The sequence below is a fragment of the Cupressus sempervirens genome, chromosome 6, assembly GCF_028749045.1.
Source record: "Cupressus sempervirens isolate cs-2001-9-10 chromosome 6, ASM2874904v1, whole genome shotgun sequence".
Lineage (NCBI taxonomy): Eukaryota > Viridiplantae > Streptophyta > Pinopsida > Cupressales > Cupressaceae > Cupressus > Cupressus sempervirens.
Window position 1 is genome coordinate 76,880,843 of NC_143123.1, and position 144,179 is coordinate 77,025,021.

The window sequence follows — 144,179 nt, forward strand, 5'->3', positions numbered from 1 at the left end:
TGGTTTCTATCTAAGAACTCTACTTCATTCTACAAGAAACTCACACTTTGTGCATTAGTTTCAAAGACCTACCAATTGATATTATTATCAGGGACAACATGTCTAACCACCACTTTAATCTTCTACTTCTTCTCATCTTCAAGGCTCCTTGTGACATCATAAGATGCACCCACTACCACAAGTCTATTAGCATATCTATTTCTTCTTCTAGGGATGACCTGAATATTAAATGCATTGAAGCTTTCAAGAAAATCCCATAATCTATGTTTATAAGACTTGAGCAAACAATTTTTGGTGATATTTTTGATTTCTAACCTAATTAACTACTAACTCACTATCTCCATGTACACTTAATTCTTGAATTCCTCTTTTTTGAGAAACTAGAAGACCCCGAATCAATGCCTCATACTTAGCCACATTATTTGTACAATTGAATTAAAACCTAAATGAATAATGGTACCTTTCTAGCATAGGAGAAATCAACATCACACTAGTCCCTGATCCATTTTTATTCCAAGATCCATCAAAGTACATGCTACATATCCCACTTGTGTCTTCTTTGATTTTCATTAAGTTGGGAACAAGAGCATCCTTTTCTAATAAAAAATAAGTTCCAAGGCCTATCTCTAAGGTTTTTGACATAGGATCAAACTAATATGCATATCTCATTCATCTAAGAGGAAATCAAGTATCTTTGCTAGAGAAGTGGTAGGCTCATTTGTTGTGTCATTGTCATCTATCTCTAGGATGGTGCAACTCATATTGATGAGATTAGGAGTGTAGGACTCAATATGATGGATGGCTAATGGTTCTACTCTGATTAAAGCTTTGGTTCTATATCTTGTTCTAAAAAACATATTTGACCAATCAAAAGATATGTAACCATCTATTTGGGTAGTGAAATCTTTTGAAAGACAAATGGAAAAGTGTAGTTTGACCTTAGCAATTGATATATCTTAAACTATAGTACAAATAGGGCATGTATATAAAGCCATTTCAACATTTCTAAGGATTCCTACAATTTTGATAGTACCACCATCTAACTACAATACATCGTTAACAATGGGTTCATATCTCACTTCTACAATATCAGCAATAGACTTGGGCATTACTAAACTACTAGCTTGTAAATCAATCATGTAGTTTTGGAATAGCTTTTATCCTATAATTAGAGAAACATAAAATGGAGGAGGTCTAACCTTTTTACTTGTTTCTATCTCTTTAGATGGCTGTACCAAACTCATGGAATTCTCCATGCTAGGTGGATGGCTTCTGAGTTTAATGCTTTCTAACTCGTACTATAGCAACCTCTTCTATGATTGTACAATGGCCACAAAATCCCACATATAAATGTTCAAATTGGTCTTCTTCATTTGATTTACCATGCTAAAAGATGCATTAGATGTTTTGGTAGAAGTGCTAGATATAGAAGGTAGATATGGAATAGCATGGGGGTCATTCACATCTTCTCTACTTTCATTTTTCCTTTGCTACTGAGGAGTATCAGCAGGCTTCTTAGCGTTGTGTTGCTAGGCAACTATTTGTACATGTGGCAATGCACTTTATTTTGAAGCCTAATTAGGAGGAGTAATCTCTTCCAAAAATCTTCTCTTTCTTCTGGTATTGTAAGAAAATAAATCCTAGTTTACATTACAATGCTCTTCCATGAGATGATTCATGAAAGAACAACCATCCTTCTAAAAAGTATCAATAGGTTTATTAGTATTGTGTTCCTAGACAATTGCTTGCTCTAGTACAATCAATGCCAAGTAAGATAATGCCTTCTAACACATGCAATACCATAATAGTTACAATAAGGGTAGAAATATTGATCTTGGGCAAGATTGTTCTAAGGGACTAAAGCCCTATTTAGGTTGGTGTTTGTAGTCTGGGGGTGGTTGATGGGTCTATTCTAATTGTGAGGGTGATTGATAGGTCTATTCTAATCATAGGGGACACGAATCTGGTTTGGGGGTCTACCATGAATGGGACCTTGACTCTTGAGTTGGAGAGGCTTATTATTTTGAGTTTGCTACCTCTTCATAGTCACCAACTCATTTACCATCTTTTGTACTATTGCACTATTGTCCTTCATTTTCTTTTCTTGATCATGCATCCTTCTATCCATATTCTACTTCAGTTTCTACATCATGGCCTTGATCCTATCAACTCCATTAGAGAATGTGGAGGCTATTGGCACCACAACAAGAGGATGACTCGTAGAGGAAGTATGAATAGGGGCTACAATAGGCTGACGATTATGCATGTCAGGGAAGAAAGTCATTGGGGCCCTTGGAGCTAACTTCCCTCCCTATATCAAAATATTTTTCGCTCTTATGGGAACCTCATAAGCATTTGGTAGAGTGTCCCTTCCCATAGATTATAGAGTGGTATCAATATCACTATTGAAGGCTCTGAGTTAATACAAGAATGCATTACTAGGAGAGGGATTCATTGTAGTAGATATTCTATCCTATGTCTTTTAAAACCTATAATTGAAATCAATCATACATTCATGGGGGGGCTTCTTAATAGTTGTCAACTATTCTAAAAGTGTTAGGTGATCACTTTTGTCCTCAAAATTATTACATAGGGCTACTTCTAACCCATCCTAATCAAAAATAGAGTTATGAGGAAAAAATCTATACCATTGTTATGCTTTCCCTTTTAAAGATGAGGCTAGAAGCCTAAATTCTACATCATCTTCAATGATGCTATGAATATTGTAGATGTTAGACACCTCTTGAATATGCTCAACAAGGGAAATGGAGGTTTCACCAATAAATTTATGTATACTTTTAAGGGCTAATAATGGTATGTCATACCTTTGGGCTAATAAGAGGGGGCTTCCACCATTAAAGGTGGTGAAAGCATGAGATCTAGGAATGTAAGTGAGCGATCTATTGATATGAGCATATGGTATTCTATATTGTGATATAAAAACAAGAGGAGTGGAGATGGATATTGCAAGGGTATGTGTTACTATTTCACTCCTAACTGGTGATAGAGATACCTTAGCTTTTCTTCTTGGATTAGAAAAAGAATGCTCCTAGTATTGGAATTTACCCCTAGAAGATGCCCTTGTGTGTGTCTTGGGTGTGAACCACATCAACTTTGGTCTAGAAACTAGATTATTCTTGAAGCTTAGAGTCACGAAGTAGTTTGAACAAAGGAGCCTCTTGAAGGCTTTTAATACTAAAGAAAATAGTATCTCCTTGGCATGAACATGAAATCTTTCTTTGATGCCAGTGAACTTAGAATGTATAATATGATGTCCCACTGGGTGTGCCAAAAATAGTTGTCACAAAATCTTGCACCCTTGTCCAAAGTTTTTACGTAAGGAAAACCTTGTGAAACATGGAAACAACCTCCAAGCTATGAGACTTGAACTATGAGGCTGAGTCTCTAGAGAAGGCCAGCTTCCTCTACTATCAGGATGTGCTTAAACTACTTTTGAAGAGAAAATGAAGAAGGAATACATGGAAGTAACTATCTAATCTACTCTAAGGAGATGGTGCACCAAAATAGGGTGTTTAGACCAATCTCTGCCCATACATGCACAATAAAATTATCATGACAATCCAAAGATATACAGATTTAGACTTTTTTTTAATCTATTAGCTACATATAGATTAGAAAACCAAGTGAGTGACATGAGGAAAAAGAGCATCACTTATCATTTAGAGGTCAAAAGAGATACATAAATTTAGGTTATAGATATCCAGAATACATCAAAGAGAGGTAGACAAAGCTTGCACGGTACATTAGTGGTTGAAGGAGATATGATAGAGTGTCATATAATACAAAGGTAAAGAGGGAATTTATAGTAGTATGCCAGGGCAATACTAGAGAAACATAGAAGATTTGACCCTAATAAAGAGTACAACACCTAGTTATATAGTGTAAGCATAACTTAGCTTCCACCCTAAGATAAAATTCAACTACTACATTCAAATCTATAGAGAATAATTACTACAAAAATGGAAAAATCTTATCACAACACAAATCTAGATGTGAGAAGATCACTTATCCACCAAACAACCTGTAAGAGGATAGGAATGGTGACCATTAACCTTCTCACCAAGTAAATGGATCAACAGGAATCATTGATGTGTTCCTTTGCATCTATCATGCCTGGGGAATAATGAAAGTGGTTATAGAAAATAAAAAAGATCAGATGTATCATCAAAGAGTTGCTTCTTCTATCATCAACTTTCCAAATTAGATAGAAAGCATAGGTCAACCATTCTCAATTGTCGCTTTGTACCTTTCTTGCTACTTGATTGGTTGGGAACTTCTCCTTGTATATTTTGGAAAGTGAAGCTCCTCATATATTTTTGTTAACACTAGAACTCATAATCTTACGAGCATCAACTATAGTCAAAACCCTTTATGTCACCTTTTGTTCATAACCCTAACTTCTATGATCTTATATTTCTCAATACCTCATAGCATCGAGCCCATCATCCATTCTCTTTACAATCCTTCGATACTAACAAGTCTTACAATCTCACAAGAGAATGATGATAACACTCCTAGCATAAGGTCACAATATCATTATTCTTTCCTTGTGATGTCATGGGCTATTGGAATTATAGATGGAGTACCTAAGAGGGGGGGTGAATTAGTTACCACAAAACAAATCCAAATCCCTTAGATGTCTTAAATAACTAGTTATTGCTAATACTCGGTAGCCACATAGAAAAAATGCTATAACTCAGTAGATTAACTTGTTACCATTCTTTAAGTATTCACAATTATTAACATGCATGCAAAAGTAAATAACAAGAACACAAGAGACACTAGATCTAATGAGGAAACCCAATATGGGAAAAACCACCAAGTAACTAGGTACCAATTTTCACTCTTCTAAAGTGAGCCCTATTAGGAGCCAACCCTATTAAAGGTTCCAAAATAGACTATTAGATGTGACCCTGTTAGAGGATTTACTCACCCTATTAGGAGTGACCTTGTTAGAGGACTTTAGAACAATTTAGTAGAACTGTCCAATTGTTAGAGGATTTGCAAAATGGCTATTAGACCAACTCTATTAAAATATTTAGGAAATACTATTACAATGGTGAGAAAGTAACAATAAGTGACCTGAATGAGATGCAACTAAACTTTGCTGATACATATCTCTGCTTTACTTCAATAGACCTTGCTAATCAAATACAACTCTGCTTCTCATCAAGGATAACCAATCCTTCATCAAAATTCACTTACACTGCCTCTTCACACAATTAATTCATTGCATACTCATTCCTTTCAATCAAAATCCACAACTTGACCTTTTATTTATACATTACAAATTGCCAAACTGACTCATTTACAAGTTACATTTGTCGATAAACCATACATCAGTCAGCTACAAATATTACATTAAAAAAAAAACTTTATTTCCTAAAACAATGAAATCCTTCATTGGTCAACCCTACTCAGTAAATACTACTCCAGAAACAACTTTCTAAGTTAACCATCTCAACTCAGTTAACACTGCAAATTCTATGAAATCCTTTGGCTGTCAAGTGAACTTGATGAGAACTAAATATCCTTTGTTGACCAAGAGAGCTTGATAAGAACTATTTTCTACCACATTTTCCTTTGATGAGCAAGTAAGCTTGGTAGACACTGAATTTCCTTTGCTAACCTTGAAAGCTCAGTAATAACTATCTACAAAAGGTAAAGTCTGAGAATGCTTGGTAGACACTGTAAATCTTCTTTGCTAGTCTTTTGAGGTTGGTAGACTCTGTTTGATAACTGATATGACATTTGTGTAACATCAAATACAACACACAATTGAAAAATTGTATCCAACAATCTCCCTCTTTGGCATTGATGGCAACAAAACATGTCATAGCAGAATGAAGTTTGAAAACAAGTCTTTTCTGACAGAATGCTTTTCCCTCTTACATTTCATTCCACAAAACTTCTCAAATACAGTAATCTCCCTCTTTCATAGTAATCTCTTCCTCTTGCAAAAACTCTCTTTTTCTTGCAAATTTCAGAAAGGTATGATAGTAAACTCTCCCTCTTTGACAAAACATGCCAAAGATAACACAACTCAAATGAATTTTCAATGTACCCTAAGTACTGATTCATATGCAATGTCTACATTACTTTTCTTCATCAACTGATTGATCTTCAACTCTGTTCATGTTGATGCATCACTAAAACTATATTTTAGTGAGATTTAGATAGGGGAATGAACCCTAACTTACCTCTTAGATACAAGAATGCATCCTTAGGTAAAGGCTTTGTGAATATGTCAGCAATTTGTTCCTTTGTATGGATATATTCCAATCTGATCTCCTTATCCTGCACCGATTCTCTGACAAAGTGATACTTTATAGCAATATGCTTGATTTTTGAATGCATCATTGGATTTTTGGATATGTTAATTGCACTTGTATTGTCACAAAACATAACAATAGGTTCTTTGATTTCTTCCTTCATACCTTCCAATAATTATTTGAACCAAACAATATTAGAATAGTTTACTACTACTGCAACATACTTTTCTTTTGTTGTGGATTGGGATGTACAATTTTGCTTCTTATTTGTCTAAGAAACTAACCTCTTTTCAAGAAAGAAAGCTCCTCCACTTGTACTCTTTTTGTCATCAACATTTTCTACCCAATTTGCATTAGTAAACACTTTTAAATCTAGATTTCCTCCAAGTTTATACCATAATCGATAATCTTCAGTTCCTTCCAAATATCTCATGATTCTTTTGATTGCCATCATGTGATTTTCTTTTGGTTTTGTTGAAAATATTTCTACAATACCAACTGCAAGGGCAATATCAAGTCTTGTATGCACTACATACTGTAACTTTCCAATCATAGATCTATACAATGTTTGATCCACTTCTTTTGATTCATCATCCTTGGTAAGTTTCAATCCAGTACACATAGGAGTCCCAACTAGTTTGTAATCTTCCATACCAAACTTTTTTAGTATCTCCTTGATGTATTTTGATTGAGTGATGTAGATACCATTCTTATTGTGCTGAATTTGAAGACCAACAAAGAATTTGATCTCACCAAACATTGACATTTCAAATTTCTTGTCCATTTTTTTCTAAAAATTCTTTACAAAGATCATCATTTCCTATAAACAAAGTATCATCCACAAATATTTCAGCCAAAATAATCTTATTATCTGGTCCTTGCTTGATATAAAAACTACTATTATCATTAGTTCTTTGAAAACCAATCTGAATAAGATAGTTATGTAACCTTTTGTACCATGCTCTAAGGGCTTGTTTTAGACCATATAATGCTTTATGTAATTTGAAAACCATGTCCTTGTTGTCTGGATCAAAAAATCCTTCAGCCTATTCAATTTAAACTTCTTCATTCAGTATACCATTGAGAAATGTTGACTTGACATCCATTTGATAAACCTTGAATCCTTTGTATGTAGCATATGCAAGTAAGGTCTTGACACCTTCTGATCTTGCAATAGGAGAAAAAGTTTCTCCATAGTCTATTCCTTCTTCCTGAGAGTATCCTTTACATACCAGTCTAGCTTTGTTTCTTGACACCTTACCATCTTCATTCAGCTTATTTCTGAATACCCACTTAGTTCCAATCACATTTTTTTCTGTAGGCCTCGGTACAAGAGTCCATGTTTTTTTTTTAATCTATTTGCTCTATCTCTTCATTCATAGCCTCAATCCAACTTTCATTTTCTAATGCATCTTTGACATTTCTAAGTTCAAAATCAGCAAGTAAACAAGTACCTTCCAACTTACTTCTTGTCATAGTCCATTCAGATTTATCTCCAATGATCTGATCTGGTGCATGATGCCTCCTAACATACTTAGCTAATATAGGTTCCTTACCTTTTGAACGCTTTGCATTTTCATCCTCTTACACTTTAGCTTTAGGTTATGACTATTTATCTACTGCTCAGGTCCTTTAGACTCGGTAGGCATTGGCTTGGTAATATCAAAATGTGACTCAGGTTCCTATAGCTTGGTTTGAACTTCCTCCAACTCAGTTATTGAAGACTCAAGAGTAGAAGATTCATGATTGACAGGTTTATCTGGCACTGTATCAAGTTCAACAAAAATAAATCTCTTGTAATCTTTTGGTTCCCTTTTGCTTTCTTCTTCAGTTCTTTCTGCAAAGTCATCAACTTTCACATGTGCACTTTTTATGACTTTGTGAGTAGAAAAATTCAAACATCTATATTCTTTACTCTTGCAAGAATATCCCAAAAATATTCCTTCATCACCCTTCACATCAAATTTACCTTTTTCTAGATTCTTTCAAAATGCAACACTTGCTTCCAAATACTTTTAGGTAACTTACATTGGGTTTGTAGCAATACCATAACTCATAGGGGGTTTTGAATGAGTCCTTCTTCAGCTGTACTCGATTCAAGGTATTAACCGTAGTGCTAATAGCTTCCTTCTAGTATTTGATAGCAATGCTCTTTTCAATCACTAAGATTCTTGCATAGTCCATAATAGATTTGTTCCTTCTTTTAGCTATTCCATTTTACTTAGGAGTTCCAGGTGCTAAAACCTGCCTTTTGATTCCTCTTTCAATACAAAATTTATGGAATTCATGGGAGATGAACTCACCACCTCTATTGGATCTCAAACATTTTGGTCTTTTGCCTATTTCTTTCTCTACTCTGGCCAAATACCATTTGAACTTTTCAAATGTTTCTAATTTCTCTCTTAGGTACATGATAGTCATCATTTTTGAGTAATCATCAACAAAAAGAATGAAATTTTTTTCACTAGTATAGCTTTTAATCCCAATAAGTCCACAAAAATTAGTATGCACAATTTCTAAAACTTTTTTAGACTGATAGTTCTTACTTTTAAAGCTAGTCTTTCCCATCTTGCCAATTTGACAATTCTTGCATAGACCAACCTCAGGTTTCTTTATGTTAGGAATGCCTCTTACTTTCTTGAATTTACTTATTTTCACCAAGTTATCAAAGTTCACATGACACAACCTCCTATGCCATAACCAACATTCTTCAATTTGAGCAATGAAGCATGAACATTCATCAGGTTCAAGATAAAACAAGTTACCTTTTGTTTGAGTGTCTGATCCAATTATATTTCCTTTATTATCTAGCAGTCTTGCTTTTACATGCATGAATTCCACTTTGAATCCATTATTGAGTAGCTGTGCCACACTCAATAGATTTTGTTTAAGTCCTTCTACCTAATATGCATTATCACATACAAGTTCTTTGGTTAGTGAGATTCTTCCTCTTCCTTTTATGCAACAAGGTTCATTATTTCCAAACCTCACACTACCACCATCATAGTCTTCAAAATGTTCAAACTTAGTTTTATCACTAGTCATGTGATGAGAGCAACCACTATCTATAATCCATGTATCATTTTTTCTCACATGAGAAATAAGTGCCATTTCCTCATCATTATCAGACTCATCTTTTATAGCAATGTAAACAATTTCATCTTCTTCTTCATCATTAGAATCATTAGAATCCTTAGCCATGAAACATGTTTTCTTAACTTTGTCCTTGAATGATTTGAAGTCTTTCTTTCCATTGCACTTGTGACCTTTCTTCTTATCCTTGTTCTGTTTATTTGGGTACCTAGCAGTAATATGTCCAATTTCCTCACAAGAAAAATAGATTAGAGGGACCTTACCTTTGTATTTCCCTTTGCCTCTTGAATATTTTCTTAGTAGTAGAGCTTCAACCACCTCAAGATTGTTGTCTGAACTCTGTTTTGATTCTTCTTCACTATTTGACTGAGAATCCTATATCTTTTTTCCTTTTCCCTTGAGCAAAAGCTTGTCTTCAAATGCTGATTCAGTGTTCTTGATAGTTGGAACATAATTATCATAGTTATCTAGTTCGAATGCAATCAATCTTCCAACTATGGCCTCTAAATTTATCTTATGATTTGGTACACATCTTCTTTCTTGAACTATAGAAATTTCTATTGCATAAATGGGAAGTAGTGTTCTAAGAAATTTACTTATAACTATTTCCTCCTTGATATCTCCTCTAGAAGCTTTGATTGCACTAACACTTGCTTTAACTCTTTCAACATATTTTGCAATGTTTTCATCTTCTATCATCCTTATTTTATCAAATTGACCTCTCAAACTTTCTTCTTTGGCTCTTCTCACATTATCATCACCTCCATAGATATCTTTTAGCTTGTTCCACATTTCAAAAGCAATTTTGCAATCCTTGATATCATCAAATTCTTCATAACTTAGGGTAGATGCAATAGCAATCATCATTTTGTTTTGAGTCTTCTTTTCAGCAATATCATTAACAGATAATGTGCCAGTAGGTTCTACATATTTTGCATCAAGGTACTTCAGCCCTGTATCACTAATAGAAGCTAGATGAAGTCTCATCAATCCCTGCCATGCTGAGAAGTTGTCCCTGTTAAGTCTTAGAATTTACCTCTTGTAAGACATCCTAATCTTTAGCTTAGATCCTTAAAATCTTTTTTTGTAAGCACCAAAAGCTTTGATACCAATTATTGGAATTTTAGATGGGGTAACTGAGAGTGGGGGTGAAACAGTTACCACAAAACAAATCTAGATCCCTTGGATGTCTTAAATAACTAGTTACTGCTGATACTCAATAGCCACATAGAAAAAATGTTGTAACTTGGTAGATTAACTTGTTACTGTTCTTTAAGCATTCACAATTATTAACATGCATGCAAAAGTAAATAACAAGAACACAAGAGACACTAGATTTAACGTGGAAATCCAATATGGGAAAAACCACCAAGTAACTAGCAACCAATTTTCACTCTTTTGAAGTGATCCTTGTTAGGAGTCAACCTTGTTAAAGGTTAGAAAACATATTATTAGGTGTGACCCTATTAGAGGATTTTTTCACGCTGTTAGGAGTGGCCTTGTTAGAGGACTTTAGAAAAATTTAGTAGAATTGTCCACCTTGTTAGAGGATTTGCAAAATGGCCATTAGACCAACTCTGTTAAGAGATTTAGAAAATATTGTTACAATGGCGAGAAGGTAACAATAAGTGACTTGAATGAGATGCAACTGAACTTTGCTGATACAGATCATCGCTTTGCTTCAATAGATCCTTGTTGATCAAATACAACTCTACTTCTCCTCAAGGATATCTGATCCTTCTTCAAAATTTTCTTACACTACCTCTTCACATAATCAATTCATTGCTTACTTGTTCCTTTCATTTAGAATCCACAACTTGACCTTTTATTTATACATTACAAATTGTCAAGTTGGCTCATTCACAAGTTACATTTTCCAATAAACCATACATTAGTCAGCTACAAATATTACATTAAACAAATAAACTTTATTTCCCAAAATAATGAAATCTTTCATTGGTCGAGCCTGCTTGGTAAAATGTGCTCCAAATTTTTTTTTTCTAAGTTAATCATCTCAACTCGGTTAACACTACAAATTTTGCAAAATCCTTTAGCTACTGAGTGAACTCAGTAAGAACTAAATCTCCTTTGTTGACCAAGAGATCTCGGTAAGAACTATTTTTTTCCACATTTTCCTTTGATTACTGAGTAAGCTTGGTAGACATCAAATTTCCTTTGCTAACCTTGAAAGCTCAGTAACAACTATCTACATAAGGTAAAGTCGGAGAACACTCCATAGACATTGTAAATCTTCTTTACTAACCTTCTAAGCTTGGTAGACTCTATTTGATAACTGATATGACATTTGTGTAACATCAAAGACAACACACAATTGAACAATTGTATCCAATAGGGCATGGTTGGTTTGACCTATATTATCCTATGATTATAGTTCATCATGATATTGACAACCATGGCAATAACCCCTGTGATCCTATGTTCCTGGTTTAACTATCTTTTATCATGACCTCAAGAGGCATCCTTGCTTTTTCTTGACACCTTATAACTATAAGATCATATGACCAACCTTCCCCTTCATAGCATCAACAACTTGAGAAGTTGACCCCACGATCTTAAGATCGTTGACTTTCATGGTGTCGAAACATATCTTTGCAGCACCTTCAATCTTATGATCACCTATTAATGTAACATTAGGCAAGACCTCTTTCTAGTTTATGACCCCTCAACTATCTATGATGTCATGAAAACCTAATCAAGAAAAGCCTCATAGCATCTTATTACTACTTGATTCATCTGACAATCTTCTGATATATGAGCTATTGTAAGATCAGGACCATAGCATTCTATCATGGCTCCAAGATTTAAAATATAACATGAAAGTGACTATTGGGTGAGTTTAATTATTTGAATTCAATCCTTGGTGGGAGGGCACTTTTGGCTAACAAACATTAGAATTATGCCCAATGTATAACATGTTCCTAAAGTATTACTCTAGGATCTCATTGCTATAACTTATGTAATCATTATAGATGGATAGCTTCCAATATATATAATTTTTCCAGTGAATGTCAAGTTCTTTTAGGTTTTTTTTTCTATCTTTTTATACAATAGTATCATTGGGTTTAGTTCCATCAATCCTGTAACTTATTTTGAGAGTACATATGTGCTCTACTACTCTATCCTCATTTGATGAAGTTCCTCAACTTGAGTTTTTCTCTTTTTATTATTATCAATGCAGACTTGCCTAAATTTAGTAATGTAATCAATAACATCTCGACACAACTTGTCTACACATTTATAGACAACTTGAGAAATATCTACATTGCTTTTGACTTTATTAAGGGTATCTAGATCAATTTTTAGCTGATTAGAATTAGAAGCTTCCCCCATGACCGAGCTCACAATCATAGATACAAAAACCTTAATGGGTTGTGTCCAAGCTTGCATTTGATAAGTTTTCTTCTTTAGCACCCAAAACCTTTCAATTAAAAGGTTAAATGAGAAATTAACATGATAAGCTACTTCATCCATATTGGATAGACTCATGTCAATCCAACTAATTTTGTAATCAACCTCATTTATTTCATTCTTGTTGGTTTCCATTGCAAGGTCTTTTTTTTCCAATAGGTTATGCACTGAAGTTAGGTAAGTGATGATCTTTGATTAACGTACAAGGTAGTTAGTCGATCATTAAATTTGAATAAAATTTGGCAAGAGTGAAAATTCAGAAAAGAAAATTGACTTAAATTCAAGAAATATAGATTTGTGTATTTTTAAATATTAGTAATATATCTAAAAAATTGTCAATATAGTTTAACATTACTAAATAATTTAACTAAATAAATCAATATCAATTTAAAATAAAATAATATTATGTTAAATAAAAATAATATATTAAATATCATAAAACTCATATGAAGTTGAAAAAAGGGTAAAAAATTACTAAAACTCAAATCTCATGGGTAAAATTTGAGATATCCTATGGCTTAGATCTTTGACATACATTTATATTTATTGAACTTTTGAGAACTATAAAATAACATAATAACTGCATCAATTTCACAAGTTGCAAGGGTAGATTTTCTTTTATTATTTTCATTTCTTGCTTCAACCATGCAAGAGAAGTTATCCCAGATTATGTGTCTTGGACATTTTCACTATTCTTTACCTCTTCCACAACTTGAGTTGAAACTTAGGTATACTGTATAGGAGAAGAATGAATCTCTACAAATGAGGGGAACAAACTATCACCCATTATCTATTGATATATGGTCGTAGATTCAACTAGGTCTACTTTCTTCTTAGCAGGAGTAATTCTATCATATTTTTAACAAATACCCTTCAACCTAGCCTTATTTTTATCTAGTTGATCCCCCATCTCCTCCAACTTTTGATCTTTGACTATCTTGGTTAATAACCAAGTCGGTGACAAGTAACTACACAACAATAGAATATTTTACTTGTTTATTTTTGGTCAATCATATTTAGCTTTCAATGGAGTCACCTATTTTCCTCCATTTTCCATCTAACCAACCCAAGGTTCATCTAAACATAGGCTCTAATAAGGCCATCAAATCAAAGTTTTCCCTCTCATTCTAATCAACCTTAGGAAGAGTTTTATTTAGAAGGAAATGATACCTTGGGTCCATGACAATTTCATCTTCCATTACATCATTAGGAACATTAAAAGAAATTCCAAAATATTTAATCTATTGTAAGATGAGTCTCATGTATTTCATTTTGAACACTTTAGTTTCTTCTAAACAATCTTCCCAATAATATTCAATTTCATGTTTATGTAGATAGTTACTTTTTCCATATACATTTTTTCTAGCACACCCCTTATTGTCAAAATTCATCCTCATCAATAGGGTCTAGAAATGGAAAATGTTCAAAATGCTATTAAATCCCTTTGCAGTTGTTGGGGTTTTACTTGTATAGAAGGATATAAGAAAAGGAAAAATATATCCTAATCTTAACCATATTTAGGTGTCTCATGTTCACCACAACCATTTGATGATATAACTTCAGGAATACTAACAAATCAGTGGAAAAATAGGGAAGCTCAAGAGGACCTTTTTAAAAATATCTTATTCTTATGTATGCAAACCTGTCAAATTCAGTGTAGAAACTCCCAAATTCTTTCAAAAAATTAGAAACCTCATGAGAAATTCTTAAGTTGGGGTTTCCCTTTAAGAACTTAAAACTTTCATCAAGAACAAATCATTGACATGAGAAGAATTTTGTATTCCCCTATTTTGGAGTGAGTTGTGGGAATTTCTTGCAAATGGGTACAAGGGAAAGAATAAATTTACAAATCTCCAAGCCATCCCATGAATTTTAGTTTCTAGCAAAAATATAAATAAGGATTGAATACAAATTGAAAATGGTGTTCTTTAGAAAATTGCTTAATTAATCATCTAGGTGGGCACTAATTACGTAGGCCTAGTCAATGAAGCCTCGTTAACCATTGATAAAAAATAATGAATAAATATATATACAAAGCTCAAAGCTTTTAGAAAAAAAATTCCCAACCACCCAATGTAGTAAGGTAAAAATTTCAACAATGGGATATTTAAAAATGCACCCTTTTGTGTTTATTCTATACTTGGGACAAACTTACTTTCTTAGACTTTAACCAGGACCTCTCTATGTTCTTTCACCAATCCTTTTGAAATTTAAATATTCATCTCCAATGTTCATAGATAATATATTCGTAGTTACCTCCTCCCTTGGATGCATAGATCTTACCTTTGTATCTATGATCTAAATTTATTGTTCTTATGAATTATATCTCATAGAATAGGAAATGATTAGTTTAGGGAAGGAAATGGTAGGAAAAAAACCTCTTGCATGCACTAGGAGAAGATTTCATATTAAAATATATTTGATTTAAAAAAAAAATTCTTACATAAATATTTTTGAGGAATGTAATAATTTTAAAGTTTATTTGAGATTAGTTATAGGTAAATAAGAAATATTTATTAATTTACTAAAACAATATTTACATAAATGTACAAAGTGTCAATATTTGTTGTCCCATAGAAAGGACACTCAGTGTTCAAGGGTGTCTATTGGAGTAAATAAGATTCCATTAGGTTCCCCAAAATGGAGTAACAAATTAGTGTATCAACCAATGAAGATTATTTAGAAGAATGAGGTTCAAAAAAGACTTCAAGAAGAATGAAAATGACATAGGGAAGACAATGGTTAACTAGGGCCAAAGGCACACCCAACTATCAAAGCCACCTACAAGAGTAAACACATTAAAAAAATAACACAAAAAACAACAACCAAAGGAGATAGAAGAGCCAAAGTGCTTTATAGATTCATCAAATCATCAACATACATGCCCACCTATAAGGCCTCTTGGGTTACAACCAACATTACAATTCAAACTTCAATCTTCAATGATTATTTTCATATTCCAACTTTACATCTACTCTTCATGATCTACCCATCATGCCTAAGACTTTACCAAAGACCCCTTAAAATACTTGAACAACCAAAAGTCAACCTATTGTGAATACCAACTAAATAAACCCTGACATTAAAAATTCAAACCAAGTGATGTAGGAGCATCCAGTAGTATAAGGGCAATCCTGTATCACTCAAAAAATATGCTTAGAGATAGTTTCTGTTTAATGTGTTTTTATTTCTAGATACCCATTTGGGTCAAATAAAGGTTCCAACTCTCGCAGTTCCACTATTAGTTTTCTAGGTTAGAGTTTTTAAGCACCTTGGGATACATGTAAATGTAGAAAATGACTTATTTTATAACTAAGACAAAATTATGATGAGTTAGAGGGTGTAAGTTGGAGGGATGATTATACTTGTAATTTAAAACACTCTAGAAAAAGAATTAGGTCAAAAGGCTATATAGTTAGAAAGTTATTCTAGTTTTAATTTTCTTGGAGACCTCATAAGAGTGCTTCAAAGTTATATTTAGGGCACTAAATGGCCTTGGACAAGGCCAAAAATGGGGGATGAGCAAAGTTCATCCATAAGGTTGTAGAGTGCTTCAAGAGCTTTCTAGAAATATAAATAGTTTGTCAATCGGAGTCACGATTCAAAAGTTATGCCTCCCAAAAGTTGGACTACCATTTCTGGATTCTTCTAATTTTACACCAATTTCTAACGTGATTTTTGGAACCTTCTATTTTGGTGGTGGATGCCTACTGGCATATTCTAGAATTTATTCCTAACCCTAAGCCATTTAGGGCTTATTTAAGAACATTTTTGGCACTGTAAAGGTAGTTTTCAATGGAGTTGGAGAGAAGGTACTATGCAGAGGATTTATTTCTCTAGAATCATACTATTATAAGCCCATAAGGAATTTTTCATTGATAATAATATTTTCCCTTTTCCTATGTGTTCATTTTGGTCTTTGGTTGTGTCTCCATCACCAATCCACAAGTTAGCTCTCAACAAATACAAATTATGAAATTAAATATGCAAGGTTGGCCCAAACTGGAACCAAACACAAACAACTTAGCCAAAGAGGTACCAAAACAAATGTTGGCACTCAACAATGCTTGGTACATACATGAAATTGACACCAACATGCACTCAAGATCAATTGGAACTCAACACATACACAAACTCAGTACCAATAGGCACTCGACACCAACAATAACTCAACACATACTAAATAGCTATAGTAGCTCAACCATCACTAGCTATAGTAACTCAGCCAACACTAGCTATAGTAAATTAGCCATCACTAGCTACACTAACTTGGCCAACACTAGTTATAGTAACTTAGCCAGCACTGAACAACTCGATAGCAACAACAACTTGAAAACCACTGGCACTTGCCTCCAACATGTAGAATAAATAAAGATGAGTAGGATAACAAGGAAACCTAGGATGCTCATGTTGAAAATATATATGATAATTAAAGAGATCAAATTTCCACAATCCATAGCAAAAATAAATTGATATATTTCTGGATTTGATTGTGTAAAGATTTTTTACCATCAACATTTCGAATCACACCAAGTGATCCATCATCAGGATGAAGAGAGAAAGAGATGTCAAACAAAATGGGTTGCAGAAGTTGACTGACTCAAAGATATAGGGACTAAGGGAGGGGGATTGCACGCACACCAAAGAAGCCAAGTAGGGAGATGGTAGGATAGAAGACCATAAGTGATAGACTCACAGTCAAAAAGGGAAGAAAGAGCAAGAGAAGTGAAAAGGAGAACTAAAGAAACAAATAGCGAGATGTAGGGCATGTAGCAAAAATGCACATCCCCACTAAAAACGAAAAGCAAAAAACAAAAACAAAAAGTCAATAAAATAAAAATGAAAATAAAATATTAAAATGTAATTTGAAAATACATATATCAATGCATAGAAAACACCACAAGAACAAACTCCTAAATAAATATATAAATGAACATCCACACTAAGAACAAACCACATAAAAAATTAAAATTAAAAATAACGATAAAAAATAAAAATAAAAATAAATAATGATAATAAAATAAAGAAATTGAATACAAATGAAAATATGAATATGACTAAACATATCAAAAGACAAAAATATATATATATATATATATATATATATATATATATATATATATATATATATATATAATGTGTTAGATAGAACACATGCAAATGTAGTATATAATAGGCTATGATAGGCTATGTTACTAAGAGGGGAGGGGTGAATCACTAACTAATGAAACTTAATCTTTATTTACCAATTAATCCTTCATGTGTATTCTGATCTAATTACATGCATAAATAACTGAAAACATCAAAAAATTCATAACACTTTTGACACACAATATGGTGACCCAAAAACCTTCCAAATAGAAAGTAAAACTGGGGTGGAGATGATACCCACAAGCTTTAGTACAATAGTATAAAGTTGGCCTATTGAGGCTTACAGTGATCACTTTTGATGAAATACCCTATTAGGAGCAATAAGGACTGCTAGGTCCACCTTGCAAAAGGACTTACAAACATATAATGAAGTATACACTAGGTAAAGAGATTTACAAAAGACTGTTAAGTCTACCTTGTGAAAGGATTTACCTGACCCACCTATCAGGATGAAATAGTGGTTGATCTCAAATTTGCAACTTGGTTTGCTGAATGAGATTCCTTTGAGTGTAATGATTACCTTGCTATGATAGTTCAATCTTTATCGCTCCTTATACTGATGTAGCCTTTGTATTTCACACTTTTTCTCTTATCTTCTTATTACATCACTTTCATTCCATATATTAGATGTGATACAACACATTACATATATACCAATCCAATTTACAAATCAACAAAGTTAGCTATAATATAATTTTACATAAAATACATAGAGTTAGCCCAACTGTAGGAACTTGGGTTCTAAAAACTAGCTAAGTGAGGTTCTAATACTCAACATCCATAGTCAATGCTTGACATCATCATGTATTCAATAGATGTAGAAGCTCAGTCCATACTGATCCCTTCCAAATAGTCTAGACTTAGTCTACACTTATGACTTAGTGAATACTATAAACCTTGACATATAAACTAAATCATTTGTTTCACACTACATAGCTCGATAAATTTTATCACTATGATCTTAGTATAAATAAAATCACTTGGTTAACACTGAGTGGTTCAGTCAACACTGGATTTAAATCACTGTAACTATGAACTTGGTAAGAACTACAGAACTTGATTTTCACTTAGGAACTTGGTAATCCTTATGAAGCTTAGTTTACACTACTAATCACCATTCTAGTAGAAACTACTTACGACAAATTGAATAATGTTCCTTGGACTCAGTAGAAACTATAGAACTTGGTAGAGTCTAAAATGCTTGGTTAAATCTATTAACTATACAATACACTTGATAGATACTTATAATTTGACAAAGTGTGTATCACTAATAATAAACATGAGTATAATGTCAATAGCTCATGCATCAGACAATTGGAGTTGATAGAAATTATTCTCCTAAATTATTGAGATGTCACAACCTGAGTTGAGTCCAATTTAGATTCAAAAATCCAAGAAGCATCTTCAACTAGTCGATTCTTCTGCTTTACCAAAAACTCATAGTAATATTTTCTCTTGTTCTTTTATTAACTCTCTAATCCAATATTTTCTCAACCTCTTTAATCTACTTCTTAGGATAATCATCTAATATAACAACTTCATCTTCCAAGTCATGATATTTATACAAATTAGTAACATTGAATGTAGGAGATATATCCATGTCATTAGATAACTCAATTTCATAAGTAATACCACTTTCCAACTTCCTCAAGATCTTACAAGGTCCAAACTTCTTCATCTTCAACTTACTATATGTTCCAATAGGAAATCTTCCTTTCTTCAAATGAACCATTACCTCATCACCAACTTCAAAAACATGATGTCTTCTAGCCTTATTAACACTATTCTTATACTTCTGATTACTTTATTCTATCCTCAACTTAACTTCCTTCTGCAAAGAATCCATAAAATCAAAAAATTCTACCCCTGCAACAGTTCTCTTTTCTTCACCAACAACATCCCTCAAATTGATATCCATCTAGGCTACATTCCAGTATCAATCTCAAAAGGTGTTTTCCTTATACTCCTATTCACATAATTATTATATACAAATTTAGCTTGTTTCAATGCCAACACCCAATTACTTGGCTTGTCTCTAACTAAACATCCTAGAAAGTTACCCAATCTTCTATTCACAACCTTTTTTTGTCCATCTATCAATGGATGAAATGTAGAACTAAACTTCAACTCATTACTCACCTTCTTCCCCAAAGTCTTCCAAAAATAACCAAAAAACTTACTGTCTCTATCAAAAATAATACTTCTTGGTAACCCATGCAACCTAACAATCTCTTTGAAGAAAATCTCAGCAACATGCTTAGCATCTAATGTCTTCTTACATGCTATATAAAGAGTCATCTTAGAAAATCTATACATAACAAAAAATATAGAGTCATACCCTCTTGGTTTCTTAGGTAATCCAAGAAGAAAATCCATATTGATATCACTCCAAGTTTCTTAGGAACAAAAATAGGTGTATACAAACCAATATTCTAACTTATTTCTTTTGTAGCTTGACAAACTCCACAACTCTTTACAAATTTTTGAACACCCTTATACATCTATGGCCAATAATACTTATCTTTCAGCAAACTCAATGTCTCATCAATTCCAAAATGTCTAGCCAATCCATTACTATATTTAAAAAAATTAAAATTTAACCTCATAGAACTTCTAGGTACACACAAATGAATTCCCTTAAACAACATACCCTCTTGAATAAAATACTCATCATTATTACTTATGGGATCTGATAGATTTGGTGCTTTGCACTCTCTCCACACCTTAGAAAAATAAGGATTAGTATCATACAACTCCTTCATCTCATCAAAACCAAGAACTTCAACCTTCATCTCTGTCAACAAAGAACCTCTTATTCTCAATACACCAGTAACTTAGTTAGTGACTCCACTTTTATGCTTAATTACAAATGTAAAACTTTGCATAATATTCAATCCACTTCATATGTCTCTAATTCAATTTATGTTGACTTCCCAAGTACTACAAAAATTTATGATTAGTACACAACACAAACTCCATAAGAATTATATAATGTCTCCACTTCTTCAAGGCTTCAAAAATAGCATAAAACTCTTGATCATAAAAAAAAAAATTCCCTCTAGAATCTTTCAACTTCTCACTAAATAAAGCAACAAGTTTACCTTCTTGACTCAATACAACTCCTATTGCACTACCACTTGCATCACATTCAACTTGAAATACCTTATTGAAATAAAAAAAAGCCAATACAGGTAACTCAACAACCTTTTGTTTCAAAGTGTCAAAACTCTTATAAGCTCCATGTGTTCACTTGAATTCTTTTGTCTCCTCTCATTGTCTTAGTCATAACATTACAAATAGAATTGATCTTACCTCACCCATATTATTAGGTGTAGGCCATTCCAAAAATTCTTTAACCTTCTCAGATCCATTCTGAAACCATCAACTAAAATCATGAATCCCAAATACACAATCTCCTCTTGCATAAAATAACACATTTTCAAGTTAATCGTCAACTTTTCCTCTTTTAATCTCTATAGTACTTGTCTAACATGCTCAATATGTTCTTCCTTATTCTTACTAAATATTAGAATATCATCCAAATAAACACTCACAAACTTACCCAAAAATCTCTTGAGAATTTCATTAATCAACCTCATGAAAGTACTAGGTGCATTAGTCAAATCAAAAGGTATTACCAATCATTCATTCAAAGCATATTTTTTCTTGAAAGCAGTCTTCCATTCATCACCTTCTTTGATTATGATCTGATGATAACCACTCTTCAAATCAATCTTGGTAAAATATTTTTCTCCACTCATATAATCCATTATGTCATCCATTCTTGGCATAGGAAACCTATATTTCACTATGATCTTGTTAATAGCTCTAGAATCCGTACACATTCTCCATTCTCTATTCTTCTTAGGTGCTAATACAATAGGTATAGCACATGGACTCAAACTTTCTAATATCAACCCTTTCTATAACAACGAATGCACTTGTCTGTTAAGTTCTTCATTCTTTGTAGGTGTCAATCTATATGGTGCTTTATTTGGAAAACTAGCTCTAGGAATCAGATCCATGCAATGACTTGTACTTCATTCTAGTGGTAAACCATCATGAATATCTTCTACAATAATATCTTTATACTCACTCAGCAAGTTTTAAATTTCTTCTAGTACTTGGCTTCTACTAGTTTCTACTTCTTGGTCACCACTATTTTCTATCACTCGGCTGCTACTAGTACAACTCAGCTTCCTAAGAATTACAAAGAAACAAACTTGATTTTTCTTCACTTCTTTTTCAAATTGTTTCCCATTAACCATGCAAATTCTTACAGTAGTACAATTAACCTCATCTAGAATTTCAATCAAAGGCAACAATATTTGCTTTCTCCCATTCACTCAAAGAGTATATTGATTCAATTTTCCATAATGTATAACATATCTATCATATTTCCAAGGTCTATCCAACACAATATGACAACAATCCATAGGCATAATATCACATAGAACTTCATCAAAATAATGTCCAATTTTGAACTTCACAATACATTGTTCACTTACCAATATCTTATTCTCATCTTTGATCCATGAAACATGATAGATTTTAGGATGCTTCAACCTCTACAATTGTAACTTAGTAACCAACTCTTCTTATGCTAAATTTGTAGAACTTCCACTATCAATGATCACCTTGCAACAATTTTTAGCCATCTTACATCTGGTCTTGAAAAGAATTCTCCTAAGGATAGGTTCCTCATCAGTTCCCTCATTACATAAGGTTCTTCTCACCATCATATTTTTTGTAGCCTTAGGCCCATTAGGTGAACCCTTATTGTCTCCTTGAACCACAATTTTTTTTACATTGCCCATTTTCAGAGGATCTACATTCAAAGGATATATGCCCTTCTTTACTACATCTAAAACAATTACCACTAAATCCACCTCTAGAATAAGAATTACCTCTTCCTCAATAAGAACTAGCCAATACCTCCTCTGTAAAAATCACCACCTTTCCACTTGGTCCTTCTTTTGTCATCACTCTTCCATTTAGATTTGCACTTATCTTGCATAGAATTGTTAGATCTACTACCTTCTCTACAAGATCTACCTCTTTCTCTTTGGAATCTACCACCTCTATCTCTTTGTCTTTCCTCATACTTCTTTTTCAAAATATCTTTGGATTTCAAGGCATATTGATATGCTTCCTCTACACTTTCCAATTTCACAAAACTTATTTCATCTTGAAACCCAAATCTCAATCTATTTATGTATCTTGCAATTTTCTCCACATCATCTACATCCATGTCCATATTTGACGTATAATCTATAAAATTCAACATGTCTCTTTGTCTTAAATTTTGTATCTTTCTTAACAAACTAACTTGGTAATTAGAAGGAAGGAATTTATTCTTTACCTTGTTCATTGCTTTCACCCAAGTTCCAATCTTCTCCTTTCCTCTCCTTTTCCTATTAGTTTGCAAATGCTCCCATCACAGCAGTGAGGCATGTCCTTTCAAACTAGTAACTAAAATTTTCATCTTCCTATTCTTAGTAGTGTTTTCATACTCAAAGAACTTCTCCATTTTAGAGATCCAATCCAACACAACATTGGTATCCAACTTTCCATCATAAAGAACAACTTCTACAATAGGCTTTTAATGTGCCCTAGATAATACTCTCAACAATCTTGCCTCATCTTGATCTTCTTTAGGTTTTGGATTAGGGCTTGGTGCTACTACTTTATCATCACACACATCATCAAGATGTGCTCCTCTCCTTTGGGATGTCTCCACAACATCTAATATGGATGTAATTTGTCTCAATTTATCCAATATGATATTGTCAGTATTTTCTCTACCTCGAACAATCTTTAGAATTAGGTTCCTACAAGATCATAACCATGTGCAAGTTGTAGGTCAAATCCTTAGATTTGCCACCCCACAACTAAAAAACTCAAGGTTCTACATGATCCAATCTTTGCAAGGACAAACCTCACACTCTGATACCACTTGACATAGGGAAGACAATGGATAACTAGGGCCAAGTCACACCCAACTATCAAAGCCACCTACAATAGTAAACATAGTGGAAAAACAACACAAAGAACAACAACCAAAGGAGATAGAAGAGCCAAAGTGCTTTATAGATTCATCAAATCATTAACATACATGCCCAATTGTAAGGCCTTCTAGGTTACAACCAACATTATAATTTAGACTTCAATCCTTAATGATAATTTTTGTATTCCAACTTTACTTCTCCTCTTTACAATCTACCCATCATGTCTAAGACTCTACCTGATACCCCTTTAAATACTTGCATGACCATAAGTTGTCATGTTGCAAATACCAACTAAATAAAACCTTACATTAAATGAAAACCAAGCCACAAGTTGGATCTCAACAAATACAATTATGAAATTAAATATGCAAGGTCAACCCAAACTGGAACTAGACACAAACAATTTAGCAAAAGAAGGACCAAAACAAATACTGATACTCAACAACACTCGACACATACGTGAACTCAATACCAAAAGACATTCAACACCAACTAGAACTTGGCACATAGACAAACTTGGCACCAACAGACACTCAACACCAATAGTAACTTGACACATACCAAATAGCTATAGTAACTTGGCCATCACTAGCTATAGTAACTTGGCCAACACTACCTACAATAACTCAAAAAACATTGAACAACTTAGCAACAACAAAAACTTGAAAACCACTAGCACTCAGCTCCAACACTTAGAATGAACAAAGATGAGAAGGATGGCAAGGCAACCCAGGATGTTCCTACATAAAAAAAGGAGAGCATATTTAGTGGGATGACCTAGACATTTAACACCAAGGTGAAAGAGGCTCTATATATAATTTTGAGATTGGAAAACAAAAATTTACCACAAAAGGAGATAAGAGAAAATTTATCCCTAAAATTAGAGTTCAGAACATGGAAAATCTTATTTTCCCCCACATAACATAAGCTGAATAATGACAATTGTTGTAAGCTATTTAAAATCACATCAGGATCATCTAGAGGCTTGTGGAATCTTGGTCAAGTGGGCAGGAGGAGAGACATTGAAGAACTAGAACTAAGTGTATATGAGCAATGTTAGTATGCTAATAGAAACCAAATTTAAATAAAGCTTCTACAAACTAAACAAAATTCACAAACTTCAAGATAGACTAAGATGAACTCTCAATTGAGAATATGAGCCATTAATGGGCTCTCTCAATGAGAAGCTCTCTTGTTGAGTAGCTTTGTCTAAATGGATAGGATGTATGCTCAATATGCTTCCAAAAGCTTCAATGGATGATTGTGGATTTTTGGTGTGGATAGATGGCTTTAGTATGGATTTGGCTCTCAAAATAGCATTATAACTTTACTTCATGGATTGTGTTATTTTGCAAAGGGGAAGGATCCAATTTATAGGCAAGAGGCTTGAGGGTTTGAGGGCTAAGATGCAAAGATGGGAAAAAGCTTATGGAGGGCTCAGATTGCATGAGAGGAGAGCACATGGATTGTGCTTCCTTATAGCCAATCAAGGAGTGACACATGTCACATGGTGAGAGGATGGAGGAAAGGGGAAGGATGAGTCAACAAAGGAGGCTCAAGGGATAAAATCTTCATAAAGACCCTCATAATGACTTGTAAGAGCAATAAAAGGGCTTGTAAGAGTCATTTATGACCTAGTGGACTTCATAAAGTTTTATGGTTGAGATATTTTGAGGGTGATGAGAGCAATTTCGACTTGGACTTGATTAGGAAAGTTTTAAGCTTGCTTAGGCTTGTGAAAATGATTAGAGGATGGATTAGGATGGTTTAGGATTAGCTTAAGGATAGGCAAGTGGATGGCATTTAATGAGGGTGGGTGAAGGAAGAGATATTTGTTAGCTTTGGCTTGGGTTAGTAAGTCTTAACCCATGTTTAGGGAATGTGACAAGGTTAGGAGGGGATTAGGATTAGGTTTAAAGACATCTTCTAGAAGAGTCTAGATTTTGGAGGAGGATAAAGACTTTCTAGAATAGTCTAGAATTTCCTAGGATGAGGATGAAGACTTTCTAGAAGAGTCTAGAACTTCTTAGGATGAGGATAAATTAGATTTTTAGGAAATAAATAAAGTTTTATTTATTTCAAGGGTTTGGGTTGAGGAGATATTTATTAAAACTTTTTTAATAAACATGAGGATTAATATTTAACTTTAATTAAATATTTTGAGTTGGGATTAGGGGTAGGAAATGATGGGATTAGCCTTTAATCGAAATTAAAGAAGGATTAGAAGATTTTGGAAGAGGTTATTGGTCATAAGAAAATTGGCCAAGTTTTGGGCAAAAAATAATTTTTTTATTTATTTTAGGATTTTTGGTCAATTTATTAATTAAATAATTAATAAATAAGAAAATAATGTTTAAATAAGATTTAAACATTTTTGGGAGGGATTCCTTAATTAAATATTTTTAATTAAGATAAAAGGATTTAATGGCATAAAAATTAATTAATTAATTAAATAATTAATTAATTAATAAATGATGATGTCATCGGGAATTTTTCAGAAAATAAAAATACTTTATTTTCTAAAGGATTTTTAGGTGTCTACATTTTGCCCCTCTTTGATGTGATGCCGCAAGTGGCATGATATCAAAGATAAGAAAATAAGATGCCCAAGGCTAGAGCAGAAGAGGAGAGAATGGACTACGAGATGCCCCCTCAAGAAGGCGACGGGGAGAGAAAGTGAGGCTCGACGACTTCTTGAAAAGTACAAGAATTCAAGATGAGCAAGAAGACTTAGATTGGCTTAAGAGAAGAGGCTGAATTAGCTCAAACTCTCACTATGGGAGAATGATAAAGGAGAATCAGATGCACAAGAGGAAGCAAGCTTAAGACTTTAGGGAAGGTGGAGGATGAAGGAGCAGAGCGCTATAAAAAGGAATCTAGGATAGGGAGATGGATGAGGGGATTATAAAGTTGATGCAATAGGATTTCAAAGAGTCAGATTGGCGGAAGATGGGTTTCAAAGATCCCTAGGACTAGGATTGTGGATCTCGAAAGATGAGGCTTGGTGGATTGATTTGGATTGGTGGATCCCTAAGACTAGGATTGTGGATCCCTAAAGCTAAGAGTGATGAGTGATTCAAAGAGATACTGATGCATCAGCTGGGGTAGGAGAGATGGATGCTGGATATGGATGGGGGATAATGGAGATGAAGGAAAACCATTGAAGCTTTTTGAGCGGGGGGATACTTCAAAGAGAAGTACCACCATGTAGTTGAGCACTAGATTTTCTATAGGACTATTGGTTAATTGCCAAGGTTACCAAGAACATCAAGGCCTTTTCACCAACCGTCCAGAGGACTGACAAACTAACCCAAAACAAACACACAAGGATTGCCCCAACATCACACATGAATCCTAGAGGAAGCAGTGTGGAAACAACACTGGAGAACCCACAAGCAGAAAAGAAAAACAAATGAAAGACTTGATCAAGACCTTACGCTCTAATTGCCCCATTCGTAGCATACCATGATATGGAAGATCATGGCAACCTTGAGGAGGGAACAAGGAGATTGCTTGGAAAAGATACTTCAAGACCCAAAAGGGAAGATCCCAAATCAAAAGAAAGTGAAAATCCAAAAGAGAACCATTTGCCAACGAGATGGGTAGGACGAGGTACTAACAGACCAAGATCAGACATGAGGAAAGCTATATCCTGCAAGGACCTATCGGAGAGCACCTAAGCTGGTGGATTTGGATGAGTGATGCGTCTGGCAAGCTGAACTAAGAAAGATAACACTTTGGTGACAGGAAATCTAGCTAAAGGATGCGTTGGAATAGCTAACCAAGATGTGCGATGTGTGCAAGATGCTGATCAAGGAGGAACTGGCACAAAAGCTGGATAGATACAATGGTGCTAAGCTAAAGAGGATGTACAAGCTGACAGACCAAGATATTTACAAGCTGAAGCTGACCAAGATAGTTACAAGCAGGCAAAAGCTCAGGATGATAGGAGAGCGGGATGGTTCGATGTTGTGTAAGATGCGAAAGCTAAGGGTGGGGTGATAGCAAAAGATATGGATTTGGCAGGATGCATCCAATGATGATGAGAGATTTTGTGACCAAGGATAGCTAGAGGAGCAGGATGAGATGGCTGGATAGGATGGTAGATAGCTAGGATTATGATGGATATAAAGAGATGACATTGGGTTTGCATGAGGATAGCCTAGAGCTAGATACCAATGACAAGGGAGGATGGACAAGACAAGATCTCCAAGGAATATAGTGCCCCCAATCAGAAGATAACATGCAGAAGGAGGTCTTATGATGGATGTGATAGGATTGAAGCTAGGATGGAAAAAGCTGAAGGGGCTAGGGAGATGGATGATAACTGAGATGATTGGTTGAAGCTACATAAGATTAGTGGATGGTGTGAGATGGAAGCTGGAGGATAGGTGGATAGATTGGAAGATGGAGTTGGATGTCAAGAGATGACCAAAAGCATGAGGGTGATAGGCTAAGTTGGGGATGGCGGGATTACGCATGACGCTTGTTTGCCAAGTTTTCATCATGGTACTTGTCCAAGGCGCTTGAATTGCCAAGTTTTCACCAATGGACACTTTATTTTTCTTTTCTTTTTTGACTTTTTGACTTTGGACTTAGCTGGAATGATTTTGGCTTTCTTCAGCTATTTTGGCTTTTTTTTTGGGATTTTTCACTGGCTATTGGAATGTTCAATTTTGTTGCTAGCTGTTGGTACACCGGATGTGTGATTTATGCAATAGATCGGATTAGATGAGATTGATGGTAGGAGATGGAGGGATGAAAATGATGGAAAGGAGCATGAGATGGGGATGCTTGCAAGAGCAACATTGGCACATGTTGGGATGGGTGTGAAAAGAGCATATCGGGGATAGATGGTAGATGCGGGCATGATGGAGGATTTCTGGAAGCGTTCTTGGGGATATAGGCACCCAAGATGGAGTTAGGAGATGGGGGACATGAGTCACTAGATGGGGGATTAGCAATGGTGGATGCCATTATGCATTGGGTTTCAACTTTTTTCTTGGGGATCCACATGGTTTTGGATTTTCTTTTCATAGGCTTTTGCATTGTTTTGCATTCTTTGATTGGATTTTGCCTTTTTGGAGTATGTCTTTTAGAATAGACATATGATTGCCTAGGATGTGGATTTTTAGCTTTATGCATTTTGAAGTTGGCATTCACATTGCTGTGGTAAGCTTTGGGAAAATGGTTAGGAGAAGCTTTGTGAGATGGAGAGGATATGAAAGAGCATGCAGGGGGATGATGATGGATGATGTGCCCTGATATGTGCCTTTGTTGATCTTGCATAGAAATGGATGGAATAGGATTTTTATGATGGCTGATAGGAGGATGGAGGATGGTAGATTTTGGGACATAGGGACCCAAAATGGATTTAGTGGATGAAGGGGGGATATGGTAGGTTGTTTTGGGTTGCAAAGATGGTGGAGGGGGGATGACATAAGATTTCTTGAAGGAGTGATGGGAGGCTGGCATGGTGGGCTTGGAGATAGGCTTGGTTTGGGGGTGTGGTGTACCAACACCTTTAGATGGTGAGCCTTTGGATACATATCCAAGACCATGAAATCCCAAATTTTTTTGTGCAATAATAGGCTCTCTGATTCCTTGCTCTTGTGGTCCTAAACCTTGACCTTGATAATGCCATCGATTGAGCATTTGAACAAGCTGAGGAAACTTTTTGCTTGCAGAAAATGGTAGAAGTGATTTATTAGGTGTATTGCAATGGGGAGATATTGTTCTTAATTCTTCTGCTGAGAGAGGGCCACCGTGGATGAATGTAAGTGAACCAAGAGGGTAGATTATAGATGGTGGAATAGCTTGGATAGGTGGTAAGATGGAAGCATGGAGCGGGGGAGATGGAAGGATAGGATCTTGATGTCGCTGGTGGGATGACAAGATATTTTGTAGTGGAGGAGATATGGCTCGAGGTTTTGGAGATGGAGGAGATGGTGACTGCACTATGGATGGAAGACATGGTACGATGATATCTTCATTTATGCTTTGGGGGATGTCAACATGCTTTTGGGCAGGATCTTGATAGGATTGGTTTGGAGTGGATGGTGCAATAGGAGGTGAAGGGATGGATTCTTCAAAGGTAGCGGATGGATAGATGGGAGATTCAGTAGTGGAGATGGGTGAGTAGAAGATGGATGCATAAGGGTCATTACGAGAGATTTGGGAAATGCTTGGAGGTGATGTGGATAGGATTTGGAGGGATTTGATAGGTGGTGGGATTTTGATGCTTGCGGGAAGTGGAAGGATTTTAAGCAATTTGATGGATGGTATGGCGATGATAGCTATGGGAGATGGAAGTGATATTATAGATGGGGAACCTTCATCACTGACTACTTCACATGGTTGGATTAGATGACATGGCTGATCGACTGTTGGAGGCAACTTTTCTTGTATTTCCTCTAGGAGATTCCTTGGAGACTCGTGTGTCGAAGGTGGAGGTGGATTGATAGGAATAGCTAGTGTGATAGGGGTGGAAGATTGGAAGCTTGGTTGATGGGGTGATGGAGGGGAAGCTGGAATATCAGATGGCATGACTAGATAGTTTGGAATAACTCTTGGATTTTGGGGGATGCTTGGGGGAATGTTTCTAAGGCTTTCAATATACCCGTCATAGTCAACAAGATTTTCATCATCATTGGAATAGGAGGTGGCGGGAGCAAGGACAATGCGACCAAACACATCATGATAGGATTGGTACTTCATGCTTTGATGATGAGTTTGATGGGGATGGGGTCTTGCATATGGATGAACACGAAAGCTCATGGTTGGATTTTGATTAAGCACAAATTTTGGATTGGTTGATGAAAGATTTCCTAGGGAGAGTCAAAGTTGTATGAAATACCTAAGGAGGATTGGCTGGAGATTTTTGGCTTTCTTGTGGGTGGAAGACTTCAAGGGTATGCTGTCAAAAAGTGAGAGTTTTGCTTTCCTATGTGCTGGATTTGGTGGTGGCTGTGTCAACTTGAGGATAGACTAATGATCCTATGGGCATGACACGAGATTGACCACTTGTGGATCCCAACCTTTAGCTCAAGGTGATGAGGGATACAAGTGACAAAGCTGGATTACCCTAGACAATGCTCTGTCAAAGGGATAACCTTGGTGAGATTGGTTGATTGGTAGGATTGATTGGATAGCAAAATCTAGCAAAATGACAACAACTCTTTAAAGGCTTGGGTGATTTTGGATTGGGTTGCTAGCTGGTTGGGGGGATGATTTGGATGGACTTTGGATTTGGGATTGTTCTAAGGAAAAGAACTAGATAGATTCGGTTGCAGCGGGGGAGCTTGGATAATTTTTTGATAAGGCAGTGACTACGCTAAGTATGCCTTGAGCTGGGAGATTTCTACTTTTCTAGGATTTCGGCCAAAATTGGCAAACATTCATTCAAAAGCTATGAACAAACAAGTAGACAAAAGTTTTCAGCAAGCACGTCAAACACACCAACATCCTAGGAAGCTTTCTACAAGGATGAAATTTGGTTTAGCTAGGGAGTCCTCGATATACACAAGGTACGTGAGGCCCAAATCCGTAGATGAAACCAAAAAGATGTCACACAGCCGAGAGGAGCGGTAACCCACTTCTCCTCTTTCACTTCTCAAGGGTATAAAGTTCCTTGAGGCTTAGCCCGAGTGACAAAATCTTGATTCCAAGAGAGGTGTCTTTGGATTCAGCTCCCAATTTTTATACTCCGCCGAAACACTGGAGTTGAGGTCGTCCCAAGGGGTGATGAAATCCCCAAGCAGGCCTCCTAAAAAGCTAAGACAAGATTTTGGATCCTAATCTTATGCACCCAAGATGGCCTTGAAATACGACAAGAGGAGAGAAGACTTGGATGATCTTGGGCTAAAAAGCATGCTTGTTCTTTTACCAACTGATGCTTAAGTTTTTTGATCTAGACTTTGCAAGCACTCATGTTTAAGATACAATGTTTATTCCAACTTGAAGCGCCAAAAAAAGTAAATCGATCGAAGAATGCAAACAATAAGAAGAGTTAGGGTCAACAAAAGCAAACTCGCGCGCCCAGAGGCCCTCCACGTCAAGTATCGATTGATTTTTCTTTAAGGCATTCAAGATTGAGTGTGAGTTTATTTTAAGCCCAAAACAAAAGTGTGTGAGATTCGATTTCAAGCACGCGCCCGAAGGCCCTCCACGTCAAGATTTGTCCAATTTTTATGCCCAAATAAAGTGTGAGCGAGATTAATGTGCATTCAAGGAAAATTTGATTTTAATCCATGGCATTCAAGAGTGATTTTGGCAACATGCATTCAAAGAAAAGTGGTTAAACATTCAAGTGTTTTCTCTTGAGCATTCAAGATTGAGATTTTGTGTGTTGTTTTAAGAACTTTGAAGTGCTTTGTTTTAACCTTAGATCATTCAAGATTGTTTTGGACTCAAAAGTGAAAATGACTCTTTGGACTTTGCTTTTCATTCAAGATTTTGTGTTCTAGTTTGCATGTTTTAAGCCCAAAAATGATATTCCTAGATTGTTTTGATGCATGAAAAACCTAAGAAACATTCAAGATTTTGCAACAAGACATTTGTTTGGAACAAATAACAAAGCTTTTTAGGACAATTTTGGCAACCATTTAGGACTCTTAGTTTTCATGAGATTTTTAAAAGAACTTTAAAATATTTGCAAATGAGGTTCATTTTATCCTTTATTGATGCTTTGAGTTTGATTTAGATTTTAGTGTGCACTTAGTGTTGATTTTGAACCTTTTGAAATGGAAACTTGAAGTTCTTTTTAAATTCCCAAAAATGAAGTGTTCCTAACTTTGCATGAATGCATCTAAAACCTTGATGTTGCAAGGATGCAAATGATTGGATTGGTTTAGTTTCACTTTTTAAAAGATTTTTTTTTTTTGGCAAATTTTTAGTTTTTAATAGATTTAAGTATGATTTGGGGGTTCATTTTAAGCACTAAAAAGAAGTGTGTATGATTTTGCTTCCCTTAAAAAAATGGCCAAGATCTCCCACAAGAAGAAGAAGAAGAAGTAGATAGAATAAGAAGAATATAGACAAGAAGAGGAAGAAGAATTCCAAGTTCTTTGTCCACCTATAAGCTTGAAAAATCTGCAAACACTATGAGATATACTATGAGTTCCTTTGTCTTCTTCATGCTCATGTGGACCTACAAAACCAATTTATACAATCCTACCAATCACAAAAACAAGCAAAATTAGCCAAAATCAGCAAATGACATACAAAACTTGACTAAAAAACTAATGAAGATGACCCATGCGGGGTCCCACCGGGCGTGCCAAAATGTATATGAGCAATGTTAGTATGCTAATAGAAACCAAATTTAAATAAAGCTTCTACAAACTAAACAAAATTCACAAACTTCAAGATAGACTAAGATGAACTCTCAATTGAGAATATGAGCCATTAATGGGCTCTCTCAATGAGAAGCTCTCTTGTTGAGTAGCTTTGTCTAAATGGATAGGATGTATGCTCAATATGCTTCCAAAAGCTTCAATGGATGATTGTGGATTTTTGGTGTGGATAGATGGCTTTAGTATGGATTTGGCTCTCAAAATAGCATTATAACTTTACTTCATGGATTGTGTTATTTTGCAAAGGGGAAGGATCCAATTTATAGGCAAGAGGCTTGAGGGTTTGAGGGCTAAGATGCAAAGATGGGAAAAAGCTTATGGAGGGCTCAGATTGCATGAGAGGAGAGCACATGGATTGTGCTTCCTTATAGCCAATCAAGGAGTGACACATGTCACATGGTGAGAGGATGGAGGAAAGGGGAAGGATGAGTCAACAAAGGAGGCTCAAGGGATAAAATCTTCATAAAGACCCTCATAATGACTTGTAAGAGCAATAAAAGGGCTTGTAAGAGTCATTTATGACCTAGTGGACTTCATAAAGTTTTATGGTTGAGATATTTTGAGGGTGATGAGAGCAATTTCGACTTGGACTTGATTAGGAAAGTTTTAAGCTTGCTTAGGCTTGTGAAAATGATTAGAGGATGGATTAGGATGGTTTAGGATTAGCTTAAGGATAGGCAAGTGGATGGCATTTAATGAGGGTGGGTGAAGGAAGAGATATTTGTTAGCTTTGGCTTGGGTTAGTAAGTCTTAACCCATGTTTAGGGAATGTGACAAGGTTAGGAGGGGATTAGGATTAGGTTTAAAGACATCTTCTAGAAGAGTCTAGATTTTGGAGGAGGATAAAGACTTTCTAGAATAGTCTAGAATTTCCTAGGATGAGGATGAAGACTTTCTAGAAGAGTCTAGAACTTCTTAGGATGAGGATAAATTATATTTTTAGGAAATAAATAAAGTTTTATTTATTTCAAGGGTTTGGGTTGAGGAGATATTTATTAAAACTTTTTTAATAAACATGAGGATTAATATTTAACTTTAATTAAATATTTTGAGTTGGGATTAGGGGTAGGAAATGATGGGATTAGCCTTTAATCGAAATTAAAGAAGGATTAGAAGATTTTGGAAGAGGTTATTGGTCATAAGGAAATTGGCCAAGTTTTGGGCAAAAAATAATTTTTTTATTTATTTTAGGATTTTTGGTCAATTTATTAATTAAATAATTAATAAATAAGGAAATAATGTTTAAATAAGATTTAAACATTTTTGGGAGGGATTCCTTAATTAAATATTTTTAATTAAGATAAAAGGATTTAATGGCATAAAAATTAATTAATTAATTAAATAATTAATTAATTAATAAATGATGATGTCATCGGGAATTTTTCAGAAAATAAAAATACTTTATTTTCTAAAGGATTTTTAGGTGTCTACACTAAGACTGGTTTTTAGAGCTATTTCAAATATAAGAATGTGTAAAATCCTTAAGTAATATTTTTGCCCTATTGGATTATATAGATCAAAAGTTGAAAAATAAATTTCTGTGTAAAGAACCTCTAATTTTTGAAGGTTTTTCCTTCTATAAACTATATTGGTAACCAACTTTTAACCCTTAAATTCATACCCAAGCCATTACCATATTAGAGTAAATTCCCTAATTTACCTACTAAATATTGGAATGAATTTTTTTTTTTTTTTTTTAAAGATAAGGGAAATCCTATGGACATTCAAAGGATTTGAAGACTAATTTTTCCTGGGTAGATCAAAAGTAGTGAAAGTTTTTGTGTCCTCAACTTGGATACCAATATGAGACTCCTTAATAATCATAATATTTCAAAAACAAAGGGATGGCAATTTCAAATCATTGAGGTAGGTAGGAAAACATACAAATACATACTAAGTCAAGTATATATTGTAGGTTGCTCAAAAGTTATGGTTTAATAAATTGATATCCCCTTTGTGGATCTCATTGAATCTAAATAATTACAAAATAAATAAGTGGCATCTCATTGATATCCCCTTTGTGGATCTCATTGATTCTTTAATGAGTTAAGCACATTAAAAAATCACTATCCACACATTAATCATTCAATACAAGATAAAGAGGGGCTTCCAAACATAAATCTCAATGTAACTCAAATTAGATTATCAAAACTTAAGTAGGATGATGGGATGCCAATGCTAAACCCAAATTAATTCAAGGAAGTATACAAGAAAGTCCTCTTTCATGCAATGCATATTAATCTTAAGATGTGTAATGTGAATGTAAATTGAACCAATTGGTTAAGCGAAAAAGATTTAATGGATCTAGCGAAAGTATATAATCAACCTAATTAAAATAAGAAAATAGGTCCAAGCTAAGAGATAGAAAGAAGGGTGGAAACTGACCTTGAAATATGTAAAGGAAGATGCCTTTTCACTCTGAAAACTATGGATATAAAATTGTGACTAAGATTTTGACTATAGATCTACAATGAGAACATAAATATTAGAAAACCATAAAAGTTTTAGATCTCCAAGTATAGTTTGACCAAAAGAAACTCCACCAATAGGATTATGAGATGATGGATAGGTTAGTGGAGCACAAAAGTAAAGTTGACCAAATGTTTTTCACAAGTTTGCAACTGATACTTTTTTCTATCTAAATTATCAATTTTAATACCCTTCTCCTATACACAATGAAACATATTTTTTTTGGTGGTGGGGAGGGAAGGGGCTTTCCTTTTTCAAGCTCCCATTTAAGAATTAACCTTGAAAATAGACAAAATATAAATAATGCAAGGAAGCAAGACAAATGTAAATATTTATCATGCTTGGTGAAACCCTTGTCAATAAGGATTTTCAATGCTTGAATATTTTAGATGTTAAATTTACAAGAAGGATGGAGGAAATATCCACAAATTCAATGGATCTACTGAGACCAAATCATGGAGCAATAAAAGTAAATGTGTACTAAACAGGAAGAAACTGAATTCTACAATGTAGATCTCTTCACTTGATGGCCAAAAAAATGCTATATCTTGAGGAAGAAATGATAACAAAGGATCCTTGAACCTTGAAAATGCCTTGAATGCTTGAAATTCATTAGGAAATCTACTTTCTTGAGTGCTTGTAGTTACTTCTTGATGTCTAGTATCTAAAAGCCCTGCTAGCTCACACTAGCAATGCTGAAGGATATGCATTTATTTTATTTTTTGTTTTTGCAAATATTTTTTTTCTTTCTTTGGAATATAAGTGTTTTTTTAAATTTTCAAATAGAAGAAATGTTGAAATTTATTTAAAAAAACTAGTAGTAATTCCAACCAAATTTATCATTTCAATATTTTGTGTTTGCCTTTAATATTTTTACAAATTATTACATCAATTTTAGAATGAGAGAATAAATAAATTAAGCTCCTGATAATATAGTTAGTGGATAAGTTTAGATGTATAGCCATTTCATAACCCTCCATCATGTTTCCTTGCAGTCCTTTAACATCACTCATAGTGGAAATGATGCAAAAATAGTCATTAACACTACCCAATATGCTTGATGTTTCCTTAACATGAATTTACAACCTTAAAACCCCATTCCTAGTCAATACTCCAAATGGTCTCACCATCAACTTGAATGAAACATACAAGGAGATTATCATAACTTTCCAAATTATAATTACAACACACATACATGCTTCTCATAGTGATTAAAAATGATCACTAGTCAGTAGTAATGGACACCCAAAAATATGGACTAATTTTCCATAATTTAATTTTTTGTCTCAGTGATAATATTGCAAATTTAAAGCTTGAAGTGGATGCCTAGAATTAATGTATAATTCTATAGACTTCTAACACTCAACAATTAGGAATATTGGCCTTCAAAGTAGTAGCACCACACACATAAATGAAGGAAAGGGAAAATGGTGCTAACTAGATATGAATCACAACTCTAAGAAATTCCCAATAATGGGATTAAATACAATAGATATAGATTAGTTCCTACACCCAATAGCTAATGGATTTTTCCTTGAATGCACAACATAAAAAATATCACACAGATAGGTGTTAGAAATGCCAAGATTGTCATTACACCAAAAGATTGACCTATCAATGCCTAATACAACCAATTATCTTATAAAAGAAAAAGAGGTGATCAATCCATGTCACGAACCCTATGAGGTATGTTGAGGCACTACCAATAATTCTCCTCCTAGTGTCACTTGTCATGGCATGCAGGATCCAAACCTTTGACCAAGCTCTTATACCAATTGTTAGAAAGTCCAAGGTTGTCGTTACACCAAAAGATCAACCTATCAATGCCCAATATAACCAATAGTCTTATAGAAGTAGAAAAAGGAAATTAATTCATTTCACAAAGCCCATGAGAGATGCAGTCCCACTACTAAAAAAACCTCTAATTGTAGTGCCAAAAATAGAGATTAAAAAATTGACCAAATTGGTATAAACTAACACCAATTTGATTTAGAGATATTAGATTTCCACAATTCATCATTGTTGTTAACATGGATTTTTGGATTTGATTGTGTGTATGTTTTCAACTTCAATATTTCATATCACACTCTATGATCCACCATTAGGATGACTAGTAAGAGATGCATAACATAAAGTGTGTTGTTTCTCTAGGATCACTCCAAAGATAAATTAGAGAAAAGAATAACATGCACAACATACAAGAATTAAAGGGAAAAAACAAATAAATTTTTTTAAAAATAAGAAAGAAAAAGCTACTAGGTAATGAAGAAGAGATTAAAAAATGAGAGTAAGAAAGGAAAAAAGAAGCCAAGTTAAATAACAAATAACAAAAAATTAAAAGCACCACATAAATCAACGAGAAGAAAAAAGGAAAACCATTGAGACCAACAAAATGTGAAACAAAAAGAATAAATGAATAATACACAAAAAATAAATGAAAAAATTCAACCAAAATAAGAGAAAAAGGTTAAGAATAACATAAGATAAAATATTAAAAATAAAAAATAATAAAAAATAATTAGAAGAATAAAAAAAATAAAAATTTATTATATTAGATGTCAAAATAAAAACAAAAGCTATGTCAGTGTGTGCGCACACATAAAAAATCAAATCTTTTATTCACACACAAGCATATGGACACACACACATGTACACACACATAACATTCTCTCTTAATTGATTTTTTACATGCACACACACACACACCCACACACATACAAGTTTTTTTTTGATTTCACTTAAAAGGTTTCTTCAACACACCATCAAATCATAACACTTAAATGACAAAGTTATTTATTAAGTTAGTCTTAAAAAACTTATAATATAGAGCTTCATTAATTTACACAATCAATCACCAAAGAAGTAGAACACTAGGTGCCTAAACAATACTACTAAGAATAGTAATTTACTACTATTGACTTAGTATAAGTAGAAATTCAATCAATAGAAACCCTCAAATCACATTGTCAGCTCACAAGGGTCACAATGGTGAACTTGCTAAGCCAAGCTACATAAACCTACTAAAATGGGAATAATACATAATATGTATTCTTGGATTTAAAAATGAAGAATGAGGTGTGAAGGATTCCTTTTATATTAGTTTTCAAGTTTGAAAACAAAGCAAGTTGACAAGGTCACCCAATTTTCAAATTTGAATCCTTGAGACAAAATTAGCCCTAGGACCCAAAATGCTTCGGTTGTACATCAACCTATACTAGCGTTATCTTGAGAATGGGTAATCTCAAGGTCTCAAAAATTGCATAGATTGATCCAGAAAAGAAGGAACTAAGTGGGATAAAATGTAGAGTGAGCACAAATCCATCCATGGTCCATAAAATCACTAAAGTGTGTAAGCTAAAAGGTCTTAAATGATGGGTGATTCCATTTTAAGATGGTACATTTAGCCCCAACTTTAGTAGCAGTATGAGCGAATTCATACTCATAGTAAAGTAGATCAAAAGAAAAAGGTTATATCATCATTACTAAGGAGACAAATAAACTACCAGGGCTGCAATAGACTAGAGTCTTCAACATATCCAAAGTCATAACAAGAGACATGTCATTTACAATAAAAAATAAAATAAAAATAAGTGTAGTCAACTTGCCTAATAATATTTTTGTTCTTTATTATGAACTACACAAAAGACACATTGCAAAAAAGATGAAATTAAATGGTTTAGCAAGTGCGTGTGACATGCTATTTAACCCATCAAATGGATGGTATAGAGAATGTGTGTGACATGTTGGTCAATCCATCAAAAATATTTATCCTCAAGGGAAATCTATTTCCCAAAAATTAACTCAGGCATAAGGATGTGTGAGTCCTTAAGGGATTAGAAATAGGATCAAGATTCCTAGATTATCAATAATCCAAAGAAAGAGATAAAATCAATGATTAGGCCTCCTAGACTATTAGTAATTGAAAGAGGGATCAAAAAAGGTGATCAAGCATCCTATACTATTAGTAGTCCATAGGAGAAAAGGAATGATTAGGATTCCTAGACTTTAGTAGTCTAAAGAAAGATCAAAATAATGATTAGGCTTCTAGAAATGTTAGTAGTTTAAAGAAAGATCATAAGAGAAAGGATTAGGCCCTCCAAACTATCAATAGTTTTATACATAGATCCAAAAAGAGGTGTATGGATCATGGCCCACAAACAATCAATAGTTCGATGGAGGGATCCAAGAAGATAAAACACAAACTATTAAGAGAGAGAGAGAGAGAGAGAGAGAGAGAGAGAGAGAGAGAGAGAGAGAGAGAGAGAGAGAGAGAGAGAGAGAGAGAGAGAGAGAGAGAGAGAGAGTGTGTGCTCGCGCACACACACAAGTGAGAAGAGTGTATGATCCCATGTTAAATTGATTTTTGATTCTTCAATTAGAGTGATATATTTAATGGAAGCACACATGAATCTACTAGAAATATTTCCACTAAAAAATGCCCCTAGGAGAGAATATTTCAAGGGAAAAAAATACATGACAAAAGAGAGCACAAAGGGATCTACTAGCTTTAGGTTCAATACGTTCATATGATAATATATTATATTATATTAAGTATGAAATGTCATCACTCTCCAAATAAAGTATAACTACAAGATAATGGATATACAATACATAATATGTATGAAGAAGATTCTTTTTGGGTCAACATTCATATAGACAAAAAAGAATTGATGCTACCATGTTGCAAGCATCCAAGAAGACTACACAAGGGCACATGTGAAAATAATAGCACATATATAAAAAATGTATAAAAATATAGAGGAAGATATATACAAATAGAATAATCTATAAAACATATTTGATTTCTTTATCACATTGTGTCCACAATGCAACAAGGATCATCTATAGACATCTAGATAAAATGTATAACAAGCAATACAACATAGAGGAAATATAACACAATAAGAAAACACAAAAAAATACCTTGCTAGAGATTTCCACTTTAAGCATGTTGCCTACCCCCCATCCTAGTCTATATCATTTGGGAAAGGTGGGAAACTTGCAAGAGGAACAATATATAACACTATAGGAACAACAACCAGATCCAAGCAAGCACTTTGGTTGGAGTCAATGTAATCAACACTAGGATTAAGCATTAAATATTTAGAATTAATGTTAGGAAAATCATGATCCATATCAATAGTCTTATATTCATCATCACTAACATGAGTACTATCATTAGCATCAATAATATCATTATCAAGAGTATCTTCCATATCAAAATTTATTGAATCTTAGATAATGAAAAAATCATCATGTTTATCCATTTTCATATTATTATTATGATTGAATTCCTCCAAAGGATCAAGCATGGGTTGATTTAAGGAAAAGGTCAAGAAGATGATATGTAATTAAGACTGTGGGCATTAGCCTTAGTTTGATGGTTCCTTCAATTCTTACGAGCATATTGGTTGCAAATGGTTTTATGAGATAAACTTGAAGGACTAAGATCAATTGAAATAGGTTTCAAGGAGGGAACAACTACAAGTTGAGGGGTGTTTTGTGGTGGAGGAATAGGAGTAGGCGAGAATGCTACAAATGCATCAACCTTAGGGAGACCTAGATTGACAATCTTATCTACCTAATATATCTGATAGGATTAATTAATATGGTTAGGACAAGTGGGTTGTTTGTAAGGTGGAGAAGGCCAAAAGAAGTCCATTTAAACACAATCTTGAGGGTGAAAGGTTGATAAAGATAATGATTAATAGTGAAAATGAATCTATTATGGGGAAACTTAAGGTATCTATGGATAGGATAAGCCATGAATTTAATGGAAGAAAGATACAAGATACCAAGATTAACTACAAATTAATCAAAAGTAGGGATGACAATAAAGGTAGTATCCACAATTTACCATAAAGGGTCACATGAAGAGATGTAGAACCTTGTGAGTGATAAAGGAAAACATTACAATTTTGAATCCATACTTTAATTGTTTCATAAGTATCCTTATGCAATCATTTATTAAAAAGATTTTTTTCAATGATGATATTAACTATAGAAGAAGAATCAATCAAAACACCAGGATAAGGGATATGAGAAACCCTAGCATTAATATAAAGAGGACCCTCAAATGCGTTAATTTTATCATATTTATCAAAGATGATAGGAACTAGAGATTCAGGTTTGTGTGGAGGTCAAATCAAAGGTTAATGTTTAACATGATTAACCACATGATTAGCTTCTTCCTCCTTGTTATTATAAGCAATACTAGTAACAAGAGAAGAGGATTGATTAATAACATCTTTTTCAATGTGAAGGTAAAGGATTAGTATAAATATTCAAGTTCTAATTAGGAGATACAATAGATTTATTTTTATTATTATCCTCAACATCAACAAAAAATAATGTTAGAATCAATAAGTTCTTGAATAGAATTTTCTAAAGCATAACACCTTTGAGTATCATGGCCAAGCTAATGATGATATTGACAAATATGTTTTGTTCAAATGACTTAGGCATTGGTTGCTAGAATCAATGGGATGGTTAGAAGGAATTTTAATAATATTAGCATCAATTAACTTCAACATCACCACATGAAAAGGTTCTAGATTAATTAGTGAACTTATGATTAGGATGATAAATAGAGGAAAAAGTAGTCATACCTTTAGATGCGGTAGTAACTTGATCATCTACTGTGTTTATTGACTTGTTGGTTTTTATGTATTTTTTAGGCTTATAATTATTTTTTATGCATGATGATATCACTCATATCAAAAGTAATAGGATCCATTAGAGTGGGTCTCTCAAGCTAGATCACTTGTAATTGATAATGGTGAAGCACTACAAAATAATGAGAAGTATATTGAGTAAGGAGGATCTTATCTCTAATTTCCTTTTGCAAATTATAATAAAAATACATTGAATATCATTGTGAAGAACATAATAATATACTTGAGAATGAAAATTTCTACATCTACCAATAAAGTCACTAACTTTTTCTTTAACATTTTTTTTACAATGCATCAAATTAGTTCAAGAAATTGGAGGACTAATATTGTTTTAAAATTATTGAATGAAAAAATTAGTAATACTTTGATAAGAATCAATAAAACAAGGGGGTAGATATCAATACCATTGCAAATATTTGTCCATAAAAGTCTATGTGAACAACTTAACCATGATCCTAAAGTCATGAGAAAAATATGTACACATGGTTTGGAAATTCCTAACGTAAATCATATGATCACCTTTAACATCATAAGTCTCAAGATGAGGTATCTCAATGTGTTGTAGGATAACAACATGAAGGATGTCTAGAGAGAGGGGATTAGCAATGCCACATATAAAAATATTATACTTAGATTGATTGAATTGATTTATTTGTTGTAAAATGGTGATAGTTTGAACCAAGCTACTAATAATGAGGCTAAAAGATAAAATAATAGGCATATACATATTAGATGTGTCAAAAAGTTATTTTAGGAAGAAGATGAAAAAAAAAATGTAGGAGGAGAATTGAAAGGCACAAGAAGAGAATTTGAATATGTGAAATAAATAACTTTGTATGAGGGTAATGAAGAGGGTATAGAAATAGAAGAAACACTCATGGGAAGTGTAGGGTTAGGAAAACTAATACTTATAGGACTAGAGAATTGTGTAGAAGCTTTCATGAGAGGTGGTGCATAAGTGAGAATTCAAGGAATAGAAGTTGAAATGGGATTGGAAGATTTAACGGTTGTGGAAGAAGGAATGTATCTTAACCCTTGAGTGAATTTTGTAGATGACTTATAAGCACGAGTATCAATAAAATTAGATATACCATGCAAATGGAATTTTTTTTTTCATCATGAGTAATAATTTTCTTAATAGCCTCAATAGAAGTAACACTATTGGGATTTTGATTCTCTTGCACAAGACAATTTTCCAACTTATCAAATTCATGGGAAAGCTTATTAAGTTGTGAAGGAGGAACTCTTAAGGATTCACCTTCATCACAAGAAGAGTGAGACAATTTATTTTCCATAATAGGATTGAGATCATAAGGAAATATGTTGGAATTATCATGGGTCATAGGAAAGAAAAATGACTCATGATCAAAAGAGACCACAAGTCTATGGCTTCTTCTAACATGAATGTTACAACCTTTGGACTTAATATGATAAATATCATAAAAGAGGAGATAAAAAGGGAAAACACATAAATAATGAATATTAATGTAAAAAGGACCATAAATAGTAGATATAAATTCAACAAGAAAGATAAATCTAACTTGAAAAGATAGCATTTACTTGCTTACATTAACATTGAAAATTTCATAAAAATTATACCATTTTATAGAAGACATAGAGTTAAGTATTGAAATCAAGTAAATTATTTTATTAATATGATCCAACCAAAGGGAGGAGGATGGAAAAACATTTTTGAAAATGTCTTACATTTACTTTTTTACTTAAATCTCTTTTTCCTAGACTACCTTCCTTTTATATATATTTTTTATTACTTCAACATTCCCCCTTTAGGGTTTAGAAAAATCATTTTCTTACCAATACGATACATCAAATATAAATCTCTTTTACAAATTCAAGTGCAATGGAGATAAATATTCATATTCATCCATTCTAACCTTGAACCACAAACAAATACGTCAAAGATTTTTATCGCCCAACCACATGGATCCATAAATGGTCCACTCCCCTGAGCTATGAGATGAGACCATAATCCACATAGATTCTAAGGTAATATAAGGTATAGGATTCACCCAACCAAACATCCAACACACAAGGGAAAACATTCATAGAAATTATAGAGGAAACCAAACAAGAGTGAGGGATTAGAATAAAACCAGGTGAGTGTCATCACATGCCCCTCAAATATTGGGAGCAACCACTTGAGCCATTATGACCCTTCTGTATCTAGGTCTTATACATAATTGTTAGCTCCAATTGATATTGTAATTGATAGTGAGATATTTTTAGGTGAAGATTTTATGAATGTATGTAAAAGAGTCATGACAATTGTTATGTTGTCATCAATGTACTAGTCTTAGTTGACTAGACATTATGCTAACTCAAATAAGTACCCTATAATTTGATTGATGAAGAGGATTTGAAGAATGTGTGATGAATACTAACTTGATATGTAAGGTATTCAATGGGTACTTGAATGAGTTGGACAATTATTATGTAATATTGGTTTGATTATTTTATAATCATGTATTATTGTGAAGTATTGAAGACCACAAGCTTAACAAAGTCACAAGGTTGATTGAGGGAGACTATATTCACTGAGTGACTATAATATTGCCCAAGTGATGGTAAAGAAGGAATACAATGTTTCCCAAGAAAGTTACTAATAACTAAGTTATATGTTTCTTGAGTAAATGTAATGTTTACTAGTGGTAGCTAGATGAACAAGTTTGGACAATTGGAATATGAGGCTGACTTTTGATGGAGATTTGGAAAGTTTGAGAAGGTCTAATATGAGAGTCAAAGTTTTTTTCAAGATTAACAATGGAGAAATTTTAAGAAGGATCTGCTGAAGGAAATTGAATAAGGATAATGATGGATACAAATTTCTATGCAAGGTTATATTTTATATGTGTCTAAATTCTTTGTATGAGGGAAATATAAGGTCAACATTTTTTATTAAGCAGAAAGATGGAAGGATATGAAAGCATTAAGAAAACTATTTAAGGAGAAAAAAAACACAATTTAGGTCACTAATATGATGATGCTAGTTCAAATTGGTTGCTTATTTCATTGAGATATTAAAAGTTGTTGAGAAGTGCAATTTTTTTAAGGAGAAGAAGGTTAAAGGAGATTGTTTAGACAAGTGAACCAAGTGGAGTAGATAGAAGATAAGAAGAAGAGTTTGTGAAAGACAAAATCAACCAAGTGGGTAAAAGATAGAGAGAGAAGAGAAGAATAAATATTTGAACAAGAAAATGTAGTTTCTATTTCTTAACATATCACTTTATACTATTACTATTTAACTATTTTAGTAGAAAACATTGGAAGTACTGAATGGACCTAACAAGTTTATCAAATCCTATATGGTAACATTAATTAGTGGTGTTTGTAAGTTCTTTAAATAAAGCCACTATTTTTAGTCAAGGACATGTAGTGATAAGGTCTAAATGAACTTTTGATGAAATCCTCTAACAAGGTCACTTTAACAAAGTGCATGTAAGCTTTAAAAAGGTTACCTCCTAATAGAGACCACTTTAGAAGAGTGAAATTTTTGGGTTGTTGGCCCTGTGTGGTTTTTTCCTTAATAGGGTTTTCGTGTTAAAATATTGGTGTCAAATTGTGTGAATGTTATTTGTACTACAATTTGATTTACATGTATTAAAAAATTATGACAAATTGATAATAACTAAGATATCACTAGGTAATAAATGGGTATTTACTAACAATTAGTAACACAAGAATTATTTTTATAACAATTTGTAAAGAAGTGGATGAATGAGTTAAGTTTTGAGTTGGATTTGCATACTGAGTAATTGTATGCATTAAATTTTTGTAGTTGACATTTATGTTTCTTTGATGGTGTTGAAATGTTTGAAGGGACTGTGAGATAACTTGACATAGCTGATTCATAACCCTCCTCAATTGTCTAGCAATTTGGTATCAGAGCAAGAGTGTTTGAAGAAAGAAATTTAAAAGAACTTGAGAAAAAGATCAAGATGCATAAGAGAGAGCCACCAAATATGAACAAGGAAATTTTTTCCTCATGGAAAGAAAAAATGAAACTACATCTTTCTGGTATTGGAGATAACGTCATACACTAGTTGGAGAATGAACATGTCATGCATGGTGGTCCCTTGACTATGGAAAAATGAATGAAAAGAGGAATCATAATAATATGATCATTGATATTGCATCTCCTCTATATGATGTAAAATTTGATGATTTTAAGAACTATGCCAATGCTAAGAAAATGTGGGATTAATGCTTGTATATGGAGGAGATGACAATATAAGGAGATTCAAAGATGAAAGTCTCAGAGGTAAGTATGATGACATGAGAATGAAAGAAGGTGAAAATGTTGCACAATATGTAAATAAAATCAAGTAAGTTGTGAGTAAAATTGGAGCTATTGGAGGAGCCATCTTGGATTATGAAATTGTAAATAAAGTCTTTAGAACTGTTTTGCCTATTTATGCTATCAAAGTTCCTACTATTTAAGAAGTAAGAGCTATGTCTAGAAATGATCTACCACTTGATGGTCTAGTTGGTCAATGAAGGGCATTTGAGTTGAGAATTTATGATAACAATATGTTTCTATGTCTTTACTAACCATCATCAATCCAAAGAAAGAGAAGAAAACCGAAGAAGAAAGTGAATCTAAAATTGAAGATGATCTGGAGGAGATAGAGACATTGCTTGGAAGAAGGTTATCAAGAGGTAAAGGTAAATACAAAGGTAAATTGACCTTGATCTATTTCAAATTTAATGAGGTTGGTCACTTTGATACTAAATGCCCTAATAGAAGTAAGACTAATAGAAATGAAAAGAAATATTACAAGTACATGAAGAATAAAGATTACAAAGATAGTGGAAAGAAGTCATGCTACATTGTTGAAGAAGAGAACACCAAGATAAGTTTTGATGATGAAAATGAAGTAGTTGAAATGGTCTATGTTGCAATCAAAGAAGATCCAAATGGTAAAAGACATCCAAATGAAACTTACCTTATCTCACATGTTACAAAAAAGAATCATGGATTATTGATAATGGTTGTTCACATCATATGACTAGTGATCTAAGTAAATTCCATTTTTTTGAAGAAATTGATGATGGTGGAACTGTTAAGTTTGGTAGTGATTTTCCATACTATGTGAAAGGTAAAGGATCACTAATACTAAATGATAAGATCAGATGTGATGATGTGTATTGGGTTCAAGGACTTAAATATAATATTTTGAGTATTTTTAGCTGAATAACTTAGGTGACAAGCTAAAATTTAAGAAAAAGAAGGTCAATATCTTTGATGAGGAAGGTAATCTAATTGGAACAAGAGTGCAAACTAAAGGTAAACTATTCTACCATGATCCTATAGTTGAGACATGCTTATTTTTTAAAGTTGAGGAGGTATGGTTATGAAATAAAATCTAGAATTAGTGCATATTGATTTATGTGGTCCAAATGGATTGATAGATACTGCATATTGTTTGTGGATGATTATTCAAGGATGATGAATGTAATGTTCATGAAAGTGAAATCACAAATTTTTGATACATCTAAGTGTTACAAAGAAAGAGTTAAAAAGGAACATGTAAATCATTGAAATATTAAGACCTAATAGAGGTGGTGAATTTATGTCTTCTAAATTCACTCACTTTTCTACTAAGAATGGTATCAAAAGATAGTTATCTACACCTAGAACAACACCACAAAATGCCACTATTGAAAGGAGAAATAGATCTATCATGGATTATGCAAAGATACTGATGATTAAGAAGGAGGTGACTCAGATATTCTAGAGGGAAGAAATCAATATTTTTGTTTACACTTTCCACTAAGTTTAATTGAAGAAAGGAAAAAACAAGACACCCTATGAGCTATGGTATGGCCATACACTGAATGCAAGTTATTTCAAAATATTTGGAAGTAGTCATTACATTCAAGCTTGATGTTAAAGTTGATGAAGGTATATATGTACGGCATTCATCTAAGAGAAAAGCTTACAAATGTTTGAACAAGGATACTAACAAGATGATTGAAAATGCAAAGGTAATATTTGATGAGTTTGTAGAAAGGAAAAATCTAGAAAGCAAGAAAGAACCCAAAGATTACAAAAAGTTATTTATGTCTATGAAGATGCACCTGATACTCTACCCAAGTTACAACACATGCCTACTAAGCACCAAATAGTGGCATCTGAGTTTCAAATAGTTATATCAAAGCATCTGATAGTACAACATAAGAAGGAAGTTGAACCTCTACCAAGTGAAGAAAATGACAAGAATCAGAGAATTGAACCTATACTAGCCAAATATGTGATAAATAACCATTCACCTAAATAAATAATTAGAGATAGAAGTGATGGAGTACAAAAAAAAAGTAAAATAAGAGAAGATACATATTGAATAGTTGATTTTGAGCTTAGATTAATTAAAGCTACATTGGATGATGGATGTTGGATTAGTGCCATGAATGAAGAGATTGATCAAATCAAGAAGAACAATATGTGGACAATTGTGGTGAGACCTATAGATATGAATATAGTTGGAACTAAGTGGATTTTCAAAAAAAAATTGAACAAGAATGGAGAAGTGGTAAGAAACAAGGCTAGATTGGTTTGCAAAGGTTATACACAAGAAGAAGGAATTGACTATGGTTAGACTTTTGCACTTGTGGTAAGATTGGAAGGTGTAAGAAAACTATTGGCTTATGCTACATACAAGAAATTCAAGGTATATCAAATGGATATAAAGAACTACATTTCTAAATGGAATACTTAAAGATGAAGTCTACATTAAACAACCTAAAGGATTTGTCGAACCTAAAAGAAGGACATGGTCTACAAGTTGAACAAAGAACTAAATGGATTTAAACAAGCCCCAAGAGACTTGTATGAAATATTATAGTCTTATTTGATTAAGATTGGATTTTCTAGAACAAGTGAAAATAATAGTTTGTATTTAAAGAATGAATCACAAGATATGGTGTTGATTGCTGAAATATTTGTTGATGATATAATATTAGGAGGAAATGATATGTTGAGTAAGACATTTGCTGATCAAATTAGTACTGAATTTGACATGTCAATTTTTGGAGAGATAAAAAGATCTCATTGGATTATAAATCTATCAAACACTAAAAGGTATCTATGTTATTGAATCCAAGTATGTGAAGGAAAATTTTAAAACATTTGGGATAGATGAATATAAACTAGTCAATACACCTATGGTGACTAAAGTAAAATTATCAAGGAAAGAAAATACTGAAGAAGTTGATCAAACACAATACAGATCTATGATTAGAAATCTACACTATTTTGTACATAACAAACTAGATATTTCCCTAGTTGTTGGAATTATTGCAAGGTTTTCATCTAATCCAAGGAAAACACATATGACTTCTATGAAAAGGATATATAAATTTTTCAAGAGAACTAAAGATTATGGCTTTTGGTATAAACAAGAGGATGACTTCAATCTTAAAGTCTACACTGAGGCTAACTAGATTGAAAATTTTGATGATAGAAAAAGCACAAGTGGAGGAGATTTGTTTTTAGGAGAAAGGTTGATTAAATGAATAAGAAAGAAAAAAAAGTTGTATTTCACAATCTATTTCCAAAGCTAAATATGTTTTTGTCACAATGAATTGTTCAAATATTGTATGGATCAAATAACTATTATAAGTAATGCAAGAAGTAATTGAGACTATCACTATTTACTATGACAACATAAGCACTATAAATTTTAGAATGTTAACTGAGAGTGGGGGGTGTGGTGAATTAATTATTCAAGGTCCATTAGTACCAATTGAACAATCAAACACTTAAGCATTTTTTGATCTGCTTATCCTGTAATTCGATCTCTACTATAGTCTGAATAACATTATTAACTAGTATTTTATAGTCATAATATAACAAACTTGCTGACTATAAATAATTGAAATGTAAAACACCATAAAAAATTCAACATAAGTTTGACACTATGATTTAACATAGAAACCCAATTTGGGAAAAACCACCAACAACATTTCACCACTTTTCACTCTTTCGAAGTGACCCCTATTAGTATCCAACCTTGTTAGAGGTTACCATACACACTATTAAATGTGACTTGGTTAAAGGATTTAATCACCCTATTAGGAGTGGCCTTGTTTGAGGAAATTAAAACATTCCATTAGAATGTCACATACTTAAAGGATTTATCCAGACTATTAAATCATTAATGATTGTTAGGTCAAGCTTTGATTAAAACAATTTCAAGGAAAACTATTTACAATGATTAGAAAGAAAACTCTAGGGTTTGATATGTATGATTGCAACTCACTTTGTATTTTTAGATCTTTGTTCAACTCATGTGTTGAATCTTTGATAAGCCTTCAAGCATTCTTTTTCTCTTCACAAAAAACTTAGGACTTCTATTTATATTTTCTTATCAACCTCAACAACTTTGTTCCACCTTTACTAGAAATATTTTGAATAGGCACAACTTTTGTGCTCTCTTCTTCTTCATGTCTCTCACTCTAAAGTTTTCCTCTGTGCTTCCTTAAATAGATAATTCTAATCCTTTTCTATTTTTCACAATCACCATAGATCTTAGGGTTTATGATATGATCTAATAGATTCATTGTATTTGTCCATCTCTATCTCTTCTCTAGAAATTTCTCAGGGAATCAATTCATTAGGTATCTTACCCAATTCTCTCCTTGAATGAAATGATCCAATGTGTCAATCCTTATCTTCAACATGCTTTCTATATCCCAAGAAATCAATTGAGTTGGCTGAAAATCTTGTTTTCTCACAAACAATTAAAATGTTGTTCCTTAGCCAACACTAAGTTTTGACACTCGATCATCACTAAATTTCTCAGTCCGTATAGAAATTTAAGGTTGGCATCAACACTATCACTTATAACACATATATCACTAAATTGATACTGATGCTCGGTCAATACTAAATTTTCTTAACACATGTAGTGGCTTAGTTGACATTATCATCAGTTGACATAGACCCCAAAATTCCTTAATCTTTTACTCTGTTGTTCTATCAAGCTTATGATTTTTTTCAATCTCTTCACATGTCTTCATAATGTAACCAATCAAATTATCTTGTCAAAGTCTAACTAATCAAAATTTCATTGTAGCTTCCTTTTCATAACTCAAACTTTCCTCTAGGTTCTTTTTTTATGAGAAATTTCTCAAATCCTCTTCATTAATAAAATGGATGTGATATTTAGATTAGATATAAACATGTCTCCTTTGTAGATTTAACATAATTGACATCTCAACAATTGTTTCAATTATAGTTTCCAACAATCTCCCTCTTTGGCATTGATGACAACACCTCAAATATATTAATTTATGAATACAATCTCCCTCTTTGTTACCATGTAATCTAGAAATGTTCACTTCCATGAGTAACCAATATCATTAGTTTAATTATGATTTTCATCCATGCAATTGCTTAAACACCCTCTAAGTTTTGAGTTTAGACTCCCTTTATTATAGATATTTTTGTCATTTTTCTTCTGTAAATCCTCCCTCTTACACCTTGGATACAATCCTTTTTAATTCTTTCTCATCCATCTTTTAATTTGGTATACATACTCTCCCTCTTTGACAACAATGCCAAAAATGCTATCTCTCTTGGCTTCATTTTCTTTATTTATCTTGATTATGTAGATAATTAAATGTTAGGGCTGAATTATGCCATCTATATATGACTGATATGTTATGTTGTTCTTTTACTTTATATTATTTCACTACCTTGGGCACAATCTAAAGTAGAAATGTCTGCATCAATGTGTAAGATGTTCTAATTAGTACTTTTGATGCAATGCCTCTTTGTAGTTTAAGTAGCTTTTTAAAGGTTAATCACCCCAATTTACCTATGAGATATTCATGAGCAACTTTAGGTAGGGCTTTAGTGAATATGTCAACAATTTGTTCTTTCTCTTGTACATATTCTACCTTTACTTTTTTCTCTTGAACTAGCTCTCTCAACTAGTGATACTTGGTAGCAATGTGCTTTGTTTTTGTGTGCATCACATTATTCTTTGATATGTTGATAGAACTTGTGTTATCACAATATATAACCATTAGATATTTAATTTATTCTTTCACTCCTTTTAATAATTTCTTGATCCACATAACTTTTTAACAGTAAACTATAGCTACCAAATATAGTTATGTTTCTTTCTTGTCCATGGCAACAATCTCTTTCCTAGAAATAATGCACCTCCCCTAGTGCCTTTTCTATGATCAAAGTTTACTTCCCAATTAGAGTCACTAAACACCTTTAGTTCAAATCTATCGCCTTGTAATGAAATAACTTGCACAATAGAAGAAATAACATGAAATATTATATAAATACTTGATAATAATTGAGAGTAATAGGCCACTACAAGGGGCAACCTCCAAATATCTCCAATGAGAAAACACTTCACAATATGATGATGAAATAAGACTCACAACATCCTATATATACCTAATTATGCCTAGGTTGAATAGACAAAACCCTACATAACACCTAGGCTGACCTACCTACCGAAATAATAATAATATAATAATAACATGACTTAATTAAGGATTAAGAGAGCCAAAAGTTGACTATTTGTAACCCTATATACACTAGTATTAAGGGCATAGCATGCCTCCTCTCTTAAAAAAAGCATTGTCCTTAATGCTAACCAAGTGTGAATTCTTTTGAATGAACTCCTCATCCTCCCATGTGGCCTCTTCAACTAGTAAATTCTTCCATTGGATGAGATACTAAGTCAGGGTTCTATTCATCAGCTTCTTTGTGCCTGTTTGAAGAATGCACTCTGGTTCCAAAATTATTCTTCCTTCTTCATCAAGTTCTAGAAGTACTATATGAGTAGGAATATTATGTTGATCTCAGATTGGTTTTGACAAGTGAGTGTCAGCACACTTAAGTTATTTACTTAGTTAATGCAAAACTAGTAGTACATGTCAAGAACAACATGTATATATTAGACCATGCTGAGTCATAGTGAGTGCCGATCCACTCATGTGTTGAGTCACTCAAGTGCTAAGTAGATAGACTATGCCAAGTGACACAAGAGCCGAGTAAAAAGTGAATGTCGAGCAATACAAATTCCAAGTCACAATAGTGGCATTAGTGTATGCTGAGAATTAGAGACTTCGGATGTTGAGTAAGATAGTTTTGACATATTTGTTTGTAAAGGCACAAATAACTATGTAAACCATTTTTGAGCCAACTTAAGATTGAATTTTGATATTTTGGAGATAAGCACGAATCTCAAGTTGGATTCCCGATGCAATTACATGAAACCAATCAAAAAGTGGAAAGGATTAAGTGGAAAAATGGATGAATCTCAACCATAGATTCATACCTAAATCTAAGTCAATAAGTCTTCTTAAGGAAGAGAAACCCTAAACTCTTTATAGAGACAGAGAGAGAGAGAGAATGCACAAGTGTATGAAATTGAAGGAGTGAAGAGAGAAGTTTGCATGCACAAATAGAGAATTCATGGTGGCTTAGAAGTTATGAAGTGAAACAACATTTTAGAATCAATTAGAGAAGAACAAAGGATAGAGAAAATGATACAAAAAAGAGACATCTAATCAAGAAGGATCAAAAAGACATTGTTTAGAGGTGATCTATTATCAAGCAATCAAGTGCTAACTGCATGATCAAAGATGAGACATTCTAACAGGTGATTGAAATCTTCTAACAAGGTGAGACCTAACAATCTTTGTAAGCCTTTAATAGAGTAGACCTTTCATTGGGTAGATCATGTTTCATGGTCAAAAAATTGTAATCTTCATTAGATACACTTTATTATTGTAGTAGTGAAGATTTCTAGGTGTCATCTCCACCCCAGTTTTACCTCCTCATTGGAGGGTTTCTGGGTAATCATATCTAGTGTCATATGTGTATGATTTCTTATGTGTTTACATGATTTATATGTACATGCTTTGCATGTTATTTTAGTTTACTCATTGAATTTATGAGATGGATGTGTGGTTAAAGTTTTATGGGTAAAAGTTTAAACTACTGATTCACCCCCACCCATAAGTTTACATTTTCTATTGTAATTACAACAATTGGTATCAGAGCCTTGTTCTCTAAAAGTGAAGCTTTGAAACTTTGAGGAAAGATCTTGAAATGGAAGTCTACAAGTTGGGAAGGACTATTGAGAATCAGGGAATTGAAATACAACTCATTCTACATCAACTGAATGAAGCAAGAGAAGAACTAAAGAAATCCTTGAAGAGAAGGAAAGAAATTGCTATTATAGAGAATGACGTACAATACAAAGAGATAGACACTACTAAGATATTTATAGATGGATACTCCAATGAATTTAATGCAATAGTTGTAGACCTAATGGAAAAGAATAGAGCCCAAGCTGAGGAAATCAAAAATCTCAAGTTAGAGCAAGAATCACAACCTATACTACTATGTGAAGTGACTGAACAAAAGAAGAAATCCATAGAAGACAAATACATGATTGAAGAAGACAAAATAATTTTGGCCAATAGACTAGAACAAAATTCAGCAGAGCTAACCAAGATTTCCAACATACAATTGGATACTCTAAGTCAAATGATGAATGTCAACTATGAATTGAATATCAAGGACATTGAGATAACTACATTGAAAGTGTAGAATGAACAATTGCAAAGTGACCTAAAGAGAGAAAATGAATTTTTTAAAAGTTTCAATAAGCCAAATGAAGCCATCAAATACTTTGAGCAACTATTGAGATCCCCTAGTCTAATAATGATGCATCTGGACTAGGATACACAAGTACTAAAGAAGGAGAATCATTCAAAAGTGTAGAGGAAAGGAACAAAAAAGGTAAGAACTCCAAACCTACTTGTCATAATTGTGGTAGGAAAACACATTCTACTAAAGGAGCAAGACTGCAAATTAGAATGTGAAGCCTAAGAACATGGTTCACTACCATAAGTGCAACAAGCAAGGTCATCAGGCATATGAATGTAGAACTAGGACCATAGATACACAAAGATTTGAAGGATATTGTTACAACTATTATAAGTATGGAAATAGAGCTTTTGAATGAAAATCTAAACCCATGTGGTCATTAAATAGGCAAGAAAAGGTAAGGAACAATGACAACTCTTATAACTAGGATTATAATACAAGATCTGGCTATCATTATTGTCAAGAATATGGACATATTCCTAAAAATTGTATTAGGACACACTTCAAAGGGAACTACTGAAGGTGGTTAAGTCAAACCACATGTTTTAGCTATTTGAAGACTAGTCACATCAATAGGTATTGTCCAACTAGGTCAAAGGCACTAAGTTGTGAATTTGAAAAAGGCAAAGGCAAGGCAGATGTTGAACACATCAAAGATGAGATGAATAAAACATGGAAAAAGAAAGATGATTGCAGCACATTAAATGAAGAAGGGATCACTTCACCCAATGGGTCAGGTGATCACACCTCATCAAACTAGGAAATCAAGAGGTATGTGGGAATGATACTTAAAGGCTATATCATACATCAGTTCCAAAGGAATCTAGTACTAAAAATATTATATTAGCATGAATAAAGATGAAAGATGTTTTTCATGTTGTTTCCAAGCATGAAATATTTCCTATGTGCTGACTAAAATGATAGAAGATGTTGAGCTTACAGTCTGGTTTGTTGTTGCCAAGCTCATAGCGGTTGTCAAGTGATTGAAATGTCAATGGATGTCAAGTGAGCTTGAAATTGGTTGATGCCAAACTTATAGCTATGTAAGAACTCAACATTTATTGCAAGGTTTTCAAAGGGTATTTGATCAATTTTAGCTCATTTTTCATCATTTCAAATCTGAGAAATAATGAGCAAAGTAGAAGGCAATCTAGAAATCCATTTTAAGCAGTTGTAGAAGCTTTGAGAAACAATTCTTCACCATTTTGTTAAATCACACAAGGTTTTTATCAAGAGTTGAGCTATGTAGTTTAAATTTCATAAACCCTAGTTTTATATTATGTCATCTAGTTTGAATAATGTAGAAGGAAAGGAAGTTTTGAATGTTTAGTTAGTAAGTAATGAGGTCAAGCAACCCTTTCTCAAAGCTATTCCTAATATTGCATAAAAGAAAGACCCTTTTGGTGCATTGTTGATGATTCCACTAAATGTGATAATGATACAAGGTATAATAAAATGCTAAAATTATAAGGTAGGAAGCATTGGTGATATGGAGATCAAGAAGGCATACAAAAAACTCTATGATAATGGTGTTTTGAAGGAAGAGTTGAAAATTGTATAAGGGAAGGGATTGAAATGAGCCCTAGATTTTTTGAATGTATTAAACATAGAGTGGATAAGGATAGTGCTTATCCAAATTCATGATGGCTCATTATGGCTGGAAAATGGACCTATCAAAATTACTAAGAGAATAATTCATAGTGTTATTGATTACCCAACCCTAGATCGGCTTAAGACATTGAGAAGTGATTCAAAGGAAGTAATTGAGAAGAATACTAGAGCTATCTAGAATAAGAGAGGCATGATAACTGATACAATTAGTGATCCTCTGATAAAATTTTCTATAAGGGTGATTTCACACAAGTTTTACCAATCTATTATATTGAGTAGTGTGTTGTGTATAGCTATGGATGTGGGATACAAAATTGTAAAGAAAGATCACACATATGATCTAGCAGAGCTAAAATTGTAATAATTGATGGAGAACCGTGGAGCAATTAGAAAGACAGAGTGCACAATATAAATTTTGTTCCATACTAATTTGCATATTATTTATGTGCAAAACATATTTCCCTCATTTGGTATCGTGGAATGGAAAAGCAATAGATCAGTAGCAATACATATTGTTGAGTATATTGAGCAACTAGGAGAGAATTTTGAATCTTTGACGACAAGTTATTTTGAAGACTTCAAGAAGTCAATGAAGGAAAGATTGAGAATACCAATATCATTAGTTGAGAAACACTATGATAATGTATGTTTTCTTGTGGATGCTGATTATACATTTGTACAAGTTGCTACACCAAGGGTGAGATGGTTGAGACCCTTAGGTTATGAAATTAATGTGGATGAATCCTTTGCAACTATAATAGCTTTACTAGTAGTAGAAGCAGATAAAACTACAAAGGTGTTTGGAAATTATGAGATGGTAAAATCCAAAATTACCATGGAATTGAAGACTGCCTCTACCATGAAGAAAAAGGAGAAAATAGTGAAGAAACTAAAAGCTAAGTTTGGAGAGGGTACTGAAGAAGAAGAAGAAGAAGAAGAAGAAGAAGAAGAAGAAGAAGAGGAAGAAGAAACCCAAGCCCAAGTACCAATTGCATTTGCTCAAGGTGTGGGAGAAGAACAAGAAGAAGAGGACACTAAAGGTGCCAAGGGAGAAGAAGCCAAGGAAGCACCTACTCTTGCCGAGTCAAAGAAGAGGAAGGCTAAGACTCAACTAGTGACTAAAGCTAAGAAGGTAGCTAAGCTGAGTCAGCTGAAGCCTACTGCACCTACTACAAGAGTTAGTACATGTGCAACAACCCAAAAGGCCAAGGAAAAGACAAAAAAAGTAGAGCAAGGAGGCCAAGAGAAGAAGAGGCCAAAAAGAAAGTATGTGGCACAAGAAAATTTTGATGAAGAGAAAAAATAATCAAATTAAAACAACCAATTTTAAGGTGGTGAGTCATAATTCTTTGTCAGCTCTTGAATAATTTTGTGGTAATGTTAAGAATAGAGTAGACCTATCAGGATTTACACATGTTGATTTTGATAATTTGGGTAAAGTAGAAAAAAATCAAGTGGAGGAGGCCATATATGCCATGATGGAAAAATTGAAGACAACCCCACTAGAGGTTGCCAACTCAATGCCAAAGAGTCTATATGACAAACTTGACTTGGAGAAATAAATTAGAGAAACATCTCTAGCCAAAGTGATTTCTAAACTAATTAAGGCACAAATTTCTAAGGCTATCAAGAAATATGCAATTATCTTTACATCTAAATATAGAGCCTTTAACACCTTGTAAAACAATATTGAGTATGTTGTTAAGAAGTCCACAAGATGTGGAAGCTCACTTATGGGTTAACTATAGTTGAGGAAGGAGAACAAGCACCCACTGAAGTGAAAGATAATGAAGAAGATGATGACAAAGCTGACACTATTGGAGGAGGAACAAAAAAGAAAGAAGATGACAAGGCAACAACTAAGGAAGAGTAAAAAGAAGAAAAAAGTATGCAGGACACACAATTGTTGAGTGTTAGTCCTCTACATGTCACAAGTGAGACTAATAAAATAGTAACTATCAAGGATGTTTATGATCTATTAGCTTAGAAGATCAATCACCTTATTGAAGATGATTTGAAGAAGATATTAGATTAGTCTATACTGTAAGCCAAAATTTGTAATAATCTTGTTTTAGTTAGTGTGGATGGGCTACAAAAATTAGTGACTGATGTTGCAAGGGAAAAGGTGAATCCATAAGAACCACCTTCTATCATCCCTCTAGTCACTAATGTACAACCTTTGGTCCAAATTATAGAAGATATATCTAACAAGGCTGACACAATTGCTAAGATTGATACTATACAGAAGAACACCATGGAAGCACAAGTTGCTACTATAGAAACAAGTCATATAGACTTATCTACACCTACAAAACAAGGACAAGGTGCAAGTCAAATCATTGTGGAAAAATAGGAAAAGTTTGAAGAGAGCGATATGACACCACAACTAAAGGATAAAACTACCATCCAAGCCCTAGTAACCTTACTAGTATCTGGTACTCCATCATGTCATACTCTTTATAAGTTGGGCATAGATGCTACACCATTGTAGAACTTAGTCTCGAGCTTGAGTTCATCAAAGGAAGAAGTGATTCAATAGGGAGATGTGAGTCTTGGTGAATAGACTATTTTTTCCTAAGTATGATTATGATACCATGACTATAGAACAAATAGGCATATTTAAGTAGGCCATAGCAAGGAAAAAAGCATTCGGAAATGCTTAGAAGGGAGCATAGGAAAAAGCAAGCACTACAAGATATTAAAGACATCTTTTTAGATGCATTTAGTTTTCCAACTATGGATGAGACCAAGCCACTAATGGAACAACTAATAGATATAGTGGAGAAGGCCAATAATGAAGACCTAAATACTAATGCAAAATTGTTAGAATGGTCAAAAAAGAAATTCCAAAACATAGTGAATGGGAAAATATTAGGTGATATAGCACTAGCACAAGTTGCATTGGCAACTAAGGTTGAGGATGTGAAGAAGGTACTTGAGAAAATATTCTCATTGTACACTAAATTATGCAATCCATCACTCTTCACCCAAGAGACTAGAAGTCACATTCTAAGTCTAGAGAGCCTAATTACTACATTAGGTGAAAAACTTCAAACGAATCTAGCTCAAAGTGAGAAGCATTTCAAGACATTACTTCAAACAAAAAGTTAGTTAGCTATATTCACAATAGATGAAGCCAACATAAGGGCCAAATTGACTAGTATCCAAGCAACTCTCACCTCCCATATGGAAATTTTGCACAAGGAGCTAGGCTATGCCAAAAACCTGATGAAGAAAGACCCAAATCTTTCTACCTTAGATGGTCTAGTCCACCTTGCTGCCAAGCTAGCAATCAAAATCAAGTCATTGGATGTAGAATGTGAGAACTAGGATGCAACTCTTAAGATGATATTAGATGTCTATAAATCCTTTCTAGAAAAATATACAATAAGTGTATATCCCATTCGAGATAAGTATCAAAAAGAATAAAGAAGAAGAATAAGATAAAGGGGGAGACATATTTTTGAAGGAGAAATGGAGAAATAAAATGGAGGAATAGAGAAGAGAGGGAGATATTAATTTTGGGAGTAATAAAGAATAAGAATTTTGGGGAGATACAAGGAGAGTAAGAGAGAACAAGCATCAAAAAATATTAGAAGTATCATATGAAAGAGTATCAGAAAAATAGTGCATTAAGTCAAAGTGTACCAGTAGACACACATTTACTCAGCGGGAGCATAAAATTTTCAGATATAGAACAAACATATCAACTCAAGGGGAGTTATCAAATTTTAAGGTATCTAAGTGATTACAAAATTTTGAAAATTTGAAGTTTTGTATATAAGATGAGTTAAGATATGTTTTGCTCATGAGATCAAGGTTGATAATGTATACTCAGGTTTTTTTGACACTCATGTCAAAGGGGGAGATTGTTGATCTTAGATTAGTTTTGACAAGTGAGTGTCAACACACTTAAGTTATCTACTTAGTTCATCCTAAACTAGTAGTACATGCTAAGTACAACATGTATATATTAGACCATGCTAAGTCATAGTGAGTGTTGAGCCACTCATGTGCTGAGTCACTCAAATGCCAAGTAGATAGACTATGTCGAGTGACATAGGAGCTAAGTAAAAAATGGATGCCAAGAAATACAAGTACCAAGTCACATCATAGAGATTAGTGTATGCCAAGCATTAGAGATTTCAAATGCCAAGTAAGATAGCTCTAAATTATTTGTCTCAAAAGGCACAAAAAACTATGTAAACCATTTTTGAGCCATCCTAAGATTGAATTTCAATCTTTTGGAGATAAGGACAAATCTCAAGTTGGATTCCCTATGCAATTACATGCAGCCAATTAGAAAATGGGAAGGATTAAGCCACAAAATGGATGATTCTCAGCCATATATTCATAGCTAACCCTAAGTCACAAAGTCTTCTTATGGAAGACAAACCCTAAACTCTTTACAGAGACAAATAGAGAGAAAATGCACAAGTGTAAGGAATTGAAGGAGCAAAGAGAAAAGTTTGCATGTGCAAATAGAGCAATCATGGTGGCTTAGAAGTTATGAAGTGAATCAATTAGAGTAGAATAGAGGATAGAGAAAAGGATGCATCAAAGAGGCATCCAATCAAGAAATATCAAAAAGACATTTTTTAGAGGTGATCTATTATCAAGCAATCAAGTGCTAACCACATGATCAAAGTTGAGACATTCTAATAGGTGATTTTAGTCAAAATCTCTTAACAAAGTAGTCCTAACAAGTTATATGAAATCCTTTAATAGGTTGCTTACTTAGTTGTGACTTAAAGTCCTTTAGCAAGGCACACTTCTAACACGGTGTTGAAATCCTCTACCAAGGTGAGACCTAACAGTCTTTGTAAGCCTTTAACAAGGCAGAACTTTCATATGGTAGATCATGTTTCATGGTCAAAACATTGTAACCTTCATTGGATACACTTTATTACTATAGTAGTAAAGATTTTTGGGTGTCATACCCACCCCACTTTTACCTTCTAATTGAAGGGTTTATGGGTACTCATATATGGTGTCATATGTGTATGATTGTTTATGTGTCTACATGATTTAGATTTACATACTTTACATGCAATTTTAGTTTACTCATTAAATGTATGAGATGGATGTGTGGTGAAAGTTTTATGGGTCCAATTTTAAACTACTAATTCATCCCCACCTCTAGAAGTTTACCTTTCCTATTGTAATTCCAACATATTCTTCCCAATTACCTTCTTCAAACAAGAAACATGAAAAATTAGATGTGTCTTTCTTCTTAGTGGCAACTCAAGCTTGTAGGCAACACTACCAATATTTTGCATGATTTGGTATGGTTCATAATATCTTGGAGAGATATTATTCTTTTTTTTTATTGCTTCATTGAGATTTGTTTATAAGGCTGCAATCTCAAGAAGACCCAGTCCCCAACTTCAAAATTTATTTCACTATGATGTTATATTGCTTGTTTCATTCGATTTTGTGTCATAGCTAAATTCTCCTTGAGTCCTGAAAGTACCTATTGTTGATGAAGAAAGTGGTCCTCTACTGCCAAAAATCTTGGTGAAACCTATAATGATGATGTTATGGAAGGAAGATGATATCCATAAAGTGCCAAAAATGGAGACATTTTTGATGAGCTATGAAAAGAAGTATTGTACCACCATTCTAAAAGAGGTAGCCAATCTACCCATTGAGATTGTTTTTCTAAAGTGAAAGAACATAGATATCCTTCCAAAGATTTATTAACCACCTTAGTTTTCCCATCTTATTAAGGATGGTATAAAGAACTATGAGCCAATTGAGTACCCAAACATGAGAATTATAAATCATTCCAAAAGTGACTAGTAAAGATAGGATCACAATCATAACAATAACCTTAGGTGTACCATGTAGCTTTTGGATATTATCTAAGAAAACTTTGGCCACTATAATTTCTATAAAAGGATGTGATAATGGAATGAAATGTACATATTTAGTGAGGAAATCAACTACAACCATGATTACATTATGACTTTTAGATGTGGGAAGCCCTGTGATGAAGTCCATGGATACCTCTTTCCAACATTGGCTAGGAATAGATAAAGGCTGGAAGAGACTTAGTGTCTTGATTTTTTCCCCCTTATTTCTTTGACAAACCAAACATTTAGCCACAAATTTTGAACATTACCTTTTAGCCCTTCCCAAAAAATCTTTCTTGACCCGATGATATGTCTTCAAAAATCCTAAATGACCACTAATTGGGGACTCATGTTCTTTAATAATCTTTTGTTTAAGAGTGGAATTCTTGTAGAGATATAAGCACTGTTTATACCAAATAATATCCCCATATAAATAAAACTTATTTGAACTATTAGGGTTACTTTTTATTTGCTGGATGAGATTACTTGTTGCAACATCATTTTTCCACTCTTCTTTGGCTTCTACCACCCAATTTTCTTGTAATATTGAAAGGGAACACAATAAGGCTTCATCTATTTCATCCTTCTTGGAAAGTGCATTAGCCACAATATTTCCTTCTCTTTCTTGTATACAATTTCAAAGCCATATCTTAACATCTTAGTGACCCATTTTTGTTTCTCTTATGATGACAGTCTTTGTTCCAAAAAATATTTTAGGCTATAATGATTTGTCATAACCTTGATTTGTCAACCCATTAAATAAGGCCTCCATTTTTAACTTCATGAAGGATTGCTAACATTTCCTTCTCATAAGTAGGTTTGAGTTAATTTTTACCTTTTAATTGATGACTCTTAAAAGCAATTGGTCGACCTCTTTCATGAGAACTACTCATATCCCATTTCTAGAAGCATCACATTCCATAATGAATTCCTTGGTGAAGTATGGAGTGACAAGCACTAGAGTTGTACACATAGCCTTCTTCAATTGCTCAAATGCTACAGTAGCAGATTCATTCCAATGAAAAGAATCCTTCTTCAATAGAGTGGTAAGGGGTGTTGCTATATGACCATAATTCTTGACAAATTTTCTATAGTATCTTGTCAATCCCAAAAAACTCCTCAACTTAATAGTTTTTGGAATAGGCCATTCCATGATAGCCTTAATTTTGTCAGGGTCCACTTTTACTCTTCATGTGAATCTATGTGTCCGAAATACTCCGCCTCCTTAAGACCAAAAGCACACTTGGATGACTTAGCATAGAGTTGATGATCTTTGAGTAATTGTAATGCTTGATCTACATGCTGCAAATTTTCTTCCCAAGTCTTTCTATAAATTAATATATCATCAAAAAATACTAACACAAACTTTCTCAATAACTTCTTAAAAATGGAATTCATAAAACTTTAGAATATAGATGGTGCATTGGTAACCAAATGACATCACCAAAAATTCATAATGACCCTCATGAGTTTTAAATGTTGTCTTACAAATATATTCCTACTTAATCTAAATTTGGTGATAACCTAATCTAAGATCTAACTTGGTAAAATACATAGATCCATTCAATTCATCTAGAAGACCATTGATGACTGGAATAGAAACTTATCTTTAATGATGTATTTGTTGAGCACTCTATAATTTGGACACATGCACCAAGTTTCATCCTCCTTATGCACTAGCCCAATAGGTGAGGAGTAAGCACCTTGTCTATGCCTGATAATTCATGCTTCTAGCATTTCCTCAACAATTCTTTCTATCTCACTTTTTTGTATGTGTGGGTACCTATAAGGCCTAATGTTTCATGGTTAGCTTCATAGAACTAGTTATATGGCATGGTCATGATCCCTCTTAGGAGGAAGTCCTTTAGGCATATCTCCAAGAATCATTGAGTGGAGATCAATTATAGCTTGTAAATGTGGATGTGTAAGAGCATTAGATTGAGAGACTTCTAATGAAGATAGCTAGGACACAAATCCATCCATACCTTTCTTAAGAAGCTTTTGCATTTGTTAAGAGCTTACCATCTATGGGGATTTTTCCTTCAATCTCCTTAGCTCCACTACCTTTCCTTTTGATTGAAATCACATGAATAACTCTTGGAAGTTCATCTCAATTGTTCCTAATGTAGTAAGCCATTATACTCCCAAAACAATATCTATTACACCCATGAATATCACATACATTTTTGTATCAAGCTGATAATCTCCCATGGATAATTTGATGCTATGTGACTTCCCTAAAAAAATAATTGTGCCCCCATCTACAATCAAAACTTGAAACTCTGAGGTTGGATATATAAAAAAATTTAGAAAAGTTGCTAACTTTTTGTTGATGAAATTATGAGTACTACCTGAGTCAATTAACACTGTTACTTTCCACTTCTTTAAGAAACCCACTACCTTGAGACTTTGCGGTACATTGAAACCTAAAAGTGTAGAACAAGAAATGATTGGTTGAGAATCATGTGATTCCTCACCTAACTTTCTATCCTCCTTTGATATGGGATCATCTTGTTCTTCCTCACTTGGACCTTCAATATAGAACAATTTATTTTCATTGCATTTGTTTCCTCAACTATATTTCCTTTCACAATTGAAACACAACCCTTTTGCTCTTTTCTCCTCAATTTTTTGTGGGGTCAACCTAGTAGGTTGAGGAAGAAAAGGTGTTGTATATCCTTTTTCTCTTGTCACATTAGCCCCTAGTTTTCTAGGAATCAAGAAATTATCCTCTACTTTGCGTGCCAATATAAAAGACCTATTTACTAAGTTGGGACAAAACATGCATACCTCATATTGAATGTGATCCTTGAGACCACCCAAGAATAAATCATTCAAGTTCTCCTTTGTAATTTTATCCTCTCTTAAGGATAGATTTTGGAATTTTTGAATATAATCCTTAACTGATCTTGTTCATTAAAGCTTAGCAAGTTGGCTAAAGAAGTTTTCTATCACACTATTGCTATATTGTGCTTGGAGTTCTTCTATAAAAATTGACCATGATACAGTGAGATCCTTTTTCCTCCTACGAGTACAAAGCCAATGATACCAAATGAATTGATTAGGTTCTAGATATAAGGAAGCCATCACAACCTTTTGTCCATATGGGATTTGGTGTACTTCAAAAAAAAAATCCATTTGATTTATCCATGTTAGAGGATCATTTCCATCAAATTTTTGCATATAAACCTTTGGGAAAAAGTTCCTAGATCCCATAGGATTAAAAAATTTTGTGTCATTATTAGTTGACTTGAAGGTTTCACCTTGATTTCTTGAGCTCTCCTTCCTTATTTCATTCATATAGGTGCTTAATATGCTTCGTATATCTAATATATCTCCTCATAGGTCACACATATCCCTCTTATCCTCTTCCTTGAACTTACTAAGTTCCTCATTAGGATTACTATTCTTTGTTGCTTCCCAATCTTGATCAGAGGATTTCCCTAGTGTGATAGCATTCTTTTTGCCTCTTGTTGAAGGTCCAATCATGATGGAAAAAAATGTTTTTGAAATAAATCAAACAAATGAAATGTAAATTATCTAATTTATTTATTTTTTACTATAACTTACTAAGGCCAAGATACCCTTAATTCGAAAAAATCCCAATTTTTTTAATAGCAAATTTACTACCTTGAGAGAGAATTTTCCTAATTTTCCAATATCTTGCTTATTTTTGTTTTTCAATTTCTCCAAGATTTGAATTTATGCTCCTCTACTATGTATTGGAAAAACCAATACAAGTTATACTCCAATTTGGTATGATGTGAGAGATATGAAGATCTCAATAAATTTCTTAGAAATAGTAATTATGCAATAATTTTTTCAAATTTTCTCCAATTCCTCTAAATTTTGGACTATATATTCTTTAATATGGTATTCAAAAACCCTTTTAAAAATCTTTGAAAAATTCACTACAATCTAAAAGTTATGCTCTTCCCAAAATCACAACAATCTTGAGAAAAAAATCTTGCTTCTATGGTACCAAGATCATACTCTAATGCCACTTGTAATGAAATAACCTTCACAATAGAAGAAATAATATGAAATATTATATAAATACTTGATAATAACTAAGATTAATAGGCCACTTGAAGCAGGAAACCTCCAAATATCTCCAATGAGAAAAAACTTCACAATATGACGATAAAATAAGACTCACAACCTCCTATATATTCTTAATTATGCTTAGGTTGAAAAAACACAACCCTACATAACACCTAGGCTGACCTACATACCTAAATAATATAATAATAATAATAACATGAGTTAATTAAGGATTAAGATAGCCACAAGTTGACTATTCATAACCCTATATACACCAATATTAAGGGTGTAGCACACTCTTGTAATACAATTCATAGTCTTCTGTACCTTTCAAATATCTCAATATCCTTTTCACTACTATCATATGGTTCTTCTTAGGGTTATCTAAAAATATAGAAACTATCTCAATAGCTAATGCAATATCAAGTTTACTATTGAACAACATATTGCTATTTTCTAATCATTGACCTATAGAGTGTTTGGTTCACATCAATAGATTCATCATTTTTAGATAAATTATGTCCTATAGACATAGGTGTGCTTACTGGTCTTGATTCTCCCATTCCAAAAGTTTTTAGTACCTCCTTGATATATTTGGACTCAATAATGAAAATACCAAATTTCATTTGATATACTTGTAAACCAATAAAGAATTTGATTTCACTAAACATTGACATTTTAAGTTCCTCCTTCATTTCATTAGCAAATGAGTTACATAATGCTTCTTTTCCTCCAAATATAATGTCATCAAAAAATATTTTAGATAGAAGTACCTCATTGTTCTTACCAGTATTCAAGTATAGATTACTGTTATCATTTGTTCTTTCAAAACCAATCTTCACCAAGTAATTTTGAAGTATTTCATACCATGCTCTTGGAGCTTGTTTCAATCCATATAGAGCTTTGTGTAGTTTACATACCATATTCTTCTTCTCTAGGTACAAAAATTCTTCATGTTTTTTTATGTATACTTCTTCCTCAAGTATTGATGCAAGGAGAGATAAGGAAAACTAGGGAAAATGGCACACTCAGCTCTTCAAACCACCCTGCAAGAGTTAACTCAACGGAAGCAAACACAAAGAACAACAACCAAAGGAGGAAGAAGAGAAAAATAATTTCATTGATTCTTCAAATATTCAACATACATGCCTAGTTGTAAGGCCTTTTGGGTTACAACCAGATTAAAATTACATTAATACGCAAAGATCAACAACAAATTCACACTTTCCAGCTCTGCTCTATAATCCTCTTGAAAAAACTACCTTCCCACTCTCTAACTTAACTACCCTAGCTCCTAGCCTAAAACATCTATTTATACTTTCCAAAATGGCCTATAGATCATTCTATAACATGGAGAAGCCACAAGTTAGCTCTTAGAAAATATTAAATGAAACAAAACTAAATTAAATACACAAGTCGGCCTGCATCAACAATTAAGTATCTAGAAATTGATGCTCTAGGAGAATTTCCATATCTCCCAAACTATAAAGAGTTAGGACTTTCACATTGGAACATAGATAGAAATTTAGGCCCTATTAAATCCTTGTAGTGTGTAGATCTTTATTCATTAAGGATAATTGGTTACATGGTTTTGAATAGGCACCCATAAACTAGAATATGTAATTTTGGCAGAACCCAATTTCAACATTAAGATAAAAAATAAAAACATGCAGGACAGAAGTGCAACCTAGGATACTCCTGCATCAGAAAACCAGGGTTGGAAAAAATGATTCTTTTGAATCATTGAGATGTCACAACCTGAGCTAAATCCAAATAAAACTGAGAAATCCATGAGGCATCTTCTATAGGTCTATTCTTCCACTTTACCATATATTCATAATAATCTTTTCCCCTTGTGCTCTTACCAATTCTTTGATCCAATATCTATTCAACTTCTTTAGTCTACTTCTTAGGATAATCCTCTGATATAGAAACTTCATCATCTTACTCATGATACTTATATAATTCAGCAACATTCAAAATAGGATATATGTCCATGTCATCAGGTAACTCAACTTCATAAGCATTTCTACTGTCAAATTTCTTCAAGTTCTTACAAGGTCCAAACTTTTTCATCTTCAACTCACTATATGTTCCAACTGGAAATCTTCCTTTCTTTAGATGAACCATTACCTCATCAGCAACTTGAAAACCATGATGTCTTCTAGATCGATCAACATTCTTCTTATACTTCTAATTACTTTGTTCTAATCTCAACTTTACCTCCTCATATAAAGACTCCATAAAATCAAAAAATCCTTCTCCTGAAGCACCTCTCTTTTCTTCACTAGAAATATCTCTCAAATATGATACTCCTCTAAGATTCATTCTAGTAACAATCTCAAAAGGTGTCTTTCCTGTACTCCTATTGATAGAATTATTATATACAAATTCAGCTTGTGCCAATACCAACTCCCAATTACTTAGCTTATTCCCATCTAAACATCTCAGGAAATTGCCCAAGCTTCTATTCACAACCTCTATTTGACAATCTATTTGTAGATGGAATGTAGAACTAAACTTCAACTCATTATCCATCTTTTTCCACAAAGTCTTCCAAAAATATCCAACAAACTTATTGTCTCTGTTAGAAATAACACTTCTTAGTAATCCATGCAATCTCACAATCTCTTTAAAGAAAAGTTCAGCAACATGTGCAACATCTGATGTCTTCTTACATGGTATGAAATGAGCCATCTTAGAAAATTTTTCCACTACAAAAAATATGGAATCATACCCCTTCATTGTCTTAGGTAATCCAAGAACAAAATCCATAGTAATGTCACTCCAAGGTTTTTCAGGAACAACAATAGGTGTATACAAACAAGTATTTTGACTCACTCCTTTTACAACTTGACAAACTCCACGACTCTTTACAAGATTTTGAACATCCTTATACATTTGTGTCCAATAATACTTCTCTTTCAAAAAACTTAATGTCTTATCAATTCCAAAATATCTAGCTAATCCACTACTATACTTTTCCTTAATAAGATTCAACCTCATAGAACTTCTAGGAATACACAACTAAATACCTTTGAACAACATACCTTCTTGAATAGAATACTCATCATACTTACTTATGTGATCTATTAGATTTGGTGATCTGCACTCTCTTCATGCCTCAGAAAAATTAGGATTAGCATCATACAACTCTTTTATTTCATCAAAATCAAGAACTTCAACTTTCATCTTAGTCAACAAGGAACATCTTCTACTCAATGCATCAACAACTTTGTTAGTAACTCCACTCTTGTGCTTAATGACAAATGTAAAACTCTGCAAGTACTCAACACACTTCATATGTCTCTAATTCAATTTATGTTGACTTCCCAATTATTGTAAAGCTTTATGATTAGTATACAATACAAACTCCTTAGGAATCAAATAATGTCTCCACTTCTTCAATGCTTGAACACTAGTATAAAATTCTTGATCATACACATAATACTTCCTTTTAGCCTCATTCAACTTTTCACTAAAGAAAGCAATAGGTTTACTTTCTTGACTTAATATAGCTCCTATTGCATTATCACTTGAATCACATTCAACTTGAAATACTTTGTTGAAATTAGCTAAAGCCAATATCAACAACCTTTTATTTCAAAGTCTCAAAACTATTATTAGCTCCATGTGTCCACTTGAATTCTTTTTTATCTCCCCTCATTGTCTCAATCATAGCATTACAAAAAGAACTAAAATTCTTTATAATTTTTTTGTAAAAACTAGCCAAACCATGAAATGATATTACCTCAACCACATTCTCAGTGGTAGGCCATTCCAAAATTGTTTTAACCTTCTTAGGATCCATCTTCAATCCATTAGCTAAAATCAAAAATCCTAGATACACAATCTTCTTTTGCATAAAAGAATACTTTTTCAAATTAATCAGAAACTTTTCCTCTTTCAACCTCTGCAATACTTGTCTAATATGTTCAAGATGTTCTTCCTTATTCTTACTGAATAGAAAAATGTCATCCAAATAAAAAATTACAAACTTACCTGAGAATCTTTTTAAAACTTCATTCATCAACCTCTTGAAAGTACTAGGTGCATTAGTCAAACCAAAAGGCATAAACAACCATTCATGCAAACCATCTTTTGTCTTGAAAGTAGTCTTCCATTCATCACCTTCTTTGATTCTAATCAGATGATAGCCACTCTTCAAACCAATCTTCATAAAATACTTTTCTCCACTCAAAAAATCCATTATGTCATCCATCCTCAGCATAGGAAACCTGTATTTCACTATGATCTTGTTAATATCTCTAGAATTAGTACACATTCTCCATTCTTTTTAGGTGCTAATACAATAGGTACAACACATGGAATCAAATTTTCTTTGATTAATCCCTTTTCCAGCAACTCATGCACTTGTCTGTTAAGTTCTTCATTCTCTATATGTATCAATATATGGTACTTTGTTTAGCAAACTAGCTCCAAGAATTAGATCCATACAATGACTTATAGTTCTTACTAGAGATAAACCATTAGGAATATCTTTAGCAACAATATCTTTATATTCATTTGACATTTCTATAATTTCTTCTCGTATTCTATCATTACTAACTTCTGATATCACTTGGTCATTATTACCAACCCTTAGTCCTCTAGGAATTATAGTAAAATAGACTTGATTCTTCTTCACTTCTTTTTCAAATTTCTTTCCATTAACCATGAATTTTTTTTATTGTAGTATAACTAATCTCATCTAGACTTTCAATCAAAGGAAGCAATGTTTTCTTCTTCCCATTTACGTAAAGAGTATATTGATTCAATCTTCAATCATGCACAACATATCTATCATATTGTGAAAGTCTACCCAACAAAATATGACAACAATCCATAGGCATAATATCACACAAAACTTCATCAAAGTAATGTCCAATTTTGAACTTCACAAGGCATTGCTCACTTACCCATATCTTATGCTCATCTTTGATCCATGAAACATGATAGGGTTTGGGATGTTTCAACCACTACAACTATAACTTTGTAACCATATCTTCTAATACCAAATTTATAGAACTTTCACTATCAATGATTACCTTGCAACACTTTCCAAAGATCTTACATCTGGTCTTGAAAAGACTTCTCCTTAAAATAGGTTCCTCATCACTTCCCTTATTACATAAGGTTCTTCTCACCATCAAATTTTCTCCAACCTCAGGTCCACTTGGTGAACTCTTAATGTCTTCTTGAATCACAATATTTCTATTATTCTACCACTTTTAGAAGATCTACATTCAAAAAAACTATGCCCTTATTTGCCACATTTGAAACAATTACCACGAAAATCACCTCTTTGATAAGAATTACCTCTTGCTCGGTAAGATCCAATACATCCTCTATATGAACTACCACACTTCCACTCAATCTTGTCTTTGTCATCATTTTTCCATTCAGATTTTCCTTTATCCTACACAAAATTATTAGATTTGCCACTTTCTCCATAGTATCTACCTCTACTTCTCTAGAATCTACCATCTCTACTTCTTTGTCTTTATTCATGCTTCTTTGTCAAGATCCCCTTAGCTTTCTAGGTATATTTATATGCTTCTTCCACACTTTCCAACTTCACAAAACTTATTTTATCTTAAATTTTAGATATCAATCCATTTATATACCTTTTAATTTTCTCAACATCATCATCCACATGTCCAGATATGATGTCCAATCTATAGAATTCCTTGGTATACTCTTTCACAACCATGTCTTTTTGCTTCAAATTTTGCATCTTTCTCAAAAAGCTAACTTGATAATCGACAAGAAGGATTTTTTTCTTTACTTTGTTCACCATCTTTGGCCAAGTTCTGATCTTCTCCTTTCCTCTACTTTGTCTATCAGTTTGCAAGTGCTCCCACTATATTGATGCATAACCTTTCAATCTAGTGACTACAATCTTCACCATTCTATTATCAGGAGTGTTTTCATACTCAAAGAACTCCATATTAGAGATCCAATCCAAAAAAACATTGGTATCTAATTTTCTATCATAAGGAAAAACTTCTATAGCAAGCTTTGAATGTGCCTTAGACAATACTCTTAATAATCTTTCCTCATCTTGATCTTCTTTAGGTTCTAGATTATGGTTTGGTGCTACTGCTTCATCATCACTCACATCCTCAAGATGCACTCCTCTCCTCTGGGCTATCTCCACATCATCTAATCTAGCTTCAATTTGTCTCAATTGATCCAATATAGCATTATTAGCATTTTCTCTACCATGAACCAACCATCTTTACAAATTAGGTTCCTGCAAGATCGTAACCCTTTGCAAGTTATAGGTCAAATCTACAGATCTGCCACCCTATAAGAAAATCCAAATTAAGGTTCTTCATGATCCAATCACCACAAGGATTAACCACAAGATTTGATACCACTTGATTCAAGGAAGGACAAGGAAAACTAGGGCCAATGACACACCCAGCTCTCTGAACCACCCTGCAAGAGTTAACACAATGGAAGCAAACAAAAAGAACAACAACCACAGGAGGAAGAAGAGAAAAATACTTTCATTGATTCTTTAAATATTCAACATACATGCCTAGTTGTAAGGCCTTATAAGTTACAACCAAATATAAATTACATTAATACAGAAAGATCAATAGCAAATTTGCACTTTCCAGCTTTGCTCTGCAATCCTCTTTAAAAAATTGCCTCCCACTCTCTAACTTAACTGCCCTAGCTCCTAGCCTAAACACTCTATTTATACTTGTTAAAATGTCTTATAGATCATTCTAGAACATGGAGAAGCCAAAAGTTGGCTCTTAGTAAATATTAAATGAAAAAAAACTAAATTAAATACACAAGTAAGCTTGCATTAGCAATTAACTATCCTGAAATCAATTTTTGAGAAAAATCATGATATCTCCTGGTTCTTATTGAATTATGACTTGTTCTTTGATCTATGGAAAGATATCTAGGACCTCTACAAACCCTTTTGTGCATAAAGGCTGATTCCTCAAGGAAAATTGTGCATCCACTTTGAAAATTAGGCACAAAAAACTATCGCGCAGAACTGCCATAAATTGATGTTCTAGGAGAATTGCCATATCTCCAAAAATATAAGGATTGAGGACTTGAAAACTGGAAAATAGATAGTAATATAGGACCTATTTCATTCTTGAAGTTTGAAGGTCTTCATTAATTAAGAATAATTAGTTACATGGTCTATAATAGGCACCCAAAAACCAAAAAATGCAATTTTGGCAGAACCTAGTTTCAGCATTAAGATAAAAATTGAAAACATGCAGGATAGAAGTGCAACCTAGGATGCTCCTACATCAAGTATACCATTGGAAAATGAAAATTTTATATCCATTTGATATAACTTAAAGTTTTTTTAGGTTGAATATGCAAGTAGAGTTTCAACCCCTTCCAATCTTGTTACGAGAGAAAAATTTTCTCCATAGTCAACTCCTTCTTGAGCATATCCTTTGCATACCAATCTTTCCTTGTTCCTTATAACTTCACCCTTTTAATTTATATTATTCCTTAAATCCCACTTTGTTCCAATAACATTTTTTTCTTTTTTTTTGGGTACAAGAGTCCTAGTGTTGTTCTTCTCAATTTGTTCAATTTGTTCATTCATTACCTGAAGCCAATCTTCATTATCCAAAGCATCTTTCACTAATTTGGGTTCAAATTCAAAAAGTAAGCATGTATCACTTCTAAGTCTTTTCCTTGTCATAACACTAGATTTTTAATCTCCAATAATTTTTTTAGGTGTATGATGTCTTCTTACATACTTAGCTACCATAGGTGGTCTCCTTCTCTATTCTTCAATAGGTACATCTTGAAAAGTAATTTCAGACTCATTATCTCTTTCTTGTTTAGGTTTAAGTTCTCATTTTGAAAGCTTGACATTTCCTACCTAATGGTAGATATTTTTTTTTTTGTGACTCAACATCTTCTACCTATTGCTCGATACCCACTGCCTGCTACTCGACAATCAATTTTTGCACCTCCACATTCCCTATCTATTGTAGAACTGTGACTTTTTTTTCTTATTTAGTAGGAGTCCTCGAGCACCATCATCCACACATATGAATTTACTATAATCTTTAGATTCTTTCTTACATTCAACATCATTTCTTTCTACAAATTCATGAACTTTCACATTTGCACTTTCCACAACTTTTTTAGTGTTAGAGTTTAAACACTTGTAAGCTTTACTCTTGGTGGAATATTGTAGGAATATACCTTCATCACTCTTAACATCAAGTAACATTTTCTTCAAAATATTTTGAAATATTTCACATTAGGAGTATAACCATACCATAGTTCAAAAGGTGCAACATTTCTACCTTTCTTGACTTCTACTCTATTCAACCTATAGACTGTAGTACTAACAACTTCTCTCCAATATTTTTTGATATATTCTTCATCATCCTCAACATTCTAGCATAGTCCATGATTGATCTATTTATCCTTTCAACTATCCCATTCTAAGGAGGGGTCCTTGGTGCTGACATATATCTCTTAATTCCTCTATCATTGCAAAATGTATTGAACTCATTGGAGATGAATTCACCACCTTTGTTAGATCTCAAACACTTTAGACTCTTCCCTATTTATTTTTCAACTCTGGCCAAAAACTACTGAAATAACTAAAAAGCATCAAATTTAGCTTTGAGAAACATCACAGTCATCATCCTAGAGTAATCATCAACAAAAATAATGAAATATTTATCTCCACAATATCTTTGTACATCAATAGGTTCACATAGGTTAGGATAAAGAAATTCCAAAATATCATTGTATGTGTATGCTTTTCTCTTAAAACTAGACTTTTTCATTTCTCCCAATTGACATTGTTTACACATACCATTGTTAGGCTTCTTTGGTTTTGGAAACCTTCTTACTTTCTTCATTTTACTAATGTTCACCAAATTATCAGATTTACATGACATAACTTTTTGTACCATAACCAAAAATCTTCTAATTGTGCAAACAAACATGTATAATTAGTTAAATCTAGATAGAACAAATTACCTCTTGTCTAGTCACCACTTCCAAATAGCTTACTATCAACATCATATATCTTGTCCTTTTTGTGATGGAATTCAGCTATGTACCCTAATTTTTTTAATTGTAAAACACTCAACATATTATAGTTAAGTCCTTCCACCCAGTAAATGTTGTCACACTTAATTTTGTTAGTGAATTAAATAGTTCCTTTACCTTTCACAATACATGGAATATCATTACCAAATTTAATACAACAACCTTTGTATGGTCCAATGTCCTCAAATTTATTTCTATCACTAGTCATATGATTAGAGAATCCACTAACAATTATCCATCTATCACTTTCATTCGCATATGAAATTAAAGCATTTTTATCATCTTCATTAGAGTCTTCTTTGATAGCAACATAAACAACTTCATCATCATTACTTTTAGATTCAATATCAGTTTCTTCTTCAACAATGTAACAAGATTTCTTACCTTTGTCATCCCTTCTCTTCTTGTAATCTCAATCATCTCTACTTCCTTTGTACTTTCTTTCCTTTCTCTCATGCTTGTCTTCTTTGTCAGGAGATCTCGTAGTGATATAATCAACCTTGTTGCATGAAAAATAAATTATATATAGTTTACCTTTGTAGTCACCTTTGCCTCTTCCAAATATTTTTACAATAAGCTCTTCAAGTTCATCAAGTTCATCATTAGAAGTGTCATTGTCACTCTTCACATTTTTTCCTTTTCTTTTTCTCAAAACCAATTGTGATTTAAAAGAAGATTCAATGGTAGCAAGTGTGTAATTATCAAAATTTGATATCTCAAAAGTAGTAAGTTTACCAATTACACCTTTCAAAGTCAAATTGTTACCTAGAGTGCATCTTAGGTCTTGTATTATAGAAACCCTAATGGCATAAACATGAAGTAGAGTCCTCAATACCTTGCTTATCCTAATTTTGTCTTCAATTGTTGCATTTTCACCTCAAACAACATTTAGAACTTCCTTAATTCTTGTGCAATATTGCACTATATTCTCACCTTCTGTCATTTTTATTTCATCAAATTTCCCCTCATGCTTTCTAATTTGGCTCTCAAAACATTTTCATCTCCTCTATATATGGTCTTCATTCTATCCCACATTTGTTTTGCACTATCACTATCTTTTATGTCATCAAACTCCACATTTCTTAGGGCTAAAGAAATCTCCAACATTTCCTTATTATGTTCTTTATTTTCTTTTAGCTATTGAGAAGTTAGAGGAACAATTGTTATCTTCACATATTCATTGTCCACAAATTTTATTGCAACATCACAAATACTAGCTATACGTAACCTCATCAACATTTTCCATGTAGGAAAGTTGTCCTTGTTCAACTTTGGTACCCTCCCTTTTGTGAGTCATGATCTTTAGCTTTGAGCACCTCCAAACTTCTTTTTCCTAGCACCAATGCTCTGATACCAATTGTTAGAATGTTTACAATAATGGGGGGGGGGGGGGGGGGGTGTGAATCATTTATTCAAGGTCCATTAGTACCAATTGAATAATCAAACACTTAAACATTTTCTAATCTACATATCCTACAACTCAGTCTCTATTGTAGTTTGAATAACAATATTAACTAGTAGTTTACTGTCCTAATATAACATACTAAATGTAAACATTTAAAATATTAAAAACCATAAAAAATTCAACACAAATATGACACTAGGATTTAATGTAGAAGCCCAATTCGGAAAAAACAACCAACAACATGCCACCACTTTTTAACTCTTCTAAAGTGAGTCCTATTAGGAGCCAACATTGTTAAAAGTTACAATACATACTCTTAAATGTGACCTTGTTAAAGGATTTAATCACCCTATTTGGAGTGGTTTTGGTAGAGGACTTTAGAAAATTCCATTAGAATGTCATCTAATTGAAGGATTTACATAGACTGTTAAGTCCTTAATGGTTGTTAGGTCAACCTTTGATTAAAAGGATTTCAATACAAATTGTTTACAATGAATAGCAATAAAATAGTAGGGTTTGATCTGTATGATTGCAACTCACTTTGTAGGTTTAGATCTTAGTTCAGTTCAAGTGTTGAATATCTAATAAGCCTTCTTTGTCATCTATGTGCAAAATTTTCTTGGAAACCCTTCAAGCATTCACCCTTTTCTTCACAAAAAACTTAAACCTTCTTCTTAGATTTTCTTATCAACCTTAGCAACTTTGTTCTATCTTTACTAGAAATATTTTAAACATGCACAACTTCTCTACTATCTTCTTCTTCACATCTCTCTCTAAAGATCATCACTGTCCCTCAAATAGATAATTCTATTCCTTTGCCATTTTTCACAATCACCATAGAGCTTAAGGTTTATGATTTGATCCAATAGATTTATTGTACATGTTCATCTCTATCTCTTCTCTAGAAACTTCTTACAAAATCCATTCATTAGGTATCTTTCATATTCCTCTCCTTGAATTAGACAATCCAACACATCAATCCTTATCTTCAACATTCTTTCGCTATCCCATGAAATCAATTGAGTCAGATGGAAATCAAAATTTATCGCAAATAATTAAAATGTTGTTACTTGGCCAACACTAAGTTTTGATACCCAATCATCACTGAATTGCTCAATCATATAGAACTTTTAGCTCGACATCAATATTATCACTCGATTGATATTGATGCTTAGTCAACAATGAATTTTTTTGGTACTTATAGTGGTTTGATTGATACTAGCATCACCCAACATAGACTTAAAAATTCCTTGATCTTTTACTCTATTTCTCAGTTAAGCTTATACAATTTGTCAGTCTCTTCACATGTCTTCATAATGAAACAATCAAATTATCTTATCAAAGTCTAACTAATCAAATGTCCATTTTAGCTTCCTTTTAATAACTCAACCTTTCCTCTAGGTTTTTTTTTATGAGAAATTTCTCAAATCCTCTTCATCAATTAAATATATATGAATTTAGATTAGTTAGCAACATGTCTCATCAATAGATTTGACATCAATGACAAGACAACAATTATTTTAATTGTACTTTCCAACACTAAATATTTCAAAAAAACTAGTAATACATGCAAAGACAATGAATATATCAGTCAAGTATCATTACTCGAGAGAGAAAGTAGAAGAGAAGTAAGGCTTGAGTATATAAATTCGAAGGAAAAAATTGCTGATATATTTACCAAGCCATTTCCTAATGATGCTTTTGAGTATCTAAGACATAAACTGGGGGTCCTACCCTTATCAAAAATTCACTAGGTGAAGTTGCATGTTGCATGAATTCATTGATGAATTGAAATATCTTAATGGAGTTGATGTAAAAGTGTTAACACTTTAGGAGAATTTCTAAAGATAATTGTGATGAAATCCATAAAATTTGTAGATGCAAGGTACAAGGATAACTACAAGGTTTTATAAGTTCCATGGTGAAATTTATAATGACCTTTGGCCTTGTTATTAAAGGAGGGAGAAACAATGAAGAGAAAAATGAGAAAGGGGGAGAATAGACTAAAGCAAGAGAACATAATAAAGAATTTAATGAAGAGAGAAACGATAATCAAAACAGTAAAGGAAGAGAGATTATCCAAGGGAGAGTGGTACAATAAAGTTACATAAGATGAAGATAGAAGAATTAATTTGAACCAAAAGATCACAATCAAAGGGGGAGTAATCATTGGAGATAATCAATGCATACATTTGATTATCTTGTGTAATGTTTTTTAATGTAAAATCCTATGTTATGTGTTTCCATAAATGCCAAAGGGGTATATTGTTAGCCCTAACTGGTATTGTAATTGATACTAAGAGATTTTTAGGTGATGATGCTATGAATGCATGTAAAAGAGTCATATCAATAGTTATATTGTCATCTATGTCAAGGTATTAGTTGGCTAGACATTATGCTAACTCTGGAAAGTACCATATCTTTTTATTGATGAAGATGATTTGATTGATGAAGAGGATTTGAAGAAAGTATGGTGAAGATAGAGTTGATATGTAAGGTAGTCAATGGGTTCCTGGATGAGATGGACAATAATTGTATAATATTGGTTTGATTATTTTACAATCATGTATTGTTGCAAAATATTGAAGATCACAATATTAACTAAGTCTCAAGGTTAATAAAGGGATATTATATTCATAGACTTAGTATTTCCTGAGTGATGGTAAAAGAAGAAGAACACGCTGTTTCCTAAGCGAGTCAATATTAATTGAGTTATATGTTTCTTGATTAATTGTAATATTTACTAAGTGACAACAAGATTAATAAGTTTGGAAAATTGGAATTTGAGGCAAACTTTTGATGGATTTTTGGAAAGTTCAATAAGGTCTAATGTGAGAGTCAAAGTTTATTGTCAAGATCAATGATGGAGAAAATTCAAGAAGGATCTAATGAAGGAAATTGAAGGAGGATAAAGATGGACACAAAGTTTTATGTAAGGTTATATTTTCCATGTCTAAATTTATTATATGAAGGAATTCTATTGTAAACTTAAGATCAAAAATTTTGATTAAACAAAAAAAGATGGAAGAATCGGGAAGCATTGAGAAAATTATTAAGGAGAAGAAAAATATAATTTAGGTTGTTGAGCTGATGATGCTAGTTCAAAGTGGTTATTGATTTCATTGAGATATTAAAGGTTACTTAGAAGTATGAAGTTGTTGAAGGAAAAGAAGGTTAAAGCAGATTGTTGAGCCAAGTGAACCAAGTAGAGCAAATAGAAGAAAAGAAAAAGAGTTTGTGAAAGACAAAATCAATTGAGTAAAAGACAGAAAGAGAGAAAAAGAATAGATATATGAAAAAGAAAAGGTAGTTACTATTTCTTAAAAGATCACTTTATACTATTAGTATTTAACCATTGTAGCACAAAATTTGAGAAGTACCACATGGACCCAACAAGTTTATGAAATACTATATGGTAACATAAATTAGTGGTGTTTGTAAGTACTTTAAATTAGGCCAATATTTTTAGTCAAAGATGGCGAGTGATAAGGTGTAGATGATTTTTTGGTGAAATCCTCTAAAAATACCACTTTAACAAAGTGTATAGAACCTTTAACAAGGTTGTCTCTATTGGAAGTATGAATGCCAATGGTACTTCTATTGGGGAGTATTGTAGAAACATGATTAGATCATTATCATGATGATATGTTACATTCATGACTATGTTTGTCATTGATGTCAACATAGTAGTTTTTTATGGTATTTGATAGAAGGAAATCAGAAAGATCAAGTTGGTATCAAGAGATCATTGAAAATTTTCATTGAGGTTAAAGGGAGATACTATAAATTTCTAGTATATTCAACTAACCTCAAAAGCATAAGACATCAAGTCTGGAAGAAGTTATGCAAGTTTTGGTGATGATTGTTCTGAGATAGAGTTTACAAAAGCATGTTCTAGTAAACTTGTTATATCTCTTAGCAAAGTTGTAGTTCTAAGAAGCAAGGTTAAGAATGTGTAGAAGACAATTTGGAAATGATGTAGCTAAGATCACTCATCTTCATATTACATGTACAAAAATTTATTCAAGTTACTAGGTGATTGATTGATATTATTGCTAAGTGTAATGTGTTCTTAATGAGGTCCTATAATAATTAATTAAGAAGGTGTAATAGCTAACTCAAGAAATTGTTTTATGGATTTGGTATAAAGGAAAGACATTTTACTTTTTTATGTATGTATGGTAGAATGATTGCAAGAAGCACAAAGAGTGGAATACGAAGATAAGAAGAACAAAGTGAAGTTAGAGAAAACTTCATTGCCGAAGTTTTATTATAAGATCTAATGTTTGTTATTTGGATCCAATGTTCATGACTTGGTCTACAAGGTCTGACAGTGATTTTTTAGGTTGAAAGGATAGAGGAAAGAGGTTAAAGAATAGTACAAACAATTATTCTGCAAGGAATAATTGAGAGATCAATTAGACAATGAGTTTATTGGTCTTGCCCTAGAAGCTATTTGGACAATGGTGTTGGATACAATTGATTAATTGTGTATTGTATTGGATGTTACAAAAATGTCATATCATTACTAGTTAGTGTATGTCAAGCTCACTTGGGCATTGAAGATATTTTTTGTGTCTATCAAGGAATCCAAAATTTTCCTAGTTGAGAAGGAAGTGTCTACCAAGTTCACTCAAGTGTCAAAGGAAAGTCTGTGGAAGATAAGTGTTAACTGAGCTCACTCGGTTAATGAAGGAAACATTGGATGAAACCAATGTTAACTAAGCTCACTTGGTTACCAAAGGAACTTTTCTAGCATGTAGTGTTGATAGAGAGTCAGTTGATTAACATAGGAAAAATGTTTCTGAGTTAGTATCTACCAAGTAGGGTCAGCTAACGAAGGATTTTCTTATCTTGGCATATTAAGCTCAATTGATTTATTTGATAGTTCTAGTTGACTGAGAGGATGAATATTAATGATTCTAAGTTGTATTTGAACCAACTTGACAAAATAAAATATATAAATAAAAGGTCAAGTTGTGGACTAGAAAGTGTGAAGTGTGTGTGAATGCATGGAAGATTTTGGAGATCTAATGAAGCAAAGAGGAAGGGAATTAGAAGGATAAGTTGAATATCCTTGTGAAGATAAAAGGATACATTCGATTAGAAAGGATCAAGTACAAGCTAGAATTGAGATCTATAATTAGTAATTAATTTACATTCAAATCAGTTCACATCATTGTTACAATCTAACCATTGTAGAAGTGATCTAAATCTCTTAACAAAGTTGGCTTAACAATTATTTGTAAATCCTCTAACAAGGTGACAGTTCTATTGAATTGTCTAAACCTAGCCAAGCCACTCCTAATAGGGTTATTAAATCTTCTAACAAGGTCACACCTAACAATTTGTTTAGTAACCTTTATTAGGGTTGGCTCCTAATAGGGCTCACTTAAAAAGAGGGAAAATAATAACTAGTTGCAATTGGTGGTTTTCTCCAAAATTGGGTTTCCATGTTAAATATTGGTGTCAAATGTGTTCATGCTATTTCTTTTTTATGTTTGCAACTAAATTAAAGTAATAAGTAATAAAAAATAGCATTTTAAGATTTGAATGTTTAATGTTTACTAAGCAATTACAATGTTTACCAAGTTTCAACATTTCTTTGTTCACCGAGCATCAATAGAATTAAGTTTTCACAGACTTATTTTGTATTGACATCTAAGAGACCTAGGATTTATTTTTTGTAGTAAATAATTCACCCCTTCCCTCTTAGTTACTCCTCTTATATTTCCAACAAATGGGTCCTTCTATCTTCTACAACTCCTAATAGGGATTGTTATGTATTGAATGTGGATATAGACTCCTAACAGGGTCCATCCTCTAACAAGGAATATATATATATATATATATCTTTGTGGGCATCATTCTCACTGGGGTTTTCCCTCTGATCAAGGGTTTTCCTAGTTAATAAATTTGGTGTAATTGTGAATGTGAATCTCGTTATGGTTGCTGCTTAATTTGATTGAATGGTTAAGATTAATTAAGGATGATAAATGTTTTAATTGGATAATTGATTCACCTCTCCTCTTAGTTATCTTGGTGAACTATTATTTCTAACAATTGTTATCAAAGCATCAAGTCCTTGAAGATAAAGTTTAACAACTTTGGGAGATCCATGGTGAACATATTTAGAAATTATAGTCCAAATTTTGATGTAATAAATTATGACAGCTGGAAGGAAGAGATGAAGACACATCTATTGTGTATGGGTCCATGATATTAGATCTTGACAAAATAAAAAAAGATAATTATTGTTGAAATTTTGTTGGAGACTTGTACCAAGGATGAGAGATAATTTTTCATGTGTGACATGAGAGCTATAGAAGCCCTGATGTTTGCATTTCCTAAAATTGAGTACAACTAGGTAAAAACACTTGATACCTCTCATAAGCTTTGGAAAGCTTTGGAAAATAGTTTTGAAGGTGATGAACATTCTAAGAAATAGAGACTACAAAGTTGGATTTGTGCATGTCAAGATGCTAAAATGATGGAAGATGAATCTATAAGAACATATGTAGGAAGGATATTAGAAAGTACTACAGGTATGAGATCTCAAGGAGGAACCAAGGAAGATGATAAGGTGATCTGGAAGATAGTGAAGAGTTTAACACCACCAGTTAAGTTGATAGTCCAAATGATATAGTTGTTGATCTCTTGTACCAAATATTTCACCAAGGAAACATTACTTGGGAGACTTAAAGTAGTTGAAAATTAGCTTAGACAGTCTAGAGAATTGACCATCAAAGAGACAACTTTTAGTGCCCTAAACATTTGACCTAATCTATGAAGGAGCACAAGTGTTAGAGGAGATTTTTCTAGTAATAGTAGATCTAACAAGGATACAAAGATAGAAGGAGTAGCCCCTTTTCTAAGAAGAGAAAAAGATGGTAAGAAAATCTTTAAATGTTGCACTTGTAATGAGTTTGGTCATTATGAATCTAAGTGTCCTAAAAGAGAGAAAAAGTATAAAGGAAAGTTTAAACCTAGAAGAGATAAAGATTTTTTATATGCCAATGAAGAAGATGATTCTACTGAAGAAGAAGTAAGTGCTAGTGATGATGAAATATGATTTGTAGCTATTAAACAAGAAAGTCTACAGAAAATGGCTTTGGTATCACAGGTTGAAAAGAAATCTAATTGGATAATTGACAGTGGTTGTTTACATCATATGGCTTGTGATATGAACAAGTTGTTGAGTTCAAAAGTTATGATGAAGGAATTTTTAGAGTTGGACACAATGGGAGGAGCATCCTTCATCCCCTATGGTAGGAGTAGGAGACCCTGGGTCTCGAGTGCCCCATAGAATTACACCATGTAGTTCTAGGATATGTACGTATTATTTATTTTAAGCCAAGTACATTTTGTTGTAAGAAGTGAAGATCCAACATTAGAGAGTGTTCCTACTTTTTCATCATGTGATTGATAGGTGGTAGTAGGAGAGAAGGTAGCAGATCCCTTTGTTTACTTAGAAACAACACCCTACTTAGTCCCTGCCTGTTGTTTATTGGATCAAAGTATCTGTAGGGTATACTATGAGTGCCTTTTTTAGCAAGATTATTTATTACTAATTTCGGTCAACATAACCAATAACTGGAAAAAAATTTATTTCTCTCCTATTAATGAACTCTACAACAACTATAGGTAGGAAGTTTCTCTACCCATGCTTTTGGAATCAATTTATTTTGATTTAGGATCCTCACAACTATAGAAGTCCATTCAATATGTTCTTGCCTATGTGGGATCAACCAATTCAATGGATTCTACTTAGCCACCAGTGAATTTGGAGAGATATGTGCTTCAACTAGCTTTTTTACCTAGCCTAGAACTAAGGAATTTGGGTTAAATGCCTATATATGGTGTTTCAACCATTGAGCAAAGGGTGCATCATATTGATATGATATTATCAAACTATATTTTTCATTTATTAGTTCATTAATGCATCCATCACTATGCCCCCCACCCTATAATCCCCCTCAGGGTGGAAGAATATGATAGGGCCCTACAATAATCTACCTCACTATATACGAGGGGGGGGGGGGGGGGGGGGGGGGGGGGGGGCAGGGGTAAGGTTAGTGGCATTTATCACCCTTCTTGCACATCTGAGTAATGGTAGTGTGCATTCATGGGGATTCTAGTCTAGTTCTTGGGCATGTTATGTATAGAATCTAGCCAACTCTATCCACCCACAACTATTCAAGCCCTCTTGGGCACCCCATTCCCCCCACAACATGGCATTATCCTACTAGCCCATTGGGGGCAATAGTTATGATAAATAGATAGTTGTTAGTTTTGGAGATGGCAATTCTATATGTAACATGCCACTAATGAACCCTACCTCTAGGTTCACTCTATTAGTAGAGATAGGGGTCATCCAAACCATTCTAGTAGTGATACTAGCTCAATTATAGCCCCCCCCTATAGCCCCCCAAAACTAGACTATTCTACCATGTCTGCCTGCCACGACCTAACTATGCGCCTACAACCCCCCCCCCCCCCCACTCCTCAATAAGTTGTTGAATAGTTATCTACCTTTGCAACTCTATCCCTATTATTCTAAGACCCCCTTTCAAATAGTAGGGAAATACCCCTACCCCTACCCCTACTATTAAAGGGAAGGGAAGGGAAGGGAAGGGCTCCCACCCAACCAATTATGGTTTTATGGGCCCTAATAGAACTATATTAGTAGATGGGGCTCTCAAATTTTCATTAGCTAGCCTCTATGGACCCATTACAAGGGCAGGTGGGGGGAGATGGAAGGGGCTAGGTGGGAGGGAATAGGCATGTTCTTGGGCCCCCCTATTATTGTAAGGCTAGCAAGTTTCTCCTTAGAATAGTAGGGCACTAATGAATGGTAGAACTATAGTTGGGGTTTCTCCTATATGCAAGTGGGGTAGGATGAGTGCATAGAATCAGTTACTTGACTTCAGGAATAGAAAATGGTGGATTAGGTGGGTGGGGCACTAGTTTGTATAAGCCATCAATGGGATAGCTCACCCTAGATAAGCAAGACAAATAGTAGTTTAGCTACCATCATGGAATGGATTGAGAGATTGAACCATCTACAATAAGAAAGGGGGAGGGGCTCGAATAGGAGCTGGGATCAATGCAACCACCATCTATATTTTTGGGAGAGGGAGAGAGAACTCAACCAATATATATTTGACCACCATCAACTTTAGTGACTCGCCCACCCTTGTCAATATATTCTATTGAGGGTCACCTTATGACCCCTTTTAGATTATTCAAAAGTTTGATTCTTTCATCAAGATTTAGGAAGATAGGTTGACTCAAGTGTAGTAGGAGGATCTAATGCTAGGGACTCAAATGTATACTCACTCATGAATTTTCTTTGAGTAGTTCAAACATCTAGTATGGTTCATTAGTTTTCAATACTACTTATTGAGATCGGCATAAAAGATATGGATTAGTCTCAATGGTAAACAAATTATTGGGATTTATCAACCAACCTTGATTTCTTTCACTTACTTCTCTTCCTTTTGGCCAACCCCTTATCTCATCCTATTAGTTGGTGAGGAGTTTAGTTCACTCATTTCAATGCCTATAGAATGGTAGGGCCATAATCTACCCATTTTGATAGTAGGGGCATTCAAGATTCCACCTATAAAATGGTATGGTGAATTCGAGGGAAAAATGACCATTTTTTTGTAGAAAAATGACAATTCAATCATAATTCTAGTTATAGTTCAATCATGTCTATGATCAAAATTTGTGGTAGAATAACATCAACTTCTAGATAGTTGATAGCTAGAGCTAGACAAATGATAAATCCCCCTTTAGATTATTGTAGGGTTCCTTAGGGCCCTACAATTCTATGGGATGTTCCCTACTATTCTAAGGGCTAGGGAACCCTCCCACCCAACATTGGCATGTTACATATAGAATCTAGCCTTACAATTAATTAAATAAGGGTGGCAAGAAAATATTAATGGTAGGGTGGGTGGGTGCAAGTCAGGCAAGCAAACATTAATGGCAGGGTGGGTGGGTGCTAAACCATGCCCTTCTTCTCCTTAGTTGAGATGAGAAACATTAGTGCCTTCAAATAGTAGGGCTCTCCAATGCCCCTTTTCTCTTACAATAAAAATAGTTGTGAAGTGCCCTACAACTCAATATATAGGTAAGGCTGCTCAAGCCAGGAAGAAGCTTGCTAGCCTATAGAATGCTAGGGTCTAATCGATGAAAGATCTAAGGGTGGGTGACGGGCTAAAGACTATCTCTTGATCTGGAATGCTCAACTAGTTGAACCATCTAGATCCCCTACTATTTTAAGAGTTGGTTGGGGGTGCCCTTTCTTTTCTATTTCCAGTTAAGACTTAATCACCCAAGAGATAGCAAGCAAACATTAATGGCAGGGTGGGTGGGTGCTAAACCATGCCCTTCTTCTCCTTAGTTGAGATGAGAAACATTAGTGCCTTCAAATAGTAGGGCTCTCCAATGCCCCTTTTCTCTTACAATAAAAATAGTTGTGAAGTGCCCTACAACTCAATATATAGGTAAGGCTGCTCAAGCCAGGAAGAAGCTTGATAGCCTATAGAATGGTAGGGTCTGATCGATGAAAGGTCTAAGGGTGGGTGACGGGCTAAAGACTATCTCTTGATCTGGAATGCTCAACTAGTTGAACCATCTAGATCCCCTACTATTTTAAGAGTTGGTTGGGGGTGCCCTTTCTTTTCTATTTCCAGTTAAGACTTAATCACCCAAGAGATAGGTGGGAGGACTAGAGGACTATGAAGTGATTAGAGCCATAATCCATGTGAGCTAGTAGGGCTAGCATGCTTGACTTCCCCTTAGAAGAGTAGGGCCATGTGAGCCACTAGGGAACTTTAGGCTTAGGGTGAAGAGTTTGCTATCCTAACTTATTCCTCAATCACCTTTTGCATGTGTGAGTCAACAACCATTTTATTCCACTCACCCTACCTGGAACTATAGTTTGGGTGGCCCTATTATTAGATTATTCCCCTACCCTATCATTTTATGGGCCCTAAATATATTATTCCCTACTATTCATGTTGGGGTGGCCCTTACTATATTATTCCCCCAAGAATATAGTTACATCGTTAAATATTGATTTTAAACAATTTAAACCAGGTCCCCTCCCTCCTTCATGAGGGTAGTTCTAGTAATCCCTCCTTTATGTCCATTTAGGTAAAGGGTGGCCCTAGGCCCTATTATTAGAAGGGGGAGAAAAATCCAATATGGAAAGTAATCGAACAACTACTATGGATGGAGGGGGTTGATTATGGGGTGTAGTTAGGAAATTACCCAATTGGCTCTACCTAGGGGTTAAGGTTGGTGGCCTACAACTAATCTAGCTCTGACCATCTGAGATGTTTTAGAAAGAAATCAACATTACTGATAGATAGAATTGCATTTCCCTTGGATCTTCTAGTATGGATGTAAAATGTGGCAGATTGATGTTTCTTGATGATGTAGAGAACCTAATTAGTTAAGTTAGGCCTCCACTCAACCACTATAGAGGATAGGGCCCATAGAATTTTAGGTTCACTAGGTTTGAATTGAGGGAGCTCCCCTACTATTCTAAGGCCTATAGATAGTAAGGGACCCTGCTTTCATATGCACTGACACTATAGTTGGAGTTCCATCTAGTTAGAATTCCTTAACTAGAGCCCATAAAACTCTAGGGGGACATGAAATAAATAATGACTCACCCCTTGCCTATGAACACCCATGGATAGGAAAGCCCATCAGGGGTGAAGGATAGAAGTGAGGGAGGTTGGGAGGGCCAGGGATCTTAACCCTACATGTAGAGGATGCACCTTAGGTTTAGGATGAAAATGAGCTAGAGATGGCCATACAATTTGAGGGGCAGTAATGAACTAGTTAGGAAGGGCTATCCATAGCCCTAATATTCTAAGGGGAGGGGTTCAAACAAGAAAGTTAAGCCATTTCTCATGCAGAAGCCAATTGGGGAATGAAACTACCTAGCCATGTTCTAGTTGGGTGTTACCATTGATAGTTATAGTTGTCAATCTTCCCTATCCCTATGAACATCATTCTACCTTCTTGACCTTTTGAATAATGGAACTAGGGGTTCAAGATAGGAAACAACCCCCAAAGAATAAATAGGGCATTATCAGGAGGAATAGTTGTCTGTCAAGATGGCACCTTTATCTTCCTCTTGAGAGCTAGAGATTTAATCTATCCTAACTCCCATTGCACTAGTGCTTACTCCTCCTTTGCTTCTAGTTATGTTGCTTGCTCCTTTGCTCATTTATATGGATTATTGGATGAATTTTATCTCCTTTTGAATGATCTCTATATAGAAGGCAGCTAATGATGTGTAAACCTCCAAAATTCCCTTATCTTATTCTAGTTGCAACTATAGAGTAGAAGATAACCAACCCTTCTTTAGGTTATTGAATAGAGCCTCAAAAAAAGAGTCCACAACTTTCCCTACTATTAGAATTATAAGGGCAAGCTAGTTTTCGTACCTACCTAATTGTTTATCAAGGCCTTGCTAGCACTAACTATTTGAGCGAGCTAGGGAATAGAACCCCCCCACAATCTATATCCTCCCACCCAACCCCCAACCCCTACCCCACTACTATTGTGTCAGGGCCACCTAGCACTTGTAGAACTATATCTTAGTGTGCAAGGAACATTAACATTAAAGAAAGCATTCAAAAACCAAAAACTAAATTCACATATATGTTTAGACAAAGAAAGCAAACAAGAAATGCAAACCTCAAAAGAGAAAACACTTCATGCTTTCTTGATTCTGTAGATGTGTCCTTTTGATGTGGATGTATGCTCAAGATGCTCAAAAAGATGCTTCAATGGAGGTGGGTAATGGAAAATTGGTAGCCTTGTGAGCTCTCAATTTGGCATTATAAGGTTAAGATTGATGACTTTGGTTCTCAAAATAGCATGGTAACTTTAGCTCAAAGATTGTTGATGAAATGGCTTGGGATGGGATTCAATTTATACGCCAAGGGGTAGAGGGATGGAGGGCTTAGATGCAAGGATGGAGAGATGTTTAAGGAGGGCTAAGATGCACTCAAAGGGGAGCACATGGATTGTGCTTATTTAGCACCAATGGGAAGGTGACACTTGTCACAAGGAGGATGACTGTGAGAGGGTAGGGTAAAGGGTTGGTTAAAGGTATGATGAGTGGGGTTGAGTATGTAAGAGAGATGTAAGAGGAATGAGTGTGGAAGATGGATGTAAGAGTCATGAGTGGGCTTGTAAGAGTCTTTTATGGTTTGTAAGAGCACTCATGACTTGGTGGTTGGGATTTTTGAGGGGAGACTTTGGTTTGGTTTAGGAAAGTCTTAAACTTGTTTAGGGAATGTGACAACATTAGGGGGTGGATTAGGCTTGGGTTTAAGATTAGATTAAGGATGTTAGAGATGTGCAAGTGGATGGAATTAATGAGGGTGGGTGAGTTAGTGGCTAAGCTAGGTTAGCATGGGTGGATGGGGTGGATTAGGCTAAATGAAGGATTAGAGATAAGTTAGGGGTTTTTGGATTTGAGGATTTTATTTATCAAATAGATTTATTTAATAAATGGGGATTTTTGGAATTAGATAAAAGAATAGGATTTAATTGATAAATGATAGGTTATTTGATTTATCAATTAGGACTATAGATGATTAATTAAATTAATCAACTAGGGGATGACAAGGGATTAATTAAATATAAATTTAATTAATGATGCATTTTTAGATAACTAAATAGGATTACTAAAATAGTGTAATCAAATTTAGGTGTCTACATTTTGCCCCTCATTGACATAGTGTTGATACAACACTATTTCAAAGAAGTTTGAATGAAGATGACATGAGGAAGATGTTTTAGCAACAAGGTTGCCCCAGTCTCAGATAAGAAGAGGAGAGACTAGACTTAGATGATGCCCCCTCAAGAAGGTGGCGGGGAGAGAAATGAGGCTCGAAAACTTCTTGAATAATACAAGAAATTGAGATGAGTTGAGACACAGGTTGACAAAGAGAAGGGGTTGAATTAGCTTAAACTCTCACTATGGGAGAATGATAAAGGGAAATCAGAGGCACAATGGTAAAGCAAGCTTAAGACTTTCCAAGATTGGGGGAGGATGGAGGAGTGGAGTGCTATAGAAGGAATCCATGGAGGAGGGGAGGGATGATGGGATGATAAAGCTGATGCAACATGATTTCAAAGAGTCAGATTGGTGGACGATGGGTTTCAGAGATCCCTAGGACTAGGATTGTGGATCTCGAAAAATGAGGCTTGGTGGGTTGATTTGATTGGTGGATCCCTAAGACTAGGATTGTGGATCCCTATAGCTAAGCGTGAGGAGTGATCCAAAGAGATATTGATGAATAAGCTGGGATAGGTGCTGGATATGGATGGGGAATAATGGAGATGAAGGGAATCCATTGAAGCTTTTTGAGCAGGGGGATACTTCAAAGAGAAGTACCACCATGTAGTTGAGCACTAGATTTGCTATAGGACTATTGGTTAATTGCCAAGGTTACCAAGAACATCAAGGCCTTTTCACCAACCATCCAGAGGACTAACGAACTGACTCAAAACAAACACGCAAGGATTGCCCCAGTATTACACATGAATCCCAGAGGAAGTAGTGTGGAAACGACACTGGGTAACCCACAAGCAGAAAAGAAAAACAAAATGAAAGACCTGATCAAGACCTTACGCTTTGATTGCCCCATTTGCAGCATACCATGATATGGAAGATCATGGCAACCTTGAGGAGGGAACAAGGAGATTTCTTGGAAAAGATATTTCAAGACCCAAAAGGGAAGATCCCAAGTCAAAAGAAAGAAAAAATTCAAAAGGGAACCATTTTCCAATGAGATGGGTAGGACGAGGTACTAACGGACCAAGATTAGACATGAGGAAAGCTATATCCTGCAAGGACCTATCGAAAAGCGCCTAAGCTGGTGGATTTGGATGAGTGATGCATTTGGCAAGCTGAACTAATAAGGATAACACTTTGGTGACTAAAAATCTAGCTAAAGGATGCATTGGAATAGCAAACCAAGGTGTGCGATGTGTGCAAGATGTTGACCAAGGATGAACTAAGATGAAAGCCGGATAGATACAATGGTACTAAGCTAAAGAGAATGTACAAGTTGACGGACCAAGATATGTTACAAATGTAAAAGTTTTTTCATGTTTTGTTTTTTGTGAGATGAAAATGTTTGTGAAGGATGGGATGTCTATAATAGTTGATAGGTGGATAGGTAGATGCTTTGCGAAAAGCTTAAGGAAAATGGGATTCTTTGTGTGCATGTGATAGGATACAAGCTAGGATACAAGATTATTTACAAGCTAGAATATGGTACAAGCTTTGGATAAGATTTGGATGTATACAAGGTATGATACAAGGGATGATACAAGACTTACAAGCTGTACAGGAGGTATTTACAAGCTCCATTAGATTTTGGATATTTGGTTGGAACACCAGGGGAACAAGCAAGTGTGTTATGGGATGGTGGATGGATGGATGAGGGATAGGATAGTGATAGATAATGGATTAGTCTTAGTACAAAAGGCGCCTGAATTACTAGGTTTTCACCAAGTTACCTATCCAAGGCACTTGAATTGCCAAGTTTTCAACATTGGACGCTTATTTCTCTTTACTATTTTTTTGTATTTTTCAAAAGTTGGGTATACCAAGGATCTTCAAGCATAGAACTTCTTGAGATGAATGATGTTAGTAGGATCATTCAAGAGTTCTCCTTCCAGTGTAGATAGCTGATAGGCTCCAGAGCCAAAGGAAGTAGTGACAACATAAGGACCAAGCCATGTAGGTTCAAACTTGCCTTTCTTTTCTCGATCTGCTTGGACTTTCATGTTTTCTTTGAGGACCATGTCACTTGGCTGAAAGTGTCGTGGAAGCACCTTCTTCTTGAAATTCCTTTTGAGAAAAGTTTGATAGACTATGAGATGATCATAGGCTTGTTGTCGCTTCTCATCTAAGAGATCTAGCTGGGTGAGTTGAGCTACTCTGTATACTTCATCTAATATTTGCCCTCGCAAAGATATGCATAGTGAGAGAAGTTCAACTTCTATAGGTAATACCGCTTCGACACCATAGAATAGGGAGTATGGAGTTGTGCCTATAGATGTATGGAAGGAAGTTCGATAGGCCCATAGAGCCAGATTTATTTGTAGGTGCCAATCGTGGCCGGAATCATTGACAACTTTCTTTAGGATTTTGAGGAGGGTTTTGTTAGTTGCCTCTGCCTGGCCATTACCTTGTGGGAAATATGGGCTAGAAAAGTGGTGATGGATGCGGAGGGAAGTGCATAATTCTTCCATGTTGAGATTTTCAAAGTTCCCTCTGTGGTTAGTGAAGATGGTGGATGGGATGCTGAAGCGGCAAACAATGTGGTACAAGATGAACTTGGAGATCTGAACTCCTGTAGTTGAGACTAGGGGGACTGCTTCCACCCACTTAGTGAAATAGTCTGTAGCTGTTATTATCCATTTATGTCCATTAGATGAGAGGGGTGTGATAGTTCCAACTAGATCAAGGCCCCAACAAGCAAAAGGCCAAGGTGGTGCAATAGGCTGTAGATCTTGTGTTGGAGTGTGCACAAGATTTGCATGCTGTTGACATGGGAGACACTTTCTGACAAAGTCACAGGAGTCTTCTTTAATGGTAGGCCAATAGTAGCCTACTCTAAGGATTTTTTGTGCTAGGACAATACCACTCATGTGGGCACCGCAAAGTCTGGGGTGTACTTCGTTTAATGCCATTGCGGCCTCGTTTTCATCTAAACATCGAGAGAGAGTATCGTGATAACCCCGACGATATAGGGTATTGGCTATGATAACATAGTGGGATGATTTTTGGATGAGGTTCTAGCATTGGGTACATGTGAGGTGAGGGGATATGATACCATCGTTAAGGTAAGTGTGAATTTCATGGTACCAAGGGGATTGGGGACCAACCAAGATACAAACACGGTTTGAATCCTCATTCGCATAGGCAAGTGTGAGGAGCTACTCAACTAAAAACTCATACTACATAGCTTCTTGGGGAATTTCCAAGAGCAAGCCGATAGTGGCCATGGCATCTGCTGCCTTATTTTGCATTCGTGGTACTTGTGTAAACTGAAGCTTTGTAAAATGCTGGGTCAATTGATCAACTAGCTCTTTGTAGGGTAATAGCTTTTCATCTTTGGTTTGATATTCATTTAGGACTTGCTTGATGATGAGTTGAGAATCACCAAAGACTTGTAACTTAGTGATATTCCATTCTGCAGCTATCGTTAATCCTGCTACAAGAGCTTCATATTCTACTATATTGTTGGTGCTAGGGAATTGTAGCTTGAAGGATTTTGGAATGTAATCTCCTTAAGGTGTAACCAATAATATTCCTACCCCTGATCCATGAGAGGTGTATGAGCCATCAAAATAAAGTTTCCATGGGGGTTGTTCTTCAATTAGACAGATATGCTCATCTGGAAATTTTGTGATCAAAGGACATGCATCTATTAGAGGTGCATCAGCTAGGTGATCTGCTATAGCTTGCCCTTTGATTGCCTTTCTGTCCACATACTGGATGTCAAACTCACTTAGTAGCATAACCCATTTTGCTAGCCGTCCTGTGAGTGCTGTTCTAGAGAGCATATACTTGAGAGGATCAATTTTGGAGACTAGTTGGATGGTATGACTTAGCATGTAGTGGCAAAGTTTTTGAGTTGAGAAAACAACTGCCAAACAAGCTTTTTCCATAGGAGTATAATTGAGTTCATAACCAACTAGGGTTCTACTGATATAGTAGATGGCTCTTTCTCTACCATAGTCATAAAGCTGTGCTAGAAGTGCCCCTAGAGCAGTAGGTGTTGTTGATATGTATAAGATCAAGGGATGACTAGGAACTGGTGGAACCAAGATAGGGGGATTGGTGAGATACTGCTTGAGCTGATCGAAGTTGCACTGACATAAAGGATCCCATTTGAAGTTCTCATCCTTCTTTAGTAAATGTGAAAATGGTGTACACTTATCTGCAAGCTGGGAGATGAAGCGCCGAATGGATTGGAGCTTTCCTTGAAGAGAGCGAAGCTGTCGCAGTATTTGGGGAGGAGGCATGTCTAAGATAGCCTTAACCTTCTTGGGGTCAATCTCTATACCTCGTTTAGAGACTATGAAGCCTAGAAGCTTGCCAGATGTGACCCCAAAGACACACTTCTTGGGATTCAGCATGAGATGATATTGGGCTAACCTATCAAATAATTTCTCCAAGTCAACGAGATGATCCATGAAGGTGTGAGATTTGACTAGGATATCATCCACATAATCTTCCAAAATGCTATGGATAAGATCATGGAAAATGGCTGTCATTGCTCTTTGATAGGTAGCCCCAGGATTCTTTAGGCCAAAAGGCATCATGGTGTAGCAAAAAGTTCCTCAGGGGGTAGTGAATGTTGTCTTATGTTGATCCTCTTCTGCAATCTTGATTTGATTATACCCAGAAAATCCATCCATAAGGGACAAAATTTCATGTCCAGCTGTAAGATCTACAATCATATCTATGTTGGGCAAGGGAAAATCATCCTTTGGATAAGCTTTGTTTAGATCTCTAAAATCAGTGCAGATTCTAATGTCACTAGAAGGCTTAGTGACAGTTACCATGTTGGAGATCCACTCTGAGTAGTCGATAGGTTAGATAACCTTAGCAGCTAACATTCTTTCTAATTCAGCTTTGACCAGTAATGCCACTTTGGGGTGCATTTTTCTAAGCTTTTGTCTAACAGGCTTGATCTTTGGATCGACTACAAGATGGTGAACTACAAGCTTTGGATCCAACCCTGGCATGTCTTGATATGACCATGCAAATCGGCCAATGTTATCTCTTAAGACCTCAAAGAGGAGATCAGCTTGGTCTTGTGATAGGGATGCAACAATATGAACAAGTTTGGGGATCTTTGAAGAACTGATGTTGACTTCTCTAGTATCCTCTATTAGAATAGATGACACCACTGGTCGATTATCTTAAGGAGGCAATACTAAATCCTCATGTTCTACTTGTGGCTTTGGATTTTCTTGTTGAGGGGTTCTCTTCACTACCTTAGCTAGTCTCGGATTCACCTTAGTTCCAGTTTTGGGTGTATCGGAACTAGGTTGGGGATTTTCTCCAAAATACCCCTTGGGATCTAGCTTATAGATATAGGCAGAATCCGACTTTGTCTTCTTGTGAGGTGTTTCAGCTCCCATGAATCTTAGAAGTGCTTCCTCTAATGCGAACTCATCAATGTGTATGATGCTTGGTTGGTCCCAATCTATGAGTTGTGGATGAGCGAGTGGTAGGTCAATGAGATGGATGGATAGTTCTTGGAGAACAGAGTCTCCTAGGAAGATTTGGTCTGGGATATCATCGTAGGCTCTCTTTTGAACTTCCTCAGGAATGTCTTCAATTTTGACAAGGTTGCGGTATGTTCGAAAAAGCATGACCATTCTCATTGGTGCCCCCAGTTGTGGGTATGCCAAAGCCAAGACCTGACTTCATTTCCCACTTATGTGCTTCAATGGGACATTGCATTCCCCTTTCTTCTGGTCCTAGTCCACCACCTTGATAGTTCCATTTTTTAGTGATGAGCTTATGTTCTTGGGGATACTTCTGGCTGAAGTGATCAAGGCGTGCTTGATTTCTTGGAGGTGCATCCTTATGTAACCAATTGTTGATATCTAGAGTGAGCTCCTCATGAAGAGGGGTTTTTGAGGATACAAAGGTTGTTGGGCCAAATTGTTTGTATCAAGGAGATGGAATCTCCTTAGCGTTGTGATATGTCGGCTATCCATGGGTATGTGGATCAAGTGGGATTGCTCCGACAACAAATGCATCTGACAGACTATATTCTCCATAGCCTTTATTGTTGATCTTTACGGTAGATAGGGTGGAGGCAAGGATGGTTTCTGTGTCATTACAAGTGTGGGATGAGCTGGCGATGGTTGTGCCAATGTCTATTCTAGGGCAATGTTTTATATATGAAGCTTCAACCGCATTGCAGTAAGCAAAGGGTTTTGGATTGGCATGGATGGTCACCTCAGTGCGCTGATGCAAAAATTTGATGCACTGATGGTAGGTGGATGGAATGGCCTTCATAGCATGAATCCATGGGCAACTGAGGAGGATGTTAAATGGTAGGTTTAGATCAACAACATGGCAAACTGTCTCTTGGATGACCGGCCCAACCTTGATTGGTAGCAAAATAGTTCCTTCTATGGTTCTTTCCAAGTTGTCATAAGCTTTGATGGTGATAACTTCACTGATCATATCTGCCTTGGTATACCCATCTTGTTTTATGAATTTTAGGGTGCAAATATTAAAGGCTGATCCATTATCTATCATTACTCTTTTCATAGCAAAATTGGATACCATGATGGCTATGTGAAGTGGAAGGGTGTGATCTGGCTTGACTGCGGGTATGTCGGTGGGTTTGAATGATAGGGCACATGAGGAGGATAGGTGTCCAACAAGATTACAAAAATTAGTAGCATCGATATCAGAAGGGACATGGGATTCTATGAGGGCATTGTCAAGGATGTCTTTGTACACAGGACTAGTGCGGAGAAGGTCTAAAATGGAGATTTGGGTTGGCATGTTCCCAAGGTGTTCCAAGATATTGTACCAGCTTTTTGATGGAGCTGATGGTGCTAATGAAACTGGTGGGCCTGCAATGTTAAATCATGCTCTTCGAGTGGTGACTGCGCACTCATTGTTTGGTCCTTGGATATTGATAACATTGACAGAAGACTCTTTCTCGGATATACAACCTATAAGGCTACCATAGTCTATATAGGATGAAGTGTGGTCATTGTTCTTCCCATGCTGCTGGTTTGGTTGGTGGTTGTTGGTGTTGTTTTGGACAGGTGCTTTTCTAAGATTTTGGTTGTTGTGTGGAGGAAAAGCATTTTGATAAATCTATAAGCCTGCATTGGGAGAGGTTTGGGCACCAATATTGATTTCTTTCTGATCAATGAGGTCCTACACATAATCTTTCAATTTAATGCATCTGAGGGTGGTGTGACCATTTACCCTATGGAACTTGCAATACTCATTGTCCTTGTACCATGCAGCTTTGGATTGGCTTGGATCAATTTGCTGGGTAGGAGGAAATTTGATGAGGTTTTCCTTAGCCAATTTCTCAAAAATGACATCCAATGGCTCACCAAGGGGTGTATAGTTTCTAGGTGCAGGTTGGAATCTAGGTTTTTGCCCTGTAGCTACGTTGATGGCATTAGCTTGGTTGTTAGACCCTTGAAAGTTGGGTCTTGTATTGTGGTTTTGATAGCTTTGGTTATTCCATTGTTGGTAATTGATAGTTTTTTGGTTGTTTGGTTGATATGTTGGGTTAGACTGGTTTTGAGAAGGACCAACAATATTCACATGTCTGGTGTCAGTAACCCCATCTGTTGCAACATGCTTGTTTTTGTTCCAATACCTAGACTTGTCATTGGAATGTGATTAATTTTGGTTGGTCTCTTTGTAAATCTTGACCACACCATCTTTGATGAGTCCTTGCTCAAGGATCATTCCTTTCTCTTTGATATCCTTATAGGTCTGCAAATAGTTCATGGTCATGTGGTGAGCCAAGCTGGGATGTGCATTATCAATAAACATTTTCACCACATGGCATTTTGGCAAGGTGCAGGATATGCGGGTGGTAAGGGTTTGCCATCTTTGCAGGTATTCAGCAAGGCTTTCTCCACCTTTTTGCTTGGTGTGGACAAGATCAACTATTGATAGCTCTATTTCAACAAGATGAGCATATTGGGCTACAAATGCCTCAGATAATTCAGCAAAGTTTTTAAGTGTACCATAGGGGATTCTGTAAAACCATTCAAGAGCTGGTCTAGCCAAGCTTTTGGGAAAAAGGCGCAAGAGGAAGACATCATTGTATGCCATGTCTTGGCAGTGCATGTAAAATTCTTTGATATGTGTGACAGGGTCTCCTTTTCCTCTGAATTTGTCAAATTTGGGTACCTCAAAGTGTTCAGGAAATGGTGTCATTGTAATGGCTCTGTCAAATGTGTAAGGACACACATTCTCAAACTTGAATATCTTTGGATCATTCCCTTCTTGGATGGCTTTCAGAGCTATCTTCATTTGCTCCCATTCTGAATTGATAGGTAATGGCTGGGGTACCCCCAATGTAGGAGTGCCTTGAGGTAGGTACGCGCTAGATGGGGCCACTGAATATGGATGGTTGTGAGGGATTTTTTGATAGGGATTGTACATTGTTTTGGAAGCTATATGGTGGATGACGGGTTACTAAGGGGGAGGTGGCGCATATTGCTGCATGTGTTGTGAGGCATGCTGTTGATATGGGATTTGAGGTTGGGATTGAGGAACATAAGCTGGTTGTGGGATAAATGGATTGCTTTGTGGGGGTAAGGTATAAGATGGTTGTGAGGCTTGGGGAAAGGATCGGGGGGCTTGTGGGGTTTGACCAATATATGTGGGTTGTGCCCCCATTTGGGATGGTATCTGCAAATAATTGGTGGTTGGCTGGGGTGGTGGATTACCTCCTAGAACTGGCATTGAAAAGTAGTTGGTAAGAGGAGGTAATGGATTAGTTGGTGTTGGAGGTGGTGGGAATTGAAATATTGGGAATGGAACTAATGGGGTTTGATAGCTTTGTGGCTGGATTTGGAAGCTTGGTAGAGTGGTGGCGGGAGCTGTGGTCACTTGCAAGCTTGGCAGAAGATTGGCAGTAGCTTGTGGGATTTGATAGCTTTGTGGAGTGAGGGTAGTAGCTTGTGGATTTGTGGCTGATGGTATTGAGCTCCCAAGACCTAATGGAAATGATGGGATTGTGCTTTGGGCTATGGTGAAAAAGATGGGGGTGATGAAAGGTTGATTACTTGGCCCCATGGGTGGCATCCCTATTGTATATTGCTAAGTTTGGCAAAAGATGCTAGCACTAATTTGGTAGATGGGTGGATTTGGAAGGCTGGGTTAGGGAGTAGCAGCAGCAATAGTGAAGGGAGTGAACGGTGAGGTGTTTTGGGTAAAGGGGGTTTGGAATGGAGATGTATGAACCAAGGATGGAGTAGTGGTGGCTGGGTTGGCTTGCGGCAAGGAGATTTCAACTTGGGTGGATGATGGTATGTTTGGGTCTGTTGGATCATATGGATTGGCTGGAGGCTCTTCTTTTGGCATATATTGAGTATAATTTGGATCATAAGAGCCTATGGGTGGTGGTAGCTACCCAAATAATGGGTGAGATGGATCTGATAATGGAGGGGGTCTTCCAAAGTCAAAGGTTCCTACATTGTCCCTTCGAAAATTAGCCATGATTGTCTCTTTGTTCTTGTCTATAATGGCATTTACCAATACTGCATTTCCTAGTTGGTTCATGAAAGCTTCAATGTTAGTAGGTGATGGCATAGCTTTCTCTGGGCTAAAGGATGGCTGAATGCTCAAGGGGGGTGAGGCTGTTTGATCCAAATGATAGGGTTCCATTGTTTCTTTCTTCTTGGCTAAGCGAGTGACGGGTGGCATGAAAAATGCTCCTAGGGAGGAGATGCAATAATGCTGACAGACGCAAAAGGGGGAAGGCTTCTCTATGCAAATGATTTCCTAGGTTGAGGCAAAGCTTTATGACAAAACCTAAGGAGGATTGGGTTTGGGATTCTAACTTCAAAGATATGTTGCCAAAGCACAAAAGGTCTGCTTTCATATGTGCAAGCTTGGTGGTGATTGTGTCAACTTAAGGATAGACTGATGATCCTTTAGGAAGAACATGAGATTGACCACTTGTGGATCCCAACCTTTAGCTCAAGGTGATGAGGGATAACAAGTGACAAAGCTAGATTACCCTAGACAAAGCTCTGTCAAAAGAGATAACCTTGGTGAGATTGGTGGATTTGAAAGATTTTAGGAATGGCAAACTTTTGGCAAGGTGACAACAATTTTGAAGGCTTGGATGCAAATGTTTTTGGATTGCTAGCTAGATGGTTTGATTCTAAATGAGATGGATGAGCTAATAATGCTTAAGGGGATAACCTAAGATGGTTGGCTTTTCTAAAAAGATGACTCTAAAGTGAAGCTTATCCAAGAAGATGTGGAGAAACAAGGGTGTCTAATCATAGAAATCATGCCTAGTGGGTAAGGCATAAGCAGGATTGACTCCTGGATGTTGGCTAAATTTGATGGTGTGCTCTAACCAGGCCTCTTGAAGTACTTCGTCGGCAGCTTTGTCCTCTTCTTTGTGGAGTTTGGCAATTCGTGGGCTTGGTGTTATTTCTTTTCTCTTGGCTGAAAGTTCTTGGTATGCTAGAGATGGCTTGAGTTTGACCTTGTGAAACTTCTGTTTGGGTTTGGGTTGTTCCGACATAAATTCCTAAATTTTCTTAGCTCTGAGAGATCTTAGTTGTTTTGCTTCAACTTGTTGAACTTCTAAAATAGGCAGTGACTATGCTAAGTGTGCCCTAAGCTAGGATTGACCAAGTTTGGCAAACATTCATTCAATAAAATAAAATCAAGCAATAGATAGGAACACCCAGATAGAAGTTTGTGGTTCTCAAAATATGATACTTGTGCTGAGGAGTGTGTATGTTCTACAAATGTTTCAATAAGTCACTTCAAACACATTAACATCCTAGATGGTTGTCTGCAAGGTTGACAGTTGGTTTAGCTAGGGAGTCCTCAATATACGCAAGGTACGTGAGGCCCAAATCCATAGATGAGACCAAAAAGATGTCACACAGCTGAGAGGAGCGGTAACCCACTTCTCCTCTTTCACTTCTCAAGGGTATAAAGTTCCTTGAGGCTTAGCTCGAATGACAAAATCTTGATCCCAAGAGAGGTGTCTTTCGATTCACCTCCTGATTCTTATACTCTGCCGGAGCACTGGAGTTGAGGTCATCCAAGGGGTGATGAAATCCCCAAGCAGGCCTCCTAAAAAGAAACAAGGTTTTGGATCCTAATCTTATGCACCCAAGATGGCCTTGAAAAACAACAAGGGGAGAGAAGACTTGGATGACCTTGGGCTAAAAAACACGCTTGTTCTTTTACCAACTGACTCTTATGTGTGCTAATCTAGACTTTGCAAGCACTCATGTTTAAGAGACAATGTTCAATTCCAACTTGAAGTGCCAACAAAAGTAAATCAATCAAAGAATGCAAACAATAAGAAGAGTTAGGGTCAAAAAAAGAAAACTTGCGTGCCCGGAGGCCCTCCACGTCAAGTATCAATTAATTTTATTTAAGGCATTCAAGATTGAGTGTGAGTTTGTTTTAAGCCCAAAACAAAAGTGTGTGAGATTCGATTTCAAGCGCGTGCTCTGAGGCTCTCCACGTCAGTTGTTGTTCAATTTTAGTGCTCAAACTTGAAGTGTGATCGATTTAATCTAGAGTTTTGGTCATTTAAGAATTTTGATAAAGTTAAAGAAAACGTTCAAAGACCAAGTGAGTTAGTTAGATTGTGGAACATTTAACACCTTTTTCAATTGCAACCAATGGTTGAATTGATGGGTGATTAGAAAAGAGGTGAGTCCAAGGAACTACTCAAATTGATTTTTGCAAATTTGTATTTAACTTAACAACATTTCTTAAATGTCCAAAAATCAAACTTTACCTAAATTGCATGTGGAAAAGAGATTTGTTTTGTTCAATTTTAGAAGCTCCAAATCAAGTGTTTGATATTGCAATGGTTAATTGATCCTTGGCATTCAAGATTGGATTTGTTGTTTTAAGCATGCATTCCAAGGAAAATTGATTTTAATCCATGGAATTCAAGAGTATGTTTTGAGCAACATTCATTCAATGGAAAATGTGTTTAACCATTTAAGTTCATTTTTTAGCAACATGCATTCAAAGAAAAATGGTTAAACATTCAAGTTCATTTTTTAGCAACATGAGAACCTACAAGAAACATGGTTAGTGGTTCCATATGTGCTCCAACCTGCAATGAGACAAAAAAAAAATTTAGTTAGTTACCCAAAATCTTCAAAAATGAGAGCTTAACGACAGTTCATCAGGCGCAGATGCCAAACTGTAGAGACGCTGATCTGCGGAGATGCTAATCTGTGAAGACGACAAAGGAAGAGGCGGAGATGATAGATTAAGTTGGTGACAATGGAGATGACAGTTCAGGTTGTAGAGACAACAGAGTAGCCGATGGAGGCGCTGATCTGCAGAGATGACAGTCCAGGATGCATAGACGACAGTCAGAGACGCCAAACTGCACAAATGAAAATTTGGTTGCAGAGACGACAGTTTGTAGGTGCAGACGCCAAACTACGGAGATGACACTACGCGAAAAAAAGAGCTGAAAACGTGGATTTTTTCCAGAATTTTTATTTATTTTTGTTATTTTCGGATTTTTGAGGGTATGTCTTCTTCCCAAGTGCATTCTTTAACCTGCAAAAATAAGCAAAACACCCTACAACCCACTCAAACAACAAGAAATATTAGATTGTTAGAAAAAACAACATATAGATCGAAATAGATGATTAAATGACCCATAGTGGGGTCCCACCGGGCATGCCAAAATGTAGAACTAGATCTTAGTGTGCAAGGAACATTAACATTAAAGAAAGCATTCACAAATCAAAAACTAAATTCACATATATGTTTAGACAAAGAAAGAAAACAAGAAATGCAAACCTCAAAAGAGAAAACACTCCATGCTTTCTTGATTCTGTAGATGTGTCCTTTTGATGTGGATGTATGCTCAAGATGCTCAAAAAGCTGCTTCAATGGAGGTGGGTAATGGCAAATTGGTAGCCTTGTGAGCTCTCAATTTGGCATTATAAGGTTAATATTGATGAATTTGTTTCTCAAAATAGCATGGTAACTTTAGCTCAAAGATTGTTGATGAAATGGCTTGGGATGGGATTCAATTTATAGGCCAAGGGGTAGAGGGATGGAGGGATTAGATGCAAGGATGGGGAGATGGTTAAGGAGGGCTAAGATGCACTCAAAGGGGAGCACATGGATTGTGCTTGTTTAGCATCAATGGGAAGGTGACACTTGTCACAAGGAGGATGAGTGTGAGAGGGTAGGGTAAAGGGTTGGTTAAAGGCATGATGAGTGGGGTTGAGTATGTAAGAGAGATGTAAGAGGAATGAGTGTGGAAGATGGATGTAAGAGTCATAAGTGGGCTTGTAAGAGTCTTTTATGGTTTGTAAGAGCACTCATGACTTGGTGGTTGGGATTTTTGAGGGGAGACTTTGGTTTGGTTTAGGAAAGTCTTAAACTTGTTTAGGGAATGTGACAACATTAGGGGGTGGATTAGGCTTGGGTTTAAGATTAGATTAAGGATGTTAGAGATGTGCAAGTGGATGGCATTAATGAGGGTGGATGAGTTAGTGGCTAGGCTAGGTTAGCATGGGTGGATGGAGTGGATTAGGCTAAATGAAGGATTAGGGATAAGTTAGGGGTTTTTGGATTTGAGGATTTTATTTATCAAATAGATTTATTTAATAAATGGGGATTTTTGGAATTAGATAGAAGAATAGGATTTAATTGATAAATGATAGGTTATTTGATTTATAAATTAGGACTATAAATGATTAATTAAATTAATCAACTAGGGGATGACAAGGGATTAATTAAATAGAAATTTAATTAATGATGCCTTTTTAGATAACTAAATAGGATTACTAAAATAGTGTAATCAAATTTAGGTATCTACAACCCTTACCCCTCTTCAAATTATTGTAGGAAAGGGTAGATAATTGAGAATAGTAGGGATAGAGGGTGAATATTGTTCATTAGATGCCTATAGAAATGGCAGGGTTGTAGGAGTAGTGCCATACTATTCTAATGGGCAAATTGATCTCTAGTCTCGATGCTAGGGTCACAGAGAAAAGAGAATGTAGAACTAAACTAGCAGCCAAGGTGTGGTTAGCTATTGAGAAAAGATTTTGAGGTTGGACCAATTGAGTGTATATAAATAGAAATGAGTGGGAAGGAAGAGATGGCCTGAGGTAAGGGAGATCTATGATCCTTTGATCTTACATGATCTAGGCCCTACAATTGATTTGGCTACTGCCCAAAGATTAGCCATTAAACTGGAGGATGCTTTAATAATACCAGGAAAATGGAGAAGAGATGTACAAACTTTGAGTCCTCAAACTTCCCCAAGTATAGATCCTATGGTCCAAAGGTTGGTTAATGTTGTTATTACATTGAAGAGGTAGCAAGGTAGACCTGGTATTTATCCAAACCAATGCTAGAATCAATCTAGATGAAATACTTTCATTACATAGCAATGAAGAGATGCTTACTTGCTACTTGGGCCACATAATAATTTGTAGATTAAAGCCCCTCCTAGTAAAGAGGTTATGTGCTCATTTCATCTTACCACAGATCATGATGGTGAAACTTGTACAGATTGGTTGAGGCATTTGCAAATGTAAGGGACCAAAGGTGCAACTATTGGATCTATAACTCTTGATGATAAGGCTAACACTAAGGATGTATATTTGTTGATGGTTTGAAAAACAATATTTTGAGTGTTGGACAACTCACAAATAAAGGTTATTAGTTAACGTTCATAGAGAAGACATGCATGATCAAAGACAAAGATGGAAAGGTAATTGGAACATGAATTAGATCTAGAGGTAATGTATTTTAGTAGAATCCCACTAAAATGACGTGTTTTATTGCATAGGTAGATGATATAAGAGATTTTGTCATATAAACTTTGACAAAATTGTGAAAACTAGTAGTATATTTGCAGTTAGGGATTAGCCTACTAATACAATTTTCAAGGAGTGTGTATTAGGAAAGCATGACAAAGCTTCTTTTCCCAGCACAAAGTTTACTACTACAAAAAAGTTGGAGATTGTATAGACAAATATTAGTGGTCCTATAAAGACTAAAGGATTCTATGGGGAAAGGTATTTCATGATTATTGTTGATGACTCTTCTAGAATGATGTGGGTTACATTTCTTAATTAAAAATCTAAGGCATTCGATAAGTTCAAGATATTCAAGAATAGAGTTGATAATGAATCAAGTATGAAGATTAAATATTTAAGACCAAATAGAGGAATGAAGTTTACTTCAAATGAACTTAACATATTTTATGAAGATAATGGAATCAAAAGATAGTTTTTAGCTCCAAGAACCCCTAAAAAATGGCATTGTAGAGAGAAGAAATAGGTTAGTAGTAGAAGTAGCAAGAGCTATGTTAGCTGAGAATGATGCATCCAAGATGTTTTGGAGAGAAGTTGTGAATACAATAGTCTACACTATGAATAGAATGAAAGTTAGGAAAGACACAAACAAGACCCCTTATGAACTACAGTTTGGTCGGTCACCTACAGTTAAGTATTTTAGAATTTTTAGTAGCAAATGTTAAAGATGATGATGTTGGTAAATTGGATGCTAGAAGTGCTGAAGGTATGTTTCTTGGTTATTTGTTGAAAATAAGAACTTATAGATATTATAATATGAGAACTATGACTATTGTTGAAAGTACAAATGTAAGAGTCGATGAGAAATTTAGGATACAAGAAAGAATAGTTGACTATAGTTCTAATGATGAGATTTTTTTTGTTAAACCAAGGAATGGTGAAGTATTCTTTGAGACTAAAAATTATTTGTAGAATGAAGGTGAACAAAGATAGTTAAAAAGTTTGGAACCTACAACATAGTTAAGAGTTGAGATAAAAACTCCTACTTTTGGTAAGAATATGACAAAGAATCATCCACTAAAGCAGATTATTAGTAAAAAAGATGAAGGTGTGATGACAAGAATCATAATCAATAAAGAACTATGTCTAATATCTCAAGTAGAACCAAAGAATGAAGATGAGGCATGTAAAGATGACTATTGGAAGTAAGCTATGAAAGAAGAACTAGATTAGATAAAGAAGAATGAGACATGGGAATTGGTCCCTAGACCAATAGACAAGAATGTGCTTGATAAAAAATGGAGATTTAGGAACAAGATGAATGAACAAGGTGAAGTTGTAAGGAACAAAGCAAGATTGGTATGTAAAGGTTACTCACAACAAGAAGGAATAGACTATGATGAAACCTATGCTCCTATGGTAAGAATTAAAGTAGTAAGGTTATTCTTAGCCTATACACCACATAAGAAATGCAAATTGTATCAGATGGATGTCAAGTCAACATTTCTAAATGGAGAACTTGAAGAAGAGGTATACATAGAACAACCTAAATGTTTTCCTTTAACAGAAGACAAGGACATGGTATGCAGATTGAAGAAAACATTTTATGGCTCAAAGAAAGCACCCAAAACCTAGTATGAAAGGTTGGAAAATCATTTGACAAAGCTTGTATATATCAAAGGTATGATAGACAATAATCTATACTAGAAATAAATAGATGATGGATTGATGATTTTGGTAATATTTATTGATGATATCATATTTGGAGGAGATGATGATGAAAGTGACAAGTTTGTAGAAGAAATGAAGAAGGAATTTGAAATGAGTATGATAGGAGAGATGAAATGCTTCCTAGGATTACAAATTTTTCAGGATAAAGAAGGAATCTTTATTTCTAAAACTAAGTATTTAAAAGATCTATTCAAAAGGTTTGGTTTTGAAACATGTAAACTAGTTGGAACACCTATGGTAATTGGATACTAGTTATCTTCAAAGGATTAGACACCTACTATTGAGAAAAAGAAGTACATATCTATGATTAGAGAATTGCAATATTTGACTCACACAAGGCCAAATAAAGAAAATGCAATTGGAATTGTTGCAAGATTTCAAGTTGATCCCAAAGAAACACATTATGCAATAGTTAAAAGGATATTTATATATATGAAGAGAACACTAGAGTTTAGATTATGGTATGATGGATCTAATTATTTCACTTTATATGCTTATAATGATGTTGATTGGGCAGGCAATATGGATGATAGAAAGAGCACCAGTAATGGAGCCTTCTTTCTTGGAGAAAGATTGGTTTATTGGTTAAGAAAGAAGTAGGATTGTATCTCACCAAGTACAATAGAGGTATAATATGTTCCAATAGCAAACAATTGTAATCAAGTTGTTTGGATGAAGTGGATGTTGAAGCATATAAGGATAGAATTCAATGAACCTATTATCATACATTGTGATAACACAAGCACAATGAATATTTTTAAGGATCTAGTGTTGCATTCTAAGACTAAGCACATTTCAATCAAGTATCAAAAGTTGAGGGAGAAAGTTGTAGAAAAGGAAATTGGATTGGAGTATGTAAGCACCAAAGGGAAGATTGCAGATATTTTCACCAAGCCTCTTCCCAAAGAGACTTTTGAGTACTTATGAGGTATGCTAGGGGTTATGCCCCTACCTACATTAGAGTAGATGATGCAAGAGTGCATTAGTCTAGTGTTATAGAGCACTATTATTTATCTGGATTGAATGTTGATGCTTCCTATATGGGGGAGTATCTATGATGAATAGAGTCATTTAGGACTCTTGATGGATGTTTTTTTACATAGTATCTTTGGACACTTGAGCAAGTCAGAGATAGATGGTTTCTGAAACCTTTTCCACTGATGTCAATGGGGGAGAGATTACAACATGAAAAAAAATTTGAGATAGACTACATTGAAGGGAGAGATTACAACATGAAAAAAAAATTGATGTAGAGTACATTCAAGAGAGATATTATAGCATGAGAAATAGTTTTATATAGAGCACATTGAGGTATATCAATGGGTGATAATGATTGATGAAGATAATTTGAAAAGAAAGGATAACAATCTTTTATAGTTGGTATTCTTGGAACTAGATGTTGTTTTCATCTATGTTGCCATCAATGCCAAAGGGGAAGACTATTGAAAACATGAATGTTGATGATACTTCTATGGGGAAGTATTGTAGAAACATGATTAGATTATTATCATAAAAATATGTTAGATTCAGAACTGTGTTTTTCATTGATGTCAACATAGCAATTTTTTGTGGTCTCTAACATAAGAATAGTGAAAAAATAAAGTTGGTATGAATAGATTATTGAAAATTTTCACTAAGAAAGGTTAAAGGGAGATACTATAACTATCTAGTAAATGCATATAACCTTGAAAGCATAAGACATTAAGTCTAGAAGAAGTTATGCAAGTTTTGATGATGGTTGTTCTCAGATAGAGTTTACAGAAGTATGTTATGGTAAACTTGTTATATCTCTTAGCAGAGTTGTTATTCTAAGAATAAATTTTAAAGATGTGTAGAAGAAATGTTGGAGATGACATGGCTAAGCTCACTCATCATAATATTACATGTATAGAAAGTTATTCAAGTTACTAGGTGACTAATCAATGTTATTTCTAAGTGTAACATGTTCTTAATGAGTTCCTATAATAATTAATTGAGAAGGTGTAATAGCCAACTTCGGGAATTATTTTATGGATTTGGTATAAAGAAAGGAAATTTTCCTTTGTTATGTATGTATGGTAGAATGATTGCAAGAAATAAAAAGATAAAAGTTTGAGGATAAGTAGAACATAGAAAAGTTGGAGAAAACTTCATTGTTGAGGTTTTATTCTAAAATCTAAGGTTTTTTATTTGGATCTGAGGTTCATTAGTCTACAAGGTCTAATAGTGATTGATCTAGTTGCCAAGATAGAGGAAAGAGGTTAAAGCATAGTATAAATGGTTATTCTGCAAGGAATAGTTTAGAGATCAGTTGGACAGTGAGTTCAGTGGTCTTGCCCCAGAAGTTATTTGAACAGTGGGTCCTTCTATCTGCTACAACCCCTAATAGGGTTGGCACAACTCCTAACAAGGTTGGAACCTCCTAATAGGGATTTAAAGTCTCCTAATAGGGACTCTTATGTAATGAATGTGTTTATAGTTTCCTGATAGGGTCCATCCTCAAACAAGGAATATATATCAGTATATCTTTTTGGGCATCATTCCCACCATGGTTTTCCCTCTAATCAAGGGTTTCCCTAGTTAACAAATCTGGTGTAATTGTGAATGTGCATCTTGTTATGGTTGCTGTTTACTTTGATTGAATGGTTAAGATTAATGAAGGATGATAAATGTTTTAATTGGATAACTTATTCATCCCCCCTACTCAGTTATCTTGGTAGACTATTGTTTCTAACAATCTCCTAAATAAAGATCACTTTAGAAGAGAGAAATTTTTTGGTTTTTGACTGCATTTGGTTTTTCCCTTAATAGGGTTTCCATGTTAAAATATTGGTGTCACATTGTGTGAATGTTATTTTTTTTGTAAGTTGATTTATATTTTTTAACAATTTACTACAACTCAGTAATAACTAAGATAATACTAGGTAATAGCTAGATATTTACTAATAGTGATAATTATATCAAAATTTAACTATGCAATTTTTGAGTCAAAATTATTTACCCATGTATCATGAGTAGTGATTCACACATGAATCCATCTCTCATGAGAATAAATAGAACACTAAGCACTCATTCGATCTAGGTGATTTTCACAAAGGTGAAACACCCTAACTTCCTAGGAGGTTACCCATCCCAGTACTACTCCATGCTGAGCATGCTTAACTAGGAGGTTTACTTCATGGTTAAACTCACTCTACATGAAAGCCCATTTGAAAAATATTCACCAAATGGTGTTCCTTATAAACCATTCGTTAGAAATTCCCTTAAGCTCATTTGTTGATAAGTAGGAGATATTTTCCACAATGAGTCAATTTGTGATAATTCTATTAGGATTTAATGAGTAGTGATTCACACATGAATCTATTTCTCATGAGAATAAATGGAACACTAAGAACTCATTGTATCTGGGTGATTCTTACAAAGGTAAAGCACCGAGACTTCTCAAGAGGTCACCCATTCTAGTACTACTCAAGCTTGAGCTTGCTTAACTATAGAGTTTCCTCCATGGTTAACTCCACCCTTCTTGAAACCCCACTTTCAAAACCTTAACCAAGTTTTTGCCTTATGAACTATTCATTAGAAATATCCTTAAGCTCATCCATTGACAAGTAGGAGATATTTTCCATAACAAGTCAAATTGTGATAATTCTATCAGGATTTAACTATGTAGTTTTTGAGTCAAAATCATTGACCCATGTATCATGAGTAGTTATTCACACATGAATCCATATCTTATGAGAATAAATTTAAAAATAAGCACTCATTTGATCTAGGTGATGCTCACAAAGGTGAAGCACTGGGACTTCTTGTGAGGTCACCCATCCTAGTACTACTCCAGCTCAAGCACAATTAACTACAAATTTTCCTCTATGGTTTGACCCACTCTACTTGAAACCCCATTTGCAAAACCTTCATCAAGTGTTGTTCCTTATGAACCATTCATTAGAAATCCCCTGAAGCTCATCAATTGATAAGTAGCAGATATTTTCCACAACAAGTCAAATTGTGATAACTCTATTAGGATTTAACTATGTATTTTTTGAGTCAAACTCATTGACCCATGTATCATTAGTAGTGGTTCACACAGGAATCCATCTCTCATGAGACTAAATAGAATACTAAAAACTTATTGGATCTAGGTGATGCTCACAAAGGTGAAGCACTAGGACTTCATGAGAGGTCACACATCCCAATACTACTCTAGCTTGAGCATGCTTAACTATAGAGTTTCATCCATAGTTAAACCCACTCTACCTAAAATCCCATTTGCAAAAACTTCAAAAATTTTTTTCCTTATGGACCATTCATTAGAAATCCCCTTAAGCTCATCAATTGATAAGTAGTAGAAATTTTTCACAACAAGTCAAATTATGATAATTCTATCAATATCTATTTGTGTATTTTTGGAGTCAAACTCATTGAACCATGTATCATGAGTAGTTATTCACACATAAATCCATCTCTCATGAGAATAAATGGAAACCTAATCACTCATGGGATCTAGGTGATGCTTACAAAGGTGAAGCACTAGGACTTCCTAGGAGGTCACCCATCCTAGTACTACTTTGGCTTGAGCATGCTTAACTACAAAGTTTCCTCCATGGTTAAAATGACTTCTTGTAGCTTCATTTGAAAAAAATTCACCAAGTTTTGTGCCTTATGAACCATTCATTAGAAAGACCATTAAGCTCATCAATTGATAAGTAGGAGTTGTTTTCAATAGCAAGTCAAATTGTGATAATTCTATCAAGATTTAACTATGTGGTTTTTGAGTCACAATCACTGATACAAGTATTATGAGTAGTGATTCACACATGAATCTATCTCTCATTAGAATAAATAGAAAAATATGAACTCATTGGATCTAGGTAATTCTCACAAAGGTAAAGCATCGAGACTTCCCAGGAGGTCACCCATCCCAATACTACTCCAACTTGAGCATGCTTAACTACAAAGTTTCCTCCATCATTAAACACACTTTTCTTGCAACCCTATTTGAAAAACATTCAACAAGCTTTGTTCCTTATGAACCATTCATTATCAATCCCCTTAGGTTCATCAATTGATAAGTAGTACATATTTTATAGAAGAAGTCAATTTGTGATAATTTTATCAAGATTTAACTATATAGTTTTTGAGTCAAACTCATTGACCCATGTATCATGAGTAGTTACTCACACATGAATCCACCTCTAATGAGAATAAAAGGAAAAATAAGCACTCACTGGATCTAGGTGATGCTCACAAAGTTGAAGCATTAGGACTTACTTAGAGGTCACCTATCCTAGTACCACTCCAGCTCAAGTGTGGTTAACTACAAAGTTTCCTCCACCGTTAAACCCAATTTTCTTGCAACCCATTTACAAAACCTTCACCAAGTGATGCTTGTCCTTCTATCACAAGAATTGCCTCAAATTTCCTAACACTAAAATCTTTAAGGCACATGTTTATTGGTGAGGAGTAGGTTTCCTCATCCTATGCTACAACCAGTATATGGAATTTTTGATGAGCCAAGTTTTTAATGCCCCTCTAGAGAAATCATGGAGGTAAATTTATTACAATTTAAAATTTATATTTACCATTAACTTTTAATTTATATTCATATTTTTGTTTTGTTGCAATTTTACTTATTTTTATTTAATTTGTGACTTTATTTTTGTGATATTACTATCAAGATTTAACTGTGTAGTTTGAATCAAACTCATTGAACCATGTTTCATGAGTAGTGATTTAACAAAAATTCATATCTCATGAGAATAAATCAAACACTTAGCACTCATTGGATCTAGGTGATGCTCTCAAATGTGAAGCACTGGGACTTCCTAGGAGGTTACTCATCCCACTACTACTCCAACTTGAGTGTGCTTAACTATAGAGTTTCCTTCATGGTTAAATCTACTCTTCTTGTAACCCCATTTAAAAAACCTTCACTAAGTGTTTTTCCTTATGAACCATTCATTAGAAAGTACCTTAAGCTCATTAATTGACAAGTAGGATATATTTTTGAAGACAAGTCAAATTGTGATAAAACTATTGTTGGAATTGTTTTAGAATAACTAAGAGGAGGGGAGGGGGGTGTGAATCCGTTATTCAAGGTCTAGATGTATAAATAAAAATTTTCATAGCTTAGTGAACCCATATAACTTTTATCTTCAAGCATGCATACATAAAATTATGCAATCACTAAAACTTGTAGGTTACTGTCAAATCAAATTGTTGAAATGTAAACATGAAACATAATAGATTCATTGACACACTTGACATAATGATTTATACAAAAACACAATTTTGAAAAAACTACCAGTAACATGCTACTTTTTTTCACTTTTAGGAAGTGATGCCCTGTGAAAGGCCAACCCTACTAAAGGTTACAACACACACTATTAAATGTGACCCTATTAAAGGATTTCAATCACACTGTTAGGAGCGAGCCTTGTTAGAGGAATTTAGACCATTCACTTGGAATGTCACCTAGTTAAAGGATTTACAAATGATTGTTATGTCAACCTTATTCCAAAGGATTTAACCTAGATTAATACAATTGTTAGACAACAACAATAAGGCTTAATCTGATAATAACTTACAAATTTATTTGCAAATTATAGATCACTATTTTAGTCTTCCATTCTACTTGGCCTTCATACACATCAAATTTCATAGCTTGTTCACCCTTCAAGCATTCATACCCTTAAGCCTTCTTATTTAATATGCCAATGCAAAATCCTCTCTTAGGTCACTTGATGAAGAAAAACCCTTGATTCATTTTCTTCCCTAGGTTCTCGCACATAACAACATTTACCTCTGAGAGCTATTCCAATAAATAGGAAATTAAGATATTTTGCCTCTCATTTTCCATCATCCAATTGAAGGTTAGGATGAATTACATAGGATACAATGAATCTACCCCACATTCCATACCTCTTCTAGAGACTTCTTGAATCCTTTTGAATTTTCCTTAAAATGGTTTACCTTGAATCCTATGCCACCATCTCATCAACTTTATCTTCCATTTGGTTCACACATTCCAAGAAAACAAACTTGTCCAGTCAAATCCATCGAATTCATGATCTTTTAAATAATGTAATTACTCAGCATTATCTGGCTTCTAATGCTCCACACATATTGTGTTTCTTGAAATCCTCCATAAAATCACTTAGTACAAACTAAAGTTTACTAGTGCTCGCCATCAACTAAACTTTACTCGGCATACACTAAAGTAAACTTTTACTTGGCTCCAACTGATTTTCTGCTCAACTTGCACTGACTTTTCTCAAAACCTACTATCCACTTGGTTAAGCTTTATAGACAAACTTTGTGTAAGTTGTTCTCCTAAACTTTATTTGTAACCTTAAGTAGATTATCAATGCATCATTTTATCATTGTCTTAACTAATTCTTGTACTTCTTTACAAAATCATAACTCAACCTTTCCTCTAGGTTCTTTTGTTACATCTTTTGATCAAATCCTCTTCATCAATCAAAATAAGTGATAGTACTTAAATCATATAAGCAATTGTCTTACTAGAAAATAACATGTTTGACATCAGTGATAAAACAATGATTGAAACATATTGATCATACTTATATCAATTTTTTCTCAACAATATCTCTCTCTTTAATAGTCTTCTTTAATCTATTTTTAACAATCTCCCTCTTTGGCATTGATGGAAAACCAAACTAATCAACCAAACTAACTAGGTTAAAATAGTAAGACAATAACAAAAAGAAAATAATTTCTTATATTGAAATCTCTCCCTCTATCAACAACTTCCATCTTCTAAGTAGGTTACAAAATTCTTCTTTATAACTATGTATGAATTTCTTCTTGCTGTATCTCTCTCTTACTAGGTGGATGTTAGGATTTTTCCTTGTTTATTTTTTTGATAAATAACTATCTCTCTCATCATACTTGTACTTCCTTTGATAAAAAATTATCTCCTTCATCAATTACTTCCTTGATCATTCCCTTGATCAGTAACTATCTCCCTCTTTCTTGCATTTTTCTTGATCAGTAACTATCTCCCTCTTTGACAACAATGCCAAAGACTTGTCATCTTAACATGTAGATACAAAGTTCTTCAAAAAAAATTTGTTTCTCCCTCTGTCATGTTACTTGTGACTAATTTGAAATTTCAGCTCTTTGATTACTTTAGGTAGCTCCTAAAGTAAGATCCTTTGCATCAATTTGTAGTATTGAAAAGAAACTTGTTTGATGCAAGGCACTCCTTTTGTTACTTAGATAGCCTTTGATAAGGGTATCACCCCTAGTTTACTTCTTAGATAGTCATGAGCATCCTCAGGTAATTCTTTTGTGAAGATATCAACAATTTTCTCTTTTTTGTTAACATATTCCATCTTCACCTCTTTATCTTGAACTAATTCTCTCAAGTAATGATATTTGATTGTAATGTGCTTAGTCTTTGTGTTTATCATAGGATTCTTTGATATATCAATAACACTTGTATTATCACAATAAAGTGTTAGTGGTTCTATGATCTCCTCCTTCATTCCTTTGAGTAGTTGTTTGATCCATACAATTTTTGTACAATTCATAGTAGTAGCAACATATTCAGCTTCAGCAGTAGATTATGAGATGCAATTTTGTTTCTTACTAGTCCATGTAACCAATCTCTTGCCTAGGAAAATGCTCCTCCATTGGTGCTCTTTTAGTCATCAATATTTCCAACCCAATCAACATCAGTGTAGGCTCTTAATTCAAATTTTTCATTTTAGTATAGACCATACTCCTTTGTTCCTTTCAGATATCTCATTATTCTCTTTACAACCATCAAATGATTCTCCCTAGGATTAGCTAAGAATCTTATGACTATCCCTACAAATAATGCAATGTCAGGTCTATTATGTACTATATATTGTAATTTACCAATAATAGACTTGTACAATGTTTGATTCACCTTAGCTTAATCATCATTCTTTGACAACTTGTGTCTTATCACCATAGGTGTACTTACTGGTTTGGAATCTTCCAATTCAAAAATTTTAAGTATTTCTTTGACATATTTTAATTGAGTGATGTATATACCATATTTCATCTAATATAATTATAAATCCTCAAAGAATTTGATTTCTTCAAACATAGACATTTAAAATTCTTGCTTCATTTCATTTGCAAAAGCCTTACATAAAGCATCTTGACCTCCAAATATGATATCATCAACAAAAATTTTAGATAAAAAAATACCTTTTCCTTTCTCCATCTTTATGTATGGATTGTTGTTATCATGAGTCCTTTAAAATCCAATCTTCACAAGATACTTATGAAGTCTCTCATACCATGCTCTTGGTGCTTGTTTCAAACCATATAGAGCTTTGTGTAATCTACACACCATGTTCTTATTGTTAACATCAACAAAACCTTCTAGCTATTCTATGTAAACTTCTTCCTCTAATATGCTATTAAAAAATGTATAATTAATATCCATTTGATAAAATTTGGATCATTTTAATGCAGGATAAGCAAGTAATGTTCTTACTCCTTCCAATCTAGCAATAGGGGCAAATGTCTCTCCATAGTCAATTCCTTCTTCTTGTGCATATCCTTTGCAGACTAATCTTTCCTTGTTCATTGTGACTTCACCATTTTCATCTAACTTGTTTCTAAATAGCCATTTGGTGCCAATCACATTTTTATCTTCTAGTCTAAGAACTAGAGTCCATTTTTTCTTTTTTAATTTGTTCAATCTCTTCTTCCATGGCTTTACTCTAGTCTACATCTTCCAATGCATCTCTCACTAATTTAGGTTCTTTCACTCTTAGCAAACATGTATCACATCTCAATCTATTTCTTGTCATTTGTATTGCATCTTTATCTCCAATAATTTGTGTACTAGGATGATGTCTTTTGACATGTTTTGACAATCTTGGTTCAGCTCTAGTTTCTTCAATTTGTCTTTTAGTTTTAGATTCAATGTGTACATCTCTATTTAGTAACTTAACATTTCCACTAATATCTAAATTAGAATGTGCTTCAACTTCATTCTTTAACTCGACATCTAGATGTAGCTTAGTTCCTAAATGCAACTCAACATTCATAGTCTATGACTTGGCAGTCACAAAATTTTTTTGTTGCTTTGTATCTTGATTTGCATCATCTTCTTTAGCAGGCATACCTTCATAATAGTATACAAATGATTTATATTCTTCTGACTCTTTCATATGTTCAGCCTCATGTACTTCTATATATTCATCAAAGTTTGAATTTGCATTTTCTACAACTTTGTTAGTATTAGTAATCAAACACTTATAAGATTTATTTCTTGTGGAATATCATAGGAATATATCTTCTTCACTTTTTTCATCTAGTTTAGCATTCTTGAAGTCTTTAAGAATGTAACACTTGCTTCCAAATACCTTAAATTATTTTATATTGTGTGAGTGTCCATACCATAGTTCAAAAATTGTTAAATAACTATGTTTCTTGACTTGTACATGGTTCAAGGTTATACAACTATACTTACAACTTCTCTCTAGTATTTCAATGTGACAGTTTTCTCCATCATAAGTTTTCTAGCATAGTCCATTATAGATCTATTCCTTCTTTTAGGAATTCCATTTTGTGGAGGGGTTATAGGGATAGATGTCTATCTTTTGATTCCTTTATTATTGTAGAACATTTCAAACTTATTTGATGTGAATTCTCCTCCTTTGTTAGATCTTAAATACTTTAGACTTTTACCTATTTCCTTCTCAACTCTTGCTAAGTACCACTTAAATATTAGGAAAGCATTAGATTTCTATTTTAGAAACATAACTATCATCATTCTAGAATAATCATCAACAAACAATATAATTTACTTATCTCCTCTGTAGCTTTGCACTTCAATTAGTCCACACAAGTTAGTATGAACAATCTCTAGTATTGCTTTAGAGGTATGAGTTTTAGTTTTAAAACTTGACTTTGTCATTTTGCATAATTGACATTGTTTGCACATTATGTAATCAGGCTTCTTTAACTTAGGCAAACCTCTAACCTTTCTCATGTTATTGATATTAACTAAGTTATCAAAATTAACATGACATAACCTCTTGTGCCATAGCCATATATCATTAGATTTTATAACAAGACAAGTAGCATTCTCTATATCAAGATAGAATAGATTGCTTCTAGTCCAATCACCTTTTCCAATTAGTCATCCATTTGTGTCATATATATTAGAAACATCATTTTCAAATTCAACCTTACATCCCAAATTATTTAGTTGTAACATACTCAAGAGATTATAGATAAATCCTTCAACATAGTAAGCATTGTCACGTAGAATCTTATCTTTGAGCTTGATAGAACATTTTCTTTTTATCAAACATGGTGCATCATTACCAAATCTTACACTATCTCCATCATAGAAATTCAAGTTAATGAAGTTACTTTTGTCTCTAATCATGTAATTTGAGCACCCACCATCAATGATCTATCTATCATTCTTGTTTACACAAGTCACAAGTGTAGTTTCCCCATCTTCATCAAATTCATCCTTAATTGCAACATACACCACTTCATCATTGTGTTCATCAAATTCTTCTTTTGTTGCCTCTTTAGCAATGTAGTATGAATTTTTGCCTTTGTCTTTGCAGTCCTTATTTTCTTCATCTCTCCTACTTCTATATTTATCTCCACCTTTGTAGTTCTCCTTCTCTAGACAACTAGCAGAAATATGACTAATCTCATTGCAATTAAAAAAAATGATAGTTAATTTACCTTTGAACTTACCTTTACCTTTGTGGAATCTTCTTGCCAATAGTGCTTCAAGTTGTTCTACATCATCCTCATCCGTATAAGTGTCATTGGACACATACTTTTTTTTTTTTTTTCTTCTTCTTCTCATCAAGTTCTTTTAATGACAGGTTAGCTTTGAAAGAAGATTCAATATTTTTAGATTTATAATTATCAAAGTTAGATAGATCAAAAGTAGTGAGTCTACCTATCAGATCTTCAAGTGATAGATCATTTCCTAGTATGCATCTTAGTTCTTGAATTGTAGAAACTGTAATAGCATATATAAGTAGTAGTGTTCTGAAGACTTTTCTTAGCACAATATCATAATCTATTTTACCATTAACTCCTCTTATTGCATTCTCAACTTCTTTTATCCTTACAACATATTGAGCAATATTTTTACCTTCTTCCACTCTCATATCATCAAACTTACCTCTAAGACTTTCAACTTTGGCTCTAATAACATTGGTGTCTCCTCCATAGATGGTGGCTAATGCATCCCACATTTTCTTTGCACTGTCAAGACCTTTGATATCATTAAATTTTGCATAGCTTAGGCAAAAGGAAATTTCTAGCATTGTCTAGTTATGTTCTTTCTTCTTTTTCATATACTCAGTTGTTGGTGCTCTAGTAGAATCAACATGTTTAGTGGTAATGGTAGATTGTACATAATCTCCAAGTCCTCCAAGGTGTAGCTTCATCAAACTTTTCCATCCAGGAAAGTTATCTCTATTGAGCTTTGGTACTTCTCCTTTTGACATCTTGATCTTTATAATTCTAGTACCTTCAAATTAGTTCTCTTAAGTAGATGACTCTGATACCAATTTTTGGAATTCTTTTAGAATAACAAAGAGGGAATTGAATTAGTTGTCCAAGCTCCAAATGTATAAATAAAACTTTTCACAACTTAGTGAACCCATAAAACTTTTATCTTCATGCATGCATCCATAAGATTATGCAGTCACTTAAACTTGTAGGTTACTATCAAATCAATTTACAAAAATTAAAACATGAAACACAATAGTTTCATTAATACACTTGACACAGCGATTTATGTGAAAACTCAATTTGGAAAAAACCACCAATAACATGCTACTCTTTTTCACTCTTCTGAAATGATTCCCTATGAAATGCCTGTTAGTGATTAGACATATTAATGTCTCAAATTTGATATAGTTTTTTATATTGTCTGAGCTTACTATTTGAGCCTTGTGAAAAACATTTCCAATATAGCTATTTTAAATGTCTTGTGAACTTATGTTGAATGCAACTAGGGCTTATTAATCCTATGGATTGTGGATATGACATACCTTTCATAATATTATATATAAAGTGCATTATTTCATATAAATATTTTAAGCTATGTTCTAATATTTGAATGAGAGAAGAAATTTTGTTCTGCGTATGTGTTCAAATGTTTTTCATTTTTAGAAAATGGAGAAGTGGTGCAAAGAGTGGTGAGCACCATATTAAAGGAGTAATGAAGATCGGTCATAGCATGAGAAGCACAGGTTAGTTTCAGATGATAAGCTACATCTACAAGAGGAGTCATTCCAAGAGACCCAACTTGTTACATTATCTGTGGACCATTATTTTGTTCGTCAATCAATATTCTAAAGTCATGGTTGACATTCCACCTTTTTCTTCTGACAATGTTTTCTCAGAGTTTTTATGTGATGTTTTTAATAACTTCCTATCCTCTATATATATGGAAGAGAAGGGAAAAGATAGAATAGTTGGAAGGATTCTAAATTTGTTTTTTGATTCTCTATGAATTAGCTAGTCATCTAACAAAAAGGAAGAGTTCTAATGAGAGAGTGATTTTGGACTACCCATCATGTTCTTAGTTAGTTGAAGCCAACCAAGGGGGCCCACTTGGGAAGTGGAATAGATTTAGCTAGAGTAGATTCATTTCTTGTAATTTCCTATTTAAGATAGATTTATTGTACTATTATTGCATCATAGTTACCATGAAATTTCCTATAGCACTTGTGGAAAATGATCATAGTGGATGTTTGAATTGTTAACTAGTTGATAATTCCCTTTTCTATAGTTTCTACAGTTCTCTATTGATAGTCCAAGTGTGTTTATTATTCTATGTCAATAATATAGATTTCTTTCATGCATTTTACTTTCCTATAGCATAGGTGTTAAGAATCTTAAAGGAACTTAGTGTAAATACTGTACTGACCCATTTCAAGTCCTACATCCTTGGGTTGACAATTAAAATGTATTTTCATAATGGAATAGATAGTTCTTAAAATAGATATAGTATTCTTGATAGAGGAAAAGTGGTGTCATTATCTTGACCTATTATGGAAACTTGTATTTTTTGCACCATTTCTAGGGATGGTGTCAAACTAGGAACCTTCATGAGTCCTTTTTTTTTAGATTAGTGTGAGAGTTAGCAACCACAAGATTGAGTGCTTGATTCACAAGTCACCAATTCAATTGTATACATTGAAGAGGTAGAAAATGAGATGAATATGGGAGATTTCTTCCATAGGAGCCTATTAATTTGAATGAAGGAATTGAAGAAGAAGTTGAGTTTCCTTTTTTAGATGAAAGCTCTATTTTTCCTACAGAATCCTCAAGAGTAGAACCTTTGGATACAAGTGGTCTTCAACCTTTTACTGAAATTTTGGCCAGTTCTCTTGATAGTATTGATCCAAATCCACTAGTTGTTAACAATCTAGTACCCAATCTTCCTTTTTAGCAACAACCTCATAATTAAATACCTCTAGTAATAGAATAACCTACTTTTCGATTTCCTCCTCCAAGCCTTGTAACCAATGCTAATCTAAAAAATATACCTCCAAACGCTCTTCCAAAGTTTTATGGCCTTGCAACTGAAGATCTTGATACTTTCTTGTTTGAGTTTGATATACTTTGTCATATCTTTGACTGCAAAACTAATGCCCATAAGCTCAAACTATTTCCAGCAACATTGAAAGAGTCAACTTTACAATGGTTCATGGGTTTAGGAGCTAATGCAGTAGGTACTTGGGATGAAATGCAAAATCTATTTTTGGACAAATACAAAGAGTATTGCAAAGAAAATGATTCAAGAGGAGATGCTATCTTTAGAATATCACAAAAGGAGGAAGAAACATTGGAAGACTATGTTTCATGTTTCTTGTATACATTGTAGAAGAACCCTCAACATGTGTTGTTTGAGGATTCACAAAAGCTAGTCTTTTCAAGAGGTGTGAATGATAATTGTTTAGAAGCATTAGACTTGATGGATAGAGGAGATGTTTATCAGTCTTCTTGGGATGACCTAAAGAAAATTAGTCTTAATTACTCAAGGTCAACAATGAAGAAAGGAAAAGGACACTGGATTACAACTACTAAAGGAATAAGTCAGGGTATTTCAAAGCTTGAGATATCTAATCTTCTCTCATATTTCAAGTGAGACATTATAAATGATGTTGCTACACATCTTGACATAATGAATGTAAAGAAGAAGCATGCAAAAGTTGAGGTACAATTAGCTAAGTACTTCCCACATTATCAAAAGCGAAAGAAAGATTGCCAATACAAATTGGTCACTAGTGTGGAAAACCAACATCTTCCAACTGAGTACATCAAAATAGATGGAGATGATGAGAAAGTATTCTTTGTTTCTCAATGCCAGCCATGGACCCAATGTCAAGGTATGCCTCAGGACCCTTTGTAAAATTCAAATCTACATGGTAATCAATGGAAAAATCATAATACCCAAGGTCCTCCACAATATAGTTAACCTAATTGGAATAATGGAAAAATAATCCACAATAGCCTTAATGGCCTCAGAATTCCCAACCTTCTTGGCCAAACCAATAGAATAATCAATAGTAGAATTAGTAGAACCAATGACAATGACCCTAGGGGAATTGGCAGTATGCAAATCTATGGATAAGACCTAAACAATGACCTAACCAAAATACTGGTAATCCACAATTACCACTTCCAATCCAACAACCTACACTAATTCCACCACCTACAAGTTCTAGACCTTAGAAGAAAACCCAATTACCTACACAACCTTGGCCAAATTCAAATAAACAGCAGTCACAACAACCCATGTACTCTACTGATGCTCAACAATATCCTTCTTATGCTCTAAATGTTGCAAATATACATTTGAGATTTGGTACAACCCTACCATCACCTAAACCACCTCTTATAACTACAATATTAGATACTTCTACAACATCAAAATCTACAATTTCTAAAGAGGTTGACCCAACCAATGTTACTAGCTCAATTCAAGCCCAACCAATAGTTGAACCTCCTTTTCTAGAGAAGCTCATATAAAATAAACTTGTAAAAATAGAGGAATAGTTTTGTGATATTATTGATCAGTTAAAGAACATGCATGTCCAAATATTGCTATTCCAAGCTATTAAAGATGTTCCTATCTATGGGAAAGTCATTAGAGAAGCCTGCCTAAAAAATCTTGGAAGGAAGAAAAAGGACACAACTATAGTCCATGTTGTAGAACAATTGGGTAACATTATGTTAGGAAATTTGATCATTTCTAAACATTCTAATCTAGGAAGTCTAGTTGTGAATGTGATTATAAATGGCTAGTTTATTAAAAATGCTTTAATTGATCTTGGTGCTACTATTAATATCATGACCAAGGATAATATGAAAAAGTTGAAGATAGAAGGATTGAGGGCTACCCCAATAATTTTGCAACTTGCAGATAGTTCTACTATCACTCTTGATGGGATGATAGAAAATATAGTTATAACTCTAGACTCTCTAGAGTACCTTAGAGATTTCATGATTCTATCTCCTAAAGTTAATTTATCTAGTTACCCTATCATTCTAGGATGACCATGGTTAGTTATAGTTGATGCAAATATAAGTTTTAAGTTAGGGAATATGACCATATCTAATGGTCAAACAACAAATAAATTTGATTTATATCCTCTAGCACAACTACAACCAGATTTAAGCACATATGTATGGCCAGATTTAGGGGATGGAGAAGAAGAGTTAAACTCTATAGCACAACTTATGATGTTACATAGATAATCTTTTCTAAAGCTAAAGCAAGAGGATTTAGTAATTCTAATTATTCTTACTAACACTTGTGTTGTAGAAAAAGATGTATCTAATAGTTCTGTGTTAGAAGTAAGCACATACAAGGAATGTGATGAGAGTTGTATTCTTCTCAAGGAGTCAAACATTATTCATCAACTCTTACCATGTGAATTAGATACAAGTCCAATCTTTGAAGCTTCTATAATTGAGTCTAAAACTACTATTGAGCTATCAAAAGGTCATAATCTCCGCATCAATCCCAAATTATCTTCCACATAGATGAAATAGTTAACAATTTAGATTCTTCAAAAACATGAAATTGTTTTTGCATGGGACTATGGGGATATGAAATGGTTGATTCCTACATTATGTACTCATAGAATATACATCAATGAAGGATTCTTGCCACTCTATCAACCCTAGAGAAGGATTAATCTAGGCCTTAGATAAATAGTTAAAATTGAATTGCAAAAATTGCTTGATGTTGGTTTTATCTATCCTATATCTGATAGTAGATGGATGTCACCCTTGGTTATAGTACCTAAAAAGGGAGGGAAATGGTGGATTGTGTAGATTAAAAAAAATTGAATAAGGCAACCAAAAAGGATCACTTTCCTTTACCATTCATTGATCAAGTTCTGAACACTTTGGCTGGAAAGAAGTATTTCTCTTTTCTAGATGGGTATAGTGGTAATAATCAAATAAGTATTACCCTTGATGATCAAGAAAAAATCACATTTACATGCCCATGGGGAAATTTTGCATATTTTTTTTTTCCATTTTGCCTATGTAATGCCCTTGCAACATTCCAAAGAGTTGTGATCAACATTTTCGTTGATATATCACATTATTGTATGGAAATATACATGGATGATTTCACAACATTTGGAGTCACCTTTGAAGAAGCCATGATGAATCTTGAAAAGGTTCTTATCCAATGTAAAGAACATTATCTAGCACTTAATAGTTAAAAATATTTCATGCTCATGCAGGAAGGAGTGGTACTTGGTCACATCATATTAGCTGCAGGAATACAAGTGGATCCAACTACAATAAAGGTAATTATAACACTACCCATACCTAAAAAACCAAAAGATGTAACATATTTTTAGGTCATGCTAGATATTATAGGTGTTTCATAAAAGACTTCAACAAAATAGCTAGTCCTTTGTAAATATTGTTAACTAAGGAAGCTGAATTTATTTGGATAGTTGAATGTAATGAATCCTTCCTACAACTTAAGAAACTTCTCACCATAGCACCAGTTTTAAAGGGACCATATTAGTCAATTCCATTCCATATTCATACTGATGCATCAAACTATGTTATAGGAGTTGTATTAGGACAAAATAAAACTAATCTTGAGAATGCCATCTACTATATTAGTAAAAGTCTTCATGGACCCGAGCTAAATTACATAGTAATTGAAAAAGAACTTTTAGCTATAGTCTATGCATTGAACAAATTCAAACATTATGTAACTTGATATCTTATTTTTGTTCATACTAATCACTTAGCTATAAGATACTTAATGAACAAACCAGCTATCATTGGTGGACCAGCAAGATGGCTCCTATTGTTACAAGAGTTTGATATTACTATTATTGATAAGCCATGCAAATCCAACATAGTTGCAGATTATTTGTCTAGATTGACCATTGCTGATAAAGTTCCAACTCCAATTGATGACACCTTTCCAGATGAGTACTTGTTCCATATAGAAACTCATACACCATGGTATGCAGAGATTGCAAATTATCTTGCTGCAAATAGAGTGCCCCCACACTTCTCACATAAAGAAAGGAGAAACCTAGAAAAGAAAAGTTTTCAATATTCTTGGATAGATAACAATCTCTTCTATGTAGGACTAGATCAAGTCATGAGGAGATGTGTTAGGGAAGATGAGATATATGATATACTACATGCTTGTCTTGATGAACCATGTGGAGGCCATTTTGTAGGGAAAAGAACAACATTGAAGGTACTTACAACAAGATATTATTGGCCAACCTTACATAAGGATGTAGTGACTTATACAACTAATTGTGACAAATGCCAGTGGATGGGCCAACCAACCAAAACTAATGAGATGTCACTCACTCCATAGATTGCAGTTACACCTTTTGATAAGTAGGGTATAGAATTCATAGGTCCAATTGATCGACCATCAAGTGGAAAATCCTACATCTTATTATGTATAGATTATGTAACTAAATGGGTAGAAGTTCGAGCAATGAAAAATGCAAGAGATGAGAAAGTAGCTAAGTTCTTGTATGAAGAAATATTCATCTATTATGGAGTGCCTAGAGAACTTGTCACAAATCAAGGCACTTAGTTTACATCAAACTTGATCACTAAGGTTATGAAGGATTACAACATAAGGCACCATAAATCTAGTCCTTATCGCCCTCAAGCAAATGGGCAAGCAAAGGTTACCAATAGAGAACTGAAAGCCATTCTAACTAAAATAGTGCACATACACAAGAAGGATTGGACCAATAGATTAACTGAAGTTGTTTGGGCATACTGGACTACATGGAAGACAACAACTAGATTCACTCCATTTATTCTTGTCTATAGTAAAGCAACAATGTTCCCCATTGAATTTGAACATAAAACATTGTGCACTACTTTAGAGTTGAACATCAGTCTTCCTACAACACAACAAGAGAGACTCCTACACTTGAATTCGCTAGATGAAATATGAAAGAGAGATTTGGAAAGGACATAAATTATTCAAAAATAGTGAAAGAAGTGGCATGATACACATATCAAGAATAAAAAATTCCAAGAAGGAGATTGGGCCCTCCTCTATGATTCTCACTTCAAAGAGAATCCAAGGAAATTGCAGACTTGATAGTTAGGGCCTTATGAAGTTCAACATGTATTTGACAATGGCACAATCCAACTAACAACTATTGATCCTGTTTAGTTTAAGTTACTGGTAAATGGCCATAGGTTGCATCTCTCTCATAAGCTATAGACTAAAGCATAGTTCCTACAACAATTCCAACCAACCAGTTCACCAGCTCTTATGAACACAATTCCTATAGTAGAAGGTGAGAAACTTCTTCCTATAGCCATACCATGATATTTTAGGAACCTTCATAATAAAACCTCATTTAATATGAGCCCCATTCTTCCATTCACACTTCTCTTTCTTCATATCAACCCATCTCATTTCTCTATCTACCATCCACCCACACTCCACATCACCCACACATTCTATTTTTCCTACTTTCAATAACCATAACCATCAGCACCTTTTTTGCAGTCATCAGACTTTGCCACCTCATCAACTTGCATGTGGAAGCACACTCTCAAATTTTTAGGCAAAAAAATTTCTTTTACTCTTTATTCATTTTTAGAATATAGGTTTCGATATTTATATCTAATATTGCATTATACATATCATACAAGACTTATGCTAGTTTCTCCTTCCCATGCATAATTTTTTAAAGTGAGGACACTTGTCAAATTTTAGTCAGGGGATGGGAAAGTGTAGTAATTTACAAATTTCATCTCCATGTTATCCTAGTTGTTTAAACATTAAATTATGTACTTTGGTGGCAGTTTGATATTTTTCATTTCATTAAATTTTAAAATCTTTTTGTATCTACTATACCTTTTTATTACAATTTTTGGGAAAAGATCTCCTATACTTGGCATAATTAAGAGGACTAAGAGTTATTATGGGAACACCTTCAGTTAAAGCCTCAATGTCCTTCATCATTAATGTATCATTATAATACATGCCCAAAACAAAGGAATTTTAATTATAAGAATTGGTAACAACATATGACATTTTTCAATTTTCATAATGATTAGTTTTGAAGTTTAGAGAATGAGGGAATTTGTAGAGGTAAGAGGGGGAAAAGTTTATCACAATAGCAAGAGTGAAAGCCAAACATTTTGAATATGGGGGGATAGCTAAAGAGGTATGAGCTAGTCATTCATAATGTTTTACTTGTAGACATTAAAGCAGTTCGACGATTTCATGGTTATGGATGGATTGATTACTTCTTACAATTAATAGAATTCAATGAAGAAGTGGCAATGGAGTTCATGATGACATTTGATGAAGGGGAAGCCTTAGTTTGGGTATTAAGAGTGGTTGCTACTAGGGAATGGATAGAAGAGGTCACAAGATTATCGACAATTGGGGAACATTACCCAAATAAGCATGATGCAAGGTCTTCAAGGGCATAGTTCACTCAGCAAGGTGACCTTCAACTAGATATTACAAAACAAGGATGTAAGAGACTTTCTCTTCCACCCCCATATCTAGAGTTAGGAGCCTACATTATCAGGTATTTAACTTGTGAAGGTAGGTTTTCAAATTTGCATGCTCATCATTTTAAATTTCTTAGTTGCATAATGCATAATATGAAAATTAATGTCCCCAAGTTTCTCTATAATATGTTATGTATAAGTGCTGAGTAAACTCAAAAATGAAAGGCAAATCTTGTTTCCCATCATGCCCTCATTAAGATTCTAGTTGAAAGATCTCTTAGGGATTCCTTCCCTATTTCATGGGTAGAATTTTTTGAATCCAAAACCTTATAGCCACAATCCAACCCTATTCCTCAAAACTTAGGAAATGAGGAAGAAACCACAAAGCCAATTCAAAATCCAGCTGAGATGGAAAAAGAACCCTCTCCTAATAAGTTTTCTAAGCCTAATATAGAGGATGATATACTAATATCTTCTAGGGGTAAAGGCATGCATAAGGTTAACCCTAACATTGAAAAGGAAGTACAAAATCCCTCTATTAAGGTAACAAAAAGAAAAAGGTCTATTCCTATAGCAACTAATCCTATAGAATCTACTCTAGTCATGCCTAAACTAAAATAGACCCACAAAGTGGTTGAAGTTGAAGAGGTTCTTGTATGTAGAAGCCCTCATATGTGAGGTTGAGTATCTCCACCTTCTATTGAAAAACCAAATGCCCCAATTTCAAAGTCTCATACAGAGTCAGTAGTTGAAAATGTCCCAAATGACCCTCCTATGCAATTAGAGCCCCAAAATGTAGAAATACATGAAAATGAGTTTGTCAAGGAGAGACCACAAGAGAATCAAGAGATGTGCATACCAAATCCTACTGCGGTTCTAGAAAAAGCACCTAGCAATGATCTACCTACCATGCCATTAGTTCTTGAATATTCCAATGTTTCTCTTACACCTTATAAATCTTCCTAGTACACCCAACATTTCCAAAAAGTTGCTAAAGAGAAAAAGATGAAATCCAAAACTCAAGAATTTTTGTCATCAACAATTTAATCATTATTTTTTGGTCTATACAATCATTTTATTTTTCAGAAAGCTTTGTGAGAGCAAGAGAGAGAGACAAAATGCAAAAGGCAATATTTTACAGAGACAAGGAAATTGAATCATTAAAGGAGCAACTAGAAAAATAGAAGCAACAAATGAATAAAGCTTTGAAGTTAGCTAATTAGGCTATGGCCTATATACCACCCCAAAGGGTATATGCTATGTGTTTGAAAGAACAATTTCTATTATTCTAGTTGATGATGAAAATGAGAAATATTGATTGTGAATTTAAGAATGCTCAAGATTTTTATAATGTGTATCAAACTTTTCCCTCATGGCAAAAAAACTTGTTGTGTGAGCTCTATTTGCATAATTTCATAATTCCACAAGAAATAGAGTGGAATCCCATACTTTACATAGAGGATGTTCACTAAAGAGCTCTAATGTCATGGATGCATAATGAAACAAATTATGATAGACAATTGGATACCTATAGAGAACTTGAAAAGTCTAAACCACTACCACTCTGGGATGAATCCCATAAGCCTTATAACCACTTGAGAGATTGGTTCAAATTAACTTGTAGAAGTCCAAAACTAGAAATTAGAGAGAAAGTGTTTGAAGGGAGGGAAAAAGTTTACAGAGAGTATCAAACACTTCCTAATTTCATGCAACAGAGAGCAATTGCAGGGCTTAGAAATAGATGGTGTCAACTACCAAAATCTTTCAAGAAGGTTGAACCACATAGCCCTATTAATTTTGAGGCAACAGTGAATAGAGTGGCTAAATATATGCAATTGGGAAGGAAAATCATGAAAGAGTTATGGATGCCACTAACTTTCCAACCTCCTACCCTTCTCTACCCCCTGTATGAAAGCAATGCTACCAAGTTAGTACTATTTGTTGAAGAAAACTTGGTTTATCATTGGAGATGATCTAGAGGATATTTCTACACCTTCAAAAGTGGGAAATAGGGGAGGATGATAGTGGGAGATTTCAGAGCAATGGAAAAGAAGTACAATACTTGAGGACAAGCATTTGCATAGTGGGGGGCAGATGATGAGACATACTAATATCTCAAATTTGATATAGTTTTTATATGTTATGAACTTACTCTTTGATCTTTGTGAAAAATATTTCCAATATATTTATTTTAAATGTCTTGTGAACTTATGTTGAATGTAGCTAGAACCTATTAAACCTATGGGTAGTGGTAATGACATACCTTACTTAATATTATATATAAAGTGTAGTGTTTCATATAAATATTTTAAGCTATGTTGTAATATTTGAATGAGATTAGAAATGTTGTTGTGCATATGTGTTCAAATGTTTCTAATTTTAAGGAAATAGAGAAGTGACACAGAGAGTGGTGGTCACCATATTAAAGGAGTAATGAAGACCGGTCATAGTATGAGAAGCGTAGATCAATTTTGGGTGATAAGTCGTGTCTATAAGAGGAGTTATTATAGGAGACCTAACTTGTTACATTATCTATGGACCATTATTTTTTTGCTCAATCAATGTTCTAAAGTCATGGTTGACATTCCACCTTTTTCTTCTGATAATGTTCACTCATGGTTTTTATGTTATGTTTGTAATAAGTTCCAATCCTCTATATATATGGAAGAGAAGGGAAAAGTTAGAATAGTTGGAAGGATTTTGAAGTTGTTTTTCTATTCTCTATGAATTAATCAATCATGTAACAAAAGGAAGAATTCTGTTGAGAGAGTGATTTTGGACTACCCATCGTGTTCTTAGTTAGTTGAAGCCAACTAAGGGGGCCCACTTGGGATGTGGAATAGATTTAGGGAGAGTAGATTCATTTCTTGTAATTTCCTATTTAAGATAGATTTACTATATTAGTCCTACAACATAGTTACTGTGAAAGTTCCTACAATACTTGTGGAAAATGATCATAATGGATGTTTGAAATGTTAACTAGTTGAGAATTCCCTTTTTTGTAGTTTCTACAATTCTCTATTGATGGTTCTAGTGTGTTTACTATTCTGTGTCAGTACTATAGATTTCTTTCATGCATTTTACTTTCCTACAACATAGGCATTAAGACTCTTAGGAACTTAGTGCAGATACTATGTTGACCCATTTCAAGTCCTATGTCCCTGGGTTGACAATTCAAATGTATTTTCATAATGAAATAGATAGTTTTAAAAATAGATATAGTATCCTTGATAGAAGAATATGTTAGAATTCTTTAGAATAACTGAGAGAGGGGGGGGGGGGGGGGTGGGGGGGTGTGTGTGTGAATTAGTTATCAAAGGTCCAATGATGTCCAATACAACTTTTTCTTCTAATCCTTAATGGCACATAACTTAAATTATCATGCATGCAATTGAACATTAAACAATCATGAAAAGTAAACATGCATCACACCATAACACTAAGGATTTTGATGACCTAGAAACCCTCCAAGAATAAGAAGGTAAAACTGGGGTGGGGATGATGCCCATTGAATAACTGCACAATTGATTTCAACCACTTCTGATGGTGTACCCTGTCAAAGGCCTACCCTACTAAAGGCTACAACACATTATTAAATGTGACCTTGTTAAAGGATTTAAGAACATTCAACTTGGAATGTCACCTTGTTAAAGGATTTACATAGAGCTGTTAGGGTCACCCAAGTCCATGGGATTTACAGTGACCTTCTCAAAAGAATCTTTCATCCCTCTCTAAGGATCTCCTATCCTCCTCCTAAGGATCTCTTATCCTTCTCCTAAGGATCTCTTATCCTTCTCCTAAGGATTTCTTTATCCTTCTCTTGAGGATCTCTATGTCTTTCTCTTGGGGATCTCTTTATCCTTTTCCTAAGGCTTATCCACCTAGCTGTTAAGCTAACCTAGTAATGTAGGATTTCAATATCTAATACAATGGTAAGAAAGTATTAGAAGGGTTTTGACTTGATATAGATTGCAACCCTAACTATGCAGATTTCATATCACTCTTCAATTCTCTTCTTTGCTTGGCTTTTCCTCCTTTGTAGTGCTGACAGCTTGTTCACCCTTCAAGATCTATCTCCTTGAGTTCTTTCACTCATTATACCAATGCATTCTATGGTAATTTGATCAACTTAGAGTCTTGATACTCTGTTCTTACTCCTCTTGGCTTCTTTGCATGATCACACTTATGACCAACTCCCTCTCATGTATGTGCATTTGATCTCTGACCTATAACTCCTTATAAAGAAGTTGTGTTCTCGATTTCCTGCTCAAATATTTTGAGAAAATGGTATTGTTTTCCCTCCAATTTTCTTCTTCTAGAAACTTCATGATAAATCTATTAGCATTTTCCTTGAATTGGTTTGCATGGTTTACATAAAATTCTGTGACATCTACTTATCATCCTTATCATCCAACTAATTCACAAAATTCAATGTAACAAACTTATCACTGCTGATCTGGTGAATCTTTGACTTTAACAAATAATGCAGCAACTCGACATCATTGGTTGATTGATGCTTAGCTCCTTCTGTGTTACTTAGATTCTATTGTTATTTTACTAGTGCTCTACACCTATAGTATTTCTACTTTCCTCGGCACTTGAATATTACTCGGCACTTAAATATGACTCGGCTCATGTATCTTGCTTGGCACTTGAAGTCACTCGGTACTTGATCTTCACTTGGCACCTGAAGGCTGCTCGGCACCTGAAGATCACTTGGCACATATTAAAGTTGAACTTTCTCAGCTTCAACTAAGAATCTACTTGGCTCTAACTAGCTAGCTCGGCTCTCTCCAATGAACTTAGTTAATCGTTACATCTTTGATGTGTCTCAGTGTGTCCATCCTCTATATCCTAGAGTATGTCATCAATACACTATTTTATCAATGGCTTAGCTGATCCTTATACTTCATTACAACATCATAACTTCAACCTTTCTCTAGGTACTCTAGTTACATCTTATTGATTGCCACCCCCTTGTCAATCAACCAATTGATAGTATTTGGATCACTTAAGCAATTGGCATTCCTGCAAGTAGCAAGTTTGACATCAATGAAAAAAAAATGATTGGAACATTCTTTAACAGTTCCATTTCTCTTCATTCATGATCTTTACCAGTTCCATTTCTCTTCATTCATTATCTTTTCAATCATTTCGAACAATCTCCCTCTTTGGCATTGATGGAAAACCAAACTGATCAAATGATTAAGCTAATCAACTTAGTTACCACCAAAATTACATAGTTTTTTGCTTGGTATATAACTCCTCCTTTTTTTGATAAAAACTAAATCCTTTGTTCTACTTCTCCCTCTGGACTGCTGCATCCTTAATTTTTATTTGTGATCCTTCATAGCTATTTTCTGATTCTTATCTCTTATGAATCTCCCTTTTTAATATACATCTCTCATATATATATATGTGTGTGTGTGTGTGTGTGTCCCTCTTACTTTGTATTGATCAGTTTCTCATATATCTCCCTCTTTGACATAAATGCCAAAGATGTAGCATCTTCAACATACTAAATATAAGCTTTGCATCTTCATGTTTTCTCCCTCTATCACCATGCTTGTGACTGATCTGGAGTTTCTGCTCCTGTTGTCATCCTCTGCATCATTCTTCTGATATTTCAATGATCTACTCCTATTGATGCAGGGAAACATCTTTTTTGGTTTAGACTATTTGAGTTAGGGGCATTACCCCCAACTTTCCTCTAAGATATTCATAAGAATCCTTGGGAAATGGTTTAGTGAAGATATCTGCAGTTTTTTCCTTTGTGTGAATGTACTCCATCTTCACTTGTTTGTCTTCCACCAATTCTCTGACATAGTGATACTTGATTGAAATATGCTTGGTTTTTGCATGCATTACTGGATTCTTGGATATTTTTATAGCACTTGTATTATCACAATATAGTATCACAAGTTTGGTTACCTCTTCTTTCATTCCTTTCAATAGATGTTTGAGCCACACAATGTTTGTGCAAGTGATTGTTGCTGCTACATATTCTGCTTCTACAATGGACTGAGATGTGCATGTTTGTTTCTTGCTGATCCAAGTAACTAACCTCTTACCTAAGAATAGTTCTCCTCCACTTGTGCTTTTCTTGTCATCAATGTTTCCTCCCCAATCTGCGTCTGTGTATGCATTGAGCTCAAACTTCTCATTCTTTTTGTAATATAGGCCAAAATCATCAGTTCCTTTGAGATACCTCATTATCCTTTTTACTACCATGAGATGATTTTCTCTAGGATTAGTAGAGAATCTAGCCACTATTCCAACTGCTAATGCTATGTCTGGTTTTCTATGTACAACATATTGTAGTTTTCCAATCATGGATATGTACATTGTTTGATTGACTTCAACTGATTCATCATTTTTGGATAGCTTATGTCCTATTGCCATTCGTGTGTTGACAGGTTTGGAGTCTTCCAATCCAAATTTCTTGAGTATCTCCTTGATGTATTTTGATTGTGTCACAAATATTCCATATTTTAGTTGATGTACTTACAATCCTACAAAGAACTTGATTTCTCCAAACATAGACATCTCAAAGTCATGTTTCATTTTGTCAACAAAACTTTTGCAAAGTACTTCCTTTCCTCCAAAAACTATGTCATCCACAAATATTTTAGATACAAGAATATCTTTACCTTCTTCTGGTTTGATGTACATGTTGTTGTTGTCATTAGTTCTTTCAAATCCTATTTGCACTAGATACTTGTGAAGTCTCCCATACCAAGCTCTATGGGCTTGCTTTAATCCATATAGAGCCTTGTGTAATTTGCATACCTTATTTTTGTTCTTTTCATTAACAAATCCTTCTGGTTGCTCTATGTAGACTTCCTCTTCAAGTATACCATTTAGAAATGTGGACTTAACATCCATTTGATAGACTTTAAAACCTTTGAAGGTTGCATATGCCAGTAAGGTCCTTACTCCTTCCATTTTGGAAACTGGAGCAAAATTTTCTCCATAGTCTAGTCCTTCTTCTTGTGCATACCCTTTACAAACCAGTCTTTCCTTGTTTCTTGTGATTTCACCATTCTCATCTAACTTGTTTCAGAACACCCACTTGGTTCCAATTACATTCTTGTCAGCTAGTCTCGAGAGTAAGGTCCATGTCTTATTCTTCTCAATTTGTTCTATTTCTTCTTTCATAGCATTGTACCAGTCATCATCTATTATGGCTTCACTTATTGTTCTTGGTTCCATTTTGCTGAGTAGACATGTTTCACTTCTGAGTCTATTCCTTGTTATTGATCCTACTTCTTTGTTTCCAATAATTTGATCTGCAGGATGATTTCTTCTTACATACTTTTCCAATATTGGTTCTTTCCTTGTTTTCATATTGTGTCTTTTAGAATCTAAATCTTCATGTATATTTTCATTAGGCATTTGTTCATTTTCTTCTTGTTGGTTGTTCTCAGAATCTGAATGAACATTTTTTGTATTCTGCAGCTCAGCTTCTGAATCTGTCTACTATTCGACATTCACTACCTATGATTTAGTAGATACTAGATTTTTTTGCTGATTGTCATTCTGAGTTGCAAATTCACCATTTGTGCTTTATACTACTTTGTTAGTGTTAACATTCAAGCATTTATAAGCTTTGCTTCTAGTAGAATAACCAAGAAATGTGCCTTCCTCACTCTTTGCATCAAACTTTCCATTTCTAGACTCTTTATATATATAGCATTTGCATCCAAATATTTTGAAATGTTTTACATTAGGAGAATGCCCATACCATAATTAAAAAAGTGTTGCATTTGTACCTTTCTTGACTTGAACTTTGTTGAGTGTTTAGACTAGAGTACTCATAGCTTCTCTCCAGTACTTGAGTGCAACATTTTTCTCCATCATTAAGGTCTTGGCATAGTCAATAACTGATCTATTCCTTCTTTTTGGTATACCATTCTAAGGTGGAGTCCTAGGTATTGATGTTTGCCTCTTGATTCCTCTTTCATTACAAAACTCTTCAAATTCTCTTGATGTGAATTCACCTCCTGTATCAGATTTGAGACATTTTAGGTTGTTCCTAGTCTCTTTCTCTACTTTGGCCAAGTACCATTTGAACATTTGAAATGCATCTAACTTTAGTTTTAGGAACATAACTATCATCATCCTTGAATAGTCATCTACAAATAGCATTATGTATATGTAACCTTTGTAGCTTTGCACTTCAATAGGACCACACAAGTTAGTATGAACTAGTTCTAATGCTTCATTAGAAGTATAAACCTTGCTTTTGAAAGTTGACTTGGTCATCTTCCCTAGTTGGCATTGTTTGCACATGGTGTTATCAGGTTTCTTCAACTTTGGTAGACCTCTGACTTTCTTCATCTTTCTAATGCTTATCAGATTGTCAAAATTTACATGACATAGCCTCTTGTGCCATATCCATACATCATCAGTTTGAACAATGAGACAAGAAGCATCTTCCATGTCAAGGTAAAACAAATTACTCCTAGTATGATCACCTTTTCCTATTAGACTTCCTTGAGAATCATAGATTTTGGCAATTCCATTTCCAAATTCAACCTTGTATCCTATATTGCTTAACTATGAGACACTTAACAAGTTATAATTTAGGCCTTCAATATAGTATGCATTATCACATGATATCCTTTTAGTAAGCTTGATACTATCTTTCCCTTTGATCTAACATGGTGCATTGTTACCAAATCTAACCCTATTTGCTTCATATTGAGTAAAGGTAATGAACTTACTTTTGTCTCCAATCATGTGATGAGAGCATCTACTGTCTATGATCCATTTGTCATTTTTGTTCATACAGGTTACTAGGGCAGTTGCTTCATCTTCATCTAATTCATCTTCCATAGCCACATAGACTACTTCATCATCATTCTTGTCAAAGTCTTCTTCAACAATGTAGCATCTTTTTCCTTTACATCTGTAGTCCTTGTTGTCCTCTTTCTTGTTCTTGAAGTTGCCTCCATCCTTGTAATTTTTTTTTTGTGTGCATTTGGCTACAATGTGACCAACTTCATTACAATTGAAACAAATGATTGGTAGCTTACCTTTGAATTTTCCTCTTCCTCTATGAAATCTTCTTGCTAGTAATTCCTCCAATTGGTCCACATCATCTTCATTAGTGTTGCTGTCACTAGATACATACTTTCCTTTTCCATTCTTTTTCTTTGTTTGCACCTCATCATTGTCTTTTATTTTCATCTTGGCTTTGAATGCAGATTCAAATTTTTTTAGGTTTTAGTTGTCAAAATTGGATAGCTCAAAGGTAGTGAGTCTTCCAATTATTCCTTCAAATGACAATGCATTACCTGGTACACATCTTAGCTCCTGTATGGTTGATACTCTTATAGCATAGATAAGAAGCACAGTTCTCAAGTATTTGCTACATACTACTTCTTCTGCTAATTGTCCTCCTAGACTTCTTATGACATTGACTACTTCCTTCATCCTTGCACAATATTGAGCAACATTCTCTCCTCCTTCCATTTTCATATCATCAAATTTTCCTCTTAGGCTCTCTCTTTTGGCTCTCTTGACATTATAATCTCCTACATAGATTCTTGATAATGTTTCCCACTTCTAATGTGAAGTATCACATCCTTTGATATCATCATACTCAGCATAGCTTAGTGCTGAAGCAATATCCAACATTGCTTGATTGTGCTCCTTCTTCTTGCTCATGTCATCTGCAGTGAGGGGTCTAGTAGGTTCTACATGATCAACTGTGATTGAGATCTATGCATAGTCTCCTATCAATCTGAGGTGTAGCTTCATCAAAATTTTCCATGCAACAAAGTTTTCTTTGTTTAGCTTGGGAACTTCTCTCTTGGACATCTTGATCTTCCTGCTACTAGTACCTTGAAACAAATCAGCAGTGGGATCTGATACCAATTGTTAGAATTCTTTAGAATAATTGAGGAGGGGGGTAGGGGGGAGTGAATAAGTTATCCAAGGTCCAATGATGTCCAATACAACTTTTTCTTCTAATCCTTAATGGCACATAACTAAAATTATCATGCATGCAATTGAACATTAAACAATCATGAAAAGTAAAAATGCATCATACCATAACACTAAGGATTTTGATGATCCAGAAACCCTCCAAGAATAAGAAGGTAAAATTGGGCTGGGGATGATGCCCACTGAATAACTACGCAATTGATTTCAACTAATCCTAATGGTCTGCTCTGTTAAAAGCCCGCCCTATTAAAGGCTACAACACATTGTTAAATGTGACCTTGTTAAAGGATTTAAGAACATTTAACTTGGAATGTTACCCTGTTAAAGGATTTACATAGAGTTGTTAGGCTCACCCAATTCCATGGGATTTACAGTCACCTTCTCAAAAGAATCTTTCATCCCTCTCTAAGGATCTCCTATCCTCCTCCTAAGGTTCTCTTATCCTTCTCCTAAGGATCTCTTTATCCTTCTCCTAAGGATCTCTTTGTCCTTCTCCTGGGGATCTCTTTATCCTTTTCCTGAGGCTTATCCACCTAGCTATTAAGCTAACCTAGCAATGTAGGATTTCAATATCTAATGCAATGGTAAGAAAGTATTAGAAGGGTTTTGACCTAATACAGATTGCAACCCTAACTGTGCAGATTTTAGATCACTCTTTAGTTCTCTTGTTTGCTTGGCTTTTCCTCCTTTGCAGTGTTGACACCTTGTTCATGCTTCAAGATCTATCTCCTTGAGTTCTTTCACTTGTTATGCCAATGCATTCTATGGTCACTTGATCAACTTAGAGTCTTGATACTATGTTCTTACTACTCTTGGCTTCTTCGCATGATCACACTTATGACCAACTCCCTCTCATGTATGCACATTTGATCTCTGACCTATAACTCCTTATAAAGAAGTTATGTTCTCGATTTCCCGCTCAAATCTTTTGAGAAAATGGTATTTTTTTCCCTCCAATTTTCTTCTTCTAGAAACTTCATGATAAATCTATTAGCATTCATCTTGAATTGGTTTGCATGGTTTACATAAAATTCTATGACATCTACTCATCATCCTTATCATCCAACTAATTCAAAAAATTTGATGTAATAAACTTATCACTGCTGATCTAGTGAATCTTTGACTTTAACAAATAATGCAGCAACTCTGCATCATTGGTTTATTGATGCTCAACTCCTTTTATGTTTCTCAGCTTCTATTGTTATTTTATTGGTGCTTAGCACCTATAATATTTCTACTTTCCTTGGCACTTGAATATTACTCAGCACTTAAATATCACTTGGCTCATGTATCTTGCTCGACACTTGAAGTCACTCAGTACTTGATCTTCACTCAGCACCTGAAGGTTGCTCGACACCTGAAGATCACTCATCACATATTAAAGTTGAACTTGCTTGGGTTCAATTGAGAATTTTCTTGGCTCTAACTAGCTAGCTCAACTCTCTCCAATAAACTTTATTAATCCTTACATCTTTGATGTCTCTCAGTGTGTCCATCCTCTATATCTTAGAGTATGTCATCAATACACTATTTTATGAATGGCTGAGCTGATCCTTATACTTCATTACAACATCATAACTTCAACCTTTCTCTAGGTACTCTAGTTACATCTTATTGATTGCCACCTCCTTGTCAATCAACCAATTGATAGTATTTGGATCACTTAAGCAATTGTCATTCCAGCAAGTAGCAAGTTTGACATTAATGACAAAATAATGATTGAAACATTCTTTACTAGTTCCATTTCTCTTCATTCACGATCTTTACCAATTCCATTTCTCTTCATTCATGATCTTTTCAATAATTTCCAATAGAATAGTGGTGTGATTATCTTGACCTATTATAGAAACTTGTAGTTAGCATGAATGTTGATGTTATGGGGAGCATTGCAGAACATTGATGTGATATTTTTATGACTATGTTTGTTATTGATGACAACATAGTAATAAGTTTGTAAAAGACTGATAGAGAAACAAACTATAATTTTTTTATTGAGAACATTATATTACTTATCTGATGATGCACAGTTACCAACACATACTACAATGTGTATTTCTTACAAGGGAAAGTGTGCAAAACCTAATGTAACAATGTACAAAAGATATGGTTGATCTACAGAGAACCATATGAAAGCAGAGTATTAGGAAACTAGTTCCTGTTGTATGATTGCTATATTTCATTACAATTGTAGTGAAGGTTTGTGTAGTGAACTGGAGACAATATACTGACTATTGATGATGTCAGAGAGTGCACATGTATAGAAGTTACACATGTGAAAGTTTGTGTATAACTGTGAGTTGACAACATTAATTAAATGTGTATTTCATTTAATTAACATGTGGAAAGATAACTCAAGGATTTATTATTGAGCATGCTATAAAGGAAAGATGTTTTTTGTGTTTTACAAATATTGAGTAGAGAACACTTCTAAATTATTGAGAAGCAAAGCAATAAAAAAGGAGAGTAACCTGCCTTTGTGTGTAAGTGATCTTAAGGGTTATTGTTACTAAGTTTAGATTTCTAGATCTAATTGCATGATCTAAAAGGTGAAGGAGTCTATTGTACCTGATAGAGGAAGAATTAAAAGCTTGTTAAACATTTATTATTCTAAAATAAATAGTACCAAGGTCAATTGGATAGTGGATTCGTTGATTTGATGTTGAAGCTATTTTGATAGTGGGTTTAGCTGCCTTCCACAACTCCCAATAGGGTTGAAATATCCTAATAGGGATTCAAAGTCTCCTAGCAGGGACTCTTTGTACTAAATGTTGTAATAGAATCCTAATAGGGTTCATCCTCTAACAAGGAATATTCATATTAGTACATCATTTTGTGGGCATCATTCCCAATAGGGTTTTCCCTCTAATTAAGGGTTTCCCTAGTCAACATATCTGGCATAATTTTCTATGTACATCTCTTTATGATTGTTGTTTACTTTGATTGAATGATCAAGATTTTTTAAGCGGATAAATGTTTAAAATCTTCATATAATGGATTTTCCCCCTACTTATATTGGTGGACTATTATTTCTAAAAATTAGTATCAGAGCATCAGGTCATTGAAATTTTTTTTTAACAAATTTGGGAGATCCATGGTGAACATGTTCAAAAAGAAAAGTCTAAGATTTGATGGCAAAAATTATGACAACTGGAAGGATAAAATAAAGAGTCATCTTTTGTGCATGGGTCTAGGATATTTTCTTGTAACCAAACCATCTAAAAATATTGTGGAAGAAGACAATCTTGAAATTTGTACTGTGGAATAAAGAGAAGTATTTATGTGCAACATAAGAACAAGAGAAACAATAATGTCAGCTCTACCTAAACATATCATGAAATTTGGAAAACCTTAGAAGCTAATTATGAGGGTGATACACATGCAAAAAGAGTTAGATTACAAAATCTACATTTCACATTCCAAGATGCTAGAATGATGGAAGATGAATCTGTAAGAAGCTATATTGGCAGAATATCTGAGATTGTTGCAAGAATCACATCTCTTGGTGGAAAGAAATATTATGATGAAGTAATATGGAAGATATTGAAAAGTATGATACCACCTTTCAAGAAAATAGCATAGATGGTTCAGGTGATGATAACCTGTACTACTAATTTCATCAAAGAAACATTGCTTGGTAGATTGGAAGCTGAAGAATTTGATCTAATTTTTTTTGGAGAATTAGATAAAATTGAGACAACATTTAGTGAATTAAATATTAAAATTGGTCTAGCAAGGAACACAAAGGTGCAAACAGACATTGCTAGTAGCAGCAAGTCAATTGAGGAAAAGATCCATGGAGCGGCTCTTCTTCTAGAAAGAGAAAAATATGGTAAGAGTATCTTTAAATTTTGGACATGTAATGAATATGGTCATTATGCATCTAAGTATCATAAAAGAGAAAGGAAGTATAAGGGAAGATTCAAATCTAGAAGACCTATAAATTGTTTATATGCTAATGAAGAAGAAGAAGAAGAAGAATCTGATCAAAATAAAAGTGAAGATGAATTAGGATTCGTAGCTATAAAGGAGGATGATCTTGATAGAGAGATTAGAGAAGAAAGTGTGCTAATTTCACAAGTTGAAAGGAAGGATTGGATCATTGATAGTGGTTGTTCACATCACATGACTGGTGATATGAAAAAACTTGTCAAATTCAGAAGCCATGATGGAGGAATTGTCACAGTAGGGAACAATGTAGCCTGTTACAATACATGAATTGGATCTATCTCACTTGATGGTAAAACAAATACTAATGATGTTTATTTTGTTGATGGACTGAAACACAACTTGTTAAGTGTTAGACAACTTATGGACAAAGGTTACCAATTACAGTTTGGTAATGACACATGCATCATCAAGGACAAGAAAGGAAAATTGCTTAGTACATTGGCACAAGAACTAGAGGTAATGTATTTTAGTTAAACACCATTAAAATAACATGTTTAGTAGCTAAAGTTGACAATAGTTTGTTATGGCACAGAAGATTTTGTCACATAAACTTTGATAACATTGTGAAAGCTAGTAATTCACTTGTTGTGAGATATTTACCTAAGATCACCAAGCCCACTAACATTATTTGTAAGGAATGTATCTTGGCCAAGTAGAAGAAAGTTTCATTTTCTAGGAAGCAGTTTGGTACTACAAAAAAGTTGGAATTCATTCATACAAATTTGAGTGGTTGAGCAAGAACAAGAGGATTCTATGGAGCGTGGTATTTTATAATTTTTGTTGATGATTTTACTAGGATGATGTGGATGGCTTTTCTTAAATAAACATTAGAGGAATTTGAGAAATTTTGGATATTCAAGAACAAAGTAGAGAATGAATCTAGAGTTAAAATCAAGAGCCTAAGATTTGATAAAGGAGGAGAATTCAACATCTACAACGAAGAACATGGAATCAAGAGACATCTATCTTCACCTCATTCACCTAAGTAGAATGAGATTACTGAAAGAAGAAACAAATAAATTGCTAAAGCAACAAGAGCTATGTTATTTGAGAATAATGTACCAAAGACTTTTTGGAGAGAAGCAGTCAACATAGTAGTATACAAACTAAACAGAGTATGGATTAGAAAAGGTATGGAGAAAACACCTCATGAGTTATGGTTTGGTTACTCACCATTAGTCAAATATTTTAGAATATTTGGAAGCAAATGCTACATCAAAAGAGATGATGATATTGGTAAATTTTATCCAAGAAGCAATGAACATATGTTTCTTGGCTATTCATTAAAAAGTAAAGCTTACAGATGTTTCAATTATAGAACAAAAACTATAATAGAGTGTGCAAATATGAGAATAGATGAAAAGTTTGGTACTAAAGAGAAGATTATGGTTTATAACTCTGATGAATATAATTATTCTAGGATGACCAATAGATGTACTAAATTATTCCTTAAGATTAACAATGAATTGCAGAATAATGTGCAAATTGAAAAAGTAAGAGAAGAACAGAGCATAGTACCTGAAATAAGAGTTGAAGCAAAAACTCCTACCCCAAATAAGAATGTGATAAGAACCATCCTACTGATTAGATAAGAGGAAGTAAAGAAAAATGAGTAATGAAAAGAACTAGAATCAATGAAGGAGTATGCCTAATATCTCAAGTAGAACCAAAAAATAGAAATGAAACAATCAAGGATGATCATTGGATAAAAGCAATGAAGGAAGAACTTCAATAGATAATAAAAAATGACACATGAGAATTAGTTCCTAGACCCAAGGAAAAAAATGTGATTGGCACAAAATGGGTATTCAAAAATAAAATGAATGAACAAGGATACGTAATAAGAAACAAAGTGATAC